Genomic DNA, 144,179 nt, shown 5'->3' with positions numbered 1-144,179 from the left:
TGTCCCAGAATGGCCCTTAAATGAATTGAAATATGAGTTAAAGTATCAAATTTTTCAATTTTTTGAAATTTATGGTTAAATAGTTCATTAAAGATTTTCAAGAGCCTCTTAGTACAGAGTGTTTTCAAGAGAGACTCTTCCATGATTGCATATATATGACTTAATAAACTCAGTGCCTGCGAGATACGAGCTCACACATGCAAATCTTTTAAACAGTTTAAATCTCTTATTACTTCAAGGAAGACCTCTCTGTTTCTCATCAGCTCGTTACGAATAATGTCCTTTGCATGCTTTATTCTAGTACCATCAATCAAAACAGAGCCCATTGATGACTATGATCCAGCCTTAATCTGCAATACAGTACACAGTGGTCTGGGAACAGTAACACAGCCTTACTATTCACAGCACACAATGGTCACCGAATCCCCTTCCTGTCTTGTGGCCACTATGGCTCCTTGCCAGCAGTTGCGCTCAGGCCTTTCTTCTCCCGATTCTCGATACCATCAGCAGAATCCAGCCGCTGTAATATACCAAAGAAGCAAGAGCCTTAGCCCAAGCCAACTTGGCTACCAGCAATCCAATTTGATGGCTACACCAGTTGCTATTTCAGATGCCCATAGGTCAGTGCTGGTGCACGCTGGTTCTCCAGGCCAAACTTCAGCAGTGCTCCACCACTCTCCAGGCAATCAGCAGTCTTCTCCAGTGATTCACTATTCACCAACCAACCAGCAGCTGCGGTGTGGAAGTCATCAAGAATTTCAGCACATCATGTGCTGTGAAAATTTTACGTCTAATGTTGCAAGATCCAGCCAGCCCCAGGTCAGTCAAGCACAAAGGTTAAGTCCAAGTTCATATCCTACCGTGATTCAGCAGCAGACAGCCTCAGGTCAGCGAGCAGCAAAAAATGGACCACCGGTTAGTGACCAGAAAGAAGTGTTACCAGCTGGAGTCACTATTAAACAGGAACAGAATCTGGACCAAGCGTATCTGGATGACGGTAAGCACCTCTCTTCTCTTGTATGGGTCAGTTTGTTGGAGGGAGGGGGGAGGTTTAGGACTTTTAAATCCCACTTGTTCCTCGGCACAAAACCAACGTGGCCTCCCTTTGATGGGTGTGGATATTTGCTGTTTGCTCATGCTGCATTTTGGTCTTTAATCAACTGCATTTTTGGTAGATGGCAATGCACTTTGGCAACTGAGCAAAAAACTGTTCTGCAGAAACCCTTTGTCTTGTTTCATGCCATGGAGTGAGCTGTCAGGTTTCAAGCTGTTGCCATTTTGTTTCCATTTGCCAAAGGTTAGTTTGGAAAATGGAGAATCTGAAACAAAATGCACTTTTAAATTATTTTTTTATTATTCATATCAGGGCAAAGTCCACTTTGTAAAATGCTTTTGTACATTTTGTACCACAAAAAAAGCCCATTGAACAGTCTATCAAGGCCTGTAATGAATGGGGTACTGCTGCAGGCAAAACTATTGCAGATGTTCTAGATGAACAGTAGGACATTGATAAGTAAAACAATGCTGTTTCTTTGTTGTGAGCCAGCAGATTTAGCCTTTAGGAATGAATATAAGTTAGAGTAAAGCTTTCTTTGAACATACCCTGCTTATTCTTAGGTAGGCAGCTATTGGCAATCTGGTTGATTTGTTCTTTTATTGAAGTATGTTCCTTGCAAGAGGAAATCAATGCAAAGTTAGTAGTGCAGCTGGATGCTGCAATCATAAAAGCCAGTAGCAAACCTGACATTGATTTTAGTGGGAGCAGAGTGAGGTTGCTGGTTATGTTGCTGCAAATATAGGGCATTCTTATGCATGAAGTACAGACCTGATTTTCACATATATTCACTGCTGCTGTCCTCTCAGTCTAGGCAATTGCATGCATGATTTGATTGTGTGAATGTGCACCATTATGCCCTGTTTGAGATTTTTACTGCAGTTACTCACCTAGAGTTGTGAGATTGTGCCCATGAAAGTTTTTCTTTCTTCAACTTAGGTACTGAGTGCTCTGTGGCTGTATCATGTAGTCTTCATTGCTGCTTTTGTGGGCAGAGTAGAGTTTGGATCAGTCTGTGCCTATTAGTCTGTGTTTGAAATGTGGTTGATAGAGGTTTGGTGTCATCATGGTAGAATCTGGAGAGTTTTTACTGGTCCCCTTGTCTGAAGAGGAGTGTTGAATTAGGGTTTAACAGTGAATTTGATTTAGGAGATTTGCTGTATCTGCAAGAAAATAGCTGAGTAAAATCCACTTCACATTCAGGGAATGGGGCATGATAACAAAGCAAGATAATCTTTCTCATAGTAAAACTGATCACTGTGTTTTAAGGTACTTTTAATATGAGAAGCTGAGAGATTCTTCCATGTTTCTAAAAATACTTGGTACAAACCTTCTAAAAGAAATTTAAAAAGAATCTTGAAGTTAAAGCTAGCAAACTTCAGAGTCAAGTCAAATTCCACTTCAATAAACTCCCAAAATGGACTAGAAAATTAATTTTACTGGGTTTTAAATCAAGCCAGTAACATATAACTATAGCATAGTTCACAAAGGATGCGCGCTCAGCCTCCATGCTAAGAGGAGCAATTAGGCAGAATAGCAAGTTAATAATGAAATTCCAGAGTTCTGCTTGGTTGACCGGATCATCCTGAATTGATCTCAACTAAAGATTAATTTATCAGTTATGCCACCCAAGTCAGGCCAGGTGAGATTGGTCACATTCAGTCTCTGCTGACCTCAGTGAGTATACATTAGTTAGAAGTGTGACTTGGGGAACTGTGATTTACTTTAGGACTTTGCAAAATATTTCATTCTGAAATGTTCAGGACTTGAATTGAAAAGCCACTTTGTTTGCTGCTGGGGAAAAGTGACTCAGAACATAACAAAAGCCATATTTTTCCTGACTAGAAAGTTTATTTTTGTGCTTTATAGTATTAAAAGAAAGCAAACCCAAAGGATTATGGAGGCTTTACCCTCAAATCCCTTTCATCCAGAAAGCTCTTCTGAGATAAAGTGAGCTGTTAGGTCTTGCTGTGATTTTTCATGGATAGATACTGAGATGGTGGTTCCCCAGCCATGCTTGACATGAGTGCATCGCACTGCCACTGAGGCGTAGGCTCTTAGGCAATCACTTTTTTGGTGTCTCTTGCTTCCCTTCGCTCTTCTTCCCTTTCCCCATCTTCCTCCTCCCTCTTCTTTGTTCTTCTTTCTCTGTATTTCTGCTGACAGTCCAGCTTTCATCTCTCTCTGCAGTTGTGACCTCCTCTTGTCAACTCTTGTCCTCTGCCTTTGTGGTTAACGTGCAGCCTTGGTGTTCTGGACTTTGCTTCTATTCTGAGCTTGGCCACAAACTTCTTGAATGACCTGGGACAAGCCCCACTCTGTCAGTTCCTCATTCCTGAAGCTATTGTTTCTCGGGTATGCTGTCCCAGTCTTTGAGCTCTCCTGGAAGTGACCAGAGAAAACCATCTCCTAGCTAACACAATTACAATTTCTCTTTACCTCTTCCAGCTTCCTGCTGCCACTGCTAGCAGGATCCTTTGTTATCTTCTTATCTTCCCTGCTGTAAAAAAAAAAAAAGTATTTGTCTTCCCTGAAACCATGATTTGTTATTTGCTCAGAGCCTTCACTGCTCCACAGGGCACATAATACTGAGGACTTAGCACACTTAACCTGTCTTTACCTCCTGCCCTGTAAAGATAAGAGCTGGTTCCACCTCCACAGGAGGATTACAGTCAAATATGTGACCATAGCTCACAAAGCTGTAAGCTCTTGAGGCTGAATAGCACCAGCACTGCAGCCAAAACAGCACAGACCTTAAGGCAGGTGTTGGCAAGTATTTACCTATCTTCTCAGTTGGGTTTTGCTATGTGCGAGGACCAGTTTGTGCACTAGCTGCACAACTGATACCATCCATACTGGCTACCTTAATGGTAACTTTAGCATATCTGTATCTCATTTATGACCATACTGCAGACATAGAGAGCTGCCACGTACTTTCTTGGAAGGAGACATTTGCCCCTATTCTCCTCTTGCTGGTGCTACCTCAGAACAAGAGGTGCCTAGCCCAGCCTATGCAGCCCCCCCTTGCAACTTCTAACTTTCCCCTCCCCGACAGAATTACAAAACACCTGGTTATTGGAAGGAAGGCTCTAGCTCTCAAGTCATAGAGGTTGGATTTGGAAATGCAGCCATTAGGGAGACTGATGCAGGTTAGACATTGCCACACATATGTATACCTTCATAAACATATTCTTCCATATGACTCCACATTTCTCTGTCAAAAAAAACCCCAACATAATTTTTTAATATCAAATAATGGAAAGATGAATCCCCAGAGAAAGAGACTATTCATGAAAAATTGTTAGAGAAGCCTTTGTTACACACCTCAGAGATTCATTACTGCTGGAAATACTTCGGGAGTGGAGATAAGTCATGGCCAGGAAATCTTTCAGAATGCATCAGGTGTCCAGGCTAATGCTGACAAGCAAGTGATGAGCTTCAAAAGCAAGTAAAAACCCTAGTTTGAGAGTGCTCAGCATGTTTCAGCCTCATCTTAATATTCATAACCAAACCCACCCACAATGGTAAAAGTTACACAAACAACCACAGAAATATGTTGAGAAATAGAACATAGTCCTTCCAGGACCTTCAAAGCAATCAGATTAGCTCTTTAAAGCACAAACCCAATTAAAAATTTAGTTACTTACAGCACCATCCAAAATCCATTGGTGGGCCAGGATCGAGAGGGAGGGGGACCCAGGGCCAGGGGTACGGGTCATGCCCTGGACTGCCCATGCTCATGCTGCAGAGCCAGAGTTTTCCTGCATAGCCCTGGGGAAGCCACTCAGCTGCCATGTGCCACAGTTCCCATCTGCGACACAGAGATGTGAGGATTGTGTGACAAAAGCAGTAAGAGGATAAATGCATCGCAGACTCTAAAGCACTTGGATGAGACACGATCTAGAAGTGCCTTGTGGAGATTGAGTGTCAAGTATAGTTTTAGGCTCTTTCCTTATACAAATAATGGACATATAGTTGCTCTCTTGAATGTTATCAACTTGCCTGCTTTAGATTTAGCTCTTTTCAGTTCAGCTGTCATGTTGTATGCTTTTTACGTTACAAAGAAAAAATGATTATTGTTATTCAAACAGTGACTATCTAACCACAGCTGACACTCAGAACTGTCTGCTTGATACAGCAGCTCTGAATTATTTTTGGTGCATCAGTAATCTTTAATGGGGAGGAGAAAAGCAAGGCAGATACTTGTGTAGTGGTTTATAAGAGTGCTGATCAGCAGAGATATTTTATAGTGAACTCATGTATTTCACAGAAATGGCAGATATTTCTTTAGAAAATGGATCTGCAGGGTATGCAATGTGATGCTTGTAAATCCACCAGCACTTTCGATCACCTTCACTACGAGCAATATGTTAATTTGTGCAGTTTTGGTCCCCACCACAGTAACCATTGCCCTAACCATGGGTCTCATCCAAGGCCATTTGGGGTGTGTTAGGTCCCTACATTTTCTTTTTGTGTTCTTTCCTTTAGTAAGAAGAAAATGCACAGTCTGTCACCACGCTGGCATGAAATTAAATTCCAATCTCTTCTTTCCTCCACGTTCGGGAATAATCTTTCTTTTTCTGACCAGCTTTTTCTCCTTAGGCCGGTAGCTGTTGGGCACAAGCCTGAGCAGGGTGTACCTCCAGGAAACCCCGGGTCTCCTGGGGACCCGAGAAGCAAAGCTACTGTGTCAGCCCTGAGTGATCGGCAGCTGGGGGCTGAGCTCTTTCCTGCCAGCTTTGGTCTCGTGTCATCCTTCCTGCAGTGCACAGCTTGCTCTGCATTCATGCTGGTTCCCTGTGCTCCTCGGGGAGACCATCATGCATGTGTGGGTGAAAGGAGAGGGTCAGTACAACCACGAGGGGAGGCAGGACACAGGGCTCCCCCTCGCAGCCAGCGCGGTCCATAGGGCTTTGGCTTGGGTGCTGGCACATTGTGAGCATCCTGCTCACCCTTCCCAGGCCCTGCACGGCGGATGGTGGAGGGGGTGGCACGAAGCCAGCTCTGTCAGCTTGCTGCCAGGTGGGGATTTCCCTGTGCTGGGGGAACCTCAGCTGCATGGTGAAGGCAGTTTTAAGCCCTCCGTGCATTAGAGCAGTGGAGTCTCACTAGCGGGGACCAGGGTCCAGCTGGCTGCCTGGCTGTAGAGAAGCCACTTTTCTCTCTTAACACTGTATTGATTTCATCCCCAGAAAGCACAGAAGATGGTCGCTTTAGGAGCATGTTTTAGTTTGGTTTGTAGTTGTTTTCATCATGTGTCCATGCACAAATAGCAATACAGGGCAGAGGGGGAAATGTTCCTGTTTCCTAGCATTTTAGACAGGAGTGAATTTGAATGTTGCAAATAGGCTGTGGTTCAGTTAGAGCAACAATTTGCATCAGAAAAAGCCATGCTCTGTTTTTAATTAGAACTACTTTTCATAGAAGGTGTGGTCATTTCTGCTCAGGCAGAGTTTGACTAAGAATGAAGCATGTACATTCTCCAAAACATTTCGCTCAAACACTCTAGCAAATCTGTCTATTCATCAGACTCATTCTTGAAGCTCTGACTCACATTATTCTAGATTTTCTGTTCTCTGTTGGGATCTTACAGCACTCCATGGGTACACTAAATACTTTATTTTTGGATTGTGGGTTTGTGTCATGTTAGGATCTGAGTGCTCCAGTCATATACTAGAGTCTTGCTCTTCTAGAGACAACATGAAAAGAGAACACAAAGGTGGTTCTGCTCCTAAAAAACCTGTAGTCTGTTGTCAGGAATTAGAAAGATCAGTAGATCAGGAGGAAGGTCTGCTGGGTTGTGTCTGAGATTGGCCTTTCAGCAAAGTATTTAACTTCCCTGTAACTCAGTTTACCATTATTAAAAAGTATCTTGTTATCCTTTCCTTTAGGACAGTTAAGCATTTAATTCATTCGTGTTACTAAAACTCACATGGATTCTCAGAAAAAAAAGCTGTGTACCTGAATAAGAACTAGGTATTTGTATTGCTGTGGCAGGCTAGCATCTGATGTTCTTCACCTCTAGAAACAGTTTACTATTTGAAAATTCAGACAAATCCAGCCCCTTTTCAAGACTGCTCTTTCTCCAGCAGTCTGTTTCAATGGCTGTCCTGCTGCTTAAAAACATGCAAAACAAAACAAAGCAAGAAAAAGAAAAACCCATACATCCAAAATCAGCAGTGGAGGAAGGAAGAAAATTAATCAAGTGATTAAAACCATAGTTCCACTGGCACCTCTTTGTTCTCGAGCTCAGGAATCTTTAATTGGTGCAGTAAGTGCCCACAGGCAAGTTGTGCTACAAAGCGTTTCCTGTTCAAAAGAACATGCAGACTCCATTAGGAGACCACGGGCACTGCCGCCAAGAACTGACACTGCAGGATGGGTACGTGAATGCTCTCTCAGTGCCTCCATGGGCAGGGTCCCACCACGAACTGATGCACCAAAACATTAATCCCCAATTCTAGTGATTTGTTGGTGGAAGGCATGCCACCGTTTGAGGGCTAAACCAGTGAACTGTTATCAGCAGAAAGCACTCAGTTTTCGGAAGGCATCAAGCAATTTTCAATGATAGTTTTGAAATACTGGCAAAGAGTTACTTGAAAAAAAGAACTTGTTCATGCAGTTGGGAATTGAAAGCTTCTAAACCACAATAAAGTCCTTTCCCAGACTTGCTGTCCATTTACTCCACGCTCATGGCATTCCTTAGACGGTCTGAATCACAGACAGCAGACAGCTCTTATAAAGAAGACCATAGACACCCATCTGTTGGAAGACATCTGCCAGAATAGACCATACATTTACTTTTATTCCTTCAATCCACTTTCAATTTAAAGGGATAACAACAATAACATTTTTCAGTCCAGTGACACTATTCATCGAGTGCAGAGAAACGGTAATGAATTAAAGTGATTTCACTGCAGAAAGAAGCAGACAGGCTTTTCCCCAGCTCTTAGAGATGGGTGAGGTGGGACACAGAGGTTTTGAGTGACTTGCCCCAGCTGATGCAAAAAAGTCCCTTGTAAAACTGTAACTTGCCTAGGGAATCCCAGGCTGCCAGGTCCCCCCAGCTGCATCCCTCACACAGATGTGGGGGTACCAAAGGCACCTGAAGCTGTTGTCCCAGGTGTGCAGGAGCTGGGTCAGCACTGGCCATGCTGTACGTTGTTAAAACATGTGTTGCACTGAAGGGAGGGATTGGCAGAGCTACTCTCCTTTTTCTGTCTTTCCGTCAGACTCACTCCTTTCATACTGTATGTATCAAATAATACTACCAGCTTTCTGGAAGTGAATGGTTGATTGCTGGCAAGACAGATGCTGCCTATCACAAAGAACAGGTGTGTCTGTTAGAAACACCCTCATTTTTGGGGGTAAAGTCTGGAGACAGAGCAGAGCTGTTGCATGAGCAAGTACAGGATCTAAGGAAAATGAATCAGTGGTCTTCCTGCCAGCTAGGGGTGACACTGGGTGTTTTATGCAGAAATTCTTTCAGTTCAGTCAAAATTATAACTTTTTTGACAACATGTTTTAAAAATAGGGCTTTGGAGATGAGAACCAAGAAATGCGCAGATAGGAAATGGCTTATAACAAGACTGTGCAAAGCAGGAAAGGGGGTTAACTCCTTCTAGAGGTAACTTCACCATTTTACATTGAACCAGAGAAGCGCTCTCTGGAAACCTTTAACAGGGCTTGTTTTACACTTAGGCAGCTTACCACATAACTATGCTGGTTAAGGTGGTTGATTTTTTTTTTATTTTGCTAACACAGCTATTATGGTAAAAGCCCTTGTATAGACACAACTGTGTTGGTGTAAAAACAGTGGAATCAGCATAGCTTATGCCAAGTCAGGGAACCACCACCAGCTGTTCCACTGAAAGGCTTTTGTACTGGGATGACTGTGTCTGCATTGGAAGAAGGGTTTCCACCGGCAGTGCCAGTGCTGCTAAGCAGGCTAAACTTGTAGGGGTAGCTACAGCCTATGTGGTATAAGGAGGTTTCACATAGGCAATAATTGCTCGAAGTCAGCCTGCTTGCTTTGTATGTGGATCACCTCAAAATGAATCCTGGTTAGCAACTTCCAGCAAAGATGATGCAATGGACTGGATTTATTTATTATGAAGATGCTTTGCTGAAGGGAGTCGTACCCTCCCTTACAGCTATATAAGAAACCTGCAGCTGTGTATTTGTCCTCACAGTTTATCCTGTTATCTCACCTTTAAAATTAGAAGTGTAATTGTATAACCAGTGAACTGGATTACATCCACATGGCAACGTGAAGCTTTTGCTAATTCTTTGCAATTTAATTGTGTCTTGGAATATCTACAGCGATTTAAAAGTCCCTCTGCAGGTGACTGCAGCAAAGTAGGATATTTATTTTCTTAATGTTCTTTCAAGTCCAATCCAGGAAAAAACAAAACATTGTTAAAATATGAACCTTGGTGTTTTGGTCTTTCAAAATTCAGGCAGACAAAAATGATGCAACTTTGGGGGCGAGGGGTTGACTGCATGATTTTAAAACCTATCTCATGATTATTAGAAGCCTGACTCATGAACCATGAACGCCTGGGTTTGGCATTGCTGCTCTTCACAGTTTCATTTATTACAAATGATGTTAACGTTAAGAATGTGCAAAGGTGGGAAAAGGGTAGTGGTCTTTTCTCCCCTTAAAGCACAGTGTAGTATGTGGGAAGATAAAGCTCCTCTGTAATGGCTAGCAAAAAGGCAGCTTGAGCCGTTTTGAACTGCATTTCTGAAATCTTGCAAGCAGCTGCAAAGAGCCCTGCTGCTTTGAAAAGTTTGGACAACATCTGCACATTTCTTTAACTATTGTGAAATAAAATGCCTGGCAAGAATAATCATCTTAAAGGTATACAGTCTGTTTATGATGCAAACTGAAAGCCAGTTATAAAATCTACTACAGAAAAATGGCTAGATTCTCAGCATTATTCACACAAGTAGAACTTTTCCAGTTAAAGTCACATCCTGCCAGGCAGCATGGATAGCTGATGAGGGAATTTTTGTCTGTATAGATCTTTTCTCTCACAATAATGAAGACTTATAGGTGATTAACTTAAATTCCATTTTTCTTCTGCCTGCTTTTCATACTTTGTTTCTTATGAAAAGATAATAAAAATAATTCTTTATAAATCCCTGGCCATTTTTAAATAAAAAATTGAGGATGAATCATCTGAATTTCCCATCAAAGTTAGTTTTCTTACGAGAACTCTAAGTAGTGAGAGCTACTTTTCTGCCCAGCAGAAGCTGGTATGGCTTTATACTCCTCAGTCATTTTATAGCGCTGCTTACTCACCAGTTCCAAGAGACTTCTGTGCTCTGGTTTGGATGCAGTATGTTTTTAGAGGAATTTTAAAAGCAGACTGGACAAATGTACAAGAAGACAATCCTGCACTGGCTACAAGAGGTACTAGATGACCTAATAGGTCATTCCTACTTCTCTGATTTGAAAAACAAGCAGCACATCTGTAGTTGTGCCAGCAGAAGAATCAGAGATAGGGGAAGAAGAGCAAATACTTGAAGACCATAAAACTCCCTTCCCAGCATATTAGATCCTAATTTGAATTTTCAACCAGCTTCTGGCTTTCACATTCTTTCTTTTTCTCATTCCGTAATATAACTTTTTCTGTGTTTACCAGGAAGATACCACAGGAAGGTAAAAGCCAACCTAAAATGTAAAAATAATGCAGTTGTGTCTGAATCATCACTCCAAGTCCCCAAGCTTCAATTTTGCAAGCACACAAGTCTGGGCGTACATCCAGCTGTGAATTTCACAGATGGATCTTCTCTCTAAAAGGGATCCGCACAAAAACCCTAAATCCCAAGTACTCCCAACTTTGCAAGCATTCATATTCTCCACTTTAGGTGCGCATCTACTAGAAATACTTACAGTCTGGTTGGCAATTAAAACTCTGATCTCTCTCTATTTGCATGACTAATGGTCTGATAACAATAACTTTGAAAACTTGGTCTTGAGTTGGATTTATCCAGCATTAGATATAAAAGAGTTAAATCTTCAGCTACTGTTAACTAGACTTAAAACCACTGAGGATCAAAGGGCTTCAACAGTGATGCCCGTGTGACTCAGCAGAGCAACACTAATTCACTCAGTGAGAAACTGGTCTAATACTCTCCATCTTCCTGCAGGTTCTCCTAATCCACACAGTTCCCATTTTAAATAAGCCATGTCCTTTTGTGGACTTTTAATTTGGAAACTTTGCACTCCAAAACATAGGCTAAACTCTGCCCTCAGATGAACAAACATGATTTCTTCTAAGTGAAATCGCAGTTGAACTAGATTTAGTGAGTAAAGTATTATTGACTTCTGCCCGTGGATGTTGAAGTGAGTGATAAGTTTGCATCTGAGGGAGAATTTTTCCGCATGGATAATAGTCAGGTGTGGAAGTAAAGGTCAAAGCAGACTGTCCCTTGCTTCCACCCAGCTGTGTGCATGTGGGCACACTTTGACTCGTGGGTCATGGGAGGGTGCTGGCAGTGCCGTGGTTGTGTGCCAGACCTGTTTGTGCACCAGAGCAGTGCACTCATGACCAGAAAACCTTGAGGCCTTGCAGAAATAGTGAGATGACATCACAGCAAGGCAACAGCATAGTTTAGTCCTTTTTCAATGCTTACATGTTGACTTGCTCTGCCTTTTTGCAAGGACGCCGAACCTTTGCTTTTAACGTTCAAAGAATAATTTTGGCCAGGGCAAAAGCAGCAGTAAATTAGAGGAGTGTGAGTTTGCAATCATCCCTTCTGATCATCTCTGCCAGGGGAGTCTAGTCAAAGATTCCCAAATTGTGGTGTGGTTTGGTTTGGTTTCTTAATGATGAATGACTTCATCATCCATGAATGAATCAAGTCAAACGTAGGACAAATAGTGAGACACATGAATGACTCTTATGACATTTGCAGTGTCTCAATGGGTGCTGGTTTATTTAGGTGGTTTCTAAGTTTCTCTGGAAAGAGTGAGAATGACTAAATGAAGGGGGAGGCACTTCAGAAGTATGGGAGTCAATGGTGAAAGTATTGTGACAGTTAAACCTCCCTGGGTTAAATATCTGTCATTATGAGCAACATAGCATCATTTATTTTGTAAGAGCTTGGTTCCAGGAGACTCCATAGCCACAAGGCCAGAGGAAGCTGGATGATGTACCAGACACTGCATTCCCTTTATGGTCAAATACCTCCCAGTGCTTGTGCTGGATCTTCATCAGCCATTTTGGGGATTCCGATCCTACCAGGAGGCAGCAGGGCTGTTCTCTGTAAGTGACTGTGAAGGTCCTGACTTTGAAAGGCTGGCTTGCCCACAGGCAGTGCCTTCGGCCGTTGTTTTCCAGGGGAAGTAGCACTGCTGGGGGCACACAGGGCACTGCCGTACATGTACTTTAATTGCATGTTTCATGGATCTGCCAAAGCTACTTAAAAATAAGGCCCAGCATTTCTATAGGTAAATGGTCACCAACCTAGGAAGCTGTCCTTAGGGCTTGAGGAAGTCCCCCCGCTTCAAGTCACTGAATGTGAAGTAATTACAATTTTGTACAAATTGATGTTTGCAAAGGCTGGAAATAGCCTGCAAACACAGGCCACTGTAGGCACTGGGCAGGTCCAGTGAGCAAACTGGCTTGGTTTAAACCAGAACTGAGGCCAACTGGAAGAGGACTTTTAGCAGCTGTATTTTTTAATTATATTGTGGTTTATGGGTCTTTTTTTCTTAAAATTACATCTAATTTTTTCTTGTCTGGTTTCTTCTTCATTCATGTTCATTTTCTTTGAGTGGGGTGCTGTCTTCTTCCCTGGAAAGTATCCCAGGATACTGGCTTCCAGCAGGCAAACCCTAGGGTGAGATTTTCGTCTAGGTAGGCTGGGTTACATGAGAGCTCTTCTCCTGAGGTCATCCTGCAGCTTCATGTCTTTAAATAAGTTCTGCTAGGTTTTCAGATGTTGCCTTTTAAAAAAAATGACATTGATTTTAATACAAATTTTTCTTCAGTATAAATTTTATAGGCTATTATTAAAAAGTACACAGAACTATTATGTCTGTTTTAGCTACCTGTGGACCTTTGTTTTATACTTGATTGCATTTTGTAGCTCTTCCCATCTTCAAATCTAGTGCAAGTTTTAGATTAAGATTAAGACTTTCCAAAATGTCAGGCTGTTGTGATAATGGTCATTGTTTAGATGTAGCATTAAATGCTCCTTCAACTTTTTTTGTCATGCAGAAAAAAAATCTCTGCTTTTCAAAGTCACTGCTGAGCATGAGTGTCTCTGTGGAAAGGCTGGAAGAAACCTCTCCCGTGTGTGACATTCCAGTGCAGCTCTTGCTCTCAGGGAGCGTACCCCAGCCATGCAAATAATCTAGCCCTTAATCACGGTTAGACTGTAATATTTACTAGCATTTCAACAGACTGTGGTCAATATAACAAGACATTCATTTCCTCCCGTGTATGCAATGAGAGATGCACACAGTTGATGGCTGGTTTATGACAGGAAGCTCGTGTTGCCGCACACAGGCACATTGTGCGCTGAGGCTAGCTCAGCTGGGAGGATCAGAAACCGAGGGACGAGAGTGATTAGCCAAGGGCAGCCTCTCCCCCAGCCTCTGCAGCACAGGTAACTCATTGTGCCACACAACCCAAAACCTCTCGAGGATTTTTCTTTTCAAGATGTACGCTGCATTCAGCCGACAGGCAGATGCACTGGTTATCTGGGGAGTCCCTGTCTGTGGCACCTAGACAAAAATGCTTTGGCAGACAAATAAGTGAGGAAATTAATTTTCTTGTCTTTAGAAAACAGTGCGCGCCATCATGCCTGGATAGATCAAATTTGTTATGATAGCAAAACAAGTTCTATGGAAACCATTGTGAACCCTGGAGTGAGGCTGCCCAGGAGAGTTGGGGAAAGCCGCTTTTGTTTGTTGTGCTTGGCATCGTTTTGCTCTGGATGAAGATGCTTTAATTTTGCGGGGAGACCCAAGAGAGCATTCCTCTTTTTCCATACCAGAAAGCCTTCCAAGCTGGCATGAATGTCCTCTCTTTCCAGCTGCTCCTTTCCAAACACACTGTGCCTCCTAAAGATAGTCTTTACAGTGGCTGGGGCTGGTGGAAAACATGAAGCCTGCATGGATTAGCACAGGAATTCATTTGGGCTGACGAATTGGGTTTCCCTCTATAAACAGCACTAGTGTTTTCATCTTCTGGACAGCGCAGCAAACTTCACGTCCTCTTGCTCCTTGCCCCGCCTCTCCCGCGCTGTGAAACGCCTGCATCCAGGCCAGCCATGGTAAAAGACACACTAAGGCCTGCTTATGGGGGATGGAAAACAGCACACGTTCAATGAGATGTTTTCCACTATCTCCCTTCTCAGACAGTTTTTTTCCAACCCTTGAAAGAGGTGGTGGGGTTATTTTGTTTCTTCAGTTTATTTTTTTTTCCAGGTAAAAGGGAAATTAAAGTAATCCCTTCTCCACTGGTTTAGTGACCTTACAAGGAGCCCACATAGGTATTTTCTTTTCTTCTTTATTTAACTTTGGCTACAATGTGCTTATCTGCAGGAGTTAGGGATTCTCTAAAGAGGATTTTGTCTACCCCTTTCCTCCCCAGGGCTTTGAGCACACTGAGGTGGGTCACAGGAGCACGGCCCTGCACTGCATCACTGCCACCGGGGACTGTCCTACCCCTGCCAGGGAAGCACCCCTCAGCACGCCACTTGAATGCCTCTGCTGCAGCAAATACTCTTTCATATCACTTATACTTTCTTTTATAGCTTGGTAAATATAATCATCAGGGGTTATTAGTCACCCGACATTGTTACCATCATGGCTTGGGAGGGGAAAGACATATAAAGGCCATTTACGTGATCAGGCTGCATTTAGTGGTGGTTTGTATTTACCTGACTCTTCAATAATGGATGATTTGTCCATGTCACTGAGTAACTGAGCATGGAATTAGAGTTGTGTGGATAAAAATGGGGTACATGGGATTCAGCTCTCAAAAGGAATAATTATTTAAGTAATAAAGCCCTGTCTGTTAACTTAATCACCATGTTTTCACATGTATAACCCACACCCCATTAAAAGTCTCAGCAAGCCTCCATCTACTCATAACACGCTGCAGTCTCCTGTCCTTTCAAGGCACTCTGGATCTGGGCGTTTTCCACCTCTAAAAGGGGTGTCTGCTTTGGGATAGGGGGAAAGAAGAGGGGATTATTGTGGCCTTGAGGAGCAGGCAACTGAAATGGGCATGGGAGAAGTATACTGGAAGGAAAAGGTGTAAAGTCATTACTCTCATTCATGTATAACCTTGCCCTGTTGCTGAATCACGGTCTTTTTATAGATAACAGATTGTACTCATGACAACATAGAATTTTAAACAATGAACTCCACAAAAAAGCAGAAAACCTGAAAGTGGATAGCAATGCCATAGTGTTTTGGAAGTTTATTGATTTACAGTGTATTTATTATGCTGCAGTTCACAGTGTAAGCATTGCCATGCATTCAGAAGTCAGGGTCAGGATGCTGTTAAATACAACTAAAATATTTTTTCTGCCACATCAGTTGATGTAGATACCTATTTGTGCAATTTCTGAGCACCACACTCTCGTCTGGTGTGGTTGTGATGTAGTTAAGCACAGTTCCCATTAGAGTGATGAGGCGGCTGCTTAAGGGAGCCCCAAGGTGCTCCCAGGAGAGGAGGTGCTGACCAGGACATAGGCTTTCATGTATAGTTGCTTTAAGCTGGATCACTGGCTGCTGAGGGTTTTGCAGCTGGAGCATCAGCCGCCCTGAACCACACAAGGAAAACAAAACCCAGCAGATTTCCAAAATACTAACAGCTGGATGCAGATGACATTTCTGAATCAAGAAAAAAAAAAAGCAGCCCAAACCAAACCAGCCGCTCTTGTATTGCTCTCTGACCTGCTTCCGATGCTACCCATACGCAGTGGCAGGGCCAGGCTGAGAGTCTTGCACAAGCAGGTGAAGAAGAAATGCAAGTGGGGAATGTTTGTGGGGCATCTAGCATAGGTGATGAGAAGGGAGAGAGTACCTACTGGAGATGTGACCATCTTAAACCAGAAAAATTGCCTCTGTCTTTGTGGCTGAAAGGCTGCAGCCCCCTCTATCCTGATCGTCTTTCAGATCTCAGCCTGGGTCAGCAGTGACCAAATCCTCTCTGGAGACTTCTCTGGCTGTCACTATTAACAGTGGTGATTTAGAGTCCAAATATAAACTGTGCTATTATTTTCAGCGTTGATTAGAGTCATGTCAAGGGGACCCCCTGAGAGGAAAGCCCTGTTGTGTGACTTGTGGCACAGCCAGGACAGAGCATGCTCCCACTCCACCCTCTGTATTAATGGGCCCTGCAGGAATGTTGGCTGCTGGCTTGGCCATGAAATGTAACCAATCTCTGCTTGTCGGGGCTCTCCCGAGGTCACTGGTTGCCATCAGCACAAAGTGGAGGAGTTTTCAGTTCTGCAGTGCTCCTTCTGCCCTCTCCCAGCACCCACTGTAGCATGAGCCTGCTCTGAACCATGGTTTAACCATCCACTTAAACTTGAGCACATTTTGACCTCATGGCTGAAAAGGGGGAAGACCCAATCTCTTGGATAGTTTATCTTTTCTTACCAGTAAATTAATTTTATTTTTAGTTCTCTTGATGTGGCATTTATGTAGTACCTAGAATAGTCCCTCCCCTTGACCCGGCACCTGCCTGTTTTGCTGCTGCTGGGCCCAGCGATGCCATGGCCACCAGGTACTTCCAGTGTGGTTTGAAGTGTTGCACCCACGCTCACTGCCTGGCAGTACTGCAGTGCTGAGGAACACCACAGGAGCCCAGAACTGGCTGGGACAGGATCTGCAGGATGTGCTACAGCCCACAGCCAAGTCACCGAGCCTCATGAGTTACAGGGGAGTGCAGGTTAGGATGGACAGCTGTCCTGTTGCTTCAGCTGGGTTTCCCCCCACCATGGTTGCTCCACTGTCCTTCCTGTCCATGTTGAGCCTGTGGCAAACCACAGCAGCTGGTGGTAGTCAGCCATCAGAACTGTTCCCATGTCCTAGAGAAGAGATTATGGCAGCGCTGTGCAGTGTCGCTCCATGATGGTGATGATGGTGAAGTCATACCATGGTGCTGCATAGCCACGCCATGAGCCTTCCTCGTGACGATGCTGAAGGGAGTGTGCAAACAGTCAGCATTACCTCCCCACCCATGAGTCAGTCCTTACCAGCATAAAAACCTTCTCATCTCTGCTTGGCATCCTAAAGGACAGCCCCCAGTTCCTATCACAGGACATCCTCTATTGGTGTTCCCCAACACTTACTCTATCTTGTCTGTCAAGGAAACATTGGGTACAGTCTAGGCCAGATTCTGAGAGGTGATGCATGCTCTTCTCTTCATGTATTTGATTTTTTCAGATGTGGCCAGGTGTCTTATCCACAGTGATTTACTTGAGAGTTAGCTACCAAAATACCTTTAAAAATCTGGCTTTGCGGAAGATACCTGATGGCTTCATACGGTTTCATTATGCTGTGTGTTAGCAGGGGCATTTCATTCGTGTTGGCAGTCACTCTCCTTTCAAGACTGCTCAGAAAGACTTATGGTGATCTTAGCCTTCAACTTTGCTACTACTGTGCCTTCCAGCTGTCTGTGGCTAGTTCCCCAACTACAGGGCAAACAGTATTCCCATTCAATCCATGTTCCTAGCTGAGGGGACGGCCTGCCGATTGCTTCTGAATGTGTTCTGTAGTCAGATGAGATCATATCAAACGTAAGCAAGTTTTATCTTTATTTTAGGCAAGAGTGTGTTTTATTATGATGTGGTTCCAAAGCCTTTGTTGTTTGGTTGGAAATCACCCAGGAAGTGTAGCAATGGATGGTTAAATGCAAACTAATAGGTTCAATATGAGCAACAAATGCAGAGCTCGTGAGCTGGCTGTGCAAACTCATGTATAAAGGAGGACGTTGTTATACAGCTCATGAGAACTTGGGAGTGATTAGGATGGTCTTGCTAGGTACTTGCAGCATCCTGCAGCATGCCCCTGAGACAGAGCAATGAGCATAGTATTTCACCTCCTGCCTGGGTTGCATGGGGATACACACAGCTCTCAGACCTCACAGTTGGAAAATTTGGGATGGCTCATCATTAAATCCTGGGAAGGATTCCCTGGGGCAGTCTCTTTGGGTGGTTGTTCCTACATCTTGATCTGGAATTGGGATGGGAGGTCTGCAAATAATTGAGGTCTAATTTCTGAACAAATGTAGGTTATTGCTATTGTGGTGAGGTTGGGAATTGCCCAACCTCAATAGTGCCGGCTGTACTTCAGCTAAAGATAGTCACCTCAAGAGCTATTGGACATTGACGAGCTCAGTTCTATTTCTGGTAATTTATATCTTCTCTTCTCTTCTCTTCTCTTCTCTTCTCTTCTCATCTCTTCTCTTCTCTCTTTCTGAGATCAAAAGTTTTCTCATTTGTGCCATTGACTCAAATTGAAAGTTTGAAGTTTTTGGATGATGCATATACCTTTTTCTTATTCTTTAAAGCTATTTACTGTGAGACGTTCCTGGCCTTATGGAGGTGAGATGCAAAGTCAGTTACAGTATCTGCTCCCTGTAGTCTTTTGCACTCCTTTTTCTGTATAGTTTTCTTTTATAGTTAGCTTGCTCTCTCGGTTCATAATGGTCTCTGATTTATACATATACTCCATGGTATTATGTAGCTTTTTATTATTACATTATTTCACATTAGAAACCCCCGCACAGATGAGAACTCCGTTGTTGTAGATGCTGTGTTGACTCCCAAGGAAAAAAAGCGGTTTCTGCCTCAAAGGACTCGCAGTCAAAGTGCAAAATAAAACCAAACAGATGGATGTGGGCAGACACACAGTATCTTGTATGTGGCACCTCCTCGACATTGTTATATGTGAATTGTAACACTCTGTCAATAGCCACTTAAATATTTAATGGTCTGGATTCTTTCCAGCTAACTTGGGACTCGTAACTGTAGCCCCAAAGTTAGGCACTCAGCTGTCCTGGACTCCTATTGCCAAGACCCACAGACCTCTCTAGCAGTGCCTATCACTTACCGTCGCCTGTGGAGGCAGTGTCTGATAGCAGAGCTCCTAACGCAGCGCTCGCCATTCAGTGCCTAATGGAAAGGGGGGAAGAATCTGGCCTCGAACATTCATTTGCTGAAGGATATGGAGTCATGATAGAAAAATAATCTGTGCACAAAAGTGATTTCATGTGTTTCCCTGCTCTACAAACAGTGTGCCCACTGCCCATAGTCCTCTTTAAAATAAAGCACATAAGAAACATATGCCTTCTTCGCGCTCGTTGTTCCAAAGTTGTTTGTGAAAGCAGAGTAATTGCAAGCAGAAGGTTATTTGCATGCCTGTTCCAGAGGAGAGCTTGGTTTGTCTGGCAAAATTGTTCATAGGCCACTTGTGCATCTTCCCTGTTACCTTGGGACAGTGATTTTCTGCTGGCTGTTTTCTCCTGAGAACCAGGCTCAAAACTCAGTTCAGACACGTTTGGAGGGAAACCTGGTTTGCTGGAGAGGCCCAGGTTCTGCAAGAATCCACAAGCCCTTCAGCGGGGATGCTTGCAAAGTTAAGACACAGCAGAAGATAAGATGCCAGAGAATTAGAGCCAGTAAATAGTTTTGTGGATTAACAGACATAAGCGCTAGTGCTCAAGGGAGGAAAATAGATTATATTATTGACTGTTCATCCCCTGAAAAACTGCCTAAAGGGAAGGGTAATATAGTTTCTTTCCCCATAATTAAATATTTGTTAAATGGTTTGTTTCCTCTCAATTAAATATTTGTTCTGGTAGTTCCTTTGTGACAGAAATAAAAAAGGCAGCACCATTGCCTATTCTTGTTACTTTCAGCTAATCCTGAACATGCTGTAACTGTTCTTCGGTTCCTACCCCCCAATTATTTCCTGTAAAAAATAGCTTTCTCCCATCCATTCTCTTTTCTCTTTCTGTTTTTGAAACACTTCGCTCAGTGACTCATATTGCCTCTTAGTAAATAGGTTAAGTCTAGGAGAATGATGAAACTGCAAAGTGACATGTGAATAAATAGTGCTATCGCTTGTGTGCTTTTCCTGCCAGCAGTTACTATTTTAGAGGCATTGTGGTATCTATTACCAGTTTCATTAGCTTTTAAACCATGAGGTGCAAGCTACTGTAGAAAAAAGTCATCACCAACCTCCTTTGGTTTTGATGTTTTTAATGTAAAGGAAATATGTCTTAATAACAAATAGCACTGCTTATCTCAGCAGTTATATAGCAAATTCATAAAGTCCAAACCATGCACACAAGAATAGATGCAAGCACAGTTCACCCCCATGCTTTGCAGCAGCAGCTGCCTCAGAGTTAGATCAAGAGTTAGGAGCGACAAAATGAAGATGCTTCCCTTGTGTTTCTTAAGCTTCAGTTCATCAGCCTAATGTTTCTGTATTGGTTTAGCTAACTAATGTGGTTTAAGAAAATTAACTCCATCCCCTTCTGGTATAAGTTTTTGTGTATTTCTTTATTATGTCTGTATTCTACTTGGAATAGTTTACTTGGTCTCATTGCATGTTAACTAAAACTAAATACAAACTTCTTCTTTTCTCCGTAACTTGCTAACTATCAACTAGAGAGAGCCAACTGCATGACTCAAAACACGTGTCCCTTCCCTTACAATTTCAGCCAAAACTATCTGGCATCAGAGTACTGCAGAATGAAAGTCATATCTAAATATATGTGAGCAGAAAGAAAGTCAGTTAAAAAAAGACTTTGTTATGGAAAGCTACTACAAACCAAATCCACAGTGGCCTGGAGTTCCTCATCACACCCAGGCTGATCTAGTTTTCCACTTTCAAGGTACGCTTCCCAAAGTGGCTGCTGACACTCATAGAGGAACTGCACGAAGTTGTCACATCTTGTTGCAGTCCTTTTATGCCTTATGTGCAGTGATTAAAGAGACTTAAGGGGTTTATCTGATAAACAAACAGGATATTTGTCATTGTCTTAGTAAATTTAATCATAACGGATTTTTTGCTTCATATTCATATCGTTCCTGGCACTGTGAGCATTAATATTCAGAGCCAGTCCTTTGTCAGGTAACCCATGAATGGGGTTGGCAGCGCCTGGCTGGTTTCAGTATGTGCACTGCTGTGAACCGGGCAGAAAAAGGGTTCAGAGAATGACATTTAAAGAAACACTCCTGTTTGATGGGGTGCCTCTTCCCGTTGTATTCATGCAGTGACTAAGATGTAACTCCTCTAAATTAAGGGGTTTTTACACCAGGGGGACTGAGCCTGCAGGTGAGCTCCAGGGGCTTCCCCCAGTGATATGCTGAAGCCTAAGAGGGCAGGAGGGAAGAGGTGTGACCTGGTGCCTGAAGGTGCACTCTCCAGGTTGCCAACTGATGTGGATTCTTCCTCCAATTGATGTATAAGCAGGATTTGCACCTGTCTTAGAATCTTTTGATAAAAAAATTATGGTTAAATACTGAAATCCATCAAGCAAACAGGAAATCACACTCTGGAGCAAAAATGGCTCCTTCTCTTGCTGTTCCAGTCTGCAACCCAGGATAAGAAAGCTCATGTGTGTGAGCATGTGTGTCCTGCAAATACCACATAACTCCCATTTCCTGGTTCATGGAGAAGGTGCCTAGAAAACTCATTGATTTACAGTAGATTCAAACACGGATCAAACAAATTAAATAACTGAAAGCACCACAAATGGCACCCACCTGCTCAGCTTTAAAATTCCTCCATTCAGCTCACTTTAGGCCAACATTTGGCACTTGTTTCTCCAGGGGAGTATGTCATTTGTAAGCAATGTAATTCTGCCATATATTGTTTGTGCTTCAGATTTCAGTCTTCTTTCTACAGGGTCTCAATAAACTGGTCTTCCAAGGAATTAAACAACCAGTTAACACCCAGTTCTTTTCTTAACTGATTAACTGTGTGAAAGTCCTCTGGCCATGGAAGTGTAATGAATTTTTACTAATCACTTACAGGTTCAGGTGCAACTTATTACTGATTTACAAGATTGTAACCATTTCTGTAATAAGCCTAAGTGAAGCATGGCAAAATAGGATAGGCACCCAACAGCTCTGTGCAGGGCAGGTAGTACAGGGAGAGCAGCGCAGGTTTCACGTCATCTCCACTACTGCAAAATTTCCTTGTAACTGGTCGCTTTGCTTTGTATCACTGAGGAGAGCTTGGCTGGAATACTTGTTACTGTAGAGTAACAACTTCTGTGTGAGGGTAATGCATGAATAAACAAAAGCAAAGTGTTGTTTGTCTGAAAGAAATTACTCAGGCTACCAACTGTCTGGGGATACCAGTCCCAGAATTTCTGCACAATCAGTAGACAGAGCATCTGTGCAGCTTCTCACAAGTAGTACCCCAGTGTCTCCCAGGACAAGGTATCCCCAGGGCTGAGGGATGCTCCTTAATCTCCTGACTTTAGACAGCCAACTCAGAACAGGTCACTGTCTTCAAAGTGCTCTGTTACCTATTTGGTTCAATTTCCTAAGAGAAACACTTAGGACCTAATTTTTAGAGGTATTGATCACTCCAGTGTTGACTGACATAGGTTTAAAGGTTTTAGGTTGGTAACTTGTTGCCTGCTAGGATTTTTAGAGTGCCTAAGTGAGATCAGCACCTCATGCCTTCGGTAGTTTGAGATCCTAAGGGCTTTAAAACATCCCTGTAGGGACCTTTGAAAATGATTCTCTCTACTACATCTACATGCTTAATATAGGCTCATTCTCTGCAGGTCATCATAATTTCAGGCTTTTTTCTGTTAGCTAGTCATGTATTATTTAAGTTCCTTGAGTGTGACCTTCACTGTCTTTCTGCATTTTTCAGGCCAAAGCAAACCTGTAATAAATCTGGTCCTTCAGGGGTGCTTTGGGCTTGGCGAGGCCCATATGGCAAGATGATGATGATATAGCAGAGGTCCAAGTTCTGGAGTCCCGTTATCCAGTCTTCTGCTTTAACCACTGGGTCATGCTTTTTCCTGACAGTTTTAATGCAGTTGTTTTGTAGTGGCAGGCTGTTGATCTTTTCTGGAAGCTCACTGACAATAATGAAAGTACTTAGAAAATCCTAAACATTTCTGGGGTAATGTCACAGACAGATTTGTGTTTTGAGTATTTCCTTCTTCATATTTTTAATGTGTACTGCATTTAGAACACTGATTTTTATTTATTTTTTTAGCAGAAATGCTGTCTGCATTTTCTGCTTTTTTCTTACAGGCACACCCAGCTTCCTGTTAAAGATTTTGGGTAGGATAGTACCATAGATACCGATAGTTTTATTTTTGCACCTCACTATGGAACTATATTCAAATATAAGGGAAGTATATTTAAATGTCGTGAGTGACCACTTCCTGTGAATCATGAGGAGTTTAGCTATTAATTTCATTTGGGACAGGCTTTAGCCAGAAATATGCATTTTATTTAGATTCTGTTTTCCATCAGATATCTATATTATGATGTTAAATTCATGGAAAGATGCCGATGAGTTTTGAGCCTATTGAAACTATTAGCAAAAATGCATCATGGGACTTGAATTACCATAGTCTGAGATCAATAACTTCTTCCAAGAGTTTGCTTAATTAATAGAGATGACCTGGTTGCTGTTGGGCTGGATGGCATTGAAGAGTTTGCACAGACTACATAGATTACAAACAGGACAAGGAAGAAAGGGGTGCATTTATTGGTATTATTTCAATTAGGAGTAAAATCTTTTTTTTGACACATGTTTAAAGTAGAGCTTTATAGCTAAGAACATCTTAGTAGTTATAGATACCCACTTTCAGAAAAAAGCCTTTCATTATTGTTGATTTATAAAACACACACACCCCACCCCATGGTACTTTTTCCCAACATGGTTTGTTGGGTTTGGGCTTCTTGTGCCCAATACACCTAAGTTTGTATTTACCAGTCAATTACTTGCTCTGCTTGCATGTGCAAAAGCTGATTTTCCAGGATGCAGAATATAAAATGGGCTGTGTACTGGGTGGTAGGTTCCAGTGTATGATACGTGGCTGCACAATCTTAGGGAGCCAAGTAAAATATTTCCTTTCTATATATAGTCACCTGAAATCCAGCAGCAAAGACACTTCTGAATCTTGCACTCAAAACTAACTTAGTTTTTAAGAAACACTTTTTCCTCCTTAATATTGCAATAATTTTTTTTTAATTTTGATGCGGTTTTGCAGAAGTGCCAAAGGCTTTCATGATGAATTAAAAAGAAATGTAAAAAGATCAGACAGAAGAAAACCCAGAATTTTAAATATTGCCATTTTATGAGAAAAAAAATTCACCTTGTTTGTGTTTGAAGCAAAGACTGTAACTTTCCTAATTTCTTTGCACATATCTTTCCTGTTCATTACAATTGAGGCAAAGTCTAATTTACACAGCCACTGTGGTTAGATCTCTTATTTAAAAGGGACTGACTTTTGATTTGACATAAATGTGTCATGTTTTATTTGGGCCACTAAGATGATAATATAACTGAATTTTGCAAAAGGCAGTGACTAGTCTTTGACCTGACTTATAAGACGCATGGACCTCCTGTGCCTCTGAACTCTCAGATCGAATTATCAGCATTTTGCATGTTTTGTGATCAATTTAGGAGTGTAATTTTTTACATACTTATTTTTAGATAATATCCGTTGAGAAAAGAGGGGAAAAAAAATAAGATCTAGTGCTGGATCTGAGCAAACAGAAAGGTCAGCGGTTAAGTTCTGCCTTATGTATTGTATATGCTGAAATGTCCTTTTAATAAATTAAACCACAAAATGAAAGAGTAGCTGAAAACTGTAACATTTGGCCTTGCAACATAGGTCAAAGGTTACCTTTTTTTTCTCAAAAATGGTTTTGCAAATCTTTTTCAGAGCTGATAGATACACACCTTAGCTGGATACAAAACATTATATGAAAAAGAATGACTGTGATCTTTGATCCAAGCAATCAGAAAGAAAGGTAATTGGTATTTTTCTGCCTTTTCTCCAGCTGTGTGTTTCTCTTAACCTTTATTTTTTTTTTTTTTCAATTAAAAAGTCATGCCCCTTTTTATTTGGCTTAGAGGGTTTAAAATCTTCTTTTTTTTTTTTTTTTTTTCATTCTTTTTCTTCCCCACTTGTGTACCACAGAGCTGTCCTGAAGTAGCTGGGGCCTGCTGGGCAGGGAAGTAGAAATGGGGTTGTGCATGCTGGGCTAAAGCATCTTGTCATTCCCAGGCAGCAGCTAGAACCACATTAGGACCATGATTTGCTTGGTCATGTTTTGAGGGCACGCTAAAAATTCAAGGTTCAACTTTCCATCCCGGTCCCTGTTATGCCATTAGTTCCTCCTTGCATGTCTTGTGTTTGCTTTGCATGTAAAAATGCCACTTGGCTGCGTCAGCAGAGCAAACATGGCATATTGCAGGATACCTGCCCAGGGCAGGGAGGAGCCTGCTGGAGCTGAGCTTGGCCTCCTCTGATGAGACCCTCACTCTTGCAGGATCCCCAAAGGGCACAAGACCCCAGTCACTGCCACTGGTATAGTGCTGTGACAACATGGACCTCATGGGTTTTATTCCAGACATACATGGAATAACGCTGGTAACGTTGATATTCCGATGTGTGTGTGAGTGTGTGCGCACGCATGCCTATGAGTGTGTGTGCGTGTGTATAATCGATTACAAGGAGCCTGACTCATTGCCAGCTAAAATTGGAGACTGTTTTCTGTCTCTGGACTACTAGTTGAAGCACGGTATTTAATACAACCCACTATCATCCTGCAAGTGAATACACTCCAGATTTCTATCTGAAAGGATGTGAATTAGAGTCTTAAATGTCTTAGAGGGCTGGAGCCTGAGAGACTGACTGTAACCCATCAAAGCTGAGTGATTAGAAGAATGCAGACCTTCTCCCATGATTTCAGCCAGCCTCTTGCATTCAGTTAACTTGGGGATCTCCAAGCACAGGGGCTGTTGGTAATACTTGTACATCAGCAGTATCTAACAGAGGATATGCTGAAGTGATTCAGGCGTAACTAGGCATTTCCTTGATTTGGATGGCTGATGTCAGCTGTAATTTCAATATCCTTTTTTATGATTTAATCTTTCATTATCTTTGCATATGTCCTCATGGCCCTGTTTAATCAGTTCTCTCTCATTAAATGGATCAATAGCAGTGTCCTCCAGAGATGCCACATGCCAGGCACCTTAAATAACAATATTTCATTTATTAAGCACATCATCTCCATTTCCTTTCAGATAAAAATGAGCAAATAATGAGAACCGATACTTGAGATACATTTTAACCATGCTACCCCAAAAAAAAAAAAATAGATGGGAGTTCAGAATAGCAAGTTCAGCACATGATCTCAGCTTCCTCCGAAGTTTAGATTCAGTTTGCTGATTTTGTTCAACCTAGTATTGAAACCCAAGTCACTGAGGTTACACTTGGATCTATATCCATGTGCTCCCAAATCTGGAGCAGATCACCAAAGATGTGTGATTTCACTAGCCTCGGTCTGGAGGTGACTCCAAGCTGGGAGAGAGATACTTGCCTCAGAATCCAATCCTGTTATGTTTATATATTCATTAGATTTAGGAGCTCTGGTTGTAGATTAGGACTTTCTGTGCTGAGACAGTCATTGATTTTACACATCTTTCCCTCAGAGCTCTCAGACTAGTGTTGCCCAGTTTAAACTGCACCTAACTCTCCTCACCACTTGGATTGAGGTGAAATTCAGGGTGACTACAGGACATTCAGGCCAACTGATAACAGAAAGCTCTCTTGTCATTCAGGTGCTTACAACAGAAATACAATTTGCTACCTGTAAGAGTTTGCACAAAGAGAGCACAACTGTGCCCAAGGATGATCCTGCAGCCCATCTGTGGGGTTGTTTCATACAGTTCCCCTGCAGCTTTATAGCTCTTTTCAGACTGTATTCCCCCATAACCTCAGCCCACAAAACCCACTGCTGACCTATCATGCAGCACACAGGAGGGAAAGTGAAGTTTGCAGGCCGAGGAAGCCTTTACCACACCATCCAACTTGCTCAGAGCCGACGAGCACAAGTCCCTGCACTGGCCAGGCTCCAGGCTGGTGGTCTGCTGGTGCTGCACAATGGATTTCACTTTGCTTAAAGCTCAGGCTGGGAAACAGAACCACAACCAGACCCCTGAAAGACTGTGGGTTTAGTAAACTCAGTTTAATTATATGCTTATTTTTCACTTAATATTTAACCCTTCCTAGACAAAAATGACTGTTAGCTCCGATATTTCCACAAGTGATGGCTGTATTAAACAAAAGGAAACTCATACATGATATTTTTGGTATGCTGGCTGCTCAAACAAACGTGTTGATAAATAAATTGGCCCGCAGTCTCAGCCCACTTGTTTTTAGAAAGGAAATGACCCTGTAAGAGTGGGTGCCCACTTCTTTTACCTCGCTGCTATTTTTAGCTGAGGCTGTGAAAAATTTCCATTGAAGACCTGCTCCTCTCATTTCCTGGGTAGAGCAAACAGGAAGCTCTTCTAACTAAGCTGGAGGAGGTTTTTTGCCTGAAAGTGGACCGACCTCACCTCCCGCTGGTGGCTTGCTTGCATTGCAGAGCAGCAACACACCAAATCCCCCACATACGTGCTTTGTTTGCAAGGTTTCACCCAAAAGGCTGGTAGAAGCCAGCAGGTGATGGTGGCAGATGCAAAGTTGGGCAGCAGGGGAGGACAAGAATTCTGCTCTCAGTGATGCTTTTTTGTCCATGTCCTCTCCAAGAGACACCAATCTGGTTAAAATCAGGCATTTCCTGGCTGGAATTAGAAAGAGCTAAACTCTGGGCTGTTAATGGTGGGAGTTTTGAGCACGGAGGGATGAAAACTGCCTTGTGTGGCACAGGCCACGAGGTCCCTTCAGGAGAATTTACTGTACCTGGATATGCAGAGGACCAGTTCCCTGCTCCTCCCATCAAGCGCTTGTGCCATGCTCTGTGCAGATGCTTAGTCCTTGAGGTATATAGCCCACCACAGCAGACATCCAGTAATAAGGCAGAGCTTTGTGTAAAACATTTTATTTTCTCACAGATAAATTCCATTGCATGTAGAGGGGAGGGAGATTTCAAACTACTAGTCATAACTATTAAAAACTAATACATGTGTTCCCCCTTCCCAGACACGCTAAGAGATTGGGCACCATTTTTTTTAAATTTTGGGAAGTGGTGAAATACTATGTTAAATAATTTCTTTTCATAAACATTTGTTAGAAATGGGCCTAAATATGGAGTAGTCTTACAGCTGCATACCTGAGGATTAATCAGTCTTGGGTGAGGGTCTTCTTTGGTTTAAGTTAGTCCTTGTCTTAGCCTTTAAATATCAACAGTGGGAAATTGCTTTGATCTGGGGTCCAAAACCTTAGAAAATTTGGCCTTCTGGTTTTAAGGCAAATTTGTCAAAGTAGATAAAAAGTTTCCAAACCGTGGACCCCCTTGGTAAATACAGTGCCAAGTTGCTGCATGTGAAATGGAGCCCCAAAACAGGCAGTTCTGGAGTTTTGCACAAAATGCTTATGTTTTAGGTCTCTCCTAATGAAAATGCAGCCTAGAGAGAGAATTGTTGTTCCAGGAGGTACCAAAGGGTGCTTTAGGCAATTAAGTGTGAAAGGTAGACAGGAGAGAGTGGCTGTTATATATAACAATACTGTTCTGATTTTTTAATAAGAGAACAAAGTTCTTCAGTGTCTTCTCTTGAGCTTTTTTAACAAGCTGCCCCACCCTGTTAGAGTATCATAGTGGTACATGAAAGTTTGCTTATGCTACAATCTACAAACAAACTATAATAAAAATGTAGAGCAAATAGAGTACAGTGAGATTTAAAACAAGCAAACAAACAAACAAAACAAACACAAAAAAGCCAACACTTTTTCACCTGAATCTCTGTGTTTTCAGCACTGTCCACTATATTTTCTCCAAACTTGGCCTTTTTCTTTTCAAAATTTTCTTATTTCAGCCCAATGAAAATGTTAAAATGCTTAGATACTTACAGATTTTTCTTTTTTACCTCAAGTAAAGGAAATGCCTGTGAAAGAGGGAAGGTGTTGTATATGTAAGGGATGTCACATATACTAGACACATTGTACAGCTTCTGAGTTGTGTTTTTATGGTACTTGAACCATGCTGAACACAGTGTAAACTCCCTCTCTCTGATTCTTCCCCCTTGCCTTCCAAGAATATGTAGTCTGGGTAAATAGCACTAAAAGTTTTAGGTTTTTAATAAAATTATGTTATGAATACATAGGGGATGTTTTCAGCCTAACAGCAAACTGCCCAAGGATTGCTTTTGCTTCTTGTAATTTTGAAAGTGCTCTAACATTTCTTCCTCTTTCTTTTATTTCACAGTTAACGAAATTATCAGGAAGGAATTTTCTGGACTCCCTGCCAGAAATCAGACATAGAAGAAGAGATTTGTGAGACAACTTTTACCGAATCCTTCCGTAACTGACCTCTTAGATCCTTCCAGTGCCCCTGCAACCTCCTGCTTCCTTAACTGTTCATCTCAAGGCACCATTTCAATGCAAGGAACAATGTATTGGCATCAAGCTGACAGCCTTGACTAAGCAACTCGCCACCTCTCTCTGTAAACATTGAGAAGGACACCCTTCCTTTCGTCCAAAGATCGTATTGTTCTTGTATAACAGAGCATCTGTCTGAGGAAACTCTTCAAGCCTGCTGCAAAATAATCTATCTACGTATCGATCTATCTTAGTAATAAGGGATAAGTGATATGTCACTCCTGAACACCGCACAAAGCAAGGGAGGTTATATATTAGTGTTTATTTGGGTGGGGTGGGAAATGGGGGAAGAAAGAGTAATATATTCCATAAAAGAATAATGACATTTTGCAGTTCACTAATAATGACTTGCCCTCCAGGTCTTAAAGCCCTTTTGAAAAGTTTTATTGTTGTAGGAAACTGAGGCAACCCAAGCTTGCTCGGCCTTTATCCGACCTGGGAATGAAAGCCATTTTTTTTTTTTACTTTGAACACTGTGATCAGTATTTCAAACAATAGATGTCAGCTGAATCCGGGAGTTTTCTTCATTTTTCTTGTCAGACTGGATAGGAATTTGAAGGAGAGGGATGCTCACAGAGAACCAGTGAAGAGAGCAATTCAGCAGTTGTAACACCTGTCCCAAGGTAAAATAAACCCAGATAAAACAGAGATTAATATATAGGAATCACAGTAAATCCAAATATTTTATGATTGATCCTAATTAATATTTAGGCAGTGTATGAACACATCTTAGATATTTTCTCTCTGACAACTTGTTGCTGTTTCTTTTTGTGTAGAACCTGCTATTGGCTCATAACTTGTCTCATTTAGCAGCTGTAACATTTAGCCACACAAGCTGCAGAGGAAAATAATTGCATCTTACAGAAGCCATATGTTCCAGAAAAACTATACACTCACTTATACTCACCTTGTCTCTTTAGCTTTGCAAAACCACCAGCAATTTCTGGAAAGGTTAAATTTCCGTGTGAGTTAGTATGTTTGTTATGTTTTGCTTCATGTGTTAGAATATACTGTACTGACACATGTTTATCACAATAAAAGATAACTGCTGCTATCTGCAGTTGTACAGCTAGCAAGTTTATAACATTTTGGTGTGTCACTGCTACCACAGCGTGATAAAAGGGCATCATGAGTGGATAATCAATGTACAGGAAAAGATAGCCATAATATTGTAGAAAATATGTAGTAAACTTTCATGGTTTTGTAAATGAGGAATGCTGATATTTTTAAGTGCGCAGAGCCTGAGCTCTGTTCTGTAAAACACAGTGAAACTATCCTGTTTTCAGTTGTTTCACAGTAAACTTTGCTGAACACCAATGTGTCCACATGCTCACAGCTGGAATTAGGTTATTTGAATAGAGCAGACCAGCAGAGCAGTTGCATAATTGGTTCCCAATATTGCAAGAAAGATCTTGCACAAACCCTGCAGAGTATGTGCTCAGTTCAACAGAAATCTTTTCAGGAGTATTGAGAATATATTTTCTGTGACTAAAAGCTGGTGCTTAAACCCTGCAAGTTCTTCAGTTTTAGCATGGGGGAGACAGAAGCATTAGACTTTCCAGAACACCTGACCAAGGTCTCAGCTGTAATCTTGGCTCTTAAACTGAAATCTAAATTTCACGAGAGCAGCTCTAAGCTCTGGATACAGTCAAGCCTAGATCCAGAACCAGAGCAGAGCCCTTCCTGACTGCATATCCCAAACGGGCATTAATAACACAGCTTGGGGAGTTTGCTTCTTTCTCCCCTCGAAGAACTGCTCACACCCACTGGCAGCACTCGTGTGGCAGCAGGTGTTAGTCTGCTTTGTGAGACTCAAATCTTTTGTCACAAAATGAGTCCCCTGTATCCGATTTCAGCAATACCAAAAAGTCACTGGATGTGTCATTGTGCCTCTCATGTTGTGAGCTCTGCATGTTGCATCAGAACAAATGTGGAGATAGCCAAGCCTCAGCCTGTTACCTGCAGAGGTGAAAATAGCCTTTTTTTATTGCTGACTTTTACAGAAACAAAACTGAGGCTCAGAGTAGCTGAAATTACTCTGCACAGGGGAATTATTGATTGTTAAACAGCACTTGTGTAGTACTTTAAGTGGCTCACATGCCTCATGTAAGCTATTTTGGATTGTTTTAAAATTGCCAGTTTGCCAAAATCTGACATATATTATGGATTTTTAATGCAGTATGATGTTTTGGACAATTTTGAAAAATTCCTCAGACCAAAAGCTGCCTGTCAGAAGTTCTCTGCTGTAGCTGAGTACAAGAACAGGCCGAATGTGTCTCCTGCTTTCACAGAATTGACATTTTCAAGTATCAGAAATGTCCATCTAGTTTTCCCTGATCCAATCTGTAAAGTCTAGGAGAAATTTAAAAAAAAGAAAAAAAAAAGAAAACTCAAAAACAAAAATCCCGAAATGACAAAAACTTTTCTCTTGCTGGTTTTTAAATAGAATATCAAAGAACATGAACATCTTTTCAAAAGCTGTAGACGCACTGATGAGGTCTAAAAATATTGCTGCTTATTTGGTGATTGTCCATAGCAACTGCTTGTCAATACTGCTCTGTATACAGATGAATGGCTGAAGTCAGATAACCACACACCAAATCCACTAGCAGCCTTCCTCTGCAATGTGCGATTGCAGTGTGCGTGTTCATGATGCAGACTGATTTTTCTTTTTATTTTTTGCCACTATCCCCCAATGATCATTTAAACATCTTTCTCCCCTTTTTACTATAAGGCATAAATGTGTATAGCAGACAACAAAAATGTGGACTCAAAGGCTTTTCAGCGTTCAAGGGGATGCAGGCAGGCAAACCCTTGAGCCCCTGCAATGCTCCATCAAAGCTACTTTGCAGGATGCACACATGAAACATGCCCTCTTTAATCAAAAGACAAGATTTCCACTGTTCTTATGTGTTCCTTCGGGCACTTTGCTATAGAGAGGGGAAGAGGATTTTTTTTTTCTTTAAAAATGTGCTACAAGTGCTTTACTTGTGCTTGCATTAGCTGTATTTCTTCCTCATTTTTAATGCGTAGATATTAATTTGTGTGTGTGTTTGTGTAGGTGCATATACATGTATATTTATATAATATAACCATATATATCACTATATGGATATATTATATATATATAATTATATATGAACATGCACACACCTCATTACAAACTTGGGTCACGATCCTATAATTGACTCCAGTCAGCCAGGCCTATGCTGGCACATGAAGCCAGCTACAGGATCGAGGGTTCATAAGATGTATATAATATAGACTACATTTTAGTGGTTTTATTTACAGCAACATGAGGTCAGGCTGTGCTACTCTTTCTGCTTTTACATGCAACTGTTACTTAAATAATACAGCTTTAAACCAACTTTATATTTATTTCCTGAGAAAAGGAGCATCCTCAGACATAGCGTTATGCCTTGGTGTCTCTTTTTTAAGAAGAAAACCGGTATGTTAAAATTATATAGCTAGACTGAAGAACTTCAAAATATACAGTACTAAATTATTTCCTGTTCTTGCTGAGCAGTGTTTTTCCAGTATTAATATTTTGTTACTTAATACAACTTGCTCTCTTTCTGTAGAAGCATTAGCTTAACCTTGGAAGAGTTAATACCATTTAGTGAGTAATTTGTTCTCACTTTATCTGGAAGATAGCCATACTTGCACATGAGGAAATTCTGTCTTTCCTCAGTTATCTGAATGTTTCACCACAGTGCCTTCCTGCCATTGTACCAAAGGCCTCCAAATATATTGTCTACAGGGTGAACAACTCTAATGCATTTTCCATCAAAGTTATACCATGCGAAGTACATGGGGCTCGTTGGAACTCAAAAGTTCATCTCTTTCTCTTTTTGTGTGTGCGTGCATTTTTCTTACTTGCTGTATTTGCATCCAAGCTTTGCCTGCAAGTACAGAATGAGCTTCTATAAATTCTGCATCAAATATATGAATACATAGAGTAAAATCATCATTCATGATATGTAAACAGTCTGAGAGTGGAATGGGAGTGGACAGATATCAGGAAGATTTTTTTTGTCACTTATGAGTGTTGGAAGTACAGTTTGCCAGGAGAGTAATTGCTTGTGAAGATACTTGCAATGAAATATGAAGTCCCGTTTTTGTTTTTCTCCATGAGAATGAGCAAAATGTCAGATCTGAACAACAGTGATGGAATGAAAGTGTCTAATGTATGTGTTTTTATTGGTAGAAAGAATGTAGAAGAGCCATGGGTTTTGCACTTGCTTTATTTGTATCCATGTAAATATGTATCACTTCCATTCTTGTAGGAATACAGCATTTTCTGAATGTAGAATATTTCCAAAACAGCACTATGTTATTCTCTATTGTATAAAATGCTGCTGCTTAATAACATATCTAAAACAGTTCTCAAATTAGCTAGCATGTTTTTTAAAGTATATTTTGTAATCCATATCTTTACAAAAAAGTGTCTATGCTTTTTGTCTGACCAAATATGCAACAACTTTTGGATTAAGGATAGTATTTATAAAGGATCAATTTTCATTTTATGAGTGTATTAATTTTCTATGCAATTGTTGTTGAATTGTTATTGTCCTAAAAAAGATGTATTTGATAAATTTTCCAAAGACTTCAAAGACAGCTTTAAACACTTCAGAAATATGTTTCTAAATATTTCAGTCTGACTTTTTCCCCTGCATTGCTTTCCAAATTGCTACTTAATAGGGAACAATTATCTGCCAGATGGGATTCAAGAAAATTACTGTCTTAATTTCAAATCTTAAATTGATTCAGATCTTCATAAATTTTGTACCACTTAAAATCATCTGATGTTCTAGTTTATCTGCAGTTCTGAGTGTTATTTATATTATGTATTCCTGTGCAATAGGAAGAGACACCAATGTTGGGTTTAGACTGGGTGAATTGCAAATTCTTCAGAAATCAACTGTTGTCCTCATTGTTTACACTGCAGCAATTTCTTACCTAAGGCATCTATCTATCTGCCATCACATGTGGAAAGTTATAATTCTTTATTCATCTCAGTTCAGAATGAATAATCCACCTTTTTGAATGTTTGACGTAAGATTGACATCTGTCTTTTTTAATGTCTGCTACTTTATTACTGCAGTGGGTGACAGCTGATAGCAATTTGTTTAACTGTCAGTCAGTATCTAATCTACTATGGTCTGTTTAAGATTTGTTTAGCCATTTTCATTGTTCTGGGGGTACAAAAAACCCAAATTGGTACCTGATCCACATTGCTGTAAATTTCAAATGAAGGTGCTGGTACTGTAAAAGATCATATAGGCTGCAAATGAGTGGTTATGTGGGGAAAAGTTGGTATTTTGAGTTTCTTTTCAATAACTCTCATAAAATAACAAAATTGGGTAGAAAGTTCTAGAATGACTGAGTCACAGAAATGAATGATGATTGCAATAGCCCAGAAATCCACGGATGTGTTGTTGGAATAATAAATTATTCCAGGATTAAACTGCCATCATTTTACTGGTGCTGATCAGTACCTTACTACACAAGTAGTATGGTGAGACCTGGGAACAGCAAATCAAGGTACAGTTCAGTCTTAATAATGCTGACCTAATTGAGACTTACGTTATGTGTGTGTAGTTATGAAGTGATTCCCCCCGCACTGAAGTCCAAGCCTCCTTGCTGAAGCCCTACCCTGTATGTTCAGGTAAAACCCTATGTTATAGATACACGAGTGAGCAGTTGTCACTCAAATCATCCTAACAGATGTCCTTTTAATCAAACTGTTTGTTCAAAAGCCTAACTTTAGGAATTGAAAAGGGGTTTATATCATTCACATTCCTACAACAACATTGTTAACCTCCAATGTAATGATTTTTTTGCTATCTGTAAAATATTTTTATATATTGCCTGTACTATGGTAGTTTAGCAATAAATGAAATGATATCTGCTGCACAAGTGTTTGGTCTATTCTTAAATACCTTTATTGCCTTTGATGACAAACTAACACCGTGTGAGTCATCCACTCGATAATCTTCTTGTTCCTCATCACCCTCCTAAATACTCAAAAATGGAACATGCATAAGGATTTCAGAGTATGGAGTACTTTGTTAAACGAGATGCCCATGTGCACCAAGATCCCATCCACTTTATGTAGATGGGATGGGTTGATTCATACAGTGACAATTTTACAAACTTCTTCATTTTCTCTTATTGTCTATTTTCCCTCATTTGATTTTCTATTCCCACCAGCACCATCCCAATAAAAAGCACTAAATAATCCACATCAACAGGTACTCCAGAGTTTTGACCGTAATACAGCATTAATTTCCCTCTGTGTCAACATCCTTCGTCATCAGTATCTGCTTTCTAGAGACTAAAATGGGGATGTACTCCATTTAATTTTTGTTCATCTAAATCTGAATTCTGCGTTTCTCTATTGGAGACAATAAAAGATACATTTTCATGGTGCTGTGCTGGAAGAATGCCCAGAGCCCATTATGTGTCAGTAAGAGTCGAGTTTATATAGCATACAATTAAAGACATTTACCTTAACAAAATCAATATTATCCTTTGCATTTAAAAACAGAGAATTCAAACCATATTTGATGCATTTGTTGGACATAGAGCAAGCGCTTTGCTTTGCTTATTCACAAAAGCCTCAGAGCAAGCGCCATGTGGAAGTTCTTAACTCCCAGTACACTGTACAAAGGCTGGGAAGCTCATAAACCAGACAGGCTTCGCCAACAAAGAAGCTGTTACTGGCTAGGAGAGAACATTTTATGATGAGCAAATATATGGCACACAGGATTTTAGCTTTATTCAGCAACAGGAAAATTTAAGTAACTTAACCTGGAAATTCCACAGCTAAGGGCTGAGAACTTGAGCACCTGACCTGATACTCTGGCTTTAATTTGTATCTTGGGTCCAAATTAAAAGACTACAACAGTACCCCAGATTTTTAGTCTTAACGGGAAATTTCCTGGATTTTGTAGACTTAACTCACTCCTTTATGTCCCGTCAACCTTTTTCTCAGTTTTATTTTTCATGGTAGCAGCAAAGAAGAAAAAAAAAAAAAAAAAAATCATGTTTCTAATGAACATCTGGGTTTCGTATGAGAACTCGCCTGTTCGCGTGCTCCATTGTGTAAATATGTGATTTACAAGTTTTTGTTTTTGTTTTTTTTTAATACAAATGTAATTTACTCAATTTGAGAAGCTGCTTTTCAGCTTCATACCAGATTCTTTTCTAAATACATCATCACTGGCTTGCTCAGGTGGCCACGCTCAACTGGGCTGCTGCTAAGGGACCACTGCAGGAAGGATGAGCTCCCACCCAACGCTGTCCTCGTCTTTCCTATCCCTGATCACCCCCTGTGCCTTAGTTGGACCATCTGCTCCTCTGAGCAGCTATCAACTCAGTGACCTTATGTTGTAGAGGGGCTTGAATTATTTTTATTTAGGGACGGGAAGGCCACAGCACCTATGGTGTGGAGCTCCTATTAAACCAAGGGGCAAGACTGCTGGCACAGCAAAAATTGCTGAGGTTTTGGGGAACCACTTAACCTAACAGTGTGGGGGAAGGGGAGGTGGGAAAGGTGGGAAGGAGCTGCACTGCACACAAATTGGCCAAATCCAGGCACTAGAGGTGACTGCAACACAAAGGCACCTCTTTATTCAGCAGGCGGTAGGACTGAATTGTAGCTGAAATCAAGCAGGAGAGTGTGGAGGCAGACCAGAGCAAGGCAGGCAGGCACATAAAATAAAAATATTCTCTATCTGTTGCTCAGATATAGGGCAATATAAATAGTAAAAAGATTTTTTTTTTTTTGAGCATTGCCATCTATTAGCTGTATTACGTATGAGAGCTCAGCTCTGCTCAGGGATTTTGGATGAAAAGGATTTTCAGGCCAGGGCTGGGGTATGGGGAGCAAGCAGCCAGCATTCACCATGCCAGCCTGGTTTTCTTCAGAAACCAAACTAAAAAATCGTAACAAACCTTCCTCAGCCAACTGCAGCATTTGTGCATGACTATGGGAGTGCATGCAATGAAAGTCATTTCTAGGTGATATTAACTGCTCTAAGGGTTAGGCTGCACCTTGGGCTCCAGATAGTCAGAAACCAGTGTAAGAAACTGCAGCTGAGAACTCCTTGGACCTCTGGGCTTGACGTACCCTGGCTCTCTGCCTCCCATGGAGGTGAGACAAGCTGGGTCAGTGTTGGCCCCATGCAGGGAGCCCCACTGCTGCCCTGAGCCCTCTGCTCCAGCAGCAACATGAGGAACGAGCAGAGGAAATATGACTCAAAGGTCCCCCTGGAGCAGTCCAGTCCATCCACCGCCTCTAGCTGAGAGCAGCAACCAAGAATGTCTCTTCCAAAATACCGCTGAAGGTTTAGAGTGGATCAGGCCCTCAGCTTTTGCAAACCTCCCTCCAACAAAGCCGCAGTGACTGCCTGCACCAACGTGCCCTCCCGGCCCGTGGTGGGAGTCATCGGCATAGCAGCAAGCAGCGTGGCTGAGAGGAAAATATTACAGCCTCTGTCCCTGCAGAGCAGAACAGAGATGAATGCTGTGATTTTGTGGCTGGCCTTTAATGATAGCCTAGGAGTAATCACAGAAGGAATCAGGTTTGATTCGTATTAGTTTTGACAGATAATGTCAATTACTTTTTTTGCAAGCTACGTGCTTCCCCTCCACCCTTTAATTTACTTTTTTTTTTCAATGTCACGAATATTGTCACAAATCAGGTGCTTTAACTTTTCACACCAGGTGAACTCGAGGCATCAAAAGCCATCAAGAATCCAGAAGTATGTGTGTCCCCTCCACCCAACCTTATGAGAATAGACCTCCTCATATCTTACTGCCTGATTCCTTGCAAAGTTTGCTCTAATCTGTACTACGGCACCTGAAGCCACTTGCTCTAACAGTGCCCTTTTTATACCAAAAATACCTATCTGCTTCTAGCTGAAAGAAAAATTATGGAATGGATGGGAGTCAGTGGTGATGACTGCATGTGTGCTGCATGGTGAGTCCATGGCTGGACTGTTTTCATCCATGGAAGTGTGTTCAGGAAGGACAACTCTGTGCTGCAGGCTTACTGCAACTACCAGCAAACTTTCTTCATCCCAAATTAAAATTAAAGGTTTCCAGCCTAAGAAAAAACATCCATGGGAAATGAGGCCTTGTTGGTGTCATTTACTTACCGTGAGAGCCCGGGAGAGACTGCTAATTCCCAAAGCTACCCAGGTTTATTTGTAAAGTGGCTTCACAGCACAGGCATTTCTGATGGCTGCAGCCAGCTGCACAGCGCTCTGCTCAGGTGTTGTACAGGGACATCAACAGCAGCACAGCTGTTGGGCCCCACAAAGTGTGACAGATTGCCTATACTAGCTCTGCACCGTGCTAGGTAAGAGTACATGAATGTGACAGTGATGAGAATTTATGTATTTTCTATGCCACTGGCTACAATTCAGTCAAAGTGAAGCGTCATTGACTGACAGGTTATTTTTCCTTAGATTGATACTAAGATCTCAGCTTTGACCTGCTCCTGTGGACACTCTTAATATATCAAATACTTGGTAAGGCTACATCACTGGCGAGACTAATAGTCCTGAAGGTTTAAGCTGGACTGAGTAAATTTTTCATGAACCCTTTATATAACCTTATTGAGAGTGTTATCATGAAAGCCTTCTCAGATGCCTGATTATATCAGCACAAGTAAGCCACTGAAATCTAAGCCCAACAGATGTTTAATTTCTGAGCTTTTTCATATTAGGCTTCACTAAAGGAAAAGGGTGGGGAGACACCTTTCTTTTTTGAGTTGAAGTCTCCAGTGACTAGCTCAGTTTACCATTAGCACTGGACTGCCTTTCTTTCCTTATGCTATTTCTTTTTCCCAGTTCTAAACTCAAATAGTTCTATAAAACAGGATTTGTGCTAGCTAGTTATACAGGGCTTTTGCAAGAAACCGTTTTGGCTTCATTTACCTTTAAAAAGGCTGTATAACATAAGAAATAAATGTAATTGTACCATGCTCATGTATCCTAACATCTTCTAGGCTTTTATATGGAAATGGTCTATGTCATACTTTGCCTCACAATGGCACTGCTCCCTCTAGGCTGCAGGCTGGGGCCAAAGCAAAGCTTGTAGAAAATTTACTCTTCAGTCTGCGCAGAAAGTTGGGTTTGGTTGTTTGGGGTTTTTTTTCCCCTTAGTAAGAAAAAGAGTATGGGGAAATACAGCGAAGGGTTTGCCGCAGCACAGAATATCACTGCCATCTGCAGGGGAGGGGTGCTCTCCGCTGCCGCAGCGGCCCTGCAGCGGTCCCCGTGGCCGCTGTGGGAGCCCACCCTGCCGGGACCCCCACGCCAGCAGGGCAGAGCTGCAGCGCCAGAGGGAGGTTAAATGTCCGGGCCATGGAAAAGGCTTCCCGGGTGGGTTCAGCACTCAGGGGAGAGGGAGGCAGGTCCTGGTGACAGCAGCCCCAGTGCACCATCACATGCTGCACCCTCGCACATCGCACCCTCGCACATCCCAGCCTCCCACAGCCCGATCACACCCTCACACGTTGGGCTGTGTTTGCTGGCAGAGGAGTCTGCTGCCTCCCCTAATCCTCCCCACCCTGTCAGCAAAAGACAGCAAGAAGTGCTGCCAGGAGAAGCAGTTACCCCCCTCAACAAAGAGACAGACACACACACTTTTCGAAGCATGGGGGGTTTGGCCGGCCTTTCTGGGATGGAGACACAGACAGGCAGACACTGCCACCCTCCCCTCTGGGCTTCCCAGCCATTTCTCCCCAGCTCTGGCAAGGCTATGCCAAGACTAGGAAGTGCTTCATGATTGCAAAAACTGTTTTGTCTGGAAAAATGTTTTTCCAGTCTTCCATGCAGCTTGGTTCACCTTGTGCTGCTTAGGTCCCTCATAAGAAACCAGGGCATTTTGCTGGGCTGATCTCTGCCACCGTGTTTGATGCACCACACAGCAGATGATGATCACAGATGACACCTTTTCTGTTATTCACAGCAGCTCTGTACTAAACCACTGTTTGCTCAGCTGTTGAGATAGGTATGTGACTTCTCAGCCCTTTATTTCGTTCCCTGACACTGCATACTCCCATTTTAGTCTCCAAGAGCCAATCACCCCATTTCACAGGTGGGAAAATCACACTAAGCCTACCTGGCAAGCAGCAGATGGCCAGCTGCAGCTAGCTGGGGACCAGTTACAGCCTCCAGAGCAAAGATGGAGCCCTTGTACACTACATAAATTGATACTCTCTGACAATTTCTCTTGTTCATACAACAGGGAGTGGGTTTGGCAACAATTAAGCATTGCTTTAATTATCCCGCCATTCTTTAGAAACACGTTAAGCTAAACATATATTTTTTTATAACTAAAGAGCTACATCTAAACAAGATCCATTTTGTGTTGGTTACAGTCCAGGATTAAGCCATTTTGCTAAAGTTATACCAGACAAACCCAGATCTTGCTGGCCAACCACTTAGTGGTTTTGTTTTTCTTACCCATAGTGAGATCTCCAACAGTAGAACTAAAGGAAATAAGAGTGATTGGGTGGATGAAAAGAAAGTTTGATGACATGGGTGTTTTGGGCTGGTTTATTTGGGGTTTTTTTCCAAAATGATCCCTGATAAGCATCATGACTCAGTAGGAAAAAAATGCAGTGACAGAACATGACTTTTAGAGGCTGACACTCCAAGGCATGGCATCCAGAAGCTTTAGCTGGTTGAAACATTTGAACCTAACTGTAACACAGATGCAGAGCCGTTTGTGGACTTGGAGCACATCACGTGTTTGATGACATCTCTTCTATGTCTGTGGGGGTTTTTTTTAGGTTCTGAAATAAGCGGATATGAAACAAGCCGGGACTTCTTAGAAAAGGTGTTAAGAGTCCTCTGAGACCCACACAGCTCTAGTCTGCAAAGAGCAGCAGCCGATGGTGGCTCACTGGCTCCATCTCTCAGGAAGAGGTAGGAGTTGAGGAGCAGAAGTGTCTGAAGGTGATGAAGGGGCCAATCCACTTCCACACGAGATTCATCTGTCCGGTGTTTTATAAGCAATCAGAGCTGGAGGCTGACCTTGCAGGAGCTGAAAATTTGACTTACCCATTCAGCCTGGCCATCACTTTACCTGGAGCATTTTTCAGTAGTGAAGGAATCCAAGAGCAACAGAAATAGAAGAGTGCTGAAACAGTATTTGTAGATACACCAAGGAGAGAATGGCTGCAGGTTAAGATATCTCCTTTGAAGAATTATGCACAGTCACGTGCTTGTGACTATTTAGCAGGACAGTCCATCTGGTTACACTTTTGGAGACATGGTGCTTTTTTAGCCAATAAACTCCCACACATCACAGCGTATCCAGTTTTCCATGTGGGAACCTAAGCCAGAGGACCCCCTGCATTTGCTGTCAATCACAGAGAAATCAAAACATTCAAAAATTTAAACATTTTAAAATTACAAAATTCCTTGGTTTTATCCAGTGTTTTTTCACCCACACAGCACAAATTTCTCCAGGAAATATTATAACCTTGTTTGCACAGATGGTGAAACTGAGGCACAGGGAAGGGACTCATCCAAGCTCCAGCAACTGCAATGATAACTGGGGACAAAATCCAGCTATCAGAAGTCTGAGCCCAGATCAATATCCATGCTCTCGCTCCCCCAAATTCTGAAGTTTGAGGTGGCTGCCAGCAATTCTTACTGAGGAATGACCCCTGAGGAAGACTGGGTGCTGGCAAATGAGATCTGGCTCACTGAAAGGTAAGCAGCCGCCACACTCAAGTCCTATAGAATTGTCTGGCATGGAAACCACAGATCATGTTGACATTGTTGCTGTTGGCAGAGACTATCTGGTGCTCTAGAAGGAGAAACACCACCCTGTTATTCTGCTGTCCTTTGTTTCTGATTTATGGATCCCTCTAAAGCACAAGTAAAAGGTATTCACTTCATTTATGGTATGTGGTAGAAAGTGGGATTTCAAGAATGGCCACAATACCTTCTACATTTGCTGCAAAGGCAGCAAATTCTACGTTTATTTCCTCTTCGATGGGTCCAAAATTTGCATACTAATAAAGAAATCACTGAGTAGTTGTTATGAGTAGAAATTCAAGGTATGTTTTTCACCCTGTAATAACATGGGTTTATTGATCAATGTTCAAACCCTGTTCTTGCTATTTTAGACGCCGAGATTGCACTCCGTGTATATTGACATTATACTTGGTCGATTGAACTGCTTCTCTTGCTGCTGCCCACTCACTTGGGGATGACTTCTTTCTTCTAAATTCTCTTCTGCAGGATAGCTAGCTGAATGGAAGCATGCACTCAGTACAGGAGATGCTTTTGCAAGTCTCTAGTTTGGGTTCCATAACACAAACCAAATTTCGAAGGGAACAGTGGGTACCCCCTCACACTGGCATGCTGGAAAACACACGGTAATAGTCAACATACCTTAGGGAGTAACTCTGTACTGGTGAGCTAATACAAGCAAGACATGTCCTTACACACCCTTGCTGATTCTGATCTGGTCCATTTTCTTTAGCTTGCTTCAGAATGTATCTCTCTTAATAATTCTCCATAACTTGGCATTTTGCACTTCGCCCTCTGCAGTACTGCAGTTGACCAAGGTGCAGAATCTATAGATCTGGATACTTGAGTTAAAACTCGTGTGGGTTACAGGGGCTGATTTATTAGTTTAACTGGATTCTGTCTTTGCACATGCTTAATGCCATCTCTTGGTTGCTACTTGCCTTTACACTTGTTCTAAGTGAGAGCACAGGAGTTGTTTCAGTCTCAAATTTTATCCATCCTGTTGCCATGAATTCACCCATATGTTTTCCATCTGATTTAATTTTATTTCAGGCTTAATCATAGGAGTATTTTTCTTTTCTCTCAGACTATATTGCAGGCATTAGTTCAGACCTTAATGAAGAAATATCAGTGTCACCAATGCATCAGTAATCCCAGATGGCAGCAACTGCAGGAGCCGTGACAGAAGTGGGGAGTGTCGGCATGGTGAGGCTGCATGAGCCTCTTGCCTTGCTGAAGATCCAGCTTAACACCTATCAGCAGTGTAGGCAAGTTGAATTTTGTCCCATTTAGGATAAGGGGCTTGGTCCACTGTGTTCTCCCTGTGGGAAGGAGAGGAGGAGGCTGGGGATGAGATGGACACGACAGGAAGAACAGCAACAGAGCTGGCTGTGCTCCCAGGGCTCTGGCACAGGCACTGGGGCATCGGGTGACCTGCCATGCTTGGCTTTGCCCATGTCCAGGATCAGTTCTACCCAAAATCATCCATAAGAGAGCCACTGGCACAGAGCCATCCACGTGCCAGACAAGCTTCTCTCTCTGGCTGTCAAGCTGGGACCCCTCATCTGCACTGTTCTTAATTGGAGTATTGTTTAAAGCCTAGTTTATTAACCCATCCCATTTTTTCCTGTTTATCTTTGTGCAATTTTAAATACCCCTCTCTAGATCACTGAGATGACCCCATCCGAACAGCCAATACCATCTCCTCAGTTGTGATGTTGCACATCAACAGGCACAGAATAAGCCTGCTGATAGCATCAGGCCAGTGTTTTCCCAAACTCTTTTTTTCCCTTAGCTGTTAAAAGAGAAAAGGAGGGAAGAGGGAGAGGAGTTCATCCCACGAAGCATATTTCCTGGTTGCTGAGAGACTTCAAATCTCCCTAATGAATAAACACAGCACACTTAATTTTGTTTATGAAAACAGACTTATTGTGATGGCAAAAAGCATGAGTCAGTGCCCTGAGTGTAGGGGAGTGCAGCAGCTGGAGACACTCACCAAAAAGCAACGCCTCGGAAACCAGAACAACTCTCATCTCAACCAGTGCCAAGAGATGCAATTTCTCCTTTAACAAAAACCACCAGGATACTGGGAGTGGGAGAAGGCTTCCTCATGGCCTGGCAATTGGCTGTTGAGCAAGTATTGCCATTGCTATGAAAAAGCTGAGAATTTGTGAATGAGCAGCAGGTGCCAGTTGGCACCACATGCCCTGCACCCAGCCCAGCAGCATCCTAAGGATGCTCCTGAGGAAGATGGCCTGAGCCTGGCTTACGGGTCTGGGCTCCTCAGTAACAACTTCAGAGCTGCTGCTGGTCCCTCACTGAAATACAGCAGAGAGACACAGGGGAAGGTATGAATTTGAGCCCCTCGAGGCACATGAATTGCTGACTCCAAGAAGCATGTTCTCCAGTCATCTCTGCATCCCTTCTGATATTTGTTGGCATCTATTTGGCTTGGGCTAAATGAACAAAGTGGGAGGTGAAACTATCACTGTGGCTTCCTGGCCTGGTAAAGGTCCTGAGGCTTCAAATAAGCAAGTGCAACAGGAACACTATTTCCTTCAACTAATTTTACTGTCTGTACTCACCCTTAGACTTACTTCCCATATGCACGCTCCCATCTTCTGAAGGGGAGAGTCTAGTGTGCAAAATGCACACTACGATGTGCCTTTAAGGAGCCCTGAGCTGTCAAACATGTTGTCCTGCTCAGTGGTGTCACCCTGCCACCAGCACCCTTACAGAGCGAAGCTGATTAGATCTTCATCTAGTCCTCAGCACATTACTAGCACTTCATAAATAACGCCAGCCCTTCCTTCAGATCATGGACCTTTTGTTTTTCTTCCTCAGTTTCACTGATGTAAATCTGCCATGTATGCACGAGGCCATGCCATGGTGATGAATGATCCTGAATAAGGACCCACTTAGCCAATTTTCACTGTACAGAGTTTCATTGTGTGGAGGAGGGTTAACACACAGGGCTCTGTTCAAACAAAATGAGGTAAACAGAAGTTCAACGCTTTTCTTTCCTTCCTTCCTTCCAAAAAAAAAAAAAAAAAAAAAAAAGAAAACCATTTTCTGAAGGCCAAGCATGGAGGAAGGAAAGAAATTTCAATTAAAAACCTAAAAGTGCTCATCCTACATTGATGGCTAGATCAGATATGCAGAAGAATATACTGGACATAAGCACAAACCAGATCAAGAGGAAGGTTTTTAGGTGCTGCAGGGAAGGCAGCAATAGATGGCACTATGATCACTGCAGAAGGCAGATCAAGCTATCCAAGCTCCCTAAAAATGTCCCCCAAAGACTGAAACAGGTAGAGATTTAAAATTGTGTCCTACTTTCCCCATAAGGCAGCGCCTGTCACTCAGCTGGACGGTGTCAGCCCCAGGGACACACAGAGACACAGCCCCTGCTCTGGGCAGCACCAGCTGGTGCAATTCAACTCCCCTCAGTATCTAATACCCCACACAAACAAGGCTGCCAAACTCCATCAGTTGGCTGGCTAAACAAAAACACTGCAAGCACGTATTCAGTCTCCAACTACTATTACACAGTTTAAAACATCCAGTCCACTGGGAATGACCCAGAAAACTGAAGGCAGGTGAGAAATTAGCAAATTTTCCAGTCAGAGACTGCAGTTAATACCTTTGCTGGCTAAAAGAAAACTGGAAAAGAATGATAGATTTTGGCCCTGGGCTGTCTGTTACTACAGGACCTTCAGCTTTTGCTATACAGCAGAAGAAAGCATGGACTCCTGAAGGCTGTATTTTGCCCTACACCCACACAGTCATTTAGTATTTTCAGCTATTTAAACTGATTCTCTAACAAGCCAAACCTACTGCAGCAAGCACCTCACACCTGCTAGCAGAGGAAGGCAGAGGAGGGATGGGACTCATGAATCTTCATCACTAAAGCCTACACCTTTAGTTGAAAAATCCCTGGCTATAGAAAATACACAAAAACCAAATAAACAAACAAACAAACAAAACTTTTACAGGCTGAAAGGTCAGATACGTGCAATGGGAAAGAGGCCGCTATTGGGAGCAGCCCCATACAGATGCCCATGTAGTGTGTGGGACAGCAGGAGCTGGGGGGGGCTGCAGGCAGGCCCCCTCTTTGGGACAGATGGCAATAGCCCCCAGCCTCCTCCTCTGCCTCACTCCTGATACCCTGTCACGTTACAATGTTTGCATAGGCTCAGAGGTCTCGGCAATGTATTTTCTGGGACCCTGAAAGTGCCTTCAGTGACATGCTGGTGTGGTCTCAGAGAGTATAATACACAAACAAGCTGGTCGGGCTAGATTTTTACACCAATTTTGCACTAGCACACATTAAAATACATGTAACAAAGCATTGAGATGTTAAGTTTTAATGGTTCACAGTACTACTGTTCTATTATTTGCTTTTACCTTTTATGTTTTTATTTTGTCAGTATGATTAATTTGCTCTCTTCCTCAACCAGCCAGTGCCCCCAGCCAGTGTTCCCCACATTGAGGAAACTGTAGTTTCAGAGGGTTATAAGTTCAGCACCTTTCAACAGTAACTGTATGTTCAGCTAAAAAAAAATTCAGTTAAAGTGTGTTATGTATCAAATGGAGCCTTGCATAAATAAAGGACAGCAAGCAATACTAGAAGTCCTTCTGTAGACGGTGTTAGTCACAGGTCAGTGCTTTCTGTTACTGTAATTCACAGAAAAATTGCCATTAAAAAGGTGAAAACTCTGTGGTCCAAGACCCTGTCCCCTTTTTGGTACCAGATTTGTCCCCCAAAGCTCAAGATGGTTGAATCATAGATGGATACTTTTCCAGTTCCTTTGAAATTTCTGATTAAATGGTGACTTTTCATGTATCTTCAACACAAAGCCAATTCTTCATCTGCCACAACAGCAGCAAATGGAAGAGGATGTGACACCAGTCCAAACAAAATGCCAGACGTTTCATGCTAAACCTGTGGAAATTCCTGCTCTAGGTCTCACAAAAATCAAACTTTTCTGATTCCCTGTCTCCAAAGCACAAAGCTGGAGGTACCCATCTCCCCAGCAGCATCCCTGACACCATGAGGGCCTGGGTAGTTGATTTGCCATTTTGTTGTGTGCTGTAATGCACCTAGCACAGATCAAACCCTTCATAACAGTCATACACAAGATATTAATACAAAGAAATAATGGTGAATAATAATTTTCCCATAAGATCCATTTGAAATAGTCTATCCAAAAGTACTTATAATTCAGGGGGGAAAAAAAATCTATTAAAAACTAGTTCTGTGGTACTAAACTTGGCTCAAACCAGCCCCTTAAAAACAAACAAAAAAACCCCTAAGCACTCTAGATTACTTGGCTTTTCACCAACCAACTCTTGATTGAAAATCAAATGCAGATGTGAACACAAAAAAGCAGCAATTTCAGCTCTCACAGCAGCCGCTTGTTGTTGGCATGCTCCAGAAAAATATCATTGCAAACTGGTACTGTCTGGACCACGCTGTAGCCTTCGTGGCAATTATGCGGCCAGAGTGTTCTTGCTGTCCCCATTAAGATAAACAGTGCTTTTTACAACAAAGAGAAAGGAGGGATTAAGGCAAACAAAAAGAAAAAAGGGCTCAGATGGGAAAGCTTAGTTTTCTTACAGCTAAGGGGTATGTGTGCAACTCAGTGCTAGGCGTGAAAGCATAAGCCAAGAAATTCATCCTCTGGTTTGTCCTTGAGAATGCCTGGGTGGGAAGAGTCCTCCTGCACAGGGCAAATGGGGGCTCCATCCCCCCGAATTGTAACCAGAGAACAGCAACAAGCTGGAAAAGGGGAAGACAAGAACACTGAACAGTTTCAAACTCCTTTTTAAAAGAAATTAAGAAGAAAGAGAGATCATGATGATAAAAGATGTTTTGTGCTGTACTGGCAGAGGAGTAGAATTGATGATGTGATGAGTCAGTTCCCTCTCCAGCATTAACAATCCTCAACATGCATCTTCCGAAAGCAGCCTCTGTTCGGTGTCCCTGACTCTAACACCAGCAGTACTTTCCTTGGGACAAGGATCTGTCTTCTCTCAAATTTAACTCTTCTTTCGGGGGAAGAGAAAACTACCACCCCACCATTAAAAATTATTTTAGGGCTGGAGGGGCTGCTTGAGTAGCTGGTTGTCTTCAAGACAAGAGAGAACATTTTGTATCAAAATACATCTCATGTGAATGATCCTATTTATTGTACAAATTTCAGCCTATTCTAGCTTGCCATACCCAGAAATGCTAAGAGAATTAAACTTGAAAAAATCGAAAATTGTATCCACTTCCACATGGAGAATCTGCAGGATTCTTTTTTTTTTTTTTAAGTTCATGCCACTGGGTACACTCCCCCAAACACTCACCGCCTTGTGCGGGATGCTTGCAGTGTCTATCATACAAATGACACATTGTCTCTTGGCAAAAAGATGAGCAAAGTGAGACTTGACTCAGAGACCTGCTCACCAACAGCAACAAAAATTCCCCTCCAAGTTTCCTACAGAAGAAGAGCCAGAAGGTAACTCTCGCTTTCTTGATTAATTCTCTCTGGAGAGTGAGAACTTGGAATATCTCTGCAATATTGTGTAGCAGTGTGGGTTTTTTAAAAGAAAATAATTAAGTCTGTAATAATAGATAGCCCCAGAAGCGTTAATTTTATTCATTTTGTCCCATTTATCTATAACAAAATAATCTGAGAACAGAAATACCATTCAAGTAGAGAGAGTGGAAATAAGATCCTTGCATTAGAAAACCATTCACCAACATGGCCACAGATAAAATATCAGCTCTGCTTCATGACTCATCTCTGAATCTATAACTATTTAAATACCAAAGTACTTTGAATTTTATGTGGTCATGATAAATGGCAACAGGCAATTGAATTCACGTCCTCAATGTGTAACACTTTATTAAGGAAAGTTCTCCACCTAGCCATCTGCTTTGTCTTCCCCCTTTTTCTTATTACTGCATCATCTTGGATTCCTACCTCCTTTTTCTCCTAAGAGAGCATCGAACCCTGAAAAGCACTCACAGTGTTGCAGAATCATCTTGAAAGAAATGTGGAAGTATTTTATGAACTTTTACAGGAGCAGCTTTCAAACTTTCTACACAGTAAGATGCTGCATAATTCTTATTACAAAGAAATTCTTTGAAACTATCTCCATATTATTCAGCCATTACTGCTATCAGCCCCAGCAAAAGAAGAACAAAGATAGTGCTAATTAATTGCTCTGTCAGTCTGAAAATGCTTTTGATTCGCATCTTCTGGAGCATCTTCACCCAGTACAAGCAGAGCTCCATGTGGGCTGGTGCTGGTGCCCGCTGCAGCCACCAAAGCAACTCTGACCCCTCTGCCCGCTTGAATCCTACTTTGTAACTTACTTTCCCACCGGCAAGAGGTGAATAATAGATGAATTGTGCTATCCCAAATACTGAGTACAGTGGCTGTACCCTTAATTCTGCACTTAGAGCCACCAGGCACCTTGCAAATAATTTCTTTAGAAACTGTCCAGCTTGAGATCAGCTTATACCCAGATCTCCTGACAAGGAGCAATTTGCTCCCTGTGTCCCAAGTGAGGGGCTGCCAGAGGCTGGTTTGGTCTCAGGATGCCTTCTAGTGGCTGCTGTCGATGGCACAAGGGCCCAGCTTTCCCCACACGGTACCTGGGAATGAGAAGGTGAAAGTAGACGTGGAGATACTGAGATGTAACTGCCTGGTGTGGAAGAGGTACTGAGGTGGGGACAGGCCAGGGACAGTGTGTGGAGGGTGATGGGGCAGCACTGCCAAGGTGACCAGACATCCTTCTCTGCACCCTTCGACTCAATTTTGCCTGCAGACTTTGGGCACTGCAGGCAGAAACTCAGCACAACATGGCCTGCACTGGTCCTTCCACCAGCAAGGAAATATGCTGGCTTCACTCTTTTAATAAAAATAACTGTTCTAACATTGCACAATAAGCACAATCCTGCTGCAGAGAACAGTTGCTAAATCAGCTTCAGATCTTTACAAGCCTGCAATCTTCAAAAGAAAAAGAGAGGGACTTCAATTTGCAGTTAGGGATCTATGAAAATCCAGTTTCATTTCTGCTGGGGAGACCTGCAGGACATGATCCCAGGGAGAAAAGCTCTCTGAGTGCAGTGAGGAGGTACTGCTGGATTGGGGGTGGAGGTGGTTCACGCTGGCTGCAGTTCAAAGCAAAATGTGTCAGAATGAAAACAGAAAGAACTGGACTTTTTTATTTTCACCTGTTAACTCTTCAGTGCTGAGCTCCCTCTCCAGTTTGCACTTACACATATCCAATGTTAATGTAAGATTTAAGTCATCATCACTGACACCCCAAAATGTAGGCTATGTCAATACGTCTATGTTGATGTTCTACGTCAATGTTCACCTGAGGGCCAGGAAGTCTCACAGAGATGGTATTCACCTGCACTAACACACCTTGGTTATTTGATCTCAACAAGATAGGATGGTACTATACATTTTGAAAAGCAAGCAGGTGTAGCAGTAGGCAAACCACTAACAAGGCTCATTAGCAGAAACTAATTAAAGCCAGGAATCCTAGCTCTAGTCCTCCCTTTCCCAACTCTCTGCCTCATCGGGCTCTTTCCCCCATCCAGACACCAGAGTATCACAGCTCTTTCCCAGCCCTGTAAGTAACCATTACTGCATGAAAACTGGCTTATTCTTTCCATCCTATTTACTTTGGGGGTGGGAGGTGTGTTCAGACCACTGCGGGAGAAACATCCCAAAAGCTCTCTTTCCTGCCCCACTGCATGCAGCGAAGGCCTCTCTCTGACCCATCCCTGAAGCCTGAGCTCAGAGTACCAGGGTCTCCCAGGTAACCAGCCTCTCAGATAAGCAAGGGTATCTGTCATAGAAAGGACAGTCCAGATTTCTAGTCCTGTGGATTATGAGAAAAATCTCCTCCCTCAAACGATGACCTAAGAGAACTTGATCTCAGAGCCTGCCTGTGCGTGATGAACACAGGCACGTGGGGACAAGCTCCGTGATACGCAAGTTTCTGTGCATTTGGCTAGCTGTTGGCCTGGTGGTAACTTGGGTCTGGTATACATAAAAAGCATTTCAATCCAAGTTTGGGATTCATGCTGGAAAACTGAACCCCTGCATACACAGCCCTGCTTTTGTCTAATCCACCCAGACTGCACTGATGAGAGCCTAGGTCTGCACAAAGACACCCATTTTGCTCAAACTCTTCCCTCAAGACAGAGCTAGAGCTGGACTTGAGCCTGTGCCAGGGTTTGTGTGAAAGCAAGCTGCTCATGGGCAAGTCTGGACTTGGAAATGGACTTGAACATATGGTCCATTAACAGCACAAGCATATCCCAAAAGCTGGGTGATCTGGCTCTTCTGAACTTGATGGCTGCTGACCCTGACACTTAAAGATTGACCATGATTTCAATGGCAATAACTTTAGCAGAGCCTTCCAGCTACACTGGACCTGGATTTTCAGCCTTTGTCCTGTTGCCAGAAAGGACTTTAGTGTATGTGCTAAGCCCAAAGCCTTTCAGTTCCTTTGCTGTGGAGCTCTGTCCTGCGCTGGGACAGCCTGAGCCAGAAACCACTTGCCAGCTCCTCTAGCACGGCTGGGGCCTCCACCCAGAGAAATTCAGGTACTTTTCTGCAACATCTGCCAGTCCTTACCTGTTTTCATTTAGACTCAGAGTATCTATCGATTTCTACCACTCCACTATTTATCTCCTATGTGTCAAAGTGTGCATCCAGATGGAAGCACCTGCAGTGTTCCTGATACCAGGGTCGCTCTGAGAGAACGTGTGTGGGAATTTGGATCAGATGAGTGCTGTTTCAGCATTAGGTCTTATCAGTCATAACCACCCGGGCTACATCCCTACCTCCTAGAGAGGTATGCAAAGTATATGTTGCTCCCTTTGTCATTCTCCAAGGGAATTCATGACATCTGCAATACATTACAGTCTTTTCAAAGAAATGTTGTCTACATTAAGTAGAAGTATTTAATTAGCACTTCATTTAGAGCATGTGGTACAGCTCACAGTTCCATTTTGGGCCAGAGATGATTTTCAAGGGTGGGTGGAAAACAGCCGAAAATGCCAGGAGGCCAGCGTAGACTGCAACAGCCACTCACCGCGTAGTTCTGTTTTCACATTACTGCAGACTTTGCAGGGAAGCTGCTGTAGTTTGTAGCCTTGGCGAACTGAAACAGACCCTAAAAGCAAATAGGAACGACTTTCACAAATGCCATGTGTCACCTAGCTCCTGTTTCTCACCTGTGGCTGCTCTGCAGGTACAGGTCCTTCAGGAGGGAGATTGCTCCCGGGGCTGCAGGTCTGTGGAGCTACAAGTTCCTTCCCCCTCCATTCCCCCTCCATCCCCGCCGCCCGGCCATGCGGCAGGGCGGTGTGCCCGAGTCCTGCCTCGCCCAGGGGAAGCCCGGATGATTCAGACACCCCTCTGAGTCATCCTCCCTCCCCAGCCTCCCCAGGGAGAGGCTAACATGTTGCGGGCCAAAGCTAGAAACAGTTTGTAAACCCTGGGCTGTGGACAACGTGTGTAAGGGTGGTGTCACCCCATCTCCAATCCAGCAGGTCACTCGCTCACCCAGGCACCAGGTTCCTTACTCCCTTCTGGGATAACCAGCCCGAGTCCCACGTGCATAACTTAGTTCTAAATAATTTTAAAAACAAACTTATCCAGTATCATTTAATGGAACTTGTCCATAATTTTATCAGTTCCTGTGAGGACCAGGAGATTCAAGTGTCCATATTGGCTTAAATATTCCTACTTGGAAGGAAAGCCAAAGCCTCAAATGTGAGCTTCTTGCCAAGATCAAGTGCAAGCCGAAAGACATCTTACAGACAAGAGCAAAGTCATTGCACTAGAACTGCTGCAGTGATCCAGCTATATATTTCACACTTCTCAAGCTGAAGTCTTGATCTGGCCAGCCTCAGATTTTTGCATCTGCTTGAACCTCAAAACCCAGCTACCTATTTTCCTAACACCTACAAAAAAACCCCAAACAAACAAAAAAACTGGTACATGTAGTAAATATACTGTAATAGTATCAGACTAAATCTCTACCAGACTTGTTAAATGTTATAGCAAAAGGACAAGACCAAGCAGCTGTGGTTTTGTGTGGTTTTATACATAAATGCACACCTATCTATTCATATAGACAGATATAGATATATAAATATATCTATTTTTATATATATGATAAAAACACTTCCTTGGCTGTGTACATACAACTGCTATTAAAGTCAGCGTGACTCTGTGGGGAATACACAACACACAATGATTGATCATCACTTACCTATTTTATGTGCAGTGTTTCAGCAATTTTCTATACTGTAGCAAGATACTATGCCATCTCTTTGCAAAAGTTTTCACTGCTGCAAGCAACACCAGTAATCTATTTTTCACATTTAATTCTGTTAGCACATTTCTTTCAAGTATCAAACTCTACAAGAGCATGGCCATTATCATCCAGTTATCACTGGGGATAGTAAACAACACAATTCATGGACAAACAGGACTGCTGTCATTTTGATGAGAGATTCACACACAAAATTCAAGCGTTAATACTAGATGGAAGGCAACACACATCTCTGGAATAGATTTCTGATTTCCAAAATACAGCTAACAGAATACTAAGGCTGCTGCAAAATCTACAGCTCAGGCTATAAAACAACCTTTTGAGACTCATATTTTATACTCTGGCCCTCACTGCCAAACATCTTATAACCGTCTCCATCCTGCATGTGTATAGCGTGCACTTGTGAAACCCTAGAGTTGCATTTGTAAAGTAGACACTCTATAGCCTTCCTTTTTGTGTGCACTGATGCTTGTCTATACGTAGCTAGACAGACTCTCTGGCGGGAAGTTCTGAACACACTATTATTACGGGCACAAACTTGGATTTCCTTTGAAAATGAAGTCTATGTTTCATGAGGTAGAACTTCTAATATTGTATCTAACACTGGGAAGCTTTGTTCTCTGCAGTGGTATTTGAGCTCATGCCTCTTCGAAGGCTGTTTTATTAAGGAGCTGTTCTGTGTCTTGTGGGGTTATATATCTCATAGCAGCATGTAATTTAGTGACTCTGTTCCAGCAAATTATAAAGCCCATGTCAGACTCTGGTCAGACGTGGTGCAGTGAACAATATGTGCCACCAGGACAGCTCTCCTGGGGTCTCTTAGCAAATGAAAAGGTTGGTCTCAATTTGACAAAATGCAAATGCAAAAGGTGCTTGTCCTGATATTTGCAATCACTGTGACTATGTGTCTGTCATGGTAAAAGCAGTTGGAAAAGGCTAAATTTGCTTTTTAGAATTACATAATTCAAGTTATGTACACACACTCCTGGGAAACACATGGCTGTTCGGCTCCAGCCGGCTCTTGCAGCAGTCACTAACCGAGTATGAATGTTAACAGATGCAGGAGCAGCACTTCAGCACCCAGCATCTCCGTAGCTGCTTCTTGCAACTGCAGGACAGGGAGGAGTTGAGTGTTGGGGAGAAGCAGCACATGGAGCCGTCATCTTGGGGAAGCAAGGATGAGGAAAGTGAATAGAAGGGCAAGGCGTATCATGGGGAAGAAACTCTGATTTACAGTCTCTGAAGAAATAGAGACAGAACATAACGAGGAGTGAGGAAAGACATCTTAAGCCGTGATTCTGCTGGCTTTCCTTCTCCTCGCTGCATATTCCCTGGAAGGTTTCCTGGTGGCACAAACTGCTTCATGTGTATCTTGTTTATTTTTGGCCTGGATAACTTCCTTTGGAGCCAGCCCAGCCCCTGTTGGGAACATAAGATAAATCTGGATTCATTTGAAACTCCCTTTTGGAATAGGCAGGGGTGTCCTTGTCAACATGTCAGATTAGGAATGCTCCATTAGGTTTAATGGAGCTGGCCTTTGGTTTAATACAAAAGGCTCCATAAACTTCCATTGTCTTTTATGCTCCAAAACTTGCAGTCTTCAGAATTAGATTATTTTTTCCCCCATTTTTTTTTTTTAAGGTAGTGGCTTCCTTGTTAAATTATATTCCTTTGCTGCAGATCAATTCAATTGTATCCACCAGAGATGCTCCATTTATTCTGGCATAAGGAAATGGTTTTATCAATCTGAAAACAATATCATTTTCATGATCTGCAAAGTTTAAAAATGCATCAGAGGAAAACTGAGGAAGGAAATATTAATGAAAGATACCTGAAAATCACTGAGTGGAATCAAAATTATTTCTTCTAATACAGACCTCTCAGGTGTTATTGGCAAGTCACTGCAGATGTGCTGTAACATCCACTTCTGAAAAGATGCTCCAACTGTTATTCTCTTAAAAGGCTAAACTCATTCGTTCCTAAATGAGATGAACAGGGTAGTAAAAATAGTCTTTTACATTAGTAAATTATAAGGTTCTCTGAAGTATCACTCTATGACAGCCAAAGTTTTCTAAATACTGAATCAATCAGACTTCTTGGATTTTTGAGAGGATGGGTAACTATGAATATAGTGTACTGAGCTGGCACTCGGGACATCTGGGTTTAAATCCCATCCCTGGCATCTACAGCATCTGGCACCCATGCATCTATTGTGTGACTTTCAATGAGTAACTGTCTTCCCTTTCCCAGTCCATGGCATAGGGATAATGACCCTTCCTCGCACTCCCATTTTGTCTGTCTAATCCAGTTAGGTGAAAAATTAATCAAATGGGAGCCTGTCTTTTCATAGATGCTAACCAGCCAGTGTTGACCAGCCAAGTGGGACCTGGCTGGTCAGCTCAGGACTTGGTGTCAACATGATTCATCCAACATAAGATGTTTTTCAGAGATTGTCCAACCCTTTTAGAAGAGGCATCTTGCTCCAGTTCGACACCCTATAAGCCAAGCTTTGTCAAGCAAAGGGCTTGCTACCAGTTGGGTCATACTGGAAAGGCAGATTCTAATAGGAACATTGCTGCATCTCTACCAGAGTGTTGGAGTCAAGCTGCCACAGTGTGAGGAAACTGCTATTGTGAAAGTGGTTTGTACAATAAGCAGTGCCAGTAAAATATAAAATTTTCTTAAATTTATCCATCACCTCAGACCTATGTACAATAAACATAGAAAACAACAGCATAAAAGAAAATTGGTCTTTTTTCTGTTTTCAAGTTGCAGATAGGCAGTTTTCACAACTGTCAATTTTTCAGTCCAATGTATTTGAAATTTATAAATGCTGAGTTCTAGGTGGTCTGATGTAATTTTCAGTCACAAATAGTAGGCTCAGAGTTCCTGGGGTGCCAATTCTGTACTGCCCATATGATGTGCTGCAAGGCAGAAATGTTTGTTTTTCTTCTGTATGTAACATAAGTAATTTCTGGAATTCAAATCCAATCCAAAGAAACCTGCATCATGGCATAAAGACTTTTATATCCTGGCTGACCACAGACACTACTTGGTAATTCAGTGTGACAGATAATGTGACCTCGATGTGAGCTGTGCCCCAAACTCAATACCAACGTAAAAAAAGAATAATCCCTACAGAACAATAGAATACAGAAATTGTTTCTATCTCTGTTTCTCAGTTCCTTGAGCCTGATACTTATATTGATATCAACAAAATGCACACAAAAGAAAACCACCAAAAAAAACCCCCCAATACAAACATGCATTTAAAATTAAATTCTCACATGGTGGGCTCCCCAACAGACCAGTGTTCAGCTGATGGTATTAATTTAGTCTTGACTGGTCATTTAGATAGCAAAATTATGTCTTCACCTTCTGTAAAGATTGCTGCAACACAAGCAAATAAAATACTGTACCCTTGTGCTAGCAAAGCAAAATATAGAAAGTAATTAGAAGGAAATAATAAAAAAAAAAAGGCATACTTTCACTACAATGTAAAGCTCTGCAGGCAACTCAGAATTTGTAAATTAAACACCTTATTAAGGGCAGCAAGACTGTTGATCATCTGCTTTCATTATTGCAGAGAAATCTAGTGCAAAACATATAAAATTAAAGGTGAAATGCAAAACGAGTTACCAAATCCTTCCAGCTCAAATACACAAATTCCAAAGTTACTGGTAAGTTAAGAAATAGGAAGAGGTTATTAGGAAAACATTATCCTTAACTTTGGTTTTAAGAAATTCAGTTTGTAAAAAGACACATACTAGAAAATTACTTGAATATTAGCTATGGCAACGAAACAAGTTATCACAGAGACTCTAAATCCCACAGCGCCTCAATGTTGCTGCTGCTTGTTTTGGCAGAGGCACACGGACGGCATTTGCAGGGCACTGCACACAGCTCTGCCTGGCAGGTGCAGCCCTGCATCAGGCCGAACACCCTTTTTTCCTAGTTCAGCACTTGAATGATGCTGAGAAAGCTCAGCACATTCAGGAAAATGTTCACCCATAATCCTCAGAGCTGGAACAAATAAAGCTGTCATACATTTTTAATATTTCTCAGCTATTTAGAATGTGAATATTCATCATTCTTGCAAACCAGAGCCTAATTACATTCATAAATCATTATTGCTTAAATGTAGAGAAGAAAAGAAGCATGCGTTTCTGAAGCTCGTTTCACCTAGAGAAGCCCTAGTTATCTTATGTATAACAATGAGATAGCAAAAGCACACATAGTTTTTCTTTACAAAGCATGAAGAGGCAAATACAAAGCTGTACTGCTCAAACCATGCCAGCCTCAGGCCTCCCTGTGCTCCCAGGCAGCAGTTTCACTGAAGTCACAGACACCTTGGTGCCTGTTCACCCAGGTCCTGCTCAGGTTTTGGCTAACACATGGCTTATGCTAAGGCTTGAAGTGTGCTGGGAGCATCACCACTGGGTCAAAGTGAGAACAACGCATAGGCAGGACAGGATGGAAAGGGATAAAGGTTATTACGCAGCTGCCATCGCTTTCTGCATCCTTGTGTATTAATTGTCTGGAAGTTTCTTCAGAACCCACTACTTATGGAAATGGTACAGATCAAATTTAAATACATTGGTGTATAAAAAAAAAAAAAAGCTTTTGAAGTCGATGCTGAGCAGTAGGAATAGGTGGGGAGGGATCTGCTCTGCAAGCTGTGGTCCGTGTATCAACTCTTCCCTGCACAAAGCAAGGAAAGAGCTCAGCCCTCATTTTAACCTCTCACATCACCAGAGGCTGCTGCTTTCTGTTTTCAGTGATGGTTAGAGAACTCTACAAGTTGCTGCTTAAAAAAACAAAAAAAAAACAACAAAAAAAAAAACCTGCAAAGGATCTAAAAAACCCTTAATCTGGATGGCAGGGGATTAACATGGGAACTGCACAGCTCTCATGGTGAGGTGCAAACCACACAGAGCCCTCAAGTGTCCTTCACTCCTCATGGAGTGGTTGCTCAGATCAGGCTGGGAGTCCAAAGGCAGCAGGCTGAAATTGCTTTCTCTTGAATATATTTGTTTATCAGAGGGAAGAATAAATAGTTGGCTACACTGTGGTTATAGCTGCATCTCCTGAGAAGCCCTCAGTGTAGCTAAGGACATGCATAATGCATGCAGACTAAACACACCAGGTAACTTTGGGGATATTTCCAGCTTCAAAAAATGCAGATTTTTTTCTGTTTTATAAATGAACAGGAATGCTCAGTTCCCTGGTGGCACTGCCCTGTGAAGGTACCTCAACTCCAGAAGGATACCAATGAAAGCCAAAATGATATTGATAGTACCGTGGTACAAAATGGTACTGTGCAGAATGTTGCCAAAGACAGGACACAAAAATAGAGCAACCTGTATTCTCATCAGATATGAGAACTGATACTCACGCAAGTGCTGTGACTTCTTCTGTTCTTGCCCTAACTCACAAATCAATTCCATTTCCATCCCATTTTCAGGTCTGTTTGAATAGATCTACTCAACCCAGGGAAAATGACAGGATTTAGTGCCACAGACTAATAATTAAAAGTGAACAGTTCTACTATATGTATCAAAGTATTGGGCCAAATGCATCTATTTTTAAAGATAATTCATTATTATTAAAAATAATAATAGTAATAGAGATGCAGCAAATTTGAAAATCATAACATCTTCCTCAATAGAAAATCTACTTTAGAAATCAAAAAGGAATTGTTTATATTTGGATTTTCATTACATAAAAGACTTCCCATTTTAGCTTCTTTATAGTATAAAAATAGCACCAGTCTTAAAACTAAAATCTAAATCTGTTCCATTATAGTTGTATTAACAACAATTCTAATTTCAGGCTGCCTTTTTCCTGAGCTACATTTTTCTACATTTCCTTTTGAGAGTTGTCCAAGATCATAGCCTTGAATCTAAAATTTTTACTGTTTCCTTGTATGTCCAGTTCAAATCCCAGGATCAAATTATTTCCTGAAATTCAAATGTCTCTACAATAGATAAAATACAGATTTAAGAAAAAAAACCCCGATTTTTTGAATGTGTGCTTCTTTTAAAAATAAACAAATTTTAAAATTAAAACTCAAATAACAATTTATATTGAGTCGTAAATTTAATATCAGTTATTTTAAATGTTTTAGAAATTATTTATATACTTTTCAAATAGCATATTATTGCTGATGTTATTGTAAAGAAAGTCAAGCAAGTGATCTGAAGAAGCTGGACATTTAAATGAGTAAATGGGCTCTACTTTGGGTAGTAATTGTTTCTTCTGTAGGCACAGAGAAAAGAAAATTCAGTGTATTTGAGTTTCAGTGTATCTGTGTTCAATAAGTTCAACATTCAGAAACCAGCTAGGAGTTGAAAAAATTAAGAAAGTTTTTCTTCTTCCAATTTATACATACAAATGAGGTGTGTGAGGCTAAGTGCTGTTAGGTCCAAAAATTTGGCAGACACACCAATGAGAAACAAGTGCTTCAGTTTACTGACTTTGAGAAAAATTACCCTTCATTCATAAATGCATTCATTTTAAGTGTCCAGTGTGCCTGTGTAAACCTACTGCTTTTCTTTGTGATGCATCTAAAGTATTTAAATACAGCTTTTAACTAATTATTTTAAGCTGCTGCTTTTTTGTGACTTTTAAATTAAATTTCGAGTTTTATTCAAAAGCAGTTTCACTGCTTTTCACTTCACAGAAATGAAATCAGCCATCCTGTAAATAACATATGCTTTTCAGCATTTCTAATGTAATAAAAATAGAAAACCTGATAATCTGAATGCCTACTGAGTTACAGAACGGTTTAAACATTTATCTATAAGGTTTTCTCTCTGAGGAGACTTTTTGAGCAAAATAAATCCAACACATAAAAATCAGCATTTACTAAGAAAGTATTTTAAAAGTACAAACGCAAAACAACTTTAAATCCATTCTTGAATGTTTCTGACTGTTGATATAGATTATGACTTCTTGTTATAATTTAAATAACTTAAGCCAGTTCCCACAAAATATTTCCCTTTGCCCCGAAGCAACCACAGCAGCTATTGAAGAGACTGCTACAGCACACAAGTGGCAAAGCTCCATGCTGTGGTCTAAGTGGAAGATGACTGGAATTTTTTAACTGATGTATGTTTCTCAGTAAGTAAGAAGAGGAGAACACAATGCAGAAAATGTCATTTTCCCTCACAGCCACAAGAGGGGAGCCTTTTCCTTCTGTAACTTAGGGAAAGTCTGTTAATAAACAGCACATGGAAACTATTGCAAGAGGGAAAGTCAGCTCCTTTGATTTAGCTGAAAAGTTTGGCATAATTTTCAAAGTCAATAAATACATACATACAGTCAATTAAAAAGAAACCAGCCAATTTATAACCACACTAATTATTTATATATGCATGTTGAAGACTCATTGTTCTAGGGCTTTTACATGAAAAATTAATTTATATAGAAGTCTGCAGTGTTTTTCCTCCCTCGTGTGAGAGCGCGTGTAAAACCCATGCTGTTATCCAGCACATTATGGTCACTGGGGGAATCCATGGGCTTCTGCTGAAAGGCCAAATAATTTGAAATCAAATCTTCAGCAACAAAGGATGGATTTGCTGTAGACTGGGAGCTCATTAATTGTAGGCTCAAATGTCATGCCTGCTATTAAACCTCAAGCAGTTTATTGTGCATGTTGTACTTCTCTTACATGGCCAGGTTAATTATTTGGTGAGTGAGACTTGCACTTACCTGCAGGAATGAGCAGGTGTTTTTCTTTTGTTGAGTGTTAATGAGTCAGGGTTGGATCTGTACCCACCAGGATGAGCTAAATCTTTCTGTTGACTGCAGAGAGCTTGGACCAGCCCCCAGCTGACCGCCACTGCAGAGCAGCTCCTGGACACTAAGCTCCATCATCACTGGAGGATGCACCATGGCCTTTGCTGGCAGCATTAGCTGGCAAATTCTGTGCCCGTCCTGGACTCCATGAAGGTGCTGGGGTGGCCCTCTGGAGGGAAGGTGGGTGGCAAAGGAAGGCTGATGTCCATCTAAAACCAGCACAGGCTCAAACCCAACACACACGGCTCAGGTCAGAGGGAGCACTGTAAGGGTGGGAACCAGAACCATGAGTGTTACACTACTATCATCTGCAAACTCACCTTTTTTTAAAAAAAAAAAAAAAATCCACTTGTAGGAAGTGGTAATTCCCGCTTAACTTCATGTAGCAGCCAGTGCTGGCTGTCTGTGTGAGCCTTCCCAGCGGCAGGGCCAATACCCTCATCTAGAGGGAGTTGAATGAGGATTAAATGGTGACTATCAGCTGCCCAGGAGAATTTGAAACTAAGGCCTGAGATGAAAGATGCTCCAAGGTGTGAATATAAAACATTAAACATTAAAGAAGGAAGGAAAATACGAACTGTATTTTTTTTCTAATTCACTAAATACTCTGAAACCCAAATAACATCTTTATTTTTCCAGATAGAAGAAAGACCAGCTTGACATTCATATTCCCAGAATTGTGCCTGTATCTCTGACAAGCCTATGATCAGTCTCTCAGGATGAAGAGCAGCAAGAATCTGCACTGGGTAATAGTCACACTGCAAACATGTTTCTTTCCAGCTACAAAAAAGCAATTTATTTTCCTTGAAAATGGAAGCAATCGAATCAAGCACTACTTGAACAGGCTCCCACAAGTACCACCCTGCCACTGGTCCTTGGGAAGCACTTAAAGCTCTGCACTATCCCCAAGAGCTGGGTCAAGGGCGGGACAATCTGCCTCCATCTGTCCTCCATGGAGCCAGGCAGAGGTTCACGTGGCAGAGCAAGGGGCCATTGTCCTCTTGAGAGGTCTAGGGAGGCTCCGGGCTTCAGGCACGAATTTGCTGTATGGGGGCTGAATTTGGCCTGTAGTGTTTTCACTCCAGCTATGTCCCTGCATGTCCCTGCAACGGGGTTATCTCCTGGCTGTTCAAGAGTTCTAGTATGTGAGTATCTGGATATTATTATATCCCTTTATTCTACTTACAATTCAATATCTTGATTTTAAGGACAGCTTTTCTCTCTCCTCCCACTTCTCCCCTCCCTCCTGAAGCTACAGAGTCAGAGAGCAGTTATGTTACCATAACATTTGATAAGCTCAGTAAAAAAAAAAAAAATCAGAGAAGATGAAGTACCAGAGGGATACAATGGGATTTTCATCTATCACTCTGCCTTTGTACAAGCCTATTATCTATAGAGCACTGAGCACTGATCTAGCACTACTAGACATCCCCACAATAGTCTGAACCAAGCTGTGACAAGTGCCAGGTGATACTGCCTCCACCATGACTATCTAATCCAGGGCCTTTAGCTTTCAATATACTGATGCTTGCTAGGAAGACCAAGGTAAGGCAGGGCTGGCTGTCAGTGGTGAAATATCCAAGACCTCTAGTTTCACTGCCTGAAATTTCAAGAGCATAAATTATCTGAAGTAGTTTAAGCAGTCTTCAGAAAGCCAACTCCTAGCAAAAGCTGACTCAGCAACTGTCTTGATGGCTTTCCAACATCTCATCGGAAACCCCGTTGTCCTCTTACTGCCACATCATTTTTATATAGCAAATGGGTGTGGGACATTGTTCTGGCTGTGCACTGCACGTGTACAACCCTTTGTGTGGTATACACCGTAAGCCTGTGGATGAAGAAACAAGCCTTGATTGCTGGGGTGTTACAATTCATGGATTAAAGCTTTACCCAAAGGAAGGACTAATTTTTATTACCAGTGTACTGTGTTTTCAGAGAGGAAACTGCAAAAATGTAACAAAAAAACTTCACTTGAAACAGGTCCATAGAAGATAAGAATAATTTATATCATGTTCTCTATTTATCACCAGAAAGGGATGAGGTTTTAAAGTGGTTCAGTTCTTCTTTACAGCTGCTATCAATTCTGACCTCCCCATATAACTCATCAGCAGCCTCTGATTCAGATTCTTATTTCTCCTTCTTTAAATAAAGGGAAAGAAGTAATGAATTTTAACAAAGACATCTTTATGCCTCAGAGTTTCTCAGAAGTCTGAGTTAAAGTAGCACTAAGAAAAAGCAAAGAGCTTCAAATAGTTTGAAAAAAGTTCTCATCCTCACCACAGATCAGCCTTTATTTGCACAGTATTTCTTGCTTCATCATTCTACCAGTCATCTAGGTAGAAAGGATGTGATAAAAAAACACAGAGAATTAATTTACCAAGTTAAAACGTTTGAGGCTTCTTTAAACAAGTATCATAAAGTAATGAAAGAAAAAAAAAACCCAACAACATTCACATGCTTTTCACCCATGTGGAGTCCACCACACCAAGAGAAATATATTTGCTGGGAATGCCTGAATCTCTTCGCTCCTCATTTTTTTTAAAGGCATTTTTTTCCTTACCATGGCACCTACAACCTTACATATGAGGTAACAGAGGAGTTACCTCATATGGGGAGTTACCTCAGCTCCAAACTTAAATGGAAAGAACAGTTTTGAGTGAAAATGTGCTGGTCACACACTCTAGTTCTGAGAATCAGGTCCCATTTTAAGGCATGAGTGCTTTATTTAGAAGGGTTACTTTATTTAGCTTCAATTATGGAAACCTTGGCCCTAAGACTTTGCCCACCTCGCAGTGCTGCAAGTGACGATGACCAGATTTCAGTTCCTCTCTCCTGCAACAGCTCTCTCCCCCCGCCGTGGAAATGCTTGTGAGCATCTCCCTTAATGAGTTCCTTGGGTGAAAACAAGTTCAAGCTGGTGCCTAGTGAGAGGAGGTTAATCTGCTGTTAGATATCAATCCTTCTGCATAATTAGTGACTGTCTCTTGATGATATAAATAGTATTATTAATTACACTGATATTAATACTGCCACTAACATTATAAGGTTTCATTATGGATACAAATTGAGCTTGCTGCAGTATCACAAGTCATTAACAGAAGGAATCTGCAAATCAACCTTCTCTGCTTCCCGAAGCAGGACACAGACATGCACACAGAAATGTACGCTACAGTGGGTTTTTTTTTTTCCATTTTCAGTCCATCATCACTTTCCCTGGATGAAGGCTCTGGGCAGACCAACACTGAGATGTTATGCCCCACCATCAATGTAAGAGGTTATGCTGATCTGTCTGCTTTGCCTGTTGAAATCAGGAAGGATGCACTCAATGCAAACTATGAGACACAAGGAAAAAACAGAGTGCCAATACCCAGTATCTGTTCACATGCATTGTTAACACAAGATTCTATTTAATTTGCCCTTAAGACACTTGGTCCTACTTATTTGAGCCAGCAGGCTGGTAAGGCAGAATCTCCCTAATTTACCTCCTTCCCCTTTTTTGTTTCCATACATTTAAATTCCCCTAATAATTTGGACAAACACTGGAAAACTGTATGCCTGTCTTTACTACCCAGGCAAAGCATTCTCAGAGTTTCAGTCTGCATAACTACGCAAAAGCAAAGTTGCCTCTCTCTCCTCTTTGGTTTTTCAAGAAAAAAAATCCTATTAAGATTAGTGGTTTGTGACATTTACTGTCAGATCGGAAATTCCTTCTTCTAACAATATTTCACTGTATTTACCAGTTTCTGCCTGCAGCTCTAGCTGGAACCAGGCACAAAGTAAACAAACTCTTCGGCACTTTCGGAGATTGGTGGGGTGGGAGAAACTGCCCACCCTCCGAGAGAAACAAAGGAAATCTCGTTAATATCCATGGCTGCAGAGAGGCTGGGGTCCTGTTTCTTTAGATTTAGTCATTAATCTGTTTTTATTACTTCCATTAATATTGTCATCCATGCTTCTGCTGCTTTACACTTTACCAAATTAATTAATGCTAGCAATTAAAATGCAGCTGCCTGAAATATCTTACTAGGATTCAAGGTGAAAACAAGATTCTGGAAATAGTTTTATGAAAGAATCAGTTCTGAAAGAACTGGTCGAGCAGCATTCTTAGATGTCAGAAGTGACCTGATCTTCAAACAGGACTATGATCTCCAGAACTTGTCATTTGTGAGGCAGATTAGGCAAAAACAGGAAAACCAGCAGATTTCTTTTTCTGGTTACAAACTGTTTAAATAGTATCTGTACTTGGACCATATTTTATCTGGGAACATAAAAACACAAAAGACCCCAGACCAGTACGCAATCAGTGGAACTGCTTTGCCTTGTGTTTAGGAATAACAGACCCCAAAGCAAAATCCCAGGGGCCCTGCGTGGCTGAGCCGGCTGGAAATTGCAGATGGAGCTTCCAGCCTCAGGTTGCTGCTGGCTCGCAGCCCGGCTGGGATTAATCAGAGGCTATCACCAACCCTTCGCTGTTCCGTGACTCAGGGCTTGGTGTAAGCACAGACATTTGATTTCGTGTTGCTCATAAAATAAAATTGTACCTCTAATCGCCATTTGCAAAGCATGCATTTTGTCACAGGCTGGTAGGGAGTTGTAGATCTCAATGCAGTGAACGTTTTGGCAACAAATATTTTGGGGCTTTCAAAACCTCATAAAACCAAGGGGTTTTATTCATAATAACAAAATCTCAACTTTCAGAGATCAAAAAATGTGAGATGGGTGGTTAAATAAGGATAAATCCTTATACTGCATTTAAAAAGTTGTACCTAGGAAGAACCAAATAAGAATTTGTGAGGCCATTCGACTGGAAGAATTCACCATGTATTTGAACTGTTAATGAAACATTACAACCATGAGTTGCTTGAGAGGGTGGGGCAAAGAAGAAGAATAAAATCAAAAATGCTGGGGGAAGTGCTAAATGCATAAATTGACATATTTGTACTTATTCCCATTTTTTTTTAATATTTCTGAATCTTAAATTCATCATCTATTAATTCAATCTTCATAAAAAAGATAATACCTGCCTCAGAGAGAGCTGCAGATAAAGAGAGGACTCCAGGCCACGGCACACGGTAGGTGGGTATTGCCTGTGTGGTGTCGGTCTGTGTGAACGTGGGAGCAAAGGGAGCAGGGGGACTGTCCAGCCGAGGGCTCTGTGGGAACGCCACCGTCCTGCCCTGCCCTCCCGTCCCCACACTCCCCTCGGACAGTGAAACCACTGCACGCAAAAAGCATTAGCATCACCTTTTTCACCCACAGGACTGCGCTGCTCAGCCTGCTGTCTGAAAAACACTCTCATCGGAAAACCACCATCCACAGAAATTGGGTGCTGTCTTTTCTTGATCTCTTTTCACAAGTTCACATGAAGGCAAGCATTCCTCTGAGGAAAGGGAGGCAGCTTTATTTTAGCTCCCTAAGAAAGCTGGGATGCAGCAAAGATGTGCAGAGCAGGCTACAGGCGCCCTCACCCCACGGACATAATGCACAGCAGCAATACAGGGCACTGACAGCTTTAAAGATATTAAAGGTATTTTCCCTACGAACAACCTTGTGCAATCTGGTAGGAAAAAAATGGAAATGGAATAGGGAAACAAAATAGATGATTGAAAAAACTGTCAGAAACACCTGAATTTGATCAGTTACCTACACAGGTGAACTTGATACTGTAAAAATGATCCTTTGCATACAATACACTAATTCCATGCGGTACATCTCATCCAAAGGCTCACAAGCCATGCTCTTGAAGTTAACAGGAGACGGGATATTTATCTTTAAATACAGAATTTAGTCCTATCATATTAATCCTTTGGTAGAAGTACTGCATAGTTTTATCTCTAATCGTGTATCAAAATGAGCAGCAGTTTTTACTAATAAAACACATGACTATGTGCAGGGGCGTTTTGAACTGCAAAACAGCTGAGCTGGATGACAATGTTGCAGAGTCACAACCTCAGGAGTTTAAAAAAAAAAAAAAAAGAAAACAAAGATGATAATTATAATCTTTGCATTTTTAATTTAACACCTTATACCCTGAAATGGCAATATTCCCATCTGGAGTCAAATCAGAGGTCTGTAGCATATCCAGGCACGAAGTCCAACTAGAGTTGTTTTCTTTTTCATCTTTTTACTTCTAAACACGAGAGAAGGCTCTTTGAGGTCCCTTGAGTTACGTACCCACCCTCAGGCACACAAGCCCCTGCGGGGTGGGAATCTGGCACCCACAGATCCGCTGTCACTTCTAGGGTAGCAGCTTCCCTGGACACGATCCAGAGCATGTGGTGCCTCGGCCAGGCTGAATGCAGGAGTTCCTCCTTAGCCATCCCCAAAACTACACCAAAATACCCCAAGACAGTTTGAATTTCAAACAGAAGACAGCTGGCAGTCTTTGACTTCAAAACATCAAACAGCCTTGTGTTTGCTGGGATTTTCACTCAAGCTAATCAGTTAATTGGAGTTAAGTACTCTGAGACATTATACATCCCTCTTCTCCTAATGAAGAGGCCACCTCTGCCAGCCAGGCTCCACACACAGTCCACTCACGGTTCCCTGCCCCTCCAACGTGCTCAGAATTATAAGCCAAGGAACTCAAGAGGACTTCAACTGAATCCAGAGAGCTTTCAACCCAAACACTCAAGCCCTTCGGAGGCATGGGGCTAGGGAATTTCAAACCTTTATTACTGAACCAAATCTTGGAGGTTTTATCCTGTTTGGTGCCTCTTGCCTATGAGCTGGAGTTTGGCAAGAGTGTGAAGCAAGTCGCCAAGATTTGCTTCATTACAGCATAACCTTGCAGAGCAGACATTTGCATGGAAAAGGACTTTGAGTCCAAGTGGCTGTTAGTAATAACTGATGTCAAGTGATCACTCTGGCATGTAATTAGTAATAATAAAAAATAACGCCATCTCATTGCTCATATATGAGGCTTTTCATCCACGGTTTAAACAACTTCAAGCACTAGTCACAATTATTACTAACATTTTCAAGGAATAAGAAAATTTCACTTCTAGGTGAAATAATTTGCCCATCTAGTTGTCAGCAGCAGAGCTAAAGGCAAAGACCCAGACTGGCATTACTAAACCATGTGTCCTCCTTTTTAGGTTGTACCTTTAACCATGATCATCCCTCTGTTGAGACACAACTGAGCTGCCCATTGCTGTCTCCTAGGAGTTTTTCCTCCTCTCCCTCCCTTTTTATCATTTCCCCCTTGCTGATCCCCAGCTGAAGCAATCTGTGTGCTTCAGATGGGAGCAGCCAGGTGAGCCCAGACCTGCGCATGGGATGCACAAGCTCGACTGGCTGATGGTCCCCAGGGCTGGGCGGGGAACGACGGGGACAGGACAGGCGGCGAGAGGCAGTGACAAGCACCAGGGACTGGCACCTCTTCCACTGGCGAGACAAGATCCAAAAGAAGACGTGTCTATCTGCTGTGGGAGCCTCTGTTCTCAGACCTTCAGTACCACATTTTATAAATATTTTAAGCAGTGAGACTGTTAGCATACAGTGCACTTAAAGGCATCCAGAAGCTGTCAAGAGATTTCCTTCCCCTCACTGCCTCCTCTCAGACTTGACTGTGATCTATATCTTGCAGGAGATTTTTAGCTGCTTTGATTAAATACTCACACTATCCATAACTGCACCAGAACTGAGTCCTTGGCTAATATTTTAACTGTCAATTTTGCCTTTTATCTGTTTCTATAAAATCTATCTTTTTTCATTTATATACCTCATATCATATTTTCAGTTTTCTTTCCACTGTTCTTTTAGCAGCATTATTGATTTAAATGCATGCAATAAATCCTTTTCAAAGGAATATGCTTCCTGTTTAAGATCAAATCAGAATGCTGAGCCAAGTTAATTGTCTTAAAAGCTGTGGTTAGGATCAGTGGACAAAAGTCTTTTTATTGGGCCAGATTCTGATCACAGATTTAATGAGGCTTGTATGGTATGAGACAAGACAAATTTGGCCTTTAACATTTACAGTTATGCAATAAATCTTAGCAATTAGTATTTAAATAGTAGTAGCAATATGCACACTATTACTGTGAAACCTTCAGGTACCCTCAAATCTTTAACATAGGATAGTTCTCCTATAAAAATTTTTTTGACCTTGATGGTGTGGATAAAAATACCTTTCTGTGGAGAACGTTTATGTTTTTTATTCCAAGATATCCTGTGTCCAAAACCCTGAAAGCTGATGTCCATGTGTTTTAGAGTTATATAATTTCCATATACATTTGAATTTTATACACAGTATACATTAGATTGCAAATATTGAGCCCTGTGATGATAGAGATACAAGACGAACCTGTTATAGCAAAAAGTCCAGAACAGAGACTACCTTACCTCTGTAACTAACTTAGTTAGAACACACAATATCCACTGCAATGATGCAGCAAGCATTGCTGGTAGGGAAAACGAGAATGAACTGAGGAAGATAAACAATTTCCAAAACATCCTGCTTTGATGGGAAACAAACTCATTCAGAGCTCAGAAACTGATGTTCTGGGCAACAAATGCAACCTGTAAAACGGGGGAATTGCAAATGACCCCGCTCACAACAGTGCTGTAGTGTTTTGTTAATGAATGCCAGGACAGCTCCTCCTTTTCCCTCTGACAGTCCCCAGAGGAAAAGTCTTTTAGAGAGGCAAAGTCAGAGTTCAGAAAAAATGTTTTTGAGAACATTCTCCTTGGAGAAACTCATTAAACTCGCTAGCACAGTCTCTGTCAAATAGTTAAAGTAGCACTTCCTTCACTGAATACCTCTTTCAGCACAAAATAACTGAAACCTACACCTCCCATCCCACATCAGGCTTGCACTGCATTAATTCGTTGGTACTACTCCCTGACATAGAATTAGGATCCTTGATCTCCTGTGCAGTTTAAACACTAACCTATACACCCAATTTTATCTGGACTTAACCCAAACTAGAAAAAAAATACTTTTTTTGGTAGCACACTTAACGTGCTTATTTCCTGTCTGATTTTCTCCATTTACCTATGCAAGTATGAGGTCTTATTATGTTGTTTATAAAGATTAATGACAGTAAAGACACTCCAAAGATATTTTCACTTCTTGTCTCATTGTGCCCAGATACATCCAAGTTAGACATGTGCTTAAAATACTAAACACAGAGACCCACTGAAGCCAACAAACCTACCTGCATGTGTAATGAGAGGCATACCATAAATGTATTGATGAAATAGGACTGTTTGCTGGTGGTTTTGGTTTTTTTTTTCGGGGGGGTGGTGGGGGCGGTGGGGGTGTTCTCAATGAAAAAGTTACACCTGGCCATTTACCCTCTTCTAGATTGCTATAACTCATCCCGTGGCCCAATTTTGTTTCTGGTTCCTTGTGTCCTTATCAGGAGCTCCTGTTGAACAGCCTCAGAAAAGAGGGCAAGCAAAACAACAGGCAACAGCACAGAGCAATACATGCTATAAGGAGGAAGCTACTATTGATCATTAATGCATCAGTAAGACACAAAGGGCCAAGAATTTGTGGTTCAGTGAAAGTGTTCATTCACTTTTATTCCCTGTGAGCATCCTCCTTTCCCCTCCTCCACCTCCTCCTGCTACCCATTGTTAAGGCTTTCAGAGCCATATATTCAGTGGTATGTGTTTGAACTCATCATTTATATGGAGTGATAAATTGGAGCATCATCATTTTCAGATGCAAAAGTTCACACAGAAATGTAGTCTGGGATTCAATATTTGATAATGCTTTGCAGAACTCTGCCTAATTTCTACTTTATGTTGTACATTACCTGAAGTTCTTAGATGTTGAATCAGCTCCCCTCAGCCTTTAGATGTAGAATTTTATGGGTCAATGAGAGAGGATCAGACAATTCATTTCTTTACTGCAATGTGTCTTTTAGCATGGATGTTCAACTCTAAAAAGTGGGTGGGAGCTGGAAATCAGAACCACACAGCTCTATTTCTAGCTGAAATATTTTGTTTCAAATGCGGAGTTTTAGTTATTTTGTTCTTTGCTACAAAGCAATAAATACATCCTTTCACAACCAGAGGTTGAGTAATTGCCAATCACCAAAGATCAGGATCTGGTACAAAGCTAGACTGGTGCTAAAGATTCCTGGGGGTCAGAAAAAACAGTGCAAGCTGAATCCTATGAAACCTGTTAGTGTCTCTTCTTAGTTTCCCTCTTAAGATAAAAGATATAGCTTACTAACAAAGTTAAAGTTTTCCTCTGTTTGGAAAGACAAGTGATATACCAGTAGGAGAGCAAGCATTTCTCTTCACTCTCAGGCAACAGCCCCAGCCCAGGTTCACTGCTAGCAGGAGTGTTACACAGAACAGAGCAAACACAGCTTGAGTTACAAGAAACAGGCCGAGCAGGAAGTCATAGAGATGGAAAAAACCCTGGTTTTGACTTCTAAACTGAATAAATTTGATATAGAAGTGGTAGCTGCAGAATAAGAGACAGAAGCCTAGTGTTGGTGCTTTTACACTCCATGTTTTGAACATAAGAAGCATTTTTTTAAAATAGGTTTTAGATGATTTATGATTATCTGAAACTTTGGGGAAAAAAAAAAAAGGTCTGACGGAAAATCACTCAGAATTGCAATCAAAACTGGATTTGCACTATGTGGTTCAAATGCCAAGACAGATCTGAGATGTTATTATAAAAACAAGATTTTCAAACTTTCCTTGTGGTTTTGTGGGGTCATCTGAAGATAACTGGAAAGGCAGTTTTTAAGACCACATTTTACTCCATGCTAATGCTCCTGTACCCAGAGAGATACCCCTCAGTTCTGACAGGGAGAGGAACACAGAGCTGTTTGTCTGCCACTCACTTATAAAACAACCAGTATTTTTAGAAATCTCACTCACAAAAAATGCTGCGCCTCAGCTTGTGAGAAACCAAAAGATATCAGCAGCAGGAAGCTGCTCAGAAGGAAAGGAGGAATTGGCTTTCCTAATTCAAAGAAAAAGCTTCTTAACAATTGCATTCCAGTACAGACCAAAAGCCACTGATAAACCAGATCACATGAAATCACTGACTTTAGGGTTATGCCTGCAGGGAGTACAACACACTGACTTTGGGCTGAAAATATCAATACTTCATTTTTTTAAATCTGAAGCAGACTGAGGGTAAAGGGTGTTTTGAGAAAATATTTTCCTATGCACTGGCAATTTAATTCCCTGACATGCAGATGTAGGGAGGGATGGGAAAGGTTAGGTGCAGGGAGATCTTTATCATTTCCCAATCCTTGTTCCATGCCCACCCCAGGGCGTCTGAATTACAAAATCTCCCATTTGTTATAAATTTCAACCTCCTGTTTTTTTTGTCGCGCTCTGTAGCGCATAGGAGCATTTTAATGTGTGCAATTCTTAAATGTCAGTGTAATGGAAAGCAGATGAGTCTTTTATGACAGCAATTTTTCACTCGCTTTTCTTGCTAAAACTATGCAGCGGGAATAAAAAAAAAAAGATTTAGACGGTGAAAATTGTGGTTTAAACCAGATACCACACTAATTCTCCTTGCTTTAGCCACGTGAGGCACACAAGCGTATTAAGGCATCAGCCTCCTTTCAGACTGCTCTGATGCAAACAAAAATTATGAAGTTGAATGAGAATTCCTCATTAGCCTTGCCTAACCTTTCTGCTGGTCGAGGTTTGTTATGAATTTAATTATGGGGTGCTGCTACATGCTACAGCACTCCCTGGGCACTGCACAGGATACTTCAGATGAGTGACAGTGCCTGACCAGACAGTAATGCATGGCAGGGTATAACAGTGTGAAGGAAAAGCAATTTTTATCCTGTTCCTCCTCCTACCCCACTTCCAGAATTTTGTACGTGGCACTTGCACAGCCTGCAAAAGGAGCCAAAGATTTAATGAGCATTTGAAAGTTAAATAATTTGTAGATGTGAGTGTTCTGAAGCCTCTGTTTGCAGAGAGCCAAAAAAAGATACGTCTCTGTACGCAGATGAAGCTGAACCACTTTACACTTACCCAAAAAACTCTTCAGAAAGTACAAGAAATGCCAATTGAGCCAGATATGCACCGCATTTAGGAAGGTCACTGTCTAAGGATATGTTCTTGCCACATGTGCAAATGGATGAAGGTAACTGAAATAATGAGGAGAGTATAAAATAGGATTTAGAAGGTGAACTAAAGTTATTGCAAGTATACAACAAAAATAAATTAGATGATCCCTTGTCCAAATATAATATTTAAGAAGGTAAGCTAATGATCTTTCTTTGAAAATAAGGCAAAGTAACTTCATTTTAGAATACAGTAATTCTTGAGTTTGTGTCAAGTTTTGTTATTTAATGTTTTCCATTGAGAAAAAAAAGCTGTAACCCACCACAGAGAAATTTAAATAGGTCCCTTCTTCAAGGATATGCAAAACTTGTTTTGTGTGAAAAAGTAAAAAAAAATTAAACAGCTCGCACAAAATCCCCCACTTTCTTATGTGCATGCAGCAGAAATCTCAGTATGCATACATGCCTGCTTGAAACTTTATAATATGTAAAATCTTATCTCAAACTGTCAGATGGCATCTGGACATCCAATGTGAAGGCTACCAGTATCTGAATCTCTGTATATCATCTACCTACTGCATAAATAGATGAAACATGTATTTTCTTTCCGCCTTTTGGAAAACTTATTTTCAAAATTTAGGTATTTTATCACATTGTTATTCAACTGTATCATAGTAAAGCCTTAAGGTATTTCTCATGTTGGTCTGGAGGCAGCAGAGGTCTAACTTTAAAGAAAATGTATAAGTAATACAATTAAGTCCAAAAAACCCCAACCCACAACCTAAAAAACAGATAAACCCCACAACCCTCCAGAAACATATAAAGCCTGATATTGTCAGCTTAGCTCTAATCACAGCAAAATAGAAGGTAACCTTCTCAGTAGGCCAGATGCTGACTTGTGAGCATCATCCAGGATGCTTTTCTTCTGGCTGGACTAAGGATCCACTCTTCTGGTGGATGAGAACAACTGCCTGGGGTGGGTGCCAGGGGGAGACTTTCAGCTGTACCTTTCTCACATCCAAAGACTTCTCTAGCTCATCGCAAGAGGCGGGATGCAGAAGGTAGGTAGAATTATCACTATTTTAAGATCTAAACTTACATCCCGGTTTTAAAAGTTCATGGAATATGCTTGAGTAGTTACATTCATTATCAGTAAAAATGGGAACTGGTTCCTAAATAACCATGAGTAACCTTTTAAAATTCAACTCTGAGACTAAGACCATTTTGCTGAGTCAAAACAAGTGACCCACAAGTACCTACACTAATGGGCATTGTTTCTCTAGGTGATAAAAACTAGCTCTAGTTTTTCTGACTGTTCCAAAGCAAGGCTTCTTTGGCCAAGGAACACAATGTCAGGCTAAACCCGAACTTGGGGATGTTTAACAAGTTAGAACTAGACCCAACCTGGTAACATGCTGTTTAGGCTTTGTCCTTCCAGAGCTCATCTAGCTTTGATCAAATGATACAAGACTACTACCTAGGAGATGTCTAGTCTGTATAAAACAAAGTCAGAGGCAAATACTCCTGATTAGAGTGTGTCTCCTAAATCTACCACTGGGGAGAATCTTCTCTCTGTGATTCAGAGCGATCCTCAAGCACCAATAACACACCAAGTCTCAGTTTTGTTCTATCAACCAGGCTGCTTACATTTACCACTGCTGTTTGGGTAGTAAACTCCCCATAAAGGGCTTCAACTACAGATTCCATCACTGCCACAGAAATACTGCATCCAAACATATGCATAAACACTGTAGGCCTAGAAAATATGATCTTGGGATTTCAAATCTGTTTTGAAATAAAAGCAACAGGATCCTGGGTTTCCAACCTGTCTTTTCACCCACACTCACCTGAGATTTCACTATTTAGAAGTCATGTTTTCAAGACTTGTTACCTTCTCAGCAACGTAAGGTGAAATGACACAAAAATCATCCTTCATTTAGTTTTCCTACATGCCTAGAAATATATTTGTCATGAATTACAATTTTTGAGAAGAACCAGAAAGGAGCTGCTCTGTCTATACACTGCAAGAGGGAAAACCTGCTCAAATGCCTCTGCCTTGCAATATTCACATCCCGCCACACCGGGGCAAGAAGTGTTTAGAGGCCAGTTTGCAGGGCTTTCCCTGCCTCTAGATTCCTCTAACAAGGAAATTACATTCTCATTACAGCAGTCCTTCCTTCAGATGAACTGGACTAAACCTGGATGGGAGACGCTAAGGTAGCACAGCTGTGACACGCGGCCTGGGATCCACCAGCTGCACGCAGCTCTCGGGGGGGGCTGCAGCCTGAAATCCACAGCAAGGTGATGCTGACAGGGGGACTGCTCAGTAATCCCAGTCCTCAGCCATGCAAGGAAACATATTCACAGTGGACATGGCTGCCAAGGTCAAACTACCCATTATCCCATAACCTCGTTAACCCCTGAGGGACCCCAGAGAGATGCTGTGGTCTCCCAGCTCTCAGATAGACCTGAGCACACACCTTGTGACTCTCCAACATGGAAAAGCTTCACTCTTTGATTCAGAGGCTCAGCGAGGTGATAGGGACATTGTGCAATTCTCACACTCTTGTAATGAGGCCACTGGATGTGTATGGACTCTCTTATTCACATCGGACACATAGGCCTGGATGGCTGCTGTGGCTACACAAAGGTTTTCAAAAACCCTTGCCAAAGTGGTTGAAGCAATCAGGCAGCCCTGAGAGGGCTGCTATGACCCCTACACTAGTTCCCTCCAAGGCCTGCCAGTTGTTGTTAATCAGTTACTAAATAAAACTCACACTTTCCTACATTCTGTTTACTCAAAAGAGCTAATGAAAACACTTTAGAAAGCTGGTTTAACCCTTTAGGCAACCATCTAAGATAGTTGTAATTAAAAATCTGCCCGTAACTGAACAAATCATCATCAATACTTCAGATTTTGAGGGAGAACAGGACTCCCCTGTTGCTTGATAATTTGAAGATAGCTGACAAATGAATGTCAGAAAGTTGAATAGATGATCTGTCCAGCATGGCAAATTTTTAATTTACCCTGCCTTGTTTATGAGTAAGATCTTTACAGCACTGAGCTACCTAAAGCAGCAGCATTATTCAGCTGCACAATTGGAACAAAACAACAAACAGTTCAAATTAATTCTGTATAAAGGCAGAACAAATTGTATCATTTGCAATGCAAATGTGATTTCAAGCTTCATTAGCATCTTCTTTAAGGTCTAGTGCCTTAGTAGTAGGATAGAGTGATTCTTCCCAACCTCCTAGATACGTGCCAAACACCCTACCACTCCTTAGTTCTTTCCATCAGGGAGTAAAATGGAGGAACACATCAAGCACCAGAAGCCAAGAGCGGTAACATAACTTGCTTTGCTCCAATTTGGAACTAAACCTGAAAGGCTAGCTTTTATTTTAGTGGAGAACATTCCTGATGAACCCAAATATTGTGATTTATTCTGCCTTTGCTTAAATGGCTTCCACAGCAGTGAATGTGGATGAAATTGAGTATTAATTTCCTCAACAACAACACAGACCCCTATAAGATAGCTTTCTGTTAATCTCCAGATTGCAAACGAAATCAGATACTGAGAAAAAAAAAATTGTAAAAATGGAAATATGAGATAAAAGCTTCAGGATTTGACTGCTTCAACTCTGATCTGCTTTTCTCCTGTGCATCCCTTGCATTTACAGCGTGAAAGCCAAATTCTGCTCCATCATGCAGCAATTAACAGTGGAGTTATGGCCCTGGGACCCGAGCAGGGATGGGAACACCAAAATTCTAGGGCAATAAAGAGCAAAGTTCATGAGGCATGGTTCATCAGTACAGGTACAGCACTGCCTTGATCCAGACCTCTCAACATACATGGATGACTCCATGGGAGAACACTTGATGGCTACTTAATATATAATCGTTTTAGTATTGAGTAATTACATTTAATAGAATACATGGGAACAAACTCCTGATAGGTATTTTGGAAACACAGTATTAGAGATATTTAAAGGGCTAATTGGTATGTGAATTCAAGATGATACAATTACTCCAGATAGCCTTCCAAGAGGATACCTGATGCATAAACCTCCACGTAACAGGGATATTTTCACGGACTACTTTCTTTGCCTACCCAGAGAAGTCTTCCCTTGCAAGCAAGCCCTTCAGGGATGGTTGAAGAGTATGGGAATAACAGTGTTTTGACATAGCAGTCCACTAGAGGTCCTGCTCAACTCAGAATGATCTAAACCTCCCTCAGCTGAATGTGATGAAATGCAAATGAAAATATGCCCAAATTGTGCACACAGACTGGATACATAGATGCATATGCTAAATTTAGGAAATGGAAATATGCGTCTGATTCATATGCCCAATGACTGCCCGTGCAGGAATGAATCAGTTAATTTGCTCAGGCCAAAGCAGCTACAAAGTAGCCAAAACACGTACTGTTGTCCAGTCCATGTACATAATCACACCAGCTGCATGCACAATTGAATGAACACCTTTTATCGAATCAGGCTCTGTACTATAGAAAAAGACAGCTGAATGCCTGGTCCCATCTCCTGTCTTAAATCAAAGTCTTGGGTTCATGGAATAGTTTGCCAAGGTTCAGCACAGGACTGGTGAGAACCCATCTGGCATTCTGGAGTCTGCGTGAAACTGGGTGCAAATAGTGCGTCTATCAGGAGTCAGACACTGGCAGGAAATAAGATGTGAAAATCAAGCTCTGCTGGCAATTCCTGAATAGCACAGCGTGAGTAGAAAGAACTGATGCCACCAGTTACACCCAGCGAACACAGAAGGTACCATCGGTGAGTCTGAAACACACAAAGAAAATGTTGGTTGTACAGCACACCAGGAGCATTTCTGAGAGAACAAAAAACTCTGAGTGGGGAGATAAAACATGGGTTATATGCACACACAAATACATGCCCTCAGATGGTGTGTTGGACATGGATCAGCAAGGCTGGAGTTCAGTCACTTTGGGAGCTGATGTGCCCCTTTCGACCATCCATTTTTCCAAAAAGTGACCTGTGGTTGTTTTTATCACTGGGAGCTGTGAAAAACCAAGCAGGCAAGTGGGGTGAGGGCAGAGGACTGGAGTGTGAGGGTGCTGCAAATGTACGGCAGTCGCTCACTGCTCTTTCACAGCCCACTTTAAATCTTGCTCTGACAGTTGTAGAGCAGAACAGCCTTACTCAGCTCCTGTTTTGCTCTTTGAGTCATATCTTTTTATTTTATTGACAAAAGCAAGTTTTCCACCTTCTCAGAACTGCAGAACCAACACAGGGAGCAGATTCCCCTGCCTGCATGCATCACGAATACACAGCACAGCTCTTGCTGCCAGTAGCTTTTTCCGAGGAATGGCAGATGCAGACAAATAAATACCAGCTGGTAGAAAAATCAAGTCCTGATGTCTCATCTGAGGCTTGACTTTTACCTTCTCATTTGAGAGGTCTCCTCTAAATCAACACAAGAGTTCTTCCAAAGCTGCACACATGCCATTGCTCTAAAAACTTCCATAATCATATCTTGTGAACAAACATGAGTCATGAGCAAAATTCTGAAAGCCAAAAAGGCTTTAAAATTAATCTAAGTAACCATCACATTACCATCAGTGCTGCCTAAATCCCTCCTATAACTCATTTTGGCATTTTACAGATAAAGATAAGGCACATAAAAAGTCCAGCTGGCCAAGCTACCTTAGTCTATAGGTGGGGATATGGGAGGAGAAAAGTAAAACAATACTGAGGGTTAGCTGAAAATGATCCCGTGACCGGGGGAAAGGGAAAGCAGGGGAAACAGCTGAATACTTCCTCTCTGCCCCAAATGTTTGGCTACCTTGAAACCTAAGCATCCAGGCAAGGGGACTGTGGGGAGGTTCAAATGCACCCCCCACCATTTTCATGTCTTTTATTTGGGCTGTTCAAGTAAGCTACACACAGAGCCCCTAAGAGTCTGCAAAGCTGTGGTTACAAATCCAGCTGCAGCCCAGGTTATGGTTTTATGTGGGGCTTTGGCATGGTCTCTCTCTTCTGCAGGAACCTCTATATCAGAAACAACCACTGCCATTCCATCTCTTGGTGATAGCATATCATATCCTCCTTACAGTAGAGACAACTTTGCATCCTGAGCAGAGGAACACTGTACGGCAGAGGCAAAACAAAAGAAAGAGCAGGAACCAAGAAGGACAGAGGCCAGAAATGTATCAGTTTTGGAGCTTTGTCTGCAATAACGCAGGAAGAAGGTCGTAGAGGGAAGAACCCTACTAAGCTGAACTGACCCGAGCAAAGTCCAGTGTCTACATAAAGAAGTCTAAGAAAGGAGAGAGAAATTGTTGATCCTATAGCCATAGCACTCAGAACTGGAGGTGAGAGGATACAAGGCCTGCAGCAAATGGAGGAGCAGTTTGAGATTCAGTAGGTGATGCTCTACCACACAAAGTCCTCACAGTGTTTTTCCGATAGAAAACAAGTTGTCTCATGTATCACTTCTCACTTCCATGAAGTATCATTATGAACACACTCCATTGCTCCACAAAGTCCTATGGAAATAGGTCACAATCTTCTTGTCAGATCATACCTAAAAGGCAGTGTACATCTATTTACTTCCATCTATTTATATAACCTCCATTACCATAGTAACTTATCCTTCCATTAATACTACATGATATCTTCCTTTATTAAAGGGGTAAAATACAGTTTTCCATTATCAGCATTCAAGGTTTCTGTACCATTCTCACAACTGATTTCAAGACCACATCATGGCTTGCCAAATTCTATGCTACCAGTGCTACCAGTTATACCTGCTGACTACTTTGGCCTGGGGTAGGAGCAGGGAAAGGAAACTCTCCTCCAGCAGGGTGTCAGAAGTTAAGACTGCACTGGAGCACAGAAAAGAGCAATATTAATTCTTGCATTCTGTTCCATCCCATGTCAAATCAGCCACTCTAAATATTGGGGGTTTTCTAATGCTTAAACTAAAAAAAAAGAGCAAGAGAGAGAATCAGTCCAAAGAGAGGCTGCAGGCACCAGTTGCTGCATATAATCACTGAAAGCTGTAGCACTGTGAATATATTTCTGATTATGTTTCACTTCTTCATTATTAAAAATGGGCTGGAGTTGATTCATAGTTTTGCTGCAATCAGCTGAAACGCAATTACCATCACAGCACAAACCACTTCTGATGCGGACTCTCAGACTGCCAGGAAGAAATACTGCTGTATTTCTAACGCACTAATTTTCCCCAGTGGCAAATACAGCTCATTTGTTTACAGAGTTTGGGAACTTTCTGCAAAACTTTGTACAAACTAAAAACTACATGGACTGTTATACAGGGTCTGGACTACTCAATGGAGCTAGATTTTTCCTTCGCAAAAAACTTTAATCTGACATTGACTGTGGCACTATGTTACAGCATCACCAAAACATAAATCCTTCCACTGCGGGAGGGAGTTTGCCCATGGCCTCCTGCAGAACCACCACCCACCTGGCCTACCCATAACCTACCTGCACCCCGCAGATCCGAGTCCTGCTCTATCACAGATTTCTTTCATCTTTCAAGTCAAACCTGTTCTCACAAGCCCACCAATTTTCTTTAAAAACACCATGGGGTAGCAGCAGGGTGGGGAACGACGTTTATATTTTTGCCAGACATTCAGCATAAGCAGCATGAGCAATAATGGCTTGTCACTCTGCCCATCTCTTTTTCCTTCCCTCCAACCTGCCACTTTTCTTTGGGATTGCCCACGCAAAGAACTAGGAAATGACTTTAATTTTCCCTGAGTATTAGACAATTTCTCCATGCATGTACTTTCAGCAGAGTCTTTCTACAGAATTACAGCCCAAAGGGTGTTGGTAGGCAGAGACGGCAGTGCATCAGAGACTGGGAGTGTCACAAGAAGCAACAGATGATTACACCAGTACTGTGTCCTACCTCTAATTATAGGCAATTTGCATCTACTACAAGTATATATTTATGCCAAAATATAGCCCAGGTTAAGAAAGAAGAGAGATCTGTGCATAGGTTGAAGTTCAGGATACAGCACACAGAAGCACGGGGAAGAGGGAATGTCAGAACTGGGTTATTAGGAAATGGGCAGTAGGAGACAAAGCCACTGCATCTTCGTGTTTCTGTCCTTCTTCAGAGGTTGTCAGTGGAGTCATATCTCCATTGGCAACATCACAATCATCTCCACAGCAACAAATGTGATGCTGCACAACGCTGAAATATCTATTTTTAAAAAGGTAGGAGGAAAACACAAATGTGGAGCATGTAGGGGTTGAACAGCCACACAAGTCTAATGACTATAATGGGAGGTGCATAAAAATACTCACTGAAAAAGAAGCCAAGCAAAATCAGCTTCTGAAAATTTCTCCAAGCATAACATCTCCTGGACCCCTCATTACATCTCGCAGGCAAAGGTAGCAAAAGAAGTCACAGAGGCAGCAAAATTCTCCTGCAGCTCATATCACTGCCTCTCCTCTGAAATGCTCCCCAGTCCACAAAGCCAAGCAAGGCAGGTGCCAGGAGAAGTGCTGCACAACCATGAATGAAACATCCGTGCCTGTGACTCGCAGAGTAAGACGGACCAGTTTATGAAAGGACAAGTTTAAACTGGTGGTTTACACTGTGTTAAAGTGCAATTATTTCTGAGAGGAAGACCACTTACCCTTAAAAAGGGTTTGCAACCATAAAATGTACGGGGATTAAAGTGAAAGGAAGCTTATTTTCCAAATCTGATCTACATGTAGCCAAAATGCTGTAAGAAGCATTGCCTTTAGGTTTGTTTAGATGTTGCTAAAAATTCTAGGAAATTTCTGTTATGATTTGTATCATCCAAGGTTATGAAAACCTCTTCAGGTTAGCTGTTCTTGGAAACACATCTGACAGTTCTATTGAAATCTTAATAAGTCTTAAACTGCAAGGGTGGATGGATCTGAAATGTCATTGATTGGCTTTGTCTTAAACATTTCTTCTCAGGTCAGGACTCAAGTGACTGAGAATCCTTGGTAGTCAGAGTGGGATGCTTGAGACAAAAGACCCTCTCTATTCATCCTTGAGAAAACAGTCTTGGTTTAAAACATGAGTTGCAAATACTGTGAAAGTAGTGGTCTTCTCTAAGGACACAGTACCTTTGTAATGTGCTTAATTCTGCCATTCACCCTGGTAAGCAGCAAGTGCACTGCTGGGTGGGACAGGTCCTTCCCACCACACCTTACAGCATTTATTTACAAAAAGAGACCAAATTCTTGAAAAATAAGAGCATGGGGTAAGAACATATTTGGGCAAATGAGTAGTGGTGACCTGCAATGCCTCAAAATCCCTTAGATCACATTCTAGACAATGTTGCTATTCTCCGTGTTTGTGAACTGCAAATTGTAATCAAATTCAAGCGAAGCAGAAGTCTAAAAAGATAAAAAAGCTATGTTTAAAATTTGTATAGGACATATAGTACTGTAAATATTTTTAATTGGTGCTATGAATTACAGTTTTATGCTGCTTGTGCTGTGCACTGCATATGTTTTGAAATCAGCAGTTTATCACTGAAACAGGCTGATGGTTTCCACTAACAAGAACTGGGATATGAGACTACAATAAATATTGTAGAATAAATGGGAATACTTTTCACTGCAGAAGTAATATATCTTTCTTCAAAATGAGTCTCTCTCCTCGGTGGCTTGACAACAGAATTTGATTGTCTTCAGCCTATCCGGAAAAAAAAAAAAAAAAAAAAAAAAAAAAAACAAGAGAGTAATGTATCAATTTTTAAAAAGGTTTCATCTGGAAACATTTTAGATCCTGAAAGGACTTTCAGAGAATCTAGGGAGCGGGAAATGTTTGCTCTGCTGGTCAGGGGAGTCTGGAACACAGGTCTAGATTCCTTTTCTTGCCAGATCAACCTAAATGAGCGCCCATGTGCTGGGAAGGTGCCTTTTGCAAAGCAGGTAGGTCCCCATCAAAGTTTTTAAAAGCTTTCAGCCTCACCCTACAGCACAGCTCAAACATTTTTTATGCCACAGTGAAAATATTTTTTCAGGACAGGAAATCAATGTCCTTCCCAACTCCATTTTTAAACAGCAAGTCAGAACAAACCCACCTACTAAATGCTTCCTTCATGCTTTTAAAGGCTTCTTCTGCATCTTATAATAATTGCAATTCAGATATGCCTAAAAAACAAGAAATAAGAAGGTAATGGCACAAGACTGTTCTGCTTGCTCCAACAGTACAGCCAGCTTCCTACAAGAAGAGAACAAGGTAATAGAGAAAGCTAGACCACCCCTCACTCCCTTGCATGGATGAACCAAGAGGGCTGTCAATCCTATCCAAACCAGGCCCACGGGCACATACAGCGGGTGCCTGGCAGTGACCTGGGCACACTACAGAGATTATTTCTACAGTCAGCATTGTGCATTAAATTTTGAAAAAAATCTGACCCCAGATTGTGAGATCTCCATAAACTGGAAAAAAACATTTCTTTATAAGCAAGGTTTGTGGAACGAAGCTAACCCATGCCCTTCACGCAACATCAGTGGAAGCTCAGTGAATTGTCAAATGCATTTAGATTCTCTTATATCAGGAAAGATTTTCAGTAACCCTTAAATGCCAGAAGAGTTAAATTATTCCGCTAAAAACCAAAGGACTCTGAGCATTTCTCACATTTCTGTGTTTATAGCATTAAACTTTCAGGTAGGACTGACACACCAGCCCACAGAGAACAGAAAAAGGTCACACTCTGGTGTCACATGTGTCCACCCAGAAATTGTGAGTTGGTGCATGTCAAAACAGGTCCAGGGACTTTCAACAGCAAAAGTGCTTAGAAAGAAACTCCTAAACACTGATCTTGCATGGTGAACTCCATTGGGCTGCCAGTCCACCCCACAAAAACAGTAGGTATGCCATGATGGGTGATCAATAGTTTATGTTATTGAAACTACATACATCTGCAGGGGTTCAAAGGTATCTCTTGGGCACTTCTTACAAAAAAAATGCACGATCATTCTTGTCAGCTGAACTGGTAACTGGTAACAGCCTCCTTTCCTTTTCTCTTACCAGAAGCAACAAAACTACCTCAGAATAGAAGAAACTGCAACACACTGGCAAGGGTTTAGTCTGAGAGGTATATTTTTGACTCTCCAGTGTCCCAGTCTTCTGCTGGTGCAGTTTTACCCTCCGTCCACATTTGTGCCTTAGACCTGAGAAGCCTGTGTGTGTGACTGCCATCTCCAAGCAGGAAGGTGTGCTTAGTCGCCCTCATTCAGATCCAGGTACAAAATGATTCTCCCTTCCTGACAACAGATATTTAGAGATCTACATCCCTCCCAGTGACATTATTTTTATATTGATAATAGAACATTAGCATGCCAAAGTGCAATTCGTATTTTATTATTTTCCTATGTCATAAAATAAAGACATTTAAATCACTGAGGAATTAGAGGAATGAAAGGAGCATTATGTTTAAGCAGCTACAAAATGTGGTTTACATCATGTAATAGGACATGTTTAATGTGGTTTTACAAGCAGCCTTTCATCATTTACATTTGCCTCTGGCTTAATAAACTGTGTCATTCTGTTTATGTTTGTTACGGTTGGATATAAATGCTTCCCAGGCAGCATCCCCATGAATCACACCTGGAACATGGAAATTGGCAATCAACATTTTTGTACATCACTTACATGCTTCTGCCTCTCAGTCTTAAGGTTTACTATTTTATTTAGGAGTGTGCCAAGTGCTTTCAATTAAACTTGATGGCCAGCCATGAGCACAGATATCAGACAGTGTAAAACGATGTAAGGTTTCAGCCTGCCATCCTCACTTGAGTAACATCCAGGAGTCATCGGGCTGGTGAAGGTACATACACCCTCTTAGCTACTGAAGGAGATGAAGGGCCTCTGATATATTTTGTCATTACTATGACAGCTAAGTGTCCTTCTCCACAAAAGATGATGAAGTCAAAGACAGAATTTCCACTAACTTCAACAGAGATGGGAACTCACCTCCAGCCTTCTGGGGGCTTTGGTTATGGACAGCAGAAATGAGCAGACACACGTTACTGGAGATGGTTCATCTGGGAGGTCATTTCCCAGTACAGTAAATAGCCTTCAACTGCTGAGGAAGTTCTCCACAAATAGCCAAGTTTGGATGAGCATATAGTGCAGTACCTCATGGAGACATCACAGGAGCTCAGCCTATGTTAAGATCATTTGCTCAATATGTATCTTTAAGTCTACAACCACAGTAAGATTTAATGAAAGACAGAAATTTGTTGTACATATCAGGAAACTGTCAAGAAACAGCCACTTTCACGTTGCAGCTGCCCTTTGAGATGCTGGAGCCATCAGAAGTAACAGAACTAGACACAAGGAGGCTGGAGATGCTGCATATGGCCCACTTCTAACCCCCAGGCTGCTGCAGGAGTAGACTCTGGTGGTTTTCAGCACACGTGTACAGATTTGCTATACACAACTAAGGCAAAGCCTTACTGCAGGTAGCTGCAACGTGTGTAAGAGCACAGGGACTCACTGGACAGGGATAGCCAGGGCTGTTGCGCAGTCTGCAGCAAAGGGACGTGGCCCTGGAGCTCCAGAGCCTTAAGGACAGGAAAGGAGTGAGGTATCTGGGGCCTCTGTGGAGCCCAGAGTGCAGCAGGGAGGTTTCAGTAGGAACAGGCAGACTTCAGGGGCCAGGGCTCTTTCCAGGGGCATCACCAAGCACCATTGATGGGGCAGCAAGGACTAAATAAACATTACTTTTCCCAGTCAACACGTTTACCACCGACTACACCACAGTCTAATTTCCCTGTCCTCTTCAAACCAACAGGCATTTGGTCACCAGTACTAGACACTAGTAGCTTTGTACCATGGACCCATTTGAAATCTGTGGAGCTCAGAGACCTGGAACATCTCTGGCTGCAGCACACTGTGATAGCCGAGTAGTATCTCAGTGCTACAGAGACACCAACTACCCAGCACAGGGAGTAATGCTGTTCTTGTAGAAGAGGGACATGACAGTGAGTTGCCCACAGCAAGTCAACAGTAGTCAGAAAATTAAGATAGATGCCTTAACAATCTCTGGTTTTCAGTGTAAACATGAATCCAGGAACATCCAGAGAGTATTAGATTTAGTGGTTTCACATCCAATAAAACAAGAGAAAACATTATGGGGATTTCTTTAAAAATTGCCTTTCATAGGCATTTTTATGCAGGAGCAGCTTCTGATGTGTAGAAAACTATTCACTTTATGAAAGAGATTACAAACGCATAGATCACTAATCTCTTTCATCATTTTTCATTAAAAATCAGGAGTTGTGCAGGGTTGAAAGTTCGCCAAGATTTTATTAAATTGGGCAAAGCCGGAGGAGGAATAATAAATATGTTCACAGGGATAAAGTTTTGTTCTCATTATAAACTTCACACTTTCCTCTCAATGCTGGGTTTCATTCTTTCCCTCTGGCACTTTCTGGCTTCTGTTCATTTTGGTGTTCATAGCCTTAATTTAAATCTAGATGCAGTGTATATGATATAGCATAACAAAGATTACAAATCTTGTTTGGAAGTTTCTTTTTTTTTATAGGCATGTCAGGGAATGTCTTTTCAAAAAATTCTACCTAAAATGCTCTTCACACAAATAATAGAGTTACAAAGTCAGCATAATAGTAGCAAAAGAGGATGAGAGGGAGAAAGAAAAAAAAAAGGAAATGAAACAGGTAATAAAAGAGATTTTCAAATGAGATTTGGAATCAAAAGCGGTGCCAGGAAGGCATTTCAATGGAAAGGAACTACCCTGTATGTTAGAAGTTGCAGAGGAGAAGGTTCTTGTATAAGTTTTACAGTAGAGGAGTGCAGGCAAACAAATCACAAGCTATACAGACAAGCACTATGGCCAGGGTAACTCAGGGCTGAAGGGAGGGCCTAGAGAAGGATGCGGCTGCATCCCTACGGCATGCCCATAATGGAAGGGGCAACATGAAGCGTGTGAAGAAAGGCATGAGTTTTCAATTAGGCACTAATACTCACTGGCGGTGTCCTTGGACACAACTAAATCTCTATCCAGGACACAGTGGAGGTAGGAATTTAGGATAGCAAGGTGTTCAGACTCTAAGCATTACTGGCAAAGACAAAGAAAGAAGTCAAGAACAGCAGCAAGGAATGGGCAAACAGCAAAACTGTGCTTTTAGTCTAATCATCCTCTGAAGGGGATTACACTGTACTCAGTAATTGCATGGATGACTTCCATTCACAGCAAACTTCATATAATTCCAAATAATTATAAAAGGTAGATCACAGCTGCAGTTAACACACACATGCCTTATCAAGGTATAAGAGGGAAGAGGCCAGAAAAGCAGCTAGTACTTCTGTAATACTTCCACACTTGCAATCACTAAAGTTAATCCCCAAGTTCCTTAATCAAAACTCATCAGGAAAACACAGTCAATGAAATCAGAAGAAATATTGCTTGAACAACTCTTGAGATGGGATTGGAGATTTTTGCAGCCCTACATTATTAAAAATGATGGACAGATCTTCATCAGCTTCTAATAATATCAAGTATAATGATCCTCATGGTTTTAGTAGCTACCTTTATCCATTTTAACTACCAAATCAATGATGACCATGAACTGTCAATCTCAAGCAGGTTTGAAAACCCTACGGAAAAAGGAATCAATCAATTAAGCCTGCAAAATATCAACAGAAAACAGAAAGGAAATATTTTTGACTGGCCCTTATCAACATTTTACAAAACAAAAAGAACCCAAAGCAGAGCACATAATTTGAAAAGCATAATTTGACCAGCAAAGTGACAAGCGTAATCAATAAGACCTTCACTAGGCTTCCAGGTAAACAGAAAAGTACCTGGGTTAAACAAGCTATAGTTAAAGTTTAAAAAATTCTTTATTGTAGATGTGATACAAAATCCACTGCAGCCTCCTCCTGTCTGAGTCTTTCTATGGCATGTCAGGAGCTAAATCACATACTTTCCAACACAATACTACAAGAAATATTATGATAAATCCATTCTATGTTGGCATTGATGCATTATATTCATGATCTGAAATGATAAAATATCCCTAATGCGGCATTTTATTGCTTTCATAAATCAAATTCAAAATGACATTACATTTCTGGTAACCTACTACAAAAAAAAAATCTCACTCTTTTATTAGACAGACCTATTTCTGTGCAAAATACAGTATACTCCTACCACAGATCTCAAGAAACACTTCCAAACATTTCCTCAATGCCTGGACTTTTCATCCTGCCTTTCTGAAGACTGGCTCATTGTGGCTGTTCGCTTTTCAAAGCAACAATAATTTGCAGTGGTCTGGAATTGCATTTTTTTCACATTGAACTCAACCCAAAGACAAACTCATTGTACCATGAAGATGGAGATTTCAAACCCATAGAAATCCAGGCACATCTGAAAAGCTTAGATTTTAAATACTCATCTTTTTTAGGCAGGCCTCAGAATTAGCTTAGGCTTGTTACAAGATGAAGTTATTCAGCACGGCTATGATGGGAGCTCTTTGTTCTGAAACACGCACAATTAACCACGCCATCGTGTGTATGCACTGCTTGAGGTCCCTCCATCTGCATTTCCAATGCCATGCGATGCATATTTTATTTAAATAAATACATTTGCTTTATTTTTTTTTTAATGCATCATTTATTTGATTCTTAAAGGACGCAGTCCTTTTAAGAATCAACTTTTCAGCACTTTCGGGTTTAAACACTTATGACAATGGACTTAAACATGGAAGAGAAAAATGGACACTGGCACCTACATAAATGGAGCAGAATTCTCCTGAGAACAGACTTCTTATCAAGTTTTATGAATTTTCTGCTTCCAGCTGGATTGGGAGCACAGTTTTTGCTATGTTAAGAGACTGGGTAGGAATTGGAGTTTACAGAGAAATGTGGAAGTAATTAAACTAGGGGAAAAATCTACTCATATTTTAATTTCATGCTTAGGTTCATTCAGAGTTTGAGATGAAGGGATGAGTCATCGGTTCTTATTTTATTCAAACCAACCCCTGGAGAGCGTTAGATTACATGAAGTTACAGCCTGTACTCTGGCAATTAACCAGTTTTGTATATTGGCTGCCATTTTTCTGATCCTTCATATCTGAGAATTAGCCTAAAATCCACCAGCCAAAAAGCAGAGCCTGTGTTACTCACACACGGCAGCACTCGAGCACAACCACCTCACTGTCACCGGGCTGCCGTGCCTTCCTTGCCTCAGCCATTAACACTGTGCCAGAAGACTCGGCCCTGAGAGGCTCTGAACACTTTCTAGGACATGAATGACTGTGCATGGCTATTCACAAGAGCCAAGGCTTTAGGGTTATTGGTGTGACAACTATTATAGGAAGCACATCCAGGAACATTTGATGTAAAAATTTGTCTGTCTCACCAGTCCCCCTTCCCCTTCCTTAATGATGCTGGTACCTCAGGGTATAGAGAAAACTGTTGGATGTTGCTTAGAACTAAGGATTAACCACAACTTCTGAAGTTCAGACAGTGACCTTTCCTAAAATACATGATTTTCTGACAAAAGCACTTATAAATTAGAAGGGGCTTGTCTATGTTTAAATGTTTTGGTAAGGGGGAGACACTGGCTTTTTTCTTTGCTATACGTCATTAGCTGTATCAGAGACATTTCCTCATTGTAATTCTGAATGGGAATGAGCACTATTCCTTGCAGAATTCTTTGCACAGCCTCATCTCTTTTCCTTTCATATACTCCTTCGAAAGATTATTTTTAAGATCTAGTGCAATCTGGTATCAGAAAAAAAGGAAAACAAGAAAGAGAAAGCCCATTTCAGCATAGAGAAAAAAGCCCCCCACCCCCCAGAAAAGACAGGCAATATGGCTTTAGCTAGAGAAGATGGAATGATATTTTCATGAATTCCTGAAATGCATGATGACACTTCACAGTATAATCATACAGTAAGAGCACAAAAGTCACAGACACCTTTTGGTCACACAGTGCGTGATCATACCCACAACTCCAGACACATGACATGTTTAAGACTGTGACTCTCTGTCCAGTGGCACCCATAAAACAGAAACTCCAAAGCAAACAAGAATTTAAAGACTTAGCTCAGCCCAATAGTTGTCTGAGATGATCTAAGGAGCCAGGGTGCACTTTTCTGTCTATGAGCTACATTCCCTTGCTGTTTGATGAATTCTGACCAGCTGCACAGCCACAGGAGCATATTTCATTTGAAAGATGGAGCTGTTTGCTGTACCCGCAGAGATGAGGTTTCAATAAATGCAATATACGAGACACGGGTCTGATATATTTTTCTTCTTTGCCTACATCTCTTTTTTTTTTACATGCATATGAGTAATAACAAAGAGGATTCATTTGTTAACAATCAGACTTCTATTTCCATGAGCAAACTCTGTGTCCTTCAATTAGTTGTTTTAACAGGAATGGGAACCCCACAAAGTTAAAGCTTCATTAATAATTCAGACTTATTTTTCATAGTCATACCAAATCATTTCACTTATACCTTCCGTGTGCTATTCCCTCTAAAGCTTTCATTACCTTTTATACTCCAGCTGGGCTCGTAACTCTATTCTTTAAGAATGCAACTGTGGTTTTAAACCATCACCCTCAACAGAAACACATTCCTGATGGTGGGTTGTACATAACTTGTACCTCTCTGAGGTCACAGAGGCTTCCAGAGTCTTTGTTCCTTATGTTTTAGTAGTTTTTGAAAAATAATACATTGCATAGACTCCATGCTTGATTTGTATCTAACTTTAGTTAAAAAAAAAAGATCTCAGCCCTCCCATCCATTACACTTTTTTTGTAATCATCCACAAAATGCAAGATAGCCCTAGACAAGCAAATAGTAAACTCAAAATCTGCCAATGCTTCGGATACATTGTGAGCCTGATTATTTATGATCATGCCTTGGTTCATTACTATAGCACAAGCACACATTAGGTTTGTTCTTTCCAGCCTTCCCTCGGGCTATTTTGACAGGAGAAAGACTAATCGGTAGTGACTGCTGATAGGCTTCTGCCTCTGCCTGGCCTTGGGATATTCAGCGGGTACCTGAAAGCAGGAGGGCACACCCTGCTGAGAATTAGGATGGTCCAGTTGCTCTTTCATTTGCAATCCCTTCTAGCCAAATAAATTCAGTTCCAGTCGTAGCCATTGCTCCACAGAGAACAGAAGGAATTATGCCAAGATAAATTCTCAGCTATTGAAAGTCTCTCAAAAGCAGAAGGACTAAGGTGCCTTTTCATTCAGATCTGCGGTCTTCAAAAATCCTCTCTAAAGGATGCGTTGTATGTGTCAGCACACAGCAAATAATCAGATTTAGTAGTGAAAAACAGGATTTCTAAAATGGGAAACATTTTAATTCCTCATTAGAAACTTTTTTGTCAGTTTGACCAGACCACTGCATAGAATTTATGAACACTTCATATCCATCAACACTCATTTAACTGCCAGCCTCAGACAAGCTTTTCATCTCACAGACCATTAGAGCTCTGCAGTGAAGCACAAGCCTGATTTGACTCACGCACATATTGTTCTTCCCTCCCCCCCATTCTTTTCACTCTCTTCCTCCAGCAGAGTTGAAAGTGCTTTGGGCACTTTTCACAAGGGCCTCAGCTTCAAAAAGTCAAGGCTTGGCTACATCCTACCGATCCTCAGCCTTCGACAGATTAGACATCTCATCTAGGGCTGGCAGCGAGCCTAGGCTCCCTCTGCACTCAAAAAAGAAAAATAGGTACAGTGGAAGGGTAATTCATCTTTTCCTAAGACAGGTAGATGGATCACCCTGTGGAGACCGAACTTCTCTGTTTAGCCTATAGAGGGAACTCAAACCCAGCTTAGCTGGGACAACTTGTGTCTAGAGGGTGGCTGTGTGAGTTGGAGTGAGTAGTCAACTGCTTCTATGAAGATACGTGCGCTGGTTTGCACAAACAGCTCCAGCCACCGCGCACAAATCAAGTTGTACATTCACCGAATCCTGTGTTCCCAGAAAATGCAATCACTTGAATGCACATGCACATTTCAAGAACTAATTGTAAATCTTTCTTCACGATATGGCACCTGAGACATAGTCTAAAACATGCTTTTGAAAAATCAGACAACCTCTGGCAAGAGATGAGAGGATTACCTGGTATGCTACTTTCTATTCAAGGAACTAACTAGTCATTCGTGTTGGCAACTGAATGAGACAAATATATCAGCATATCATTATTAGATAAATAATTCTGCACCTAAAATCTCAAAAGAATGCTTTTAAAAAATGAGACAGAAGCAAGTGAAAGCACTCAGAGCATCCAGGTATGAGAAGCCCCTGAGGTTTTAGGTCTCATGAAAAGTTTTGCTCTTTTATTTAAAAGATCGGATTTTTCTGTAATCAGCTGTCCATAACCATATTTCTTAGTTTCCAAATACCATGTAATCTAAAACCAAGCAGCATCATAACTAGCATTACACAAGTAAAATGGATTACATCCAGATGACAGTCAATATAATGAAGTTTATAAGTGACAGAAGTCTGTGCCACCCTCCAGGTGAGATCACTCACTTGATAGCCTGAACTCACGGACAGCAGTTTTCACTTGAACAAGAAGCAGCAAGAAAGCAACCATGTTATTTCAGAGTTAAAAGCTGGATTTACAATTAGAATATTTAAAACAAAACAAATCCAAAGGAGATTGAATGTTGAGGGCTGCTGAATGAGTCATATGTCAAAAAGACTCCAATCTAGGGAGGGTGTAGGATGGAATTCAGCATGCTGATTTCAGCATCTTTAACATTATAAACAATTTCCACTGCTGCTAGATATTCCAAGATGGTTTATAAACCTAAAAAGCCCAAAGGTTGCTGATATGTTTCTTGTTAATTTAGACTGATCTGTTTAAGTTCACCTCCCCTAGAGCTATACCTAGAACTGTACTGCTCCATCTGCCCAATAGAGTGGCATAAACAAGTATAGATCTGCTGATGCTTCATCTGCATAATCATCCCTGTATAGACTGTTAAATCCTAGGGCAGGAAGTGAATTCATTATAAATCTCTTAAAAAGCTCAGCAAGAAAAATATTCAATACTATATTAATCACAGTCATTATCTGACAGCACTAGACCCATTACATGGTATACCACAGGGCCAGTGGGCAGGATATTTCAAATTAATCAATGCTATGGCTTTTGGTTACTATGATTAATGACATTTGCATGCTGCAAAAGGATCCAGTTCAGCTCCCACTGTCACATTCACTTCTCCAATAAAAATTATACAAGTTGCTAAACTCTGTCCTGTGGTCCTCTGTCTTTTCTTCAGGCAAAATTCCAGTAAATGCCAATGAGAGTTTTCCTGACTAAGCACTTCATTCTCTGACCCTTTAATACTATATATGAGAATTATGTGAGTAATGCAACTTACTATTGACACTTTTCAACATACGATTCCACGTAAAGTTCTGCTACTTATCTTAGTATGAATTCAGTAACAGTGTGAACTAGCAGGTTTGATTCCTAGTGGGGAGCTCTGGCATTTTAGTCACACAGACTTTTCTTTGGCTTTTGACCAGTCACTTGAACAACCTTTACCTCAGTTTCTCTACTTGTGCCACATGGCATGGGAGATGATGAAAGTATTATCTTGTATAGCAGTTTTAAAAGCAATAAATAAATAAATGGCACAGCACCTAGTGAGGAATTAGAAGTAAATATACACTGAGTACTTCAGATTCCCAGCTAGTTCTCATCCTCATCTAGTGCAAGTCTAGTTACAGCTTGGCTTGGATTATCAAGAAGTGAACCCTCAGGAAACAGAAGCAACTCAAAACCCTGTGTCTGCTGCGCAGGCTGCGTTCACTTAAATCCATCCCACCCCGCATTCAGACCTGCACTTACAGAGATGTGATGGCGTTTATCTTGCTCAGAGCAAGGACTGATCTCATGATCTTTCAAGTGAGAAGATAATCTTTATCTTGAGCTGAAAAACACAGCTCCAGAAAGAACGATGTAGAGAGAAGAGGCAGTATGGACACAGTTGCTGGAAGAGGACAAGCACTAGCAGAAGGAACTTCACTGAAAAGTGAAGAAAAGTATAAGAGGTAAAGGTTTCTCTTCTAAGAGAAACAGTGACATGTTCTCTGAACGGACTGCACGTATGAAAGGAAGGCAAGTTTCCAGTGCTATAGGTATATAAAGTATACACTTAAAAATATATATAATATCTATAACCCAGCAGCATACATATACACACATAGACATAAACTGAAGAGGCAAAAGTAGTGTCTTTTTTGGCAAAAAAAAGATGGCAAATCATGCAGGAGCATAAAACAGAGTTGACATCAGCCTCTCCCAACAGCTTTATTAATATATAAAATATAAACCCCCTAGCTTTTATCTGCTTCACAAGTTCTCACAAAGATTGCCCTTAAAAGTAAATTTTGGATTTCCGCTTCAAAGTGAATAAGGGAAGAAAACCAAATATGTCAATGACATAAAGAGACAGGATCCATTAGAATTTCAATCTAAAGCCCAGGTATGTCCCAGATAGGACTCTCAAACAAACAAAAAAACCAAACAAGCAAAAAAAGAGAAGAAGCAGAGTTTTAGAAGCAGCAATCCTTCAATGACAGCCACCTCACTAATGTATTAATAGAATCATCACAGGCTACAGTGACATGTGAAGTATGGCAGCATCTCGTTTTAGGGGATGTTTTTCCAGGTCAGGAGTTCACACATTCCCTCTCATCCCACCTCTGCTGCTCTTCCTTGCTCACCTTTGTACAACCATCCTCAAAACCAGGGAAGTTTTAATGAGTAAACCACTCAAGACAAATACCACTTCAGACAAAATACGTTCCAGAGCCTAAGGTGCCAAAGCATTACCTTGTTTTATCCACAGCACTAGGTGTCATTGCCTTCTATTGTTCTTAGCTTTGATTACTGCAGCTGACTGACCCAGCTACATACAAATACACACACAGTCACAAGCTGAGCAGGCAAAAGAAGCTTCTTTTCTGGCAGAAAAGACAGCAAATCATTCAGGAAGATGAGACCGAGTTAACACTGGAATAATACTGCCTCTGTTTCCCAACACTCTCATGAATTCAGAAGTATTCAAGCATGAAAAAGGACAGCTAGAAATTCCATAGTCTGAGTCTCAATAGGCCCTTTGCCAAGAAGAAAAAGGTATTAATGAAAATATATCTACAGAAAATTTAGAATTTAGAAGCAGAGACCTTTAATTATAGTGTTGAGAAGTGTCAAGCAGGCAGAGAACAAGAAAAGAGGGGTTAAAACTACAGGCTTAGAAAAAAGATTGCAGCGGTCCTTGGCCTGACTGACTCCATGACTTGACTAAGTTGCTTCATCTTAGTAAAATGAGAATGACGTTTCACTGTCTTCGAGAAATACTGTCAATATTTTCAAAGTACGGCACAGTAACATAGAAGGAGCTCCACAAGAATAAAAGTAACATCATTAATACTGTAATTTCCGTTTCTAACAAGCCAGTACATTATTTTTTTCCGTACCAAAAGTTCCAAATTCCATAATGCAAGAGAATCCTCAGAATAAAATGAAGGCTTTAGAAATTATGGCCTATTTAATCAATCTAGAGGAAGCAGAAGAGCAGCAAAAAGGGGCAAGAAGAGGACGAGAAAGGATGAAGTCAAGGAGGAAAAAAACCAACCAAACAAACAAATGACTCACATCTCGATTGTGGCTCTTAATTCTCAGTTTAGAAAGCAGCTGGCTTCCATGTGTCCTAATCTCTGGCCTTTTTAAAAGCAAATGTCACCACTGATGCCTGACTGCAGATGGGGGCTGTGCTCCATGAAGAGGAGTGAATTCCAGCAGTACCTCATCATTCATCCCTTCTAACTCAGTGGCACAGACAGCCCAGAGCATCAATCCACAGTGACATTTAGGCTCCAATTATATATCATTGTATTAAAAGCCCAAGAGCTGATCTTGCAACATCGTTCTTTAATACAAAACCCATTTATGAGACTCCTAAATGCTTTTTAAAACAAATATATGAGGACAGATCTAATAATTACAAGAAACTAACCACTTTGAAGGGTAATTTGTGGTGGCTTTTGGTGGGGACTAGCTGCTCTTGCAGTTATGTTTCTGGGCCTTTTGAAGCTTCCCGTTGAATAAGAATTTTAAATGCTACAGAGTGGAGGTACAGCCCTCTCCAGCCTACATGAAAGCTGGCAATTACACAGCTGCAGACGACATAAAAAGCCTATAAAAAAAAAAATTACGCATATACTTTAATAACACCTCTGCCTTCTTTTTGCTTTGCACACCAGGTGCTGTTTGAAAGGCTCAGCTCCTGCAGGGCCAGGGCTGGGGAGTGATGAGGGGCTGGCGAGGGCTGCTAGAAGGGATGGCTCGACGCCTCGCTCTGCATAGTGATTACGCTCAGGATGTTACAGGATGAGACAAGCGTGTCAGGGCTGTTCCCCTTCCCCAGCACATGCTGCCTCCTGAAATTCCTTCTCTTCTCTAAGAAATCTAATTATCAAAAGACAGAGCTGCAGGGGACCTATGAATCCTGTAAGCGTTCTTGCGGCAGTTAACAACTGCTGTGCAGTTCCTGTTAATTAATGCTCATGATTTGCATTTACATTGGGCCTAACTTGATTACACACTTTGTTCCATCATCAGGGGACTGTAATTCCCCAGTTCAATTGCAGAGAGGGGTGTATTAGAGTCCATTGATCAGGATGAGATAACTCAGGTGCAGAGCAGCACTTCATGGCAGGTCAGTGACAGATGACTTTGCTTACCCTGTGCCATGTGCCTCTTTCCAGCGGTACATAATGCACCCAAGAACTTAGGGTTTCCAATTTTTGGTGTCTTTTCTCTTGCCCTCATTTCCTCCCTTCTCCCCTCTAAAGAGATACATTCCCTATTCCTTCCAGGTGTGTTTACAGCAACATGAAATACGAACAAAAACCACAGAGAGGGCTAGTGAAGGCTCTTCCTCGTAACAGGTTTTCAAGACCTCTGTGCATAAACCTACCAAGAGAGCACTTCTTTATGCTTTCTTGCAGGTCTGGCCCAAAGAGTTAATAACAACAGAAGCATCCACATGCCTGTTCTGCCTGTCTTGAGAAAACAAAGCAGAAAGCCGAGGAGACTGGGCCAGCACACACCAACACCATTGCCTTTGGTCAGTAAAAACTGTGAATGTGCATACTGACATTTGCAGAGTCTCTACCAGGTTTGGAAGAAAACAGTCTGATTCTTCCCATTCCCTGCCCTGGAGTCCTTCAGGACTGAAAAACCCATATTGACACATGGCCCCAGCATGAACTTCAGCTTTTCAGTCTGCTCGAGGCAACACATTTACCTAGACCAAGCCTAATCTCACCTCCAATTTCTTCTGTATATCATCAATCAGCATGACATCACCAGTTACATTTCCAAAAATAAACTTAATTGAATTTTTAGTTCTATTTGCTGTTGCACTCTTTTTTTTTTTTTCTGAATTTCCAAAATTTCTTAGCAGTAACACTGTCAGCCTGTCCTTCATGTGACAAACTTTCCTTAAAATGAAAATTCCAGACATTAGGAGACATGGACCACAGTCGAAACTCAGTACTGAGTTTTCTTTCAACCAAAAATTACATTACTTACATTTTGAAGAACACAGATATGTTTTGATTTTTTTTATAAAGTAGCAGATGGCAATAGTTCATACCTATGCATAGATATGGACACTTAAAGATATCTCCATGCTATTGTGTGTATTCATGTAGCCCTGTGGAGAAATGTTCATTCTCCTTCCCAAGGCAGGTTAACTTTATGCCACTAAGTTCCATGAATTCTGGCATCAGTGATAGAATATGTACAACTTCACAGCTCAGTTATCTCTACATTGAGATGCACTGGGGCAGATTTATGCTTAGAGAATTAAGTCTCCACTGATTGTCAAACGGGGGGTACCAAGCAGCTGTTCTTCTTGGGGCTCTTTGACCTTATATACTATCTTATCCTTATATGCTAGCTACAAGCTGACCTTGCCTATAAGGTAGGTAAAAATGACTCCAAATGTCTTTCTCTGCATACTTGTCAGACTTCTCAGCAAGGCATCCAGTTTAGTCTGTATTTCAGGCAGAATTCATTAAAAAATAACAAATACCCACTAAATAAGCAAGTTATTTCCTACAAAGTTCTGCCTCAGAGTAATTTCTGTAATGTCTTCCATAACTCCAGCTTGCCATTCACTGCATCATTTGACAGAAACAGTCATGCCTCTGTTCAGTTTGAAATCAGAAGCACAATAAAACAGGAATTAATTTTAATGTTTTATAGATGTCCATATTAGCCACTATTTTTGAGGTCAAATATCTTCTTTTCCTTTATCCTTCCACTTGACTGAGAACCTTTAAGTAGGTTAATTCTTCAGTGCTGGGACTAGCTTTACCCTTTAACAGCAGTATATTCTGCTCAGTTTGAAAGGATAGTTTCAACTGATTAACTCAGACATGCTCCAGAATGACTTTTTTTAAATTTAATTTTGAAATTAAGAACATCATGTTCACATTAGGAGCAGCAATAAGGAAAAAAAAAGAGAATAATTTTTCAATAATTACTAAAAAGACCAGAATTTCAATTAAATTCATGACCAGTAACAGGAAGGGTAAGAGGATCCAATTACAGCAACTCTTACTTCCATCAGATGCCCTATGGGAATAAAGACGATCACATGTGTGAGTAAAAATTGCAGTATGAGATCCATTAAGATGCTGGCTCTGAACTGCAGCAAGAAGCTTTGATTTTCTGTCACTTTCACTGACCAACAATGCACTTCTCTAACTTACACAAAATCAGTATTTATCAACAAGATTTCCTTTGGGTTAATAGATATAAAGAACCCATTACAAGTACCTTGTTCTATATCCTCTCAGTGTGCATTAAAGGTTTGTGAACTATCAGCTCACCTAGACCATGATAAGTGGCAGCAGAATTGTGCGAACCACTCTATAAATGAAATTTTCAAGATGGGGGAGGGGGAAAATTAAATATATATATGTTGTTCAACAGGATGAGAGTTGGAGAAAATTCTTGGTTGTCAGAACAGCCGCTGTTGCGAAGAGAAAAAGGATGTGCGTGTCCAGTGTCCCTTGCTTCCAAAGAACAAAATAAATCTTTCCCTTTCATACTTGTCTCATTGCAGGGATATCATATCACCGCCACAGAATTGCTGCCACAATTTGTGAATGACATCTGAATTGAAAGCCTCTGCCTATTGCAAAAGGGGACTGCATGCAACCCTGTGTAATCATGGCTGTGCAGTGATATTTACTTTAATATCCTACCCAGACAAGCAGAAAAGGCCAAACTAAAAGGGCTCCTACAAAATGAAAGTGGTGAAGTTTAAGAGGTTACAGCTCAAGAAACAGCTGCAGTATAAATTTATAAGGCCAGTTTTTTACAACTTGCACCTTCATATTGTCACAAATGCCCTTATGAATTGGTAAAGATATACTCCACACTTGCAAATCAACTCATCACTTGGAAAACACTGAAAAAAACCCTCTTTCTAGAGTTCAAATATACCATATACCAAGAAATAGAAAACAGAAGGTTTTAGGCTAGCTTTGTAAAAGCTCACTGCTGGGCACCTCAGCATGTACTTTAGTTTACCCAGCTTGTACATCATAAACGAGGTCCAGCTCTTTTCTCCCTAGTTAATGTACTTCATCTGGATTTGCCAGCTTTCTAGTGGCAGTATAGGACCCACAGAAAAAGCCAGATTTAACTATAAAAATAACACCTGGGTAACATAAGCCCAGTTCTGGAGTCTTTGCCCTAAGTGAGGACGAGTTGGGACTGCATTATCACCCAAGTGGTCCAGCGTATTTTCTTTACTGGTGTTTCCCCACCACCAAAGAGACCCTGCAGAAGGGTCAGCTGACCTGAATGCATTGTCACAAGCGTGCCTGAAAGCACAGTTTGTAACTGCAGCCCACAGCTCTCCCACACAGGCTGCCTATTTGTTCATGGAGTTTAATTGATAATCAAATGTCAGGTTTGGGGTTTTTTTAATTATTTCTCTGTTCAAGCCTTCAAAAAGTTCTGGAACAGAGGAGACAGTAGCTCTTTGGAAAGAAAAAGGGCAGCTTCATATCTGTGTGATATATTTACTGCAAATAATGCATGTGTTTGAAATAAGCAATCTCTCTAGAGAGTCTAAGAGTGTCTTTCCTGAAAACAAATAGGAAAACACATTTGATGAGTTTAGTACCTTTCAGTTCAGAGCAGTGGAAGAGTTGAGGACATCAGCACAAATATTTCTATATCCATGCTGGAATCCAAACACAATTTAAGTGATGAATTGTTTCAGCCAGGAGGAAAGATAATACTCTTCAAACCTTAAAGAATTAAAAGTATCTAAATCTATGCTGCATGCGAAAACAAAGTGTACACAGTTTACTGAAAGTGCAGCAAAATGCTAGGAGACAGATGGCTCCATCGGCTGCTCTCCTCTCACTACAGATTGGTAATCTTGAGCCCCAGAGCAGTGATTATTTCTATGAAGTGCTTTCCATCCAGAAGATCTCAGAACATCTAGGAAACTTCATGGAGCAGGAAGGATCACTACTGCTGAGCCAGGCTATTCCCTGCCTGCAGGTGCTTTATCTCTGTCTCTTATATGAACATGTATTACAAAAAGAAGGAAAGACCATAAGCATATCATGCTTCCAGATAACGAGGCTTTCTGGTTCAGACTTCACCAACACTGGCAGGTGTAAATACCCATCACCCCAAGTGGAAGAGAGCTATAAAGACGATTAAGTCTCTCCTCTCAAACCTCTGGCAGAGACAAAGCTTCCCTGAGTTTCAGACAAGCTGTGTGGAAGAGCCTTATGGGACATCATTCTGGGATGTGCAGAGAAATGAGAGGCAGCTAACATAAATACACGAAAAGAGAAGAAAGCTGCCAGGCTGCCTGGGTAGAATTACACGGCACAGTTTGAGCCTGGGGCTTCATACCGCAGGAAAGGCAGCTAAAGGTTAAGTACTGTCAAAAGTCCTTCCCTATTTTATCTTAATTTCTTGCAGAAAGCCAAATGCTTCAGGGGGATAAACCAGAAAAAATTTCTAGTACAAAATCAGAAGTATAAAATCCCTTATTTTTGGCTAACTAGTCCTGCCCAAAAAGGCAGTATTTTTAACAAAGGAAACCTCTCTGAACATGGTTGCTTACTTATGCTGCTGCTGTACTTACTGGATCTGGGAGTTTCTACACAGGACAGTCAAGCCTAATAAAATTTTCTGAAGTATTTAAAGGAACACGATTCAATTCCCAGGTGCTAAAATAGCATCACTATTAAAGTCTAAATGCTAGAACACTGAGAATAACCTTTTTCTGCGGGAAAACATAGAATATTAACTAGACAGAATTGGTTCACACTGGAATTTTACCACATTAAGATTGATGCTCTGTGCAAAAACAACCAGCCAACCATCTCCACACAGATATTTCATTTGCAAGGTCCACACTGGGTGGATTTTTTACAGAGATATAAAGGATAAATTTATTTTTTAAATGGTACATTCTGAATGTTACATTTCCAATATGATGAAAACTTTTATTCAGCTGTTATTCATAAATAAGCCCAGCAACTTTCTGAAAACCAGGCTACATTGAAATAATAGTGCAATTATATTTAATTTACTATGAAACAAAAAAACTCCCCTTTCACTCCTTCAATTTCCAGTACTTTTGTTACTTGCTGTAAGTCAGTCCACAGAGTGACAGGGCTTATTTTCTCTTTGTTTTTTGGTTGGGGTTTTTTTTTTCCAGAAAGTAACATCACCAACAACTCCGGGAGTTTAAAACTCTGGTTTTAAATCTCATCCAGTCTGTGACAACAACGACACGTCAGCCCTGACAAAGAGAAAAATTACTGACCACGAAAACACAGGACATTTTTTCCAAAAGGAAGCATTTTTTCTTCATAAGAGCAAGCCACTTATATAAAAAAATAGGAGAAAATTATTAATATCATTTCACCCAAAATGAACACATGCAGCTGCAATAAGACTTCAACAAAATTTAAAGCATCAGTCAGAGCCTTTTACCTCCAGCCTGCTGATAGCTGAGCATAAGCAACATGAATGAATGTGCTCAGCATTGTTCCTGTCCTCACTTTAACCCAGGCACAGAATATTAGAGGTATACAAGCCTTCAGAAACGTTTTGTGGGTTTGTTTTGTTGGTTTTTGGGGTTTTTTTCCCAGTGTACAAACACACTTTACAGTAAAATATCTAGTTCCATTTTTTAAATGTTTTTAAATGGTTTTTAGACAAATAATGGCAATGCACAATTATTGTCCTCATTTTCTCCCAGAGGTTCGCCCACTGATGCTAGGAGTCAAAAAATAAAGTAAATAGCTGGATAAACGTGAGTCAGACATCAACAGTGGAAAGGGAGATAACAAAAAACCATTACCTGATGGAAGATAGCTACAGAGCTCAGCATTTTTATCAGTGTTTGACTAATGGAACTTCAGAATTGGGCAAAATAGGAAGGGAAACAGGTCAAGGCCAACACCAACACTGAAAAGGATGCTTGGGGAAAAAAACACTGAGCTGTCAGACACCACTCTTAGCTCTCAGCCACTTAGAAACGGCTGAACCTGACGCACACTTTCTTGCTCTTAGCACAACACTTCACCCAGTGCCTATTCAAAATTAATGTAAACCCTCATACTGTGCTTTGATATACAAAACATACATGCAGCTTTTAGTATCATCTCCAAGAACAGACAACACTTATGGTTAAGTGACTGGTTGCTTTTTATGTAGTATAATCGACAGAGACCATCAGAGGAGCAATAGCACTGGATAACACAGATGAGGCATCTCCTTGGGAGCCTGGGTACCACTGATAGAGGCAGAGCGAGGCAGCGCAAAGGAAGGTTTTGGCTAGGAGGGCAAGTTTAGCAAGTGAGAAACAAGGTTTTATGTTCTTAAAGCTGTTTTTTTTTTTAATTCAGCAGTTCTGAAGTCAGTCAGTTTAATACTTCATACTATCTCATGGGACTGACTTGGCCTGACACACACTTCCTCTTCCCATCTAACCCCTCTCCCATGGTGGCAACAACCTGCCCTTGCAGCTGCCACTGCAGAGGGAAACCACTTCCCACTTCCCATTTCATTTCTAATACTTAAACAAAAATACGTTTCTCCTTTGAACACCTTTTTGCCCTTCTCCCAGTTATTCCTTTTATTAATATTAAAATAAACATTTAGGAAACTGTTTGTCTTAAGAGTCTTATTTTAACTATAGCAGTATTAGAATTGAAAAATAACCAGCTCACTCATTAGTATTTCTAGTTTATAAAAAACTGTGGTTGTCACCTGTGGCCAGGGCCAGCCCTAAGACCTTCTGCACCCATGGACCACCCTGGGGGACAGTGCTTATTCCACAGTTGTTGATATCTGATTCTTAACCAGAAGAGCCAGTGATGACTTAACAGGCCTAATGAGAAGCACAGCAGCAAACATAGCACTGAATTTTAAACCAGATAAATCGGAGTGCTGTGATAAGATTGCTAAATCACTTCTTAAACACTACTATTCCTTTCTGGGCTCTCCATCCCTAAATTGGTACGACTGGGGAGCTAGGATGCTTCCAAAATGCTTTGATTGTCTTCAGTTTTCCCTTTTCTTCCCTCACAGTTATGCCCTCTTACTGAGTCAATAGAATAATGAGGAGACTGTTCTTAGGTTTTGAAGCTGAGTGAGTAAATGACATTCCTATTCATTATTTATCTGCTTTGAAATTCTCATGAATACCACCACTGATAATCACCTAATTTCGATCAATTTCTTTCTAGATCACCATTACATACAAAGTATACTGTAGGCAGCAGCTCAATCCAATATTTATGAAGTGAATTTTTTAAAATAAATATATAGAGACTGTGTAATTACAACTGGAGCTATTCTTTGAAATTCCAAACTGGGGACGCATTGAATAGAAATACATCTCAGTTTGTTGGAGCTTACACAATTGCTTGAAAACGTCATAATTTTTCCAAAAAAGCATATAGTAGAGTCACATTATGCTATACAGAATTAGATCTACATAAAAGGTTACTACATCTAGTAAGTTCTGCTATTTCTGTTCAGCAACATAGTAGTGTACCAACCATTACTGTCAGCATCCATCTGGGATGAGATAACGGCAACCTCTCCAACAGCCGCAGGCAGAGATTTTAGAGGTGACTGCAAACAGTTCCATGCACAACTGAGCAGTTAGGTCGGGGGGGAGGCTCATATCAGCTTAGCACAGCAGAAAGATGGGCAACTGTCACCTTGACTGTCTAAGAGATCTTCAAGGCAAGCCTGAGGCAGAGCTCAAGAGCTCACTGGAGCAGCCCGTGCTGGTGGTGCCAAGTGCATGAATAGTGTCAGACCTTTAATTGGATTAAACCTTGCTGGGAAGCTTTTCAGTGTTGAACCATGTGGCACTTTACCTGCTGCTTTCAAAACATCACAGTTAGAGGGTGTCCCTTCACAGCAGTGCCAAAAATAGCCTGGGGAATTCATTCGCTTTGGGATTTTTAAAACTTCCAGTAGAACGTAAGGAAGACAGTGATCTCCGTGCTGGATTTTGTCAGACATCCTGGGTAACTCCACATTCAGCAAGTTTTAGACTATAGAACTTCATTGCTTTCATGCCCCATTTTACAAGTCTTTGTTATAGGTAGTTGAATATGTACAATTTGGGATGTCTTGGTAAAATAAAGGGCAGTAACTAGAACTGACACATTTTAGACTGCAGTTACTCATGAAGGATGATAACGAGCTCTGTTGTACAGTTAATGTGGAAAAGTGAAAAATGGTGCAAAACCAAATGAATAGCAGCATTTAATGACTGTCATGACAACCACCTATACATTTTGCTCAAATCAAAGACTAGAAATTGTATATGACTGCAGATTAAAAAACAAATTATACTCCTTACTACAGCCTCTGTCAATGCCACTGGTCTGTGTAATCCATAATTTTTTCAGATTTTAAGAATCATCACAGATCTTCTGCAAAAGGTTGGAGGTCACAGTGCACTATAATTGAAATGTTGAGCCAAAAGGGCTCAACTGTTCCTCCAGTGGACACATTAGAATAGTCTGTTGACATTGAACAAATTTCTAATGACTCCCATGCAGGATATTTTCAGCACTGTTCCAGCCATGTCCATTTGCCAGTTGCAGGGTTAGTCCAGAACAGCCTCTAAATCTCCTCAGGGAGCCCAGGGCACCTCCACGCACTGGCTCATGTTAGAGAAACCTAAAAGCCTGCTTTCTGTTCTGGGTAAGGACCAAAGCCAGGACCTTCAAAACCTGTTGAATATCTCAGGAAGTTTTGTCTTGAAGCCTTTGATAGAAACCACCGTTCAGCTAATGCCACCACCAATCCAAAACCCACATGTTCTTTATCTTTGGAATCTGTAGAGCCAAAAGAATCTTAGGAAGATAGGTGTCTAAAAGATTTCAGGCCATCTTACACTGAAACTGTGCAAGATGATTTATGAGATGTTAATGCTGTCAAATTCAAACTCTGATTCAACCTCAGACATGAAGCAAAAGCTGACATATATCTGAATGCTGACAGCACTCTCCTACAATATATCTACTCCCTACACTGTCCCAGCTATTCCCTAACCCAGTTTAGCCAGCAGTGATCAAGCGCAGACCCAGGCAGTTGTGAGTTATTTTACTCCAAATCTGACAAACTTTACTCTGACTCAGGCTGATCTTCATTCCAAACTAGAGAAGAGGAAAGCAGCCAAACTGAGGAGAGGAGGAAAGGGAGGAGCAGGCGATTGCTCTGCCTTTGGAAAGAAGAGCAAAAGGAAGCTCAGATGTCACCAAGGCCCAGGCAGAACTAGTATCCCATTTTTGATATTTTCTTCCCCGTTGAATTCAGTCACACAGGCCTTGGAATAACTGCGGAGCAGAAAGAACAGGCCCAGCATTCATTTGGCATGAATACATAAGTAGTGAATAATTACACTAAAGATATTTTTCTTGGCATGCACAGCTGCCACCCATGAAGAGAACGATCAGAAATCCTGGTGATGGGCATAGAAAAAGATCTAAAGGGGAAATTTCCACCCTCAGAATGCCCCAGTCTGTGTCAGGATCAAATGGAAAGGACATTGCAATCCTTATTTGATGATTTGCTCTTTTCTCTCCCCCTCTGAGTGCATTACAAGAGTAAATCCTCCCTCTCTCAGAGTCATTTGTATAAGAAAATAGCCATGCCCAGCTCTGCAGTCACTCAGCATTAAAACCTGGGGCTGCTGTGAGCCGGCTCTCTGACTGGATGTAATCTGGTAGCTATTAGTGAGAGAAATGGACTAGAAAATATCCATAATAAGCACATGACCAAAAATAAAGTATAAAAAGGAGAATCCATCCCAATGAGAAGGCAGCCATGAAACACTGTGCATGCTTGTTAAAAACCCTGCAGCAGGCACAGTGCTTGCTTTCTGCAGTTTTCCTGCATTAAGGACAATGTTAGGAAAATACTGCAAAGTTTTTCAGTCTGGCTCTCTTTTCTTAAATATCTGCCACTCACTCCCTTCTTTGTGCCTGCATGGATACCAGCCAGGCCCTTTACAAAACCCTTTAAGGATTTGTAACACACTTTTCTTGTTTAAATGCCAAAGCTACTGCCTATGTTCAGCATTTGCTCCTTTGGATACCAGTTCTTCCAGGGACCGAGTGCCCTCAGTCTTTATAGGACTGTTTTATTGTGTAATGGGAGACATGGAAGGGTCTCTCTTGCTCCCTTTCTACTTGGGGGACTACACGAAGGTTTTGTGAGGCAACTGAGGCCTTCCTTTCATGGAAGTTGAGCTATTTTGTTCTCACCAAAGCAATAGAAATTCGGTCTGGTGGTCCCAGGGTCAGCACCCAAAGCCGGTGTGATTGCATTTTGGGCCAGTGTCTTCCAGAACGATGGGTGGTAGAAAGCAGCTGTACAAAGGAGGAGAAAATGAAGAAATGACTATCAGAAAGAAGATATCTGAGCAGAGCACAGTGTCAAGAAGGCCAATATTGAGCTGAAGGAGCACAGAGGAATGTCACTGCAGATCTCTGCACTGGTGGTAGAAGGAGAAGCCATGATAAGAAGCTGGAGATGGATCTCAGGAGAGCACAAAAAATTAAATTTCCTGTTTCTCAAGTGTGAATATAAACAAATCCCACTCAAACACAGCTCATGTCAGATATTCAGCAGGAGTCCTGCCCAAAGCCCTAAAACTGTGTTGAGAGAGCCAGGTTCACGAGTTTGACACTAACGTTCCCTATGGCCACAAGAGATGCAGGCAAGCAGGAGGTGTTGCACAGGGAGGACGGCGCCTTCCCTACGCTGCCCCACAAATCGGACAGCTCACTGCAGTCTTGTTACCATAACAACCATAAGAAAGGTCCATAAATAGAATATCTTCTGCCAGCAGGGTATCATATTGGCAGAGAAGATTTAGCTCCAGCTTCTTACAATGCACCTGCTCCTTAAATATATATATACACACACACATATATATATACACTCAGAATATGTATAAATGAATACATATATATTCATAAAAGAACTACAGTCAGAGGCACTTACAACTGTGTGACTAACCAAGTTATGAAGATGACCACTCTGGGTTTTGTGGCAACCATGGAAAGAGTGCTCAGGTCCTCTGCTTCTCCTCTGTGCTAAGACACAGGCCTAGGAGCCCTGCCTAGGTCCTGCCAACTCTGTCTAGAGAGAATATGCCAAAACTTCTTGCTTCCTCTCTTGTTCAAGTATCAAAGATAGAGAAGGGTTGTCCCACTTATTTGTAAACACACAAAAAGATAACCAGACCACTCAGATAAGAAAGCAGTTTCTCTAGCAAGAAAGCAGCAGGATATTCTTCACAGTACACACAGCTCCCAGACGCAAACAGAACTGTACTTTCTCAGATTACTGTACGATGCAAGGGACCTTTACCACATCTTTTCAGTGAATATCAGCACCTTAAACCTTCTGTGACGTCTCAGAGCTTTAGACAAAAAGACGTTTATTACAGAGGTCGCATCATTATTGTTTAATTTTAGTTATTTTTTTTACCTTTACACTTCAGTTCTCACAGCAGCAAGGGAGTTTTAAATTACACTCTGCTGACAATCATAATAGGTACATCCAGTCATTGTCATCAGGGTTCCCTGAAAGGAAGTGAATACTGTAATACAAATCCCTTCCAACATAAATGTCAGTCATTGTTTTCAAATATTACATATTGCCAGCAATAATACCTCTGCCTTCCACCGCCCAGAATGTCACACCACCAGAGATCCCTGCAGCCCTTTCATTTGCATAGCTGACACGCACACTTCAAAGGCAGCAAAATAACCTACACCAGCACCAAATCACTTTATGTGTAATAAACGCCATCCATCTGTCCTCTTGTGCTCACAATCCAAGAACAAAGCATCACTTCAGAAACCTTTGTGTAACATCCAGGTACCCCACAATCTAGTCAGCCTAACACTCACCTTAGTAAGGGGGGATAATAATGTCCCAGTTTTGGAGACAGACATAGAGCACAACTTGCCCAAGGTGCGTAGGAAGCCCTGATAAGGAAGCCATACGTGCAATACTTCGCAAATCTGGGACCATGATGGCTTGTTAAATGATGGTGTCAGCTTTCATAATCAAGAAACTAGTAATGCGAACAGACTTACACAAAAAATTCAGGGGTAAATGGATAAGTAAATCCATATCTGTAGTTCAAGATATCCAGGCTCAGCTAAAAGTTCAAAGCACTCCTATCGGGTTACTCTCCTACCCTAAAACCTGGGTGTTGTTTGATGGCTCTATCAAAAAAACAGTGAACGCTCTCACGGATCACTTTATCTTCTTGTCTCTTTAAAATTACTTCATTAGGTGAAGGAAAACAGTGTCATCAATGCCCTCCCTCCCCAGCTTTCTCTCACAAACATAAAACCACTTCTTGGACAACAAGGTCCTCTATTACTGTGGTTTATTGGTCACAACCCACATGATGCAGAGGAGGAAACTGAGGCATGGAGACACGGCGTGTCTGAAGTGTCGCCCAGTGGCAAAGTCATGAATGGAGCTCAGGCCTATTGACCACAAGACTATGTTTTACCCACTAGATCATATTGCTTACCAGCAAAGACCATATCCTAACTGGGATTATAACAATCGCTGCTATGATTAGTAACTCTCTCTCCAGCGTCCTCAAGCCTCACCTGCACCAGGTAATACACTGAGATAATAAAGATAAAGCTTCCTAAGAACCTGATTACATCCCTATTATTTACTCCTGGAATCCTGCAGCTGCTTTAATCCTACTGGTGTTGGGATAAACTTTAAAATAAACAACATGGTACATTTTCCACCACCATTAAATGTAATTAATGGATACAATTAGTCAGCCAAAGTTAAAAAGCCCCTGGCAGAAAGTCCATAGTAATGTGAATTTTTGCTGTATTTTTTGGAAATATCTTATTTACTTGGTCTTTGGCTTTGTTTTTCATTCATCATAATCTTTTTATCCTCTGAAATCTATATTGATTTCATTTCAGACTCTGCTCTTAATCTCATCTAATAAATGTAGATGATAGACCATTTCATATTCCAGTTGCCTGGGAAGTTGACAAAAACAGCTTTTTAAAATCTCATTTTCCATGTAAATATTTTTCAAATTATGTTTTTGGCACATCATTTTGCCAATTATCAGGCCTAGCATAAAGGACACAGCCAGCATAAAGATGAACCAATAACCAAATTGTATCTGATACAAAAGGGTCAGTACATGGGTGAGCGCTGGGGGTACAAACAAATCAGTCAGATTATACATAATCGACATCAATCCCACTGACCCCAACAACGACACCGCATGACCAACAATGGGTGCAATAAATGGTGACATGCAGTTTCCCATAGAAGGGACGGGAGACAACAGAGTCAACAAGCCAAACACATCAGACCAAGGAAGCCACACACTGAATCTCTACACAGCCCATGTTTACAAAAACCAGACCTGACTGGAGCCCAGTCCCAGGGAGGCGGGAGGTCCTTCCCCAACAGGGAACTCTGCACGGGGCATCCACCTCACACACAGACACTGCCCCTCCTGCAAGGGGTCCCAGCTTTTATCCCCCAGTGGGACACCTGACCTTTGGTTGCTCACTGCGGGACCCCTGGGGCTCCTTTACCCAATGGCTCTGTCTGCCAGGCCGGCACCACCCTGGGGGGAAGCTGGAAGGGAAACTCACCCCCCTTTGGGAAGGGCTGTGGGAATCACCCATGTGTCAACCTTAATTTGGGGCTTGGGGTTGAAACCCCAGCACTTCACACATTCAGTCATCTTGTTTACTTTATTGTGAGTCTAAATAAATGTGTATGGTGTACCTGTGACTATAGGGCAGTAGATATTCAAGTTCAGCCTGCAAAGAGCTGATTCCCAGAATCTGTCCATTTGATTTGGAACCTGTAAGGCATCCAAATGAGAACACAGTATTGGCACATGATAAGGTACCTCATTTGCATGTCCAGTACCTCTGGATGTATACAAATGGCTTTTTATTTTTTACCTCCAGCAACACCATTTGCACATAAGGTCCCATTAGCTCTGCTTGCCAATTAAGCAAGCAATTATACATATGCTTTACTGACAAAGCACATGAAAAAAATTAAGAGTACAGGTATGTAAGGAATGAAGACTAATGCACATGAAAAATCTGAACCCTGATTTTTCAAGCAGTTGCAAGTTGCATAGAGCTTTAAAGCCAACTCAGGTTGAAGGAGTTGAAAGCATGTAAAGCAACAGCAAAATCTTTTTTCTATATACTCACATTTTCATCCCAAAGGTTGCAGAAAAGCTTTTCCAAGATATATAATATGAAATAAATCAATGCATCTCTAAAATGAGAATACCTCTGGGCTGAAATCTGATAAATTTTTAAGAGAAGCTTAGAAAATATGGGCAGAATATGTTGCAGATTAAATATATCGCTAGGACATAGTGTTAATATCATAAGTCTTTCAAAAGGTGCTTGCATTGTCACGAGATCCTCATAACGTCCAGATACATTTAAAATCTCAGCTTTAAATCAGTGATAAACCAGCTCATTAGCAGTGTTGTGCGGCTCACAGTTTACCAGCAGGCAACCTACCCTTGTCTGCGTGGAGGGGCTGCAGGATCCTGCCTCCATTCTCCTGCACTTCTAATCAATATAACTTTGCAGTTTCAGCTAGCAACTGACTCTTGGGTAAAAGATTAGTAAAACAGTGGAAAGAAGCATCATCCCACTTCATACGATAACATTTTTGTTAACAGATAATTCTTAGACTCTTCAAAATAGAAGTTTGCATTTGAGGGCTGAAGCAACTCCACAGCATTTCAGGGATGCAAGCAACAAAATTATGAGCTACTTGCTATTGACCATTTTATCTAAACAAATTTTCTGCCAGTCCTCTGGTAAGAAATAAGAAGCTTCATCAAAAGGCCTCCTCAAAATAGCATGGTACAAACTTGCCCTCTGCAGTTAATGTGCTGCAACAAACTCCTCCTTTCTAACTGACCTCAGTAGTGCCTTTCCCATATGAGAAACAGATTCTTGCTATCAATGCAGTATCAATCTCTTCACCAGTGATTCTTCCTTCACACACCTACAGGTTCACTTGAAAAGCTTACATCTTCTTTCATATCAATCAACAGAGGTGAAAAGCAAAGTTTAAAAAAATAGCTAAGTAATATATATTATATACACCAAGTAAGTAGCTTAAATAATATATTTATCAACAAAAATTCTTGTAGAGAAAGAAAAAAAAAAATCATGATCAAATTTTGTTATAACAGCAGGGTAAGTTTTCCCTGAGTAATAAGAGATACGTGAACTGAAAATGGTGATAGAAAACACAGTGTGGGTAACTGCTATCAGACCACAAACAGCTCACAAACTACAGACCACGGCTTGGAAAAAAAACCAAAAGCTTCCACAGATTGGTATTAGTGTCAAGCAATGTCAGGTTTTGATTCTGCAAAACCACTAGTAATCAGACCGAGAGCTCTCCTGATCTCAGACCCCAAAGTTCAAATGAATACGCTGATATTGATTGGTCTCTAAACATCTAATTTGGAACAAAAACCCTAACAGAAGAAAGTCGAGTACATGAAAACATAAACATAAAATAAACTCTTTGAAAGAAAAGTTTTAACTCTTAACCAAAATGAAGACAAAGTAAAAAGAAAAAAAAAAAAAAACAAACCCAAACCCATAAGAACACAACCATGGGACAATTGTTCTCTGAGAACATGATAAATTAGCATGTGAAAAGTCTTGTTGCACCAACTAATTATAAAACATGTGGCTTTATCTGCCTCTTACTTTGATCCTTAGACTTTGAAGCATCCCCCTGTGATACCTTACCTGTGGTCTTCATATTAGCATTCCATGCTTTGATGAGAAATTGCCTGGGAATCTCAGCAGGGCTGAGAAAGCACTAACTTAGATGAAAGCTACATCCTCCCATAGACATTTTGTACAAGTAAAAATGCACACTGGAACCACTACTTGCTCAGCCTAATATTTGAGGGATGTTTTGAATATATAGATATATATATAGTCACCCTTGGCCAACGGCCAGGGACAGCTGGGGTTCACAGAGATGGGCTGCAGAGCAGAGATGCAGTCTTGAAGTCTGTATATGTGGAGAAACATAGAGTGCTGTCACCCACAGAGCATGCAAGAATAACCAGGGTCCAATCTTCACAGCCATCCCCAAAATACATCTCTCAAACCAGAATGCAGCACTTGCTATGCAGTAAGTGGCTGTTCTCTTTGTACATGACCCGCTGTGGGCAACTCAGTTGTTATATCCTTTTCCAAATCATCTCTACAGCTTTACTTTGAAGACATTTTTTCCCCTAAAAGAAACCACTTTAATGTAAAATAATTTCATAGACATTTTGCAGTTGAAATGTGCTTCTGCAAGAACTAATCCATACCATAGTTTCTTTCAAAGAGAGAGAATAAAATCAAGAGGGAAACACTTATTTCTGTAAGGCAAATCTGTAACAGCAAAAGTCAGCTGTAATTTAATTAGCAGCTATGGCAAATTAGAAAATTGGCGATTTCTTCAATAAAGGGAGATTTTTGAGGAGCAGTTAACACAAGGCCAGATGTGAAGCCTTGAAATTCAGAGAGAACAAAGGTGGGAGGTAGAGATGAAAGTAAAGATGCAGAAATTGGAAACAAATAAGTTGTTTTCTAATTTTTATCACAGTCCTCCTTGCCTGAGGCAGGACATGTTACTGCTATAAGTGTATCAAATGCCTAAAAATGGTCCAAAGCTTTCTCATGTGCAGAATGCAATTCCTGTTATGAGTGTCCCTCTATTTAGAGCAAAGGTGCTTATTCATTAAAAAAAAAAAATACTGGTAGCAGAGTTATATTTGGGGGTTCATGAGCTTTTATTATTTGTTGCATTTAATAAGCACAGAGAAAGAAAAAGGTCATGTCTTGACTGGAATAGCTTGTAAGCTAATATATCAGCAAAACACAAAAGCTGAGGATACTGACAATCCACTTTTAGTTGCTGTATTTGTTTGTTTTCTTTATGGCTTAATAGTGTAAATTGAAAAAGAGCTTAAATGTTAAAATATCTGACAAGATGGTAACTTCAAAACAATAGGAACCAAATAAAATGATTCATGTGGAATTTTGAAATATCTCAAAATATGTCAGCCACCAGATGTCACAAAACCTGCAAGTGATGATGCACTGCAATGAGAGAAGGGCAAGGCTCTGGCAATAGCACCCAACTGCACAGCGTGTCAGGAACATTTCCTATTAATCTCCATAAATCTTAGATTCTTGGAATGAAAGAAATAAAACACATTTAAAGCAAAACAAACTGAGGTTTTCTCTGCCATCATCTACCTCAAAGTGGAAGCAGCGAGTTCAAAACTAGCATCTTGAGCATGACAGAAAATACAGGCCACCTGTGCACTAAAAAAGAGCATTTAAAAATATATAGGGTAAATCTGATCTTACATAAGCACTGACAGAATCAATACATTTACCATCACATACAAATTCTACAGATCCAAGCAGTTACAAATTCCCCAATGTTTATTTTTATTCACACATATATATACACAAAATGTTCATTGTACCCTCCATGCAAAAAATCCTATGTGAACAACATAATTTATAACTATAATAACTGTTGGCTTTGCTGAACACATTATCATGTCCTTATGGAAACACAGAAAATATGTATGAATTAATTTATATCACATCCTGATGCTGACAGCAAAATCCTTAGTCTAAGAAGCCATAGTAAAGAACTCAACAGAAACCTGACTCTTAATATTAGTTCCACAAAAGACATTGGAAATTTTAACTGAAATAAAGATTAAATCTCATTCTATACAATAATATATGTTTCACACATTGTAAAAAAAAAGTGCATTTCCCCAACCAAAATGGCAGTGTAAATCAAGAACATCTATTGAGCGAGAGATCACAACAGGTATGAGTTAGAGAGAAAGAATGACTCTTAACATTCTGCATTCAAAGAAATATTCCTTCAGAGCAATAAATAACTTTGCTTTGTTAATATAAACTCCTGATGCTTTTGTGTGAAGCAGTAATCTCGAAGAGCTGCAGTGATATGAAAGAAAACACCTACTGAATTTGCCCAAGGAGGTGGCGATTTAGAACCTCTGATAGTGCTGTCCTACACTTGATTGTTTTTATTTACTTCTTTCAAAAATTAACTGCTGGGCAGGAGAGTTACCTGCTGCCAGTACCAAAACCTTGTATACTGCATGTTGGATGTGAAAGGTCAATATTTACACTATTATATATGCAGAGATATAAGCATGCAAATTCCCAGGATTCATTTATAGCTCGGGTTGTTCACAGAAGTGTTAAAGTCAATTCAGGAGATGCAATTGGAGACCAGAGCCAGGAGGGAGGAACTGGAATTCCTTATTCCAGCAGCACCAAATTCTTAGATTGACTTAAACCAATGTTCTTCCGACTATATAAAGATCCAAATCCAAGGCTGCTAAAACACAAAAGTCCTGCAGGATTAGCACATTTTGAAACCTGGAGGCAAAAGGCCCACAGTTGGGGGTTGGGACTTCAAATGCACAATTAGGGCTAAAGCCTTAAATGTAGACCTGCACACAACATATAAATGGCCCTTTGGTTAGTAGTACTTGGGTAGCACAAGTGACATGGTCAACATCAGGCCATGCCTTGCCTAGTGTTATTTTCTTGAAGGTCAGAAAGCTGTGGGAGATGCAAAGCCCAGAAGCTGCAAGTGACTGAATCTAATTTAGTCAAGACTAAGGCAACAAAGGGTGTGAGCAAGCATTTAAGCTATGCAGAAAAAAGCCCCAGTAAATAAACTCTAGATTTAGGACTTTATAACATTTGTAAAGGCCCTGGAAGAGCACTATTCCATGTGACTCTGGATTTATATGGTTAGTTTGCAGCAACCAAGGAGCTCTGAGGAAGCATTACAACCAAAACAGGGCATCCAGGCAGCGATGCAGCGGGAGGCTTGCTGGCAGCCAACCCTTTGGCATGGGGGTGCAGCAGAGTAACTTCAAAATGTCAGGGCAAGAATTGTTGTGTTTAAATTAATTAAGCTAATTAAAGATCAACAGTGAGAAAGGGTAATTAAAAAAAGAAAGTAAGACTGATTTTCAATTGCACTGACCTTGAGTTGTTAATGAAGTGCAAATCCTCTCACTAGGAAATGTGGTTGCTTTGTGAAAGCATGGTAGTCTGCAGCTGAACCTGCAAAACAGCCATATACATCCTATTTATTTTCTTCTGGTTGAGGATGCAATAAGGGAAATATGGGGCTTCTAATTTGAAGCAGCTTGTGACATATAGAAAGGAAACAGAAGTGTTTTTTTCAGTCAGATCACCCACTACGTCCAAAATAACAATCCACCCTATCCATTCTGACAAAATAACACATAATAGAACTAAAACTGTGCTGAGAAAAATAGTCTGTTAAGCTTCCCATTCCTCTGAGGCCTGAAGTCTATTTTTAATGTTGAGAACTGAAGTTACATACGCCCCACCGAAGCCTGCCTCGCCTCAGCCAATTGAGAGAAGCAGGCTGCAAAGCATTAATAATTCATCTGATTTAGTTTAGCTGGCATATTTCAGCAACCAAACTGCACCAAACTCTCCTGCAAGGAAAGAGAGAGGGGTTATTTCAGAAGGAGCTTTCCTCCTTCACAGCATGTTTTTTTTCTTTTTAGTTTCTTTCTTTTCCATGTACATATTGGTGACGAAAAGCTTTCACAGGCAGTCTAGGAGAAAAAAGGTCTCCATATAGCATCAGAGTAGGAAAAGCAGAGATATCAGTAAGACAAAATTTCCATGTCAACCATGATCCACCAATCCAATCTATTTCTGGTGAAAAGCAGATAAACCTGTGTTTCTTGACAGTCATTTTGAGAAGTTATCCCTGGCATAGGATGAATAGCAAAGACCTTTGACTCTCCTATTTTCCATGAAGTCTTAAAAATGAACAAAACTTAGATGCAATTCACATCCAAAACATCCCACTATTTTTTTATTGATATGAGCCACATATAGCCTCAGAAGGAAAGTCTCGGTTGCCTTGCCACACCACCACTTCCCTAACTAAGTCCTACATTTATGTCCATGCATTTTACTTACAAAATATTTTGTAGAAAATGGGAATGAATTAAACCACTGGTTGCCTCTAGGTTTATTCACGGTATCGATTGCTCTGGAGATGAGTGGGAGTAATTATTCTGAAAAGGTTCATTCTCAAGAGTGAACATGGAGGGTGCTAAATGTATTCAAACTGGTGAATAACATACAGCCAAAAGTGAGAAAAGATGTAATTATGAATGAATGAATGAAAAGGAAAGTACACAAAGGGCTGAGGTCTGCAACAGCAATTTTTGCTGACCATGACAGCATAAAGGGGAAGCTGAGAATGTCCTGAATTAGAGATTTCTCTCTTCTGACTAAGCAGATAAGATCAAAAAGGTCCAACTTTATTTCTTGACAGACCTGTTCCTTTCCATGTGATGACTTAGGCAGGGGAAGAGTTGCAGTTTATTTTTACAAACAGTGCCCTGGACACCAAAAACTTGCCTCTCCCACAGCTGTGGCTCCCTGGTGTCCCTTTCTCATCTTTCCTGACCATGTGGCTTCAAAGGGCATTTATTGCCAAAGATAACCTGTGCCTCTTACCAGTGCCCTTGGAGGACTCCTAGCAAGGAGGACACTGGGCCAAGTTTCTGACCAGGCTGTTGGAGATTATGCAGTCTGTGCACAGCCATCTCCACTACTCATCCAAATGCTGAACAGAAACGGGTCTAACGCAACCAACGCGCCTAGGGAAATCCTATCCCCCCCAAGCCTCCTACAGAAGAGGACAGCATCTTCAAGACTCATGCGGCTACGCAGAAAACATGAACTACTGCCTAAAAGAATTTGTCTCAGTTTAGTAGCAATATTAGGTTTCACAACATTTTGTAACTAACAAAAGTCCTGAGAGACCCACAATTACCTTTTATATCATTGTTTAAAGTGTATACGTCAAACCCAAGAAAGATAGATTGTAATCCATAGACATTAATCATCCAAGCATCTGGGGACTCAAAGGTCTGCAAAAGAAAGGACGCAATGTCTGACAATACACCTCCAAGAGAAAATGCATGGTCTGAGACAGGCTGGGATTTCATCAAGAAGCACTGCACCTCACAAATAAAAGTGTTTAGACTTTGTGCTTTTAGTTCTGTGCTTATATGTATAAGCTTGTACATGTATACATATAAAAGCTATAGCTTGCTTAACAGATGGAAAAAAAAACCCATAAATTAGGCCTCTTGCATTAATTTGTTGGTGATTTTTAATTTGCATAAAATAAACCTTAAGCAATTTAAGTTCATTAAAAAAACCAAGACCTTTCACCATGTTGAACTTCACCCTCTCATGGAACAGGTCATTTATTGAATCATTATTGAATTATCTTTCAGCAATTAAGTTTCTTCTGTATAGCAGTTATTCATTTAGTAGGTCTTAAAATATTGCAGAGCATTAGAGACCACTTTTAGAAAAGCCATTTAGTCTCAAAAAATGGAGTATCATTTGTCCTTCCCAATATGTTATTCTGGCCCACAATAACACGCAGTGCTTAGGTACTACTGGATCAAACATGGAATGGCTTGGAAATATTTGCTCACCCACACAGAGGAAAAGACCTTCTCTTTTTTCAGAAAGCTCAACATTTAACCAAAGTGCTCATTCTCCTAGTTTTTGCAACTATTTGTGCCATGCTAATAGTGAATAGACAAAACTGTCAAATCCATATTGGTCATCACTAATATCTTGCAAACAAATAAACCACAGAGGGATTTTCTTTTGAAACATAATTACCAAACTGCCTAGGTTAGACAATTATGAGGCATTTAAGTGTCTTCAAGCAAAACCAAGGAGTTTCACATAGGAAAGAAGGACCAATCTAACAGACTAGAGAGGTCCTGTAAGCTTTCTGGCAGCGGAGTTCCCCTTGAAAGCATGGCATAGATTAGGCCCCCCATGGCATCCACCAGCCTGAGCACTGCACTGGGGATGGAGTCAGTCTCATGATAAAAGGGGAATAGGCTAGAGCGTGAAGTAAAAGCATAGTTTTCACTTTGAATTTCAACAGATTTTCCTTCTCACAAAGTTTATTTCTGCACTTGATACAGCGGTGTGTGAGCACTGCAGAGACACTGCAGTGAAAAGCAGAGGAAACCACAGCAGCACCTATTCCCGGGGGGCCTTAGTCTTTGGGAAGAACATCACAAAGTGAAGGTCATCCTAAGACTGCACCTACCGACCACGCTGGTCTTGGGGGAAGCAGTGAAAAATGCTGCGGATGTGCTCAGGACTAAGAGCACAAACTCTGGATGCAGCCTCCCCATGGGACACACTTTCAGGTGCCTGTATCAGTACTTACCGGTTCCCCATCACCGGCAGCCTGCAACTCAGCGTATTTCTCCTCTCACAGAGAACACTTTCAAATGTTATCGTTCTGCTTGGCTGCTGTGATTACTAAATTAATTAAAAGTAATTATAAAGATAGAACTTCCATCTCTTGCTCACTTTTTTTCTAGTGAATAATCCTTTATCTTCTAGTAAACAAGGAAAGAGAAACAGCAAAATAGAGTAATGAAATGGTATGACCATGTAAAAAAAATAATCAAGGTAGCTTTCCTATGGATAGCTGAAGATAGTATTAATTTCCTACCTGGAACACTGATGATGTGTTTGGTTCAATAGAAAACACATTTTTCCTTTATCAAAAGTTTGCATGCACAGAGACTACCAAGCTCCTTTAGGAAGAACCTCAGTAAGGCAAGCTAAAGGAAGATAAGATCATCTTTTCATTTCCTGCCACTTGTAGAGTAATGATTTATCCCCTCCTCCATGGGCTCCTTTACCTGTCTCTTTAGGAGGAATTCCTCGCTAGACAGTCAGTTTTCCAAAAAATTCTTTAGTAAGAATCCCCAAGAATAGGGTTTCTGACAAAGTACACTAATCATTAATTACTGCATCCTTATTGCAGATATGCTTTTCCCTTTAAGACTGTTGCTTAATTCAGTGCATACAAGGGCAGCTCCAAAATAGGGTGGTGGTTGTTTTGAAAAACCTGACAGCAAATGTCTGTCTGAAATACCAAAAGGACCATGTACTTTCTGTGACCTTTTGGTGCTAGACAATGATGAGAAACAAGAACACACTTCAGAGCCCTATCAAAAAGGGTACAACTGGGAGATGGTTGGCCTTCTTCAGCATTGCTCTCCGGAGAGAAACCATAACTCAGATGAACAGCCATTACGGTCTGTGTGCTTAGCAGCTCTCCAGACATGGCTTTTAGGAGTCTGTGTCTTTTTTGTGACAATAAATTTCCAACAGGACTGGAAGTCCTTGAAACGATAGCAAGTTCTACAACAGGAGAAGGTAATTTTTATCTGATGGCTTCCACATATTGGGTCTGATGCTTCCCTTTTTTGCATCTTGCATCAGCCTTTACAACTGCAAAATGCCACCACTGCTGCATGGGAGCTTTCTGCTGTATAGAAGGAAATTACTTCATCAGGTGCAAGGCAGCACAGAACTGCATCCACATATACATTCAAAAAATGATTGCTTCCCATAGGAAGATGACATTTTCAAGAAGAAAATGTTTAAATGCTTAAATATTTGGTCTAAAAATATATGTTTTGATTCAGGAGTTCTGTGATCCCATTTACTTTGACAGACTGCACTTCTTGGGTGGACCATTTACCCTTTATGGGTCTTCCTCATTCTTAACAGAAGAGTGGATGCTGGAATGCAGCGCTTCAGTGGCCCATGAATATGATCCCAGCAAAATGTCCTTTCCACAAGCACAACACGAAGAAGGCAGCTGAAATATCAAACAAGCAATGTAGCAGCATATACAAAAAGAACTGGTCTAACTCAGAGCCAAAATATTTTTAATTTTCTATCAAAAATATCAACACAATCTGGAGAAAGCTTACATGCGAAAAAAATTAACTGGAAGTCTAATATTTCTTTAAAAATGGTTAGTACTGCATTTTAACAGATACAATCAAATAAATCCTCATGTAGCTTTTTTAAATGACTTGCTGAACTGAAGGTCCCCTTGCTCACCCTAGCATGTCACACTTGCACCTTCTCTTCTAAAACCAGGGTCCATGAACAGCTATTGGGCAAGCTGAGAAAGAGCCATAGCACAAATAATCAGAGAAAAAAACCTGAATTCCTTGCAAATGTGCAGCTGCACATGGAACCAAGACAGAACATTTTCATGTCTTCTGTCAGCAAGCTTGGTGGCATAAGAATAAGCTTGGGTCATTCAGAAATGTGTGGACCAAACCATTTTTCTAAAAATAGGAATCCAGTATATTTTGACCGATTTAGCCTCTTTTTCAACTGAAAAATTTGTCCATGCAGAAAGAGAGAATAATTTGATCATTTGTCTGGGGCTTTCCAGGCCTTCAACAGTGCAAATCCTAGGGCTGCAAACATCAGGAAATCCTAGACAAATTGCCACTTGAATGTGCTCAGTTTATCTAGTAGCATAGGACACATTTTTCAAGACAAAGGTGCCCTTTCAGTACACGCAAGAGCAGAGCCAGGTCATCACTCATGTAACCCAGTGCTATTCCAGTGGCCACATCAGCCTCTGCTCATGGGAACACCATGTCGACTTCTGTGGGCTTTAGTGCTGTAAGTGATCCACTCACAGGATGTGAATGGCTCATTTTTTAAAAAGCAGAGGTTTAAACAGCTTTTTATGTATACCCAGCCAAGGATTCCAGCTCTTAAAACAAAATTACGTAGCTAGAGCAGAAATTCCATGCATGGAAAGAAGAATATTAGAAAAGTCCAGGAGTAGTTGCAGATTTTTTTTCATGAAAGCTCCCTGAAGGTCAGGCTGTCCTCTGGTAGGCTTGAACAAGAGATTCACAACAAGACAGGCATGGTTTTCCAGCAAAGATACAGCCAGTTCTCATCAGATTTTGTCTGATTAGGACAGGGAAGCCAAATAAATAAGTATGAATTGCCAGCTGACCCAAACTGAATCTTTGAGATACGTCACATACCTCATTTGCTCCCTGTGCTTATCTGTTTGTTCCCTGACCTCATTGCTCTTATAGCAAACAGAGACAGATGTATTTCCCACTGGTGCCAAAAACCAGTCTTATTCCTGTGCAGAAGTCATTTACTAGAAAAAGAAATTCACAGTTAATGCTAAGGGACTGACTCTGTTTTTATGCTCATAATTCAGGCTTCCTGATTTTGCTTGTTTCTGCAATTTCAGATATATATAAGGCCTGTATTAAAAAGTTGCCTGACAAAACTGGCATCATTTGCCTATTCTTTGATGCCAAATGCTCTTGCTTTTTACATCTTCTTCCAAGATCTCAGACACACAGACCAGCAGCCATCTGCAGAGCTTTCCCCTCCTCCCTCCCCTAGTTTTCAATTACTTTGCCATCTAAGCAGCAGTTACTCTAACACCAAGCTGCAATTCCCATGAGACTGCAGCTCTCCTTCAATTTTACTGTATTTCTAGCTGAGTTTCCTTCTGTTTTGTGATATTATTCTAATCATCTGAACATCACTGGTGTCATGTAACTTCACCATTCCTGGACAAAGCTGTTTGAAGTCCTGCAGCTTATTTCCTTCAAGTCTTATGAATAAATTACATCTCCCAGCACTGCAAGATTTCATCAAACTGACAAATAAGCTCCCCACCCAAAAACTTGGGGCTTTTAACAGCTCTTCCCATCACAGCAGGATTTCCCAAGAGAGGTGGACTAGCACAGGTCTGAAATCTGCACTAACAGCAAAGAGAGCCCCAGACCAGACAGATTGAAAACTTATTTCAATAGTCAGTCATTCCAGTTTTGAAGCACTGAAGAAGTCTACATTATTACTATCCACACATTTCCCAGATGAAATAAGGGCAATGTGTAATTCCTACACTTTTAGGGGATATTCCTTCCTGGCAGGTGGAGTTCTCAATGAATTCAGGATCAGACAGCAGCTCCCATGCACTGCTCGGTTAATATGGGCTGCTCAGAAGCCATATGGGTTGCACCCACTTTGTCTTGTCACTACTGGCCTCCAACATGGAACTGTAGGGTGACTTCCAGCCCCTTTGATCCTGCTCTGAACTTGTACTCATGTTTTAATGTCTCCAGCCTCCTTGCTTACACCAACCCAGCAGAAGCATGTATGGAAAGGTAAAATCAGTTTCATTATTTTGAAAAGCAAAAAATAATAATTTTGAGGATGAGGAATTTTCACATTTTTGGTTTTATTTCAGATGTCTTCATTTTCTGGGCTGGCTCTTTCTGGCTAAAGTTAAAGCCTGACGTTATAATCTATCACATTGCAAAAAGCCATTGCTACAGAAATCACCAATTAGATATTGTGCCCACCCACACAGAGCTGTGCGTACACAGGTTTTTTTATAACATTTTTTAATTACCTTAACCAGAAAAAAAAATGATTGCTAACCTTTGCTGCACCTTGATTGTTGCTACCACAGACACTCGGCTATGATCCTGCGAGTTCTGTATGCAGACATGCCAAAACATCATCCATAAGAAGCCCATGCTCATGAAAATTAAGCCAACCAAACCACTGTCACTGGAAAAGACCATCCCACTGGTCCGCAGCCACCCCCTCCCACAGCAGCTCAGCACTGGCACAGGCATTTGTCCAGCTGCACTGCGACCTGCTTTGGGAATAAATGCATCTGAAAAGTAACCTGGCAGATCAAAAATAATAATAAACTAAATTCATTTTCATTTGGATCTGTTTCATGATCCAGGATGGCAGAAGAGAGGAGGAAGAGCAGAAAGCAACATCACCGCCGTGCTGCACTCCTGGAGGCGTGCTGCGAGGGGCTCCATGCAGACCCGCTGCTCGCAGGGCTCCGACACAGGCACCGGCAGAAAAGATGTCAGATCTGTTTAATTGTGTATATTAGGTTAGAAGGGGAGAAGGCAGGTTGCTTCCACTTGAAATCTGACAGGAATTTTAAAATACAAAAGGCTCTGATTACAGCAACTGTAGCTAAGATGCGAAAGTACCGAGAAGTCAGAGTACTGCTTTAATGCCTTCCAGCACATGGAAATAGGATCCCACAGTTTGTCATAACCCTTCCAACTGAGAGGCAGTGTCAAGATCGTCACTTCCCACAGCCCTGAATTAGTGAGTAGAGTAAACGTACTTCACTCATTAGCCAACTCTTCACCAATTTCAATGTCTAGTTTTTCAGGAACTAATGTGTTTGCACCACAGTGTTGGCACAGAATGTTTCTTTCTGCAATCCCCACAGGAGTTACACCGATCAATAATCCCGCTGCCATCACTGCCCTTTCTTTCTGCAGTCATTTTCCTGTGACAGGACAAAACACGAAGCAAGTCCACACAACAGCAAAATTGTTATCATCAGGAAAAAAACCTCCTGCCCCACATGCCATTTTGCCTCTGAAATCCCCCTCTGACAGCTAAGTATGTTCATCCAGAGTACACCAAGTCTATCAATGAACACAATGCCTCTCATTTATTCCTTTTTAATGAGAAATAATTCTAGTGATAATTCAGGTCATTTTTAAAGTCTTCCCTTCAGTTTATTTGAGCAGCTGTTGTACCTCTCTGGTTACTTGTATTCTGTTTTTCATTTATTCAGGTTTATATCTAGTGTTTGCTGCTTTTCTTTTTTTTTTTTTTTTTTTTTAATTCAGTGGGCTTACTTTGGTTCCTATGTTCATGTGATATCATTGCAAGAATTGCAGAGAGGACTGCAGCTGTGCTCATGAACGTGATCAAATGAGCAAATCCACCCACTGAGCCTTAATAACCATTATAATCCTGAAGCCTGGAAAATGCCCCTGCCTGTTAGAGTTGGACCTAAGCCTGACCTTCCTCACACTGCACATCTCTTTACAGAGATCAGAGCCAGCAATCTTGAACTCCCTCAGAGTTCAAAGGGATGCGACCATTTGGATAACCCCTGTCTCTACTGTACCAGTAAAGATGAGCTCATGTTCAATGAGAGAAACAGAGGGAAAAATCCATCCTCTTCCTGGCAACTGTGTTGTACTAAACTGCTAAAGTGAACATGAAAGTGTGAACTTAAAAAAAAAAAAAAAAAAACAACTTACCAATTTTGACAAACAATAAACACAATCTAGTCCTTTATCCATCATACATACCACCTCAAACTGAAAGAAGTGCATCTGAAAGCATACATCCTGCTGCAATTGTTTCTCTGTTGATTTAACTCAGTGGTAGCTATTAAAGTTTGCGGTGCTCGTTATTTGAGTTACATATTTTTCCATTCATTTCAGCCTCCTTTTTTCAATACAGGCTCCTCTGGCTGCGGTATGTAAGCTGATTGCCAAAGGTGCCAATAAATATAAAACAGCAGCAACAAGCACATGTAGTTAGTCTGCCTGCATAGGAAATGTGCCACAAACGCGTCATGGCAGCTAAGTAGTCTCAGACACATTTGCCTAGCCTATATCTATTTTAATTGCACAATTGTAAAACTAGTGTGAATCCCATTTATGTAAAGTGATTTTCTGTTCCGCTAGTAAGCACATGTTCTTCATTTCCATGGACAAATACGAAACCACAAGAATTGCAGAAACCTATAATTCACCACAGACATTTGGGAGGTCCTGACCAGCCATCCTGACAGTGCTCCAGTGTCACTCAGCAAGCATTGAGGGTTGTTTGGGGTTTTTTTTAATAACTTCATGTTATACAAAACACATTTGCCTTCTTTCAACTCCCTGTTAAGCCTTCATTCATTCCTCTATGATGCACAGTCTGGGTTTTGCTTTAAATTTTTCAAATCAGATTTTTCTATTTCTCTACCTACACAAATATTTAACCAGCTTGCAATGGAAGAATCCATTCAAGGTCCAAAGAAACACAAGTATTTCTATGCTCAAATACAAAATGTCATCAGAAATAGAAACAGTCAGTAAACAGTGCTTTGAACATGAAATGGAATATATCAAACTATGCATGAGAGCAGCTAAAGATACATTCTCTGCCCAGATACCACTTGACAGCTTGTTAACCTACAGAGAAGTGGCTCCTGCCCCTGCCAGCAGTTTAGCAGGTTGCCCATGCACCCAAAGGTGCTGTAACCTCAGTAATACAGAAGGCTATGTTCTTTTTCTTTGAATTGCACAAACCCTATCTTTGTTCAGATTAAAAAGGCATTACAGTAATTTGAAGATACAACGGGGTTTTGTGTGTTTTTAAAGTTGTCTATTGTACCTTTCACAAAGAACCTGTAACTGATGATCAAAACTTAAAAGGGCAGTTCCACACGTATTGACTGGATTTCAATTAAGTTGCAATGTGTGTCTCAGTACAGTAACCCTTGGAAAGCGAATTTATTCCAACAGTAGCCAGACTTATTCCCTTGCTGCGTGGATTCTCCAATCATCCATTACACTACAAATGCTATTGCAGAAAGATAAAACACACACAATGATTGTCATGTTTGTTTCCTGATGGAATTTTTATGGTTTGGGTTATTGTGGGGTTTTTGTTTGTTTACTTGGGTTTGGGTTGGTTTTTTTGGTTGGGTTTTTGGTTGGGTTTTTTTTTTAAAAATTGGCCAATGGCCAATTCATGAAGAACGGAAATAAAGGGAGAATTCAGAACAAGCAAAAGTGTCATGCTTAAAATCAATTTCAATTTAGGTTCAGCCCCTCTACTGAAAACCAGACACGTTCTTACAAACTATACAACCAATCACAGAAACATATGTAACTATTATTTAGAGGCAAGGTTTTTCTGATACCAGAATAATGCACCAAGTGCTGGAATTTAATTCCCATTTCCAATATGTTTGAAAACTAAAGAGTTCCATTTCCACAGAGGAATATTAGTTAGGTGCAGTTCCCCATTACTTTCCTGAGCATGTAGCCTTCTACTGGCAAGAGCAACTACAAAAAAAAAAAAAAAAAAAAAATTCACTGCCTGCAAACTGTGCAGCAGCCTGTTGGCATTCTCTTGTAATCTCATAAGCTTGCATTATTATATCCAACATAATATGCAGCATGAGGCGTATGTTTTATTTAACCCAGAATGTTATATAATATAACCAGCAGCAGCATCTTTTCAAAGCTTAATTTCATATCTCCATAGCTTTCAGCAGTGTCCAATCCATGAAAGTATTTATTAAGTGCACACCACCAGCTACATAATATTAAAGCTTCCCCTATTCCCCAACCCTCCCTCATTGCCTCTGTTTTAATAGAGTTCCTCTGTAACAGCTTATGGAAGTGAATGGATGCAGGCTGATGATTTGGGTAAGTTGTTATTGGGGGGGTTGCACAGAATGACCCAAAGATCCTGAAGGCAGAGTCTGACTGCAGAGTTTGCAGAGAGCTTTGGCTGGTGTAGCTTTTGTCCATTTGTGAAAAATTGAAATTGTCCTATTTTCTGTAAATTGACTAGCTATGAGGTAGTATTTACCCAGGTGTCTCATGGCTTAGTTACAAATTTTATTTGTTCCGGTGCTTTGTGTCTAGCTACTTAGACTACCCCAGATTACTACTATCATTTCAGAAGAGAAGGTCTCCAGACAGAGGGAGGAAAGCAGACAGGCCACTGATGAATGATGTGGATTCAGCTGTCTCCAGGTATTGTGACTTGCATTGCAGGAGAATACAGTGTTCTTACCAAAAATATCCACTTCCTAATAATATAACAAAACAAAAAAAATAGCCACATTCATCTTAGCATTTCTCTAGCTCAATAGCTTTTCAGAAAGCCGAAGTTCACATGCCTGTTAGTTTGAGAGTGCTTTACTATATATTTTCATATCTAAAAACTTTATTAAAAGAAGATTACCTGATGTTCCTAATGTTTTGACAAAACTGTTTTAGACCAAAAGGCAAAGCCATGTCTTTGTGTAATGAAAATGTATTTTTCCTTGGTCTAAATTTGCCTCCAACTTGCAGAGACTTTTTTTGGATCATGTCCTACACTTACCTATTCCAAGTTTGGGTTCATTCATTAGACCATGATCATTGCTATGGAGCTGCTTTTTAAAGACAGAAATGTGGAAATTCAGATACAAATCCCCGATTTGAATTTAATTCCCCAGTTGTGAATCTATTCCAAACATTTTCCTCTAGGCCATCCTTTAACAGACAGGAGCTCATTTTTCACACCTATATTGCACAAGAACCCTTGAACACATGAAATTCTTTCCTTCAGAGTGAGACTCCAGGAGGTCACACCCAATGGGTAAGAAAACTTCACAAAGTTTTATGAAAATTCTATGGCTGAATCTCGAGCCTGAAACAGCATCCACATATGAGGTCCCTGGTGTATTCCCTCTATTTTGAGACAAGATCAGTTATGTCTAGACTATCACCACCAAATGTCTGATCAGGAGTTCCTTGCAAATCTCCAAAGGCAAGAGATACCACAGTTTAATGCCATGCTTCACTACACAGACTGTCAACAGGCATTGTCTCAAATCTGATGTAAATCTTCCCTTGCCTCAAATAAAACCAAATAATTGCCTTGCTCTCTCCTGAAATAAAACTACTGCCATGTTTATGGTCACATTTAGTGCACTGTACTTGAATCAAAATCCAGCTGGTAAATGAAACCAACTTGTGTTCAAACCCTGATGTCCCTCCTCTTTACTAATGTCTAGAGAAAACAGTTATTGCTGGAAAGTAGAAGTGCTTATTCACGAGGAGCTCAGTTTAGCTAATAGCTGCAGTCCTCAGCCAAGACTAATCTGAGCTTTGCCCAAGGTTCAAGTAAAATCCTTTTACTATCTTGAAATCTGTGCTGCCAGTCTGCACGTTGTGGCTCCAGCCCAGAAAACATGCTTATACCTGGAGTCTTGCTTTTACTGTATCAAACCCAAATTACAAATGTTGGTGGTTAATAGCGTACCACTCTTGCTTTTAAGTACAAAACACTGTCAAAACTTTAGCATGAAGCAGAAAGGAAAGAAGCATCAGGAATTACTGCAACACATTCAGATTTAACAGCTACTGTAGAGAAGAATAGCAGATAGTAAAAGGCTGTTTGAATGAAATAAGCAACTCGCCCAAGAATATGAAATATCGTAAAGAATAGATAGATAATTCAAGAAAATTCAGGCTGAAGTTCCTAAGCACTATAATTTGAAACTTGAAGTGAATAAAGGCATGAAGTTTTCTGGAGACTAATGTAAAAGTTTTATTGAATTTTATGTTCAAATATTTGGTGATAATATTTGGCAAATAAACTACAGAGTATTAAAGCGACAGAAGTTATTTATGACAGACAAAAAGCACAGAATAGCAGACCATATTATTTTGCAACAGAGAGGTATGCTATGCCAGATGTTTCATGGCAGTATATATTTTCAGTCCTTAATTAAAAGAAGAAACAAGAAGTCCCAAGTCACAATCATTACAAAGCTTTGGAGGAAAAAAACTAAATCAAATCTTTTATGATTCTCTAAGGACTTAATTTAAGTGCCCAATAAAATGGGCAGTTAACCATATAACTATAGATCTCTTCACTGCTTTAATTAAGCATGACTCATTTAAGTCACCATTTTCTTGGAAACTTCAGGTACACTCTTCTCAAGGGGAAAAAACCCCAGACTATACAATAGGATAAAAGTGTAGTTGACTGAAAATTCATACTTTGGAGGCAAAATGTGTAGACAGATTCAATGTTACAAGGAACAGATAAACAGAATTATTTTCCCATTGGAAGGAAAAAGAAAACATAGGAAGAAGCTACATTGCACAGCATTTCAAGAGAACAGCAGATTTATAATGTATACAAATGAACACTGAACAACTACCTTCAGGAAAGAATAATGCATTTGTGCCTCTCCATCTTCAGCGGAGGAAGACTTTTTTTTAAAAAAATAAAAACAAAACAAGGTGTATAATCTCCTGGTAACAGAGGGCAGAAATAAGGAGTGTATCTTTCAGCATCACATGTTCTGTACTGAGACAACTCCTGATTACAAGCGAGCATAGAAACTGTCCTGAATCCTGCCATCTGCAAATCATACCAGAAGGTTTGGAGAGATGATCAAAATGTGATACTATTTTCATAGGAAGTTGGGACATTTTGAAAAACTTCGGGTTTTCTGTTAAGAACTAGAATTAAAGTTTTAGATGTTTTCTACCAAAAAAGAATCCCAAAGGATGAATTTCAGGAAGAGCAAAATTACTTTCTGAAGTGAAACGCAGGCTGTGATACCTACTGCAGACCAGATGCATTGGCACAACTCTGGAAGACTTCCCAGGCTCCTCCCAAAACTCAGGCCAGGAGTTGTAGCTCCCACATGGGCTCCACTCCCACTTGGGCTCCTCATGCACCCAGGAGCACCCCTGGAGCAGGACAGGAGCTCCCAGGGGCCAGGTCACACTGCTGGAAGCTGTAAAAACTTTTGTCTCAAAGTCCAAAAGAGAGAATGGCCAAACTTGCAACTTTGCCTCCCAAGCTAGTTTGTGTGTATGTGCATACAGCTGCTCAGATGGGAACTAAGGAGGACATGAAGGTTGGAGTCTGGTGAGCCAGCATGGGTGAAGCAAGAAGAGATTTAACTGGTCTGTCCCTTTAACTGAGTCCAACCCCAAATCCTGCCAAGGATTCAAAACACTTTAAGTGTTTTTCCATATGACACATGACTTGAAGTCCCAGGGTTGGCACAGAAACAATTGCAAGAAGAAACGCACACTTTCACTGGCCTGTTGGAGAAGCACAGCTAAGAGGGTTGAAAATTCTCCTGTTTGAGGAGGTTTTGCTTCATTTGTTTTCAAGGAACCTGGAAAAGTTTCCAAATTCTTGTAGATTTTTTTTCAAGTGGAAATTTTGAGATCCTAATCAAGAAACTCCCTCTAGCTCCCCCTTTGCCTCTCTGGCAAATCTGTTTTTCCTGTTCTGTTGCAAAGCAGGCATGTCTTTTCCATCCAAAACGGAGAAATGAACAAAACTACCCAGTGAAAGAGCCACAGAGGTGAAGATTCTTCACCTTGGGCAAAAAGAAGAAATACCATCAGTGAGAGTGCCTTTTATGAAGAGATTTTGCATGGCGCTCTGCCTGCAGGATTTCCGATCGTAGCTTTATTGCACTGTTTGATTCTCTGGCATAAGAAGAGACTACATGAAAGATTTTTACAAAGCAGCTGAACAACATGAGATGTCCCAACCTTAGTTCTACCTCTGCTCTTTTCATGCCATTGTCTCCACTGCTCACTTACTCTGCACAGGATGAGATCACCTCTTTCTGGATAAACACACCATTAAGGATTGTTCTCAAGGAGCACTGTGCACGGCATCTACGACTGCAAATAAAATAAAATGGACTTTTAAGCCTAGATGGTAGACCCAAGTCTTTTCTCCTTTAACTCTCCCTGTACTGACATTACATGCTCTCAGTTATGTGGAACAGTAATAACTGCCCCAAATAACTGCAGTCAGGCTGACTTTGTCACATTCTTATTCCGGTCCATTCTTATCTTGTACTGTTGGCATATCACCTGTCTGCCTGCATGAATTCCTGCTTCATTAAACGTTAATTACAGCTTTTCCTAGTGCTATATAGAGGTGTTGTGAACTATGCATTAATGTCTGCAAAGTGCTTGAGAATTCTGGACAGGAGATGCAAAGTAATTTATTGTGTTGTGGCATATTATAATCTCTCTAGGTATATCTATAACATGAGGAAAGGGGGGAGAACACTGTATTTACTAGCCTTAACTTTTGTCATCAAAATCAAGTAGCTAATTTTAGGTGGGAATTTAGATGTGAATTCAAGGTTTTAACAACAGCTAAACTGTGCTTTGTCTGAGTTACTGTTCCAACCTGAGGGAAGGACACTCCTAAAATCCTCTGTCCTAGAACAGGATCACAAGCAAACATGTCAAAGAAGTGATTGCAATAAATAATATGCAATCTAAATATCTCAAAACTGCCAGTTTGTCTTAGATCATTTGTTTTCAACTATCTACCTATATTTACTACAACTCCCTTCCCCTGCCAGAATCTTTGTTTTTAACATAAGGCAGACAGCAATACTAATAGCATTTGTGCAACCAACAGTTACCTTGGTGGTTGTTTTACTTCTGACTGAACCACAGAGGCTGTTCTTGCCACAGGGTAAATCTGCACAAAGTGATCACCAAGCAGTCTGAGCTTCAGGAGAAGATCCATTTCACTCTAGCGACATTGAACTACATTTGAACTTTGGAAAACCTAATTTTCTTTTAGATCAATATAGTCAATACAAGTGTTAGGGGAAAAACAATTACATTTGCTGTACTTCTGCATTTCATAACAACCCACACGCAGACTGTTTGCTGGCCTAGAAAAACTCTGCTCCTCATGAATCAAGAGGAAACATTGATGAAACACTACTCAGAGGGGAAAAAACACACTGGCCATGGACACAATCTTTACAGATGTTACAACCTGTAATTATTTCCTCCAGTGACTTAAATCACTCCACTCTCACCTTGAGATTCAGGAATCAAATGCTTTCCCCACTCCGCCCCATCTTCTGTATGTGACAATTAATTTTCTGGGATATTAAACAAAGAGTACCCATGGCAGCGATCTGTGGATCAACTGGAAGCTCTCTTTAACATATAATATTTTTCTATCAACCTAGCAACAACGGATTTATTGAGACAACTGTCAGCTTCTCAGTGAAGAAACTATATCTTCTTAAACATTTGTGCAGTATGTAGTAAAACATAACCTTGATCCAAATATAAAAAGTGTTTAGGTAGGAGATGAAAGGGGTGGTTTCTTGAATTAGAAATAACATCCAAGCCAGGAGATATTCATGAAAGTGGAATCTTAATATTTACTTAGGCTTTCAGCAGCACTGATTTGCACTACAATTTATTAACTTTTCAAATATTGCACAACATACCTGGATACTACCCACAAGTTTACCAGAAATATATATCGGAACAGCGCCTATTTTAAGCATATATCTGGGCTTGATTCTGCTTTGCCTGAAGTCAAGGATAAAATATTAATTTTCATATTAAAAAGTAGGATTTTTTTCCTTATACACAAGAGGTCCAGGGAAAGAAAAGAGTTATCACAGACCTCAGCTGCTACCCTAAACAAGCCCAGGAATGGAAAGGTCTGGTGGCAGCACCTGCAAAACACGGTGTGCCCGTTGTGGATTCCCATTTCAATGACAGCCTCGTACCCCTGTTACTAACCCAGGAGCTGGAGCACTGTTAGCTACAGAGGTCTGCAGCTGGTCTGCTGAAACGTGAGTGTCCATTGGCACCCCTCCCAAAAACGGAAGGGTCCAGGCAAGGCAGACAATTCTATCAAATTCAGGTAAGTATCTGAGAAACCATCTCTGAGCCAAGGTCAGAGGGAGACTGCTCAACACGCACGCACAAACCCAACACACTATTAAGTAATTTGTTGGCACCTTCTGTCTGAATGTATAACAGCCATGTTGGATGGCTTCTGTTTTCAGTTATTCATAGCATCCAGAACTCTATTCACTGTTTTACACTAGATACCATAGTTCCTATGTATTTTACATGTTTGCTCTACATTGTCTGGAAAGTCCTGACATGACATAACTCACCAAACTATTCACGGTGTCACAAACAAGTTTACTAGCTTTCTTCCTGCTCACTTTGCATGTAGGATAATTTTTATTTTAATAATTTCGGTTCTTAAAATTTGAATCTAGCTGAAGATTCATTAAAAAAAAGAAGAAACATTATTTACACAACAAAAATTGCCCATTTTTACATGACATCAGGCTGAGAGACATGCTCATAAAAAGTGCAGTTGAGTGAGGAGAATCCAAAAAGGCAAAATGTATCAATACCGCTGATCTGAAAGTCTTTCAAATGGAAACACAGGCCTGGCATGCTGCCTTAGAAAATGCTAGAACAGGTGTTGCAGCAAGAAACACATCGTTCTGTCTTCTGAGGTACAGTTCTCATCAATAATGGATACCTCTTAGCATTCTATTGGATTTCTTTACCATTTAAAGTTTGACACAGCTTGTTCATTTTCAGCAGATATTTTTTCCCCTGAGGAGCCCCAACACTTTGCTGTCACAGTTCCTAGAACTTCTTTGCTGGCTCTTGGCCCAGACAAGTTGTTACTGAACGCACGCCTTTATTATTCCTGAACAAGACAGAAGATTTGACAATTCTGATAACAAACAAGAGTTGGATGCTCCAAGGAACATTGACTGCTCCCCACATTCTAAACGCTTAAAATGATACTTTGAATACTTACAGGCCTCCAAATTGAACTTTTTGCAGTAAGAATTTCAAGGAAAAAATTCTCACTCCTCTTTTGCAGGGAGGCTGTGACACCTACAGTCTTTTAAGTATTTCAGTGTTGTAAAAAGCTTCAGGTATTCATCTGGAAATGGTCAGCGATAACGCATTTGAGTTACTCTGGGTTGCTAGAAACCTACTAATTCCTACACTAAACTTATGCCTAGCCACCTGATATGCCTCTAATCTTGTTTGAAAACTGTTGGTTAGGTTAAGCAGCTTATTTCTCTAGTTTTTACCTATTCATGAAGTTACACAAAGTAGAGTCTCTCTCTGCTATCTTTTTGCTCAGCTGTACGAGTTGTACTGAGGTGTAATGCATAAGATTGACAGATCACATTACTAGTTTCCAGATACCCCAATTTTTCCTTATCAGACTTGTCTATACCAGAAAAGCCTGCCAACCTAAAAACCATATGGTTTTCCTTAGCACACTTGGAAACCCTATTGCTTCCATGCACAAGAGCACTCCAAACAACATATGGATATGCAATAGATATGCTTTCTAGCTGGCCATAATACCAGCTTAGCATACATGAATAAGTAGACTCCATACACCTTCATCAGACCTATCTCAGAATATTCTCTCATTATTGCCTTGCTGTGAATTTCCAAATTTCCCCGGATCCTTTGCAAAGCCAAGATCTCAGTGACATCGTAACTAAGTTGAACAAAGCTAGAAGAAGCAGGGGAGAAGCAGCAATCTGAGTCAGGCAAAGGTGATAAGTAATCAGAGTGATAACAAACACCTCCCTCTTCTAAAAGTGCATCACCACATGTTTTCTGTCTCAGTCCTATTGTCCCCCCGCACCCCACCCCCCCATTATGCCTTACCTGGAAAATAAAAATACCGTTCTCAGAGAGCAGCATCTGCACAAAGCCCCCTCTGAGCACTTCAGAAATCACACAACAGTTGCTGTGGGAAGGGACATCTAGACATAGTCTAGCCCAATGCCCCAACCACAGACAGTTGCTCAGGACCTTGTCCAGTTGGGGTTTTAATATCTCCCAGGATGGAGACTCCTGTGGGCAACCTGACCAGTGCATGACAAGTCACACAGTAAAAGCTTTTCTTACATTCAACTGGTTCCTGTATTTCAGTCTGTGCCCATTGCCTCTTGTTCTTTCACTGGTATCACTGAGAAGAATCTTACTTTACTCCCCACACACACACTCCCATCAGGTATTTTTACACATGAAGATCCTCCTTGAGCTCTCTCTTCTCCAAGCTGAAGAGTCCCTCCCTCCTCTCAACCTTTTACACCTGCTGTATGGTTGATGGAGATATATATATGTATATTCTGAGCTACGAATTTTTGGTACAGAAGATGCAGAGTCCAGATGTATGTACCAGAAGATGCTTTATGTACTTTTTTTGTACCTTTTGATTATGCAGTGGAAATTATATCATTCAACTTGCGCAGCTGACTGCATGCTGTGAAGTTCTACAAAACAGAATAAGAGAACATCTGGACATTGTGTGGACAAACACAGAAAGGAAGATTAATATCTATTGTAATTTGAATGATAGACCTATTCTACAAGCTATGGATTCAGGACATGAACTGTTAATTATACATTAATCACACTTTGCCGAGATGAGCATTTTTGATGAACAGATTTAGTCCACTGACTGAAGACAGCAAGAAAGTATAGACTAGCTGAAAACATCTAATAATTCTTAAGACAAATATTATTAATAATTTTTACTCACCATAAACAACAGCACAATCCATATTATAACCACCAGAGATTATAATTTGAATTAATCAGTTTCTCCTTTAAGAAACTGTTATGTAGGGGAACAACACTGATATCATTGTGACTTGGGAGAGCAGGACCTAGTCTGCAACTTGTTCTTTAAGGAAACGACTGACTTGAAATTTTACATCCTTCACAAATTATATTTCAGTACACCAAAGGTAGGGTGAACAAATGATGAGCTGTGTTGTCAACCATAGAAGTGGCAGAATAAAAACAGAAAAAACAGATACAGATGGTATTTCAATAAATGGTTGAGTCTGCTGCACAACCTAATGGCAGGGGCCATATTAAAAGTGCTCAGTCTCTCCTATGTGAAGTATTCATTCTCAACACTAACAGTCTGCAGAACAGGGATTAAGCTAGCCAAAGATTAGCAGTTGTCATTCATACAGCAATGTTCACTCTTTTGAAAAATAATTTTAAAGGAGACTAGGAACCTGGAGCTAAGACACCTGTCTTGTATGACATTTTCAGCCAACCTACATGGGATACAACCTGTCCATAGCTGATAAATACCTGAGGATGCAAGTCTCATGTTGTTTGCCACACATTAGGTTTACAAAATTTATCTTCTAAGGAATATAGGTCAGGAATACGGCCATTACCCAACTGTCAAACACAAGATTCCAAAAAGAAACAGTTCTCCAAAACAGGTTTAAGAAATCTGTAATCTGCATTTTTGTTTTTTAACCCAAAATGAAAAAAAGATTCAGGCAGTGAAATATTGTAACCAATCATTTGCAATGTCACTGATGAAACTCAGGACATTATATTCTTTCCAATTCAGTTGAAAGCTCCTTATGTAAAATGAAAACAAGAAGTTAATTGGTTATGCCTTTATATTCACCTTGAAAACTAATGGCCACTGTACTAAGCCTCTAGTCATCTGACATTCATTATTTTTCTTGTGAATTATATTTACAGCTGAGAGCCACATAATGGAATATTCAAAGAGTCAATGCACAACAGCAGCACTGCAAAGCGTTTTAGCACGGAATGACACCCCTGAGATCCTTAGCTGCTCTGTGCTGAAGATGCTAGAGAAACTGTTCTCCACAACAGAGGAGGAACTTGCAGTATACTGTATACTGCCATGCTTATAATATACCTTAATGATTTCATGTCATAGCACTGTCAAGGTTAAGCTTGTACAAATGCATGAAGGACTTAAGTAATGGGAGACTTTGAAACCGATGACAGAACCTTAAGAGAATGGGTTAGGGTGAAAGAACTAATGCTGCTGTGAAGAGCTTGTGCCCTGAAACACAGCATTATTCTCTGCTTGCAAATATACTTGGTGCTGAAGACAAACTTTTACTCACATTATTGGTTTTGAGGTTTGCAAGTGTTTTAGGTAGAATTCCCTGCGGTAACAGTTTGATCTCTACAGTGCTACTACATTCCCAGAATTGAGACAAATCCAATAACATGGTGCAGCTTGCAAATAGGATATTTGTTTCTAAGACACTTCTGAACAATTTTCATTATTACTATTGAAGATGAGAGGATCAGACAGCCATTGCACGGAATATTTAGGGTTTTTTCTATAAAGCTGTAGGAAATTTTGTAAGAGGAGGACAGTAACGTTACACTGCCATTCTGACCACAGATCTTAAGTCTGTATGAGCACCTAATAAACATGCAGTCACATCCGCTTTTTGCAGGAGGATGAAAGCGAGAGATGTGTGCTGGCCAGGCTCACAAATCCAGCCTTCACGTTATCTAACCTGCAGGCAGCAACGGAGTTACTGGAGGAGTTAATATGCAGTTCCAGTAACTGCCAAGCAAGTCTATATAATCAAGAGAACCATTTACCTTGCTAAAAGTGAGGAACATTCCACACCAAAGTGCTGCCTTTCATTTATGCTCAAAGAAATCCTTCTAATAGCTTCTAATAGCAATGTTTAAAAGACTTTTCTTCTGAGCCCATTGTACCACACCTTTGTTCTTTTAATTCTTTTGCAAAGCCCACTACTGAGAGACCAAAGCTATAATTTCTTCTGCTTGTAAGTGTTCCATAGGTTTAGCTGACCTTTAGAAAAGACATTCTTTTCCTTCACCAGCTCCCTTAAAGCAGCTGCTTTTTCAGAGCACAGCCTGTGGTCCAAGACCTCCTGGTACCATGGGAGAGTGACAGGCAGACACATCCCGCAGCACCAGAGACCACCCAGGATCTCCAAAGCACTGCCTTGCTTAGCGGGGTGGTGGCAAGCACGCAAGAAAACCATTACTAGACATGCAGAGCAAAGAGCACACTGAGCCTCTGACATGTAATTCTGTCACTGATTGCCCCACTCTTTTCTTGGCCAGCGCTGCACTATTCGGCAGTACCTGGAGCACAGACTCCTCCTGCCTAATGCCAGTTATTAGCCCTGTGTGGAGCCTTGAGCAAATCACAGGGACCAGCTTTTACAAATGCCCCCCTCATACGTCAGCCTGGCTTGTGCATTCACTTGAGCCAACCTGTAATTTCTTTGGATTTAAAAAGAGGTTATTTAGAAGCCAGTCAAGCTCTTTGTTAGGTCAAAGCATTTGCTATTTACCATGCATGTACAGATCTACACAAAATAAAGCAACTAAAAAGGGCTTGTACAGTATCATGGGCTCTACCCCAACATGCTTGCAAAAGGAGAGCACACTTGCCATCAAGGAACAGTTTGCTTGGGACAGTAACCATGAGTCAGCTCAGAAGTAGTCCAAGGGACTGGAGGGACAAGGCAGAGGCTAGACTAGGTGAACAATGCTTAGCAGATCCCAGCAGATGACTTGCTAACCAGGGCACAGACCGCATGGGAAACTGGAAACTCTCCATCATCCCCATAGATGTGACCCTGCATTTGACACCTTTACGACCCGAAACATGTAAGCCAGCCACACGCATCTCCTTGGCTTTTTATACACAGTAACTCTAATTTGCATGGTTATTTGTTTGTTTCTCTGCAAGTCAGGCAGATAAGTAGCCTTCTCTCATCTTCAACTCCCAAAATCTGTATGTCAATGTGTCTCAGCTTACCAGACTGAGAAGTTGCTATTTCCTTTTCACTAATATATTTAAGACTTTTCTTTAATTAAATTAATAGAAGTCTACAGGATCCCCAAATTAAAAAAGTTGCCCTACAATTGCAGAGTAGAATACTGACTTAAATTCTTCCAAACAATGAAAAACTAACTGCTGAGCCTGCCAGTCCACAGAGGAGTCAACAGAGCCTGGCATGGTGAAATGAAGTGACAAGAAACGGAGAACTCCAATTTCACAGAGCGAGGAGCTAAAAATCAGAGAAGAGACCAAAGATGGCCTATGAAGCACTAGAGCTCTTCCTACACCTAAACACATAATTTGCAGTTCAAATGTTTTATGAGGATCAGAGCACTGGATCTCTCCATTCAAGTCAGTTGTCTTTTAGCAGAGACTGCCTGTGGAGTAACTTGCTGACAAACCAAGCCAACAGTTCCACTTCTACTGCAGGTGCTTCATAATTGACAGGCACACCAGCAGTGTCCTCCCCTGGACTCTGCCCTCTTTATCACACTCTCAGGTAGAAAAGGTGGCAACCAATTGTAAATGCTCAAGGGTTTCATTCCATCTCTCTACTCCTTAATGTTGATTTGCAGTTAAATGTTTCAAAAGCAGCATTGCTGACGGCCTGAACATTTCCCCTATGAACATTGTTTTTAATCGCTTCCTCCAACAGATTAAAACAAACTATTTTTATTACCTGACATTCAAGGCCAACAGGCAAGATGACTAAGATGAAGCAGTGCATCTTTAGAGTGATATTTGAGAGACAGATGTGCTAAAGTAATAGATGGGCTGGGTTTTTAGAGACCTGCTGGCCAAGAGCACAAAGAAATCAGGGCTGATAGAGGTGCCATTCACTCAGTCATGGACTTGCAGCCCAGGTGTTTTGGGGATCCAGAGACATAACGCACAGGATGTACTGTAGCAACAGGGATGCAATGAACTCTCAAAAGTAAAACAGTTTTCTCCATGATTATAAGATGATCTCTTCTGCATTATTATGACAACTTAATGCACACATGACACTACTGCGTTGCAGGCTGATATTGTCCAGATTATTTGAGATTCACAAGAAAAACTGTCTGAGCTTAATGGAAAAATTAAGACAGCGAATTTTTTCCCCCCGCTTCTACTTCTGATAGGGAGACAGGGAAAATGACAAATTTCAGCAGCAGTTCAAACACCATTAATTCATCACCTTCCTCTCAAAGTTAACTACAGACAATAGTTTTGTTATTGAAACTTCCCACACTCAGAGTCTGACATGGTCTGGGTGCACAGAAAGGGAGGAAAGCATAGAAGAACAACTAAAACTAAACAATCTTCTCCAAAGTCTGTCACTGTGAAAGTTTTCATCTGGCGTTCTCCTTCTCAGAAAACCCTGGCTTAGCCGAGGTTCCCCTCTCCCAGTTATGGAATAAGAAAGATGGACACTTTATATACAAACAAATTTCTAAGTATGTCCTATATAGTAAGTATATAAATTTCGGCTTCAACTCCACAGTCCTAACTAGAGTCAAAGAGTGTATTGAGTGTCACAGCTGATACTGATACTTGACCATATTCTTTTGATATCAACAGCACCAAACATCACCTTAATAGCACAGGTTGTATTTAGCACATGCTATCCTGGGGGTATGATTTCAGTGGATTCAAACTGATATGTGATCTCCCTTTAAGAACACAATTCCAGAAGGTAATTACAATATTTCTATTTCTGTTTTAATCAGATACTGACACCACAGTCATGTACAGTATTTGAGGCCTTTGGATGAAAAAGACATTAACAATAGGCAATTATTTCAAACACACTAACATTATATTTTGCTAGATATAGGACCTTAAACGTCTTACATTTGGATCCCAAACGATGCAGTCATCTGCAGGACATGTGTATCTAAGACTTTGCTTTGGACCCAGCTTTAACCATAGCTGATCCTGCTAGTTTCTTTAAAGAGAAAAACATATGGAAAGTTAAATTAACCTAGTAGCGAGGTATAGTAAAACCAGACCAAACAAGCTCCAACATCAGTCTTTCATGGACATTATCATGTCACTGTAACAGAATAAAAATACTAATACAACAACAAAACCCAGACTAATGAGAATCTGGACCATCTTCAATTATATTGTAACTCAACGTCTGGTTCATTCAATGTTATTAAACTAACAAATATGGTACAAATCAAAACGATGCTCTTGAGAATCCTTAAGTGGCTTCTCATTTTTATTAAAGAGTTTGAGAAGGAAAGTTCTTAATTGTCATGAAACTAATCTTCTAATACAGCCAAACTCTTGTCTAGACAGATCAAAATGAATATTCTTTCAGCTAGTGTCGGACAAACCTCTGCTTTTCTTTTCACAAACTTCTGCTCAGCTTCTGACAACACACGTTTATTTGGCAGATACTTTCCAAACAATAGAGACATTTATGTAAACATTATTAAAAAGAAGATAGTGTAGTACAGAGTCACCTCGTCCTACCATAGGGAGAGAAAGTTCAGTATCTATTAATCACCAGTGAAATAATTTCAAGAGCCCCATATGCATGAGACCTTATTCTAACATTACAGTTTAGTGCAACTGTAACAATTAACTACCCTATAAACTGCAAAAAAGCATTAGTGACTGTACCATTTCATTAATTAGTAGTAAATACAGGTGAATCAGACCAACCAACTCAGTAGAAATTCTGGTATTCACAACATGCTAATATGTTGATAATTGAGACCATCAGCATTCCTTTTAATTAATATATTGGCTTGCTTAAGATTTAATTCATATTTTACCGGATCTCATTTTTCCAATTCAGAGCATATACCAGGCAAAGACTGTACAAAAAAAAGAAAAAGCCATTCTAGGCACGTTTGTAGAAATAAATTCAGCTCTTCAGCTTCCAGCTCATTCTGCTTTCCAAATTAGGATGTGAATGCAAGAGAAAGACAAAGAAAATGTACGTGAATGTGTACACACATTCACATACAGTTACATCTCTTTTTTTGGGTAGGAAAGGAGTTGTTTCTGGGAAGTCTTATTTGCTTGCAGACACTGGCCCAAGCTCACATCCTCCAAGATGTGAGGTCCTGGTTCAGACCTCATCTGTGCTCAATGGTAATCATCCTTTGGGATGTGTGTTTGTGAATAAATTAAGCTCTCCTTTCCAAGCATGATAATTTGAAAGTTTTCTCCCAGCCACAAGACCCAGTCATCAACACCATAACATTGCTGGCATTTTACAGCCAGTTCTCCTGCTCACAGTCCAAATCCCCATGCACAGCAGTGCCTTCATCCCCAGCTGGGAGATAAGAGAAACGATGACAATAACACAGCAAAAAAATCACATCAGGACTTACTCTACAGTTTCTCCTAACTTGGGATAGTATCCAGTTTGCCCCAATTCAGAGAGTAAACTAACAAAGAAGCCAGAAAAACAGTGCTAATTAAAATACATATTCTTACCTCCTTGCATGTTGACTTTTGCAATACTCAGTTAAAAAAAAAACAAACACATGTGCTTGCATCTTAACCAGTCTTTCCTGGATAGTTATGTTGCAGCTACATTATATTATAGCTTTGCTATAAAGCTGAATGCCAGCTCATTCCATCAGGAACGCCAGCACTCTCTGGCAGCGTGTGACCCTAAAAGAGACAGCCTGATTATCTTAGCAGGAGTTAAGTACCACATGACTGATCCCTTTCAGGTTTTTTTTAAGTTGTCATTTGAACCAGCATAAATATAAATGTAGAATGCTGTTTGGCCAATCTGGCTTCTCAATCTGATTTTAAATAGTCTTGTAAGTATAATAGTGGTACTAGAATGTTCAAGAGGACCCTTTAATAGAAGAAACTCATTTGTGCTTGGCAGTGGACAAGGAAAATAATCATTCTGAAGTGTTTGCAACCTGTGAGAGTCAGATAAAGGCTATATAGATGGCTACACGGACACCAGTTCCAGAAGAACTCAAGATTCCTTCATAATCTGGTGCCTCTGAAGCCAGAGACTGCAATTCACCAACAGTCCACAGAGCTTTGCCTTCAGGAGTTCGAGAACAAATCCTCAGAGGACTGGACTGCTTCAGTGTTCATAAGGCTTCTGTCTCATGAAGTGTAAAGTTACAGAATAAATCAGTGAATCATTAGTTTAAATACATCTCCAAAAGCAAAAAGAGAACTACTTCTACTATATCACTGCATTTTTTTAAAAGCAAAAGACACTCAGAGGATCTTCCCATCTGCTTTCTTCTGTGCTTGGATCACTTCAGATCTAACAGAGCTTCTGAATACGTTGTGTGTTTAACAGCAATTACCCTGAAGAACTGTTGAACCAAGATTCAGAAATTGTCAAGTAAAACTTCATGAGAATTTACCTAGAGGCAGAAGAGGGAGATGAGAAACAAAACCATTTCCATTTTTTCTTGCTAGAAATATTTCAAAATATTAGAAAAAAATCTAAGTGTTTTGCACATATTAAATATGAACAAAAAATGCCTTTAAATAGTACAGAAATTTCACTTTCACATAGATACATAGCAGTTTATCAATCCTTAATTCATCTTCTCATTCCCACTTTAATTCCCTTTCTACAATACTAGTTTCCTTTAAGACTGAGCATTGTCAGGAACAAGAGGTTTCAAGTGAGTATAATAGAGTTGCGTCTGATAACTTATACTGATACTGAGTATGTAATCAGTCCTTCCTATGGACCAAATTGAAAGACACAATCGTCACTTTACTGGAATCAGCCAATGACCTCATACTGTTACGGAAAGTACAAGCAGCTCACTGTAAACAAGTCACTCTTCAGTGGGGGAAAAAAAAAAATAAAATATTAATCTGACTTTCCTAAAATGGAGCTCATAAGAATCCACATCCATGTGAG

The 144,179-nt window shown here is 40.9% G+C and overlaps 1 protein-coding gene and 1 long non-coding RNA gene across 5 annotated transcripts in view; one reads left to right on the top strand and one right to left on the bottom strand.

Moving 5' to 3' along the window:
• The window catches only part of NFATC2 (nuclear factor of activated T cells 2), a 58,878-nt gene extending 56,798 nt beyond the window's left edge, over positions 1 to 2,080 (top strand). Inside the window, exons 9-11 of the mRNA XM_074920602.1 lie at positions 302 to 997; positions 1,663 to 1,766; positions 1,994 to 2,080. Of these exons, the coding sequence (XP_074776703.1) occupies positions 302 to 997; positions 1,663 to 1,766; positions 1,994 to 2,080 (887 nt within the window). The remainder of the gene's footprint in view (positions 1 to 301; positions 998 to 1,662; positions 1,767 to 1,993) is intronic.
• Positions 2,081 to 28,131: 26,051 nt separating this feature from the next.
• LOC141967028 (uncharacterized) lies at positions 28,132 to 142,926 on the bottom strand. Of its 4 annotated transcripts, XR_012634644.1 has the most exons (5): positions 142,760 to 142,926; positions 116,334 to 116,413; positions 73,551 to 73,666; positions 61,491 to 61,840; positions 28,132 to 30,247 (listed from the first exon to the last, which is right to left on the bottom strand). It is a non-coding gene; the product is annotated as an uncharacterized LOC141967028 (long non-coding RNA). The 4 variants fall into 4 exon arrangements; XR_012634647.1 differs by lacking the exon at positions 61,491 to 61,840; XR_012634645.1 differs by lacking the exon at positions 73,551 to 73,666.
• Positions 142,927 to 144,179: the final 1,253 nt, after the last annotated feature.

The sequence above is a fragment of the Athene noctua genome, chromosome 16 (assembly GCF_965140245.1).
Source record: "Athene noctua chromosome 16, bAthNoc1.hap1.1, whole genome shotgun sequence".
In the NCBI taxonomy this organism is placed as follows: domain Eukaryota; kingdom Metazoa; phylum Chordata; class Aves; order Strigiformes; family Strigidae; genus Athene; species Athene noctua.
The sequence above is the reverse complement of the archived record's forward strand: the minus strand, read 5'-3'. Positions and strand labels throughout refer to the sequence as shown.